The sequence below is a fragment of the Marmota marmota genome, unplaced genomic scaffold (assembly GCF_001458135.2).
Source record: "Marmota marmota marmota unplaced genomic scaffold, marMar, whole genome shotgun sequence".
In the NCBI taxonomy this organism is placed as follows: domain Eukaryota; kingdom Metazoa; phylum Chordata; class Mammalia; order Rodentia; family Sciuridae; genus Marmota; species Marmota marmota.
Window position 1 is genome coordinate 9,830,558 of NW_026000082.1, and position 106,909 is coordinate 9,937,466.

The 106,909-nt window shown below is 44.4% G+C and overlaps 3 long non-coding RNA genes across 5 annotated transcripts in view; 2 read left to right on the top strand and 1 right to left on the bottom strand.

The window, feature by feature from the left end:
• Positions 1-14,520: 14,520 nt before the first annotated feature.
• LOC107141724 lies at positions 14,521-58,381 on the bottom strand. Of its 3 annotated transcripts, XR_001503470.2 has the most exons (5): positions 58,271-58,381; positions 57,361-57,901; positions 57,076-57,254; positions 18,740-18,956; positions 14,521-15,036 (listed from the first exon to the last, which is right to left on the bottom strand). It is a non-coding gene; the product is annotated as an uncharacterized LOC107141724 (long non-coding RNA). The 3 variants fall into 3 exon arrangements; XR_007351984.1 differs by having other exon boundaries at positions 57,076-57,901; XR_007351985.1 differs by lacking the exons at positions 57,076-57,254; positions 57,361-57,901; positions 58,271-58,381 and adding an exon at positions 19,152-19,308.
• On the top strand, positions 56,240-68,207 carry LOC125620370. Its single transcript, XR_007351986.1, has 4 exons — positions 56,240-56,624; positions 57,103-58,838; positions 65,838-65,932; positions 68,136-68,207. It is a non-coding gene; the product is annotated as an uncharacterized LOC125620370 (long non-coding RNA).
• Positions 68,208-104,874: 36,667 nt separating this feature from the next.
• LOC125620371 overlaps positions 104,875-106,909 on the top strand; it is a 6,467-nt gene continuing 4,432 nt past the window's right edge. Inside the window, exon 1 of the long non-coding RNA XR_007351987.1 lies at positions 104,875-106,414. This is a non-coding gene — a long non-coding RNA (uncharacterized LOC125620371). The remainder of the gene's footprint in view (positions 106,415-106,909) is intronic.

Genomic DNA, 106,909 nt, shown 5'->3' on the forward strand with positions numbered 1-106,909 from the left:
TACTTCTAGCAATTTATAAGGGGATAATCAGAAATGAAGATAAAAATTATGTACAAAATGTACTTTTAAGACTGTTTTATAATAATGGAGTGGGAAACAAATAAATGTTAAGTAATTGAAAAATGATTAGGCAAATTATGATATATTCAATTGATGTAATGTTTTTAAGTGAAAGGATTCAAAAATATTTAAAGGTGTAAAAAAACATTCATAATAAAATGTCAACTAAGAAATTCAAAGCTTAAATACAATTATTCAATTTGGGTTTAAAAGAGAAATAAAAAGAAATGTATATGTGTATACCTGAACTATTGGGAAGAATTATACCTCCCAAAACCCAAATGTATAATTGGGATTATTAGTGATTTCTGTTTAAGGTATTTTTTCCCCCATAGCTTCAGAAGGAGTAAATAACTTTTTTTTTTTTTGGTACCAGGGATACCTGGGGTACTTGACCACTGAGCCATATCCCCAGCCCTTTTTTGTATTTTACTTAGAGGCTTGTTTATTTAGAGACTGAGTTGCTTAGTGCCTCACTAAGTTGCTGAGGCTGGCTTTGAACTTTTGATCCTCTTGCCTCAGATTCCCGAGCCCCTGGGACTACAGGCATGGAGAACAAATAATTTTTATAATTAAAAATATTTTTTAAATGATCTCTCTGGAAGGTACTGTATGGAATATATTGAAGAGGTTTCTATATAGAAAAGATTGAGATAGTTAAATGATGATTGTAACCATTCAAGGAAGAAGTGATACGATTTTCAGCCAGGGCATGGTGGAGAGGGCATGGTAAAGTCAGTATGGATTTCAGAAGAACCAGAATTAAGAAGATTTTTTTTTCTACCTCCTGAACGTGGGTTAAAACATAGAAGAAATCAAGCATGATGCTTTCATTTCTGATCTGAGAAATCCAGAGCTGTGTACTGATCTCAAAGAACAGAAACACAGAGAGAGGGCACTTTGGAGAAGAAAGTGCTAGAGTTCTGTTTTGGATATGTTGAACTTGATGTGTTTGCAGAGGAGGTGGCCAAGTCTAGTGAATAGATAAATAAGCCCGAAGTCCATTCAACAAATACATACTTAGCATCAACTCTGTGGCAGAAAAGGTCTGGACTTTGGAAACAGCAATGTACAAAACAGAGAGGAGCTTGCATACTGGGTGGGGGGCGACAACCTCCATCGTAGCCTAGACATCTGGGCTGGAGATGTGTTTATAACACATCTCAACAACCTGGAGATGGAGGGTGGAGAAATCACAAGCAGTGGGTGAGACAGATAACTTAGGAAGTGTAGGATAGGAAGAGTGGCTGTATTTTGGTTTAGTCAGGTTATTTCTTTCCTATAGTTCAGAGAATTCAATTGCTTTGATAAATGCCTGCAAATCCCTTGAATGTGAGAGTTACTTTTTGATGGTATTCAACTCTAAACCTAACTACGTCTTCTGTGAGAGTTGGACAAACCACTGTATCTCCTAGACATGGTTACCACAAGTCTAAAATAGGAATAAGGTGGCCTTCACCTGCTTCAGAGCCTGTGTACCTTCTGCCTAGAATATTGTTCCCTGTGACCTTTCCCTCCTTGCTCCTTCATGTCATTCAGATCTCTTTTTAACTAACACTTTTGCAGAGGTCTTCCTTGGTCCTCTAGTATAAAGTAGTGTTGGGATATTAGGATATGTATATTTTTGGTTTCCATCCATGGTTCCTGACTCACAACCTTCTACCCAAGGCTGGCCACAGAAACCCGAGTTGCTTTTTACCCAAGGGAGTAGATAGACACTCATATCTTCCCTCACCTCTCTGCCTTGGAGGTGTCATAAAGAAATTCTCTGACCTACCCTGATCTGATAGTAGGTCACAATCCTTGGTTGGGTCCTGCTTTATGCCCATGAGGAAGGAATGCTCTACAGAGAGGCCCAGAAGAATGCTGAGGCAGACAGGTCTTGCTGGGCTTCCCCACCAGGTCTCTTAGTATTAGATTGTGTCCTTTTTTTGTCCAATCACATTTTGACATGATTGTCCCCGCTTCATTCATGCTATGCAATGAATTCTCCATGCAAATCCAAAAGGACAGGGCAGAGAGCTTCCAGAGAGTCCGCCACTGGAGGTTCCAGAAGGGTGGCATGCCCAGAAAGGGCAGGGAGTATTTCCCTGGGTTCTATGAACTGCTTGAACAAATTAATCAAACCAGGGGAGAGGGTGCAGGTACCTCCATTTATAACTGATCCACCTGAAGGTTTGGAGGCCCAGACTTGTGACTGGTTCTGAAGGGAGGCAATCGTGGGAACTGAACCTCCAACCTGTGGGGTCACAAGAGAATTGAATTAGAGGACCGACATCTGGTGTCCACGGAAGAATAGCTTGCTTGCTGGCTGGCTGGTAAGCAAGAGTCCACACTTTTTGAGGTCACAGATGTCGTGTGTGTTGATAGTGTGTGAGAGCAGAGGAAAGCATGGTTTGTTTTTTTCAACGCAGTACAAACCCAGATCCCCATGCTAATCATTGTCTGATGTGTCTGGTATTGTTTGTACCTTTGTTGTTTCCCCTACCTGCCAATTGGTATGTATCATCAGAATATGGACCCAAATTGTCTTGTTCTTTGTTATGACCCCATCTCCCACGACAGAGCCAGGCACAGAGCAGGAAAGCAATGATTATTTTAAATTATTTAAATAATTCTGAACAAATGAAGGAAGGATTTTATAGCGTCAGGGGTAAATATTAAAAAAAAAAAAACAATGACTGAGCATTTCTATGAGCTAAGCATCTTAAGTGCTGAGAATACAGAACTAAATGTTGTCTTTTTTTTTTTTTTTGGAAAGAGGCGTACAATCTCAGGAGATATGCAGACATTGCAACTAATAAAGGTGAAGCAGAGGTTTGAGTTGGTTCAAGGAAGGACCTGAAAGTATGTTATAGTCACAGAGGATGGAATTAGTGAGTCTCAGGCTCTGGATTGCACTCCTGGAACTGAAATGTCAACTTGTTATTCTCTGACCCAGAGACTTGATTAACAAATGAAAGCTAGGTCAGGAGAATAGGTCCACTTTTAAATCTATGCGAGGCTATGAAAGTTATGTCTTTATGGTTTCATATGTTTGTAAATATATTTTTACAAACACAGTAGGTACTCAGTACATATTTGTAGAAAAATACAGCCCCATTTCAGTGTGAAATAAAGTTCAAAGTTGGTATTTGTATACAATGGAATATTATTCCGTCTTTAAAAAGAAGGAATTCTGACCTTCTTTTTTTGGATGAACCTTCAAGATCTACAAAGTAATAAAGTCAGCCACAGAAGACAACTATTATGGGATTTCACTTATTTGAGGAATCTAGAATAGTTTAACTCATAGAAACAGAAAGAATGGTGGTTGTCAAGGGCTGAGGGAGGAGAGAATGTTGTTTTATGGGAATAGAGTTTCAGTTTTGCAAGACGAAAAAATTCTGGAGATAAGTTGCACAACAATATGAATGTATTTAATACCTGCTCAACTGTATACTCAAACGTGGATACGATGGCAAATATATGCTGTGTGTATTTTATCACAATGAATAACAATAACAATAATGATAATAAAATTCCAAGTGTGTGGCTGGTGATTCAGCTGCACCTGGATCTGTGTTAATTTTGTTCTCCTGAGAGGCTAAAGCACTCAAAAAAGTCTGCGTTTCTAGTGAAAGAATTCCTCTTGCCTTCAGACGCTGTTACAGCTGGATGATGTGAGGACCAATAGGAGAATTTCAATCATATAATCTACATTGAGCTAAAATTCTGAGGTGGGGCGAATGGAATGGAAATTTAGGTTCAGGGAATAAAAAAGAACTATGTAAACTTTCTAATTGCCAAAGAAGAGCTCCTCCATGTATTTGTTAAGCGAACAGTAGGTATCTGAAAGGTATTTAGATTCAACTAGGTATATTTTAAAATGTACTTTTATTTTAAAATTTCAATATGGACAAAACTGCCATAAATTACGTTCTTTGCAATTATTTAAATTTATAATGAACAGCTGTAGATGCAACTTTAAAATGTGTTAGAGTATGTCATTTTTTTCAAAATTCTCTTCCTCTGCAGGTGACCACCACTGGTATGGACAATTCTTGTCCTGAATGCGAGAGCTGAGAAATGGGGAGGGAGCTGAAGGAAGATTCGAAGACAAACGAGCGTTGATTTTGGTTTGGTTTGGGTGTCCTTTTGTTTCATTTTCATTTTTAAAGATGTGCCGAGGACAATGACCCTAGATGGGAGAAGTGGTGGCCCCGATGGAAACCGGAAGGATGCTGGAGGCGAGAACCCGGTGGGCAAGCAGAGCCAGCAGAGGCTGGGCCCATACGGGGCCAGGGGCGCCGGCCTGCGCACATTCATGGGTGGCAGGGCAGACACCACCCCGCATAGGGGCGGGCAAGGATATAGAATGGATGGGTGGAGAAGGCTCTAGGAAGTTCCCGTCTGCTGGCGTCTATTTCCCCAATAAAATAGGAGCAAGATCAGGAGCTGTGAGTAAAGAAGGGGAAGGAGGTGATGGGGACTGAGAAGAGAAAGGGGTAAAAAATTCATTTTAAAGCAAGAAAGAATGTACCAGCAAAGTGTCGTTGGACATTAGGCAGAATTAAAGACCCACTTGGGGTTGGTGTCAAGAACTTTTTGGGTCCACTTAGCAAGTCTGTGTGTTTTCTGATGACATTTTCCAAGGAAGGCACAGGTGAGGGTGGAGGGAAGACTTGATTTAACTAGAATGGGGTTTGGCAGGTGTGCAGGAGGGTCAAGGCAGCTGAGAGTAATAAAACCGAGGAGCAAGGACCTCAAGCGGCAGAAGCAGAGAAAGGTGGGCCTGGGGCTGGGCCCCAGGGGAAAGGCGTTAGGATCAATGGATTATTGAGTCCCTGGGCAGTAGTGATTTTTCTTTTGTAAATTTCAGTAAATGCATACCCCCCGCCCTCCCCCCCCCCCAGCACTTCCCGACTCTTCCTTCAATAGTCCCTGCATCGTTTTCGTGGGAGGGATCTCTTCTTTTCGAAGGAAACCCGCGATGGTGGTTTCCTCGGGTTACTTCCCCAGCCGGTGCTGCCGGCTGGGCCAGTTCCCTGCGCCCGGCTTTCCCTATTTGTTTTGGTCTTGGCTTTCCGGCCAGTCCTCATTGGAGGAAACGGAGCGCAAAATTGATTGGAGGCTAGCGCACATTCAGGGCCTGTCCCCCAGGATCCTGGGGAGAGGGGGACCTCGCCGGCCGCGCCTCTCTGCCTTTTGCCGCAGGGCTCCTCCCACGCCCAGGGTCCCCGGCCTGCGCCCCAGCCTGGCTGCGAGGCTGAGGTGGCGTTGGCGCAGAGGGCCTCATTGTTCCCTGTCGCTTTGACATCATTTTCTAGGTTTTCAGTCCAAGCCAGGACGTTTTAGAATGCAAATGCCATTTGCTTTTGTAGCAGTGCATTTGTCTGGCAGCCGTGCGTTTGTTTGGGGTGAGATCACAGCAAAAGGGTTTTGTTTGGCTTTTTTTTTTTTTTTCCTTCTTTCTTTTTGGAGAGCCAGAGACACCCGGAGCAGCGCAGGGCGCAGAAACTTTCCCGGTGGGCGGGCGGGACAGGCAAGGGCCCAATGGGAGCAGCCTTGGGCTTCTGGCAGGCCTGAATTTGAAAGGAACCGGGTCAGAAGGGTGGCAGAACACGAACTCTTTGTGGCCGTGATTTATCCGTGGGAGAGGCCCAGCTGATCACCTCAAAGCACGCAGTCCTCCAACACTTTATTTCGTGTCTCCTTTGTGCCACAACCCAGAGATGTTTCTGGAGAGAAAGGCAACCTTCCAGGGTTTTCTTGTCAACAGATTCAAGTCTCCTGCCTGAGTGCTTGGATGGTCGGGCATGTCATCTTCACATCCTTATGATAAAAGTAATACCGTCTATATTTTTATTTATTTATTTTTTATTCTAATTTGTTATGCACGACAGCAAATGCATTCCAATTCATATTACACATACAGAGTACAGCTCTTCATATCTCTGGTTGTATATAGAGTATAGTCACACCATTGGTGTCTTCAGACATGAACTTAGGGTAATGATGTCCATCTCATTCCACCATCTTTTTTTTAACCCTCATACTCCTCTCTCTTCCTCCCACCCTTTTGCCCTATCTAGAGTTCATCTAACCCTCCCATGCTCCCCCTCCCAACCCCACTATGAATCAACCTTCTTATATCAGAGAAAACATTCGACATTTGGTTGTTTGGGATTGGCTAATTTCACTTAGCATTATATTCTCCAACTGCATCCATTTACCTGCAAATGCCATGATTTTATTCTCTTTTATTGCTGAGTAATATTCCATTGTGTATAAATACCACATTTTCTTTATCCTTTCTTCTACTGAAGGGCATCTAGGTTGGTTCCACAGTTTAGCTATTGTGAATTGTGCTGCTATAAACATTGATGTGGCTGTGTCCCTGTAGTATGCTGTTTTTAAGTCCTTTGGGTATTGACAGAAGAGTGGGATAGCTGGGTCAAATGGTGGTTCCATTCCCAGCTTTCCAAGGATTCTCCATACTGCTTTCCATATTGGTTGCACCAATTTGCAGTCCCACCAGCAATGTATGAGTGTGCCTTTCCCCCCACATCCTCACCAATACTTATTGTTGTTTGTGTTCTTAATAGCTGCCATTCTGACTGGAGTGAGATGAAATCTTAGTTTTGATTTGCATTTCTCTAATTGCTAGAGATGTTGAACATTTTTTCATATATTTGTTGGTTTATTGTATATCATCTTCTGAGAGGTGTCTATTCAATTCCTTGGCCCATTTATTGATTGGGCTATTTGGTTTTTTTGGTGTTTAACTTTTTTGAGTTCTTTCTATTCCCTAGAGATTAGTGCTCTATCTGATGTGTATGTGGTAAAAATTTGCTCCCAAGATGTAGGCTCTCTATTCACCTTACTGGTTGTTTCTTTTGCAGAGAAGAAGCTTTTTAGTTTGAATCTGTCCCATTTATTGATTCTTGATTTTAATTCTTGTGCTATAGGAGTCTTATTAAGGAAATTGGGGCCTAATCTGATATGATGGTGATTTACTTTTTCTTCTAATAGGCCTAGCTGATGGAGGTTTGGCATTTCCAAGGAACTGAACAGATACTTCTCAGAAGATGATATACAAAATGTTCAACATCTCTGGTGATTAGAGAAATGCAAATCAAAACTACCTTCAAAACTACCGTCCCTATTTTTAGATGAGGCAATCAAGACTTGACTTAACATCACCCAGAAAGTAGGTAGCCAAGTTCTGTTTGGACACAGATAAATCTCCAAGCCCATCACCTAGGTCATGCCTTCTCCGGGGTGCGTAGCATGGTGGGTAGGGAGACAGGAAGGGAAACTAACGATATATCAAAATAGAAGTTAGATTGAACCTTGGTCTACAGGATGAAGCAGAGGCCAGCATTTCTGACCCAGGGAGCAGCAAATTCTAAAGGGCAAGGAGTTCTGGTACCCACAGAATGTAAGTGCTAGAAGGCCCTTAGGGAGATCCCACCCCTTCATTTTACTGAAGAAATAAGTGGGGACCCAGGGAAGGTAGCTAATTATTTAAGATCACAAAACAAGAGAGTGACAAAATGAATTGGAACCCAAGTGCCCTTGACCTTTAATCTGTGGCCTGTCCTTAATAACTTAATAGTCATATTTAAAATTTAAGAGAGTTCACACTTGTTTAGCACTTAATCATGGGCCAAGTACCTCATATACTTTTGCCTCTTTTAGTCTTTGTAACAATCCCATGAGGTGATGCTATTTACAGATGAGAAAATGGAGACACAGAGAAGTAACTTTTCCAAGGTCACACTGTGTTGACTCCAGAGCCAGTGCTCTTTCCTGCTTGGGCTGTAGTGCTGAGAGACAGGAGGCCCAGAGAGGACAGTTAAGGATTTAAGGTCACAAAGCAAGGGAGTGGCATAAAAGCAAAGCAAAGCAAAAACCCATTTGATGTAAAAATTTGTAAATTATTAAGATGAAGAAACCAAGGCTCAGAGATATATAGTGACTTGCCCAAGGCCACCAACTGCAAAAGTGGTGGGGCTGGCATTGGAGACCATGCCTGGTTCTCTCCATTCTGTCTATTCTGTCTAGCCCTTGACTTGGATGGATAAGTAATCAGAACTCTTTTCTCTCTATCCACCAGCCCCCATTTTCTACTGGAGATTGAACCTAGTGGTTTGAACAGGTAGGCAAATGCTCTACCACTGAGCTACCTTTCCAGCATGTTTTGCTTTTTATTTGGCGACAGGGTCTCACTAAATTGTCCAGGCTGACCTCAAACTTTATTCCTCCTATTCAAGCCACTAAGTCTCTGGGATTACAGGCATGTACACCACACATGGCTACAACTTTTTTCTTGATAGTCTTTCAAATATTTCAAAGACAGCTCTGCCTTGGGACTGTTGGCCCCTGCAGGCAAAGTTGCTCTAGTCTCGATCAAAGCTCCTCTCTCAATGAGGAATTTCCCATACAGGTGCCCTGCAGTGTGAGCGCAGAGCAGGCATCAGAACCTGGGTCTCCCTGCTGCCCACGGGTGACTTTCTACCCCTTCCCCTCACTTTCTCCTGGGTGACATTGGTCATTAGGGGATCAGGATCACATGATCCCAAAAGACCAAAATATGGGTTGCTTTTGGCTCTGGGGCCTTTTAGAGAAGCTACTTGGTAAAGCAACTGTAGATTTGCAAGGGTAAGAATCGAAGGGGCAAAGCCAGGTCAGTACAGCTAGCATTAGAGATTTAAGAGTTCTCACCTCTTAAATCTGAGTGAAGAGTGTGACAAGTAGACAGAATTATGAAATTGGGGGTGGAAAAATGAGTGTCCCCAAATATTTCTGTATGCCAGTAACCCACCCTGACCTGGTGAATAAGATGCATGGGAGAGCTCAAAATTAATGAAGGGCATCTGGTTTGTCTCCATGGCTAACTAAGGTGTTTTTGAGAGTGTGGCTTCCAGAAGGAACATTTAGAAGGAGGGCTTCCTCTGTAGAAAGAAGCTCTAAACTCGATTCCAGGAGGGTTCTCAAGCCAGCTCTGCCACCTCTGTAGGCCTCAGTTATCTGTCATTCATTCCCTCTGCTATTCAGTAAACATTTCTTGAACTCTTTCTGTGGGCTGGCATGGTACTGATGGATGAGGCACTTTTAACTAGGTAACCTTTGCTGTTGAAGAGCTCACAGCTTTGAGGGGGCAAGAGTCAAGCACAGAGATTTTGAGTAGACACTACTCAGGGGTATGAACAAAGAACCCTGGAGGAATTATGTCAATAGGACTACAGTTAGCACTTAGGGAGCCTTGTGAAATTTTAGAAAGGCACCTCTTTTTCTGGACCACAGCAGCTTCATGACAGAATGTCCAGCCTGGCAAGCTGAGCACAGATTTCCACCCACCCTAGATTTTTTCCCTAAGGCCGATTGCTCTTGCCTGATGAACAGTCTACATCCCTGAATGTCAAGATTGCGACAGAAAGGGTTGAAAGAAGGACAAGGTGGAGGGATCCATTTTAGGCAGAAGAAAGAATATGGACAAAAACCAGAGGCAAGGGAAGGAGCTCCCCACACTCGGGCACGTGCCCCTGGTTCAATGTGACTAGAAGGTAGAGTGAAATAGAAGCAAATGAAACTGACAAAATTCCTTGCCTTTGAGGACATCCCTGGAGCTTGATAGGCCTCCAGTATCAAGTCAATCTATCAGAGGGCACATTGATTTCTGTCCCACCTTCCAATATTGAATGAGCTCCTAGATGAGATGTGCACAAAAACCCTTTGAGAACAGGGTTCATTCTGATATCACTTTTAATCCTAATCCAGGTGAACAACTATAGTGCCCATGATTTGGGGGCCTGTTTCTGTAACCAGGCACCTCCCTGACCCTTCTTTGTTGGAGATAGAGATTTTAATAATAATACTTTAGGAACTGTTGGGGTCAGCTGAGAAGGCTGGGTGGCCTGTGACTTCCTGGGGCCTGATCAAGAATTCTCTACCTCATTCTCAGGCTGTGGTACCTGCTGCAGTCAAAAGCTTTTTCTTTTCTGAGTGAAACAGGAATGGATACAAGAAAACGACTCTAAAAGTCATGAACGAAAAGGAAACTCTGCCTATGGGGTAAACACTCCTGAGCTCAGGAAGGCCTTCTCAGGTGGTGCCTAGGTTAGAAGCTGACAGAGGCTGGGCCCTAGGCTTGGGGGAACTTGCTCCTTGTCACTGTGTGACTTCAGGCAAGCCACTTCCCTTTTGTGGCCGTGAGTTCCTTCCTCTGTTAGCCAGGAGGTTGGGCCTATTCACACTTGAACAGCAGAACCCTTTGAACTTCTCTATGAAACAAGTCCACACACAGGGGATGCTATTTTAAGGCAACGGAGGGGTCCTGGGGTTCTGTTTATTCTGCTTCTATCTTGTCTTCTCAGAACTTCTGACACTACTGTATATTACTCTAGAGGGACGGAGGAATTTAATTTGAACTGATCAGATTCACTTTTTTTTTTCTTTCTTTTTTCTTATAGGCCAGCTCTTCTAGCTCCCAGCTCAGGGCAGAGGCAAGGGCAATTTAAGAGTTCTGTGGGCTGGGGATGTGGCTCAAGCGGTAGCGCGCTCACCTGGCATGCGTGCGGCCTGGGTTCAATCCTCAGCACCACATACAAACAAAGATGTTGTGTCCACCGAAAACTAAAAAAAAATAAACATTAAAAAAATTCTCTCTCTCTTAAAAAAAAAAAGGAGATACTATCATGAAAAAAAAAAAGAGTTCTGTGATAATTTTCATTTTGTGTTTACATTGACGGATCATCCATCCCTTCTCCCAATCAGTGTGAACAATCTGAATTATCTAGATGACCCCTCCCTCCCGACTTCTATGTATAGGTATGAGGTTTCCGTGGCCCCGTTTGAATCTGTATTTCTGACTGTGGCAGCACCATGAGAGTGTCTAGACTGTTACCCTTGACATTTCCATGTGGTGTGTTTCCCAACTTAGAAAATCTGTGATTGTTTTTTTTTTTCCTTAAAAGGATGTATTGTTAGAAGACAATGGCATAAATGAAATAGGAATCTCAAATATGAAGTCCAGGTAAGTGGCCCAGGGCCAAATGATGGCTCCCAGTTGTCAAGGCCTCGGTTCCTTTCATGGTGTCACTCTGTAGTCCTCAATACTTGCCTTGGATTTTGTGATCTAAGATGGCAGTTGCATATCATCCTTCAGGAAGGGAAAAGTGGAAGAGCCCATATTTCCTTTTGGAGACAGAAGTTGTACACAGCATTTTTTTTTTAATATCTCATAATTTGGTCATATGGCCACACTTGGCTTCAAGTGGGGGAGGTCAAAAAATCTCTAGCAGGAAAATCTTGTGATCTACTAAAGATTCTAATGGAACAGAAACAGGAGGCAAGTAGCTATCTCTAGCGCAAAGGTGTACTCATTTCTCAAACTTGAGAGACACTTTTTTCCTACAGTGCTTTCCAGATGTGAAATTCTGGGATCTGAGTAGAATCCAAGGCCTTCAAGCTGGATGGGAGCACAGGAGTTTAGTTTTTCCAGTCTGTATCACAGGATGAAGAGATGATAGACCCATGATTTTGCAGCTAAAGCAACCGGGTTCCCAGAGAGTTTAGGTGACCTTCCCAGGGTTAGCAATGGGAGAAACTAATCCCATGTCAGTGGTCATGGAAGGTTGGGATTCACTGGGCGCCTGGAAGGGCTCTTACCTCTGCTTTGTATTTCTGTACTCCCACGATGTGCTGGTTACTGCTCTTGAGGCTGCACCTTGCCCTACACTGTTGTTTTGGAGAGTAAAGCAGCTCTTCTCTGGTGATCAGGGTATCCCGAAAAGAGCAAGAGCTGTGGAATCCTGCTTCTGCTTCTTATTTTGGTATGGGCGCGTACAAGGCCTTTCCCCTCTGTTTAAAAAGAGGATAACATCCACCTCACAGCTATCTCCTTTTCCCTCCATCTCTGCTTTCCCCTCCTCTCCATCTTTCCCCTTCCATTTCCGGGCCTACTCTCCTGTCTTCTCTCCTCTTTTCATTCCTTCATGGGATGACATCAATGAAAGACCTGAGATGGGACCTAGAATACAGAAGGGTAAGCCAAAGGTAATTTCCTTCCCTTCTTCCTCTTTCTTCCTTCCCCTCCCTTCTTTTCTTTTCAATCTCATATGATATTGCATATTTTCCCACCAAGCTTAATAATCACAGGACCTAGAAAACTGGATAAATTTAGTGGTTACTCTAGATTCTCTTCTAAAAATTGGGTGCCCAGAAATAGCATGCCCGGATTGGTGAACTTCTGCTTCCTTTTAACATTTTTGCTTGATTTAAATAAGACAAGAACTACAATACTTACTGGGTTTCCCCCTCTGACTATCTCATTGCTGGCCCCTGACCCGGCGATTCCCCCTTCCTCTGCATGACCTCAGAACTCTTTAAAATATTTATTGCCATGGCTGTTTTTCCCCTTGTCTTCTGCCACAGGATTCTATGGGTTCCTTGAGGACAGGGCATGTACATCTGCATAGCAGGCAGCCGAGCCCAGGATCTGGCCAAGAGGAAGTGCTCCTTAATCTCTGCTGAATACGGGCAAGCATCTGTTGCCACAGAGAAGCAGGTCAGGGGAGGATGCAATGGAGAGACCATCTAGTCCCACCTTGACACTTTATAGATGAGAAGACTGAAGCCCAGTTGGAGATCTACTTCCTTGGAGCTCCGATCTTTTGCTAGGCTTCTTTGCCTTTGTCACAGTGCCTAAGAATACAGGAAGAAAGGACTGGGGCCAGGGAGGAAGGAAGGAGAGACTAATATTTATTAAGCACCAGCTTTAAGTCAGTGCTATCTCACTTTATCTTGGTAACACCCGAGGGAGGTCCGTGACATCCTTCCATCCTGTGAGAGACGAAAATGAGGCTCAGAAAGGTGAAGTCATTCCTCCAGGTGCACACAGTTCATAGGAAGAGGAACTAGAAACTGAAGCAAGGTCCCTGAAGGCAAGGCCAAGATCTTCATTTTCAACCAGAAGTCAGTCACTGAATGGTCAAGTGTGAGAATGTGTAGAAAACTAGAGCAATCTATGGGATTCTTTTTAGCAACAGTAATCACAAAGTTATATGGCCTCAAGAAAGTCCCCCGATGTCTCTGAGCCTCAGTTTCCTCATCAGTAATGAAGGATGGACTTTGAGTGTTGAGGTCTCTCCAAGCTTTCCAGTGCTGGGACACAGCCTGACTCTCCCTGAATTCCTGGGCCCTCCTGCGAGCCATTTAAAAATGATAGATGCTTCCAGGAGGAGCGATGTCTCTTTAACTAGAATCGTCAAGGTCAGGCCAAGAAAACTTATTTGGGGGTTTTGATGGGATTTCACTTAATTAATTGGGGTGAAAAGTTCAGCACTAAGTTGGAGGATTGGCTTTTCAGCTCTAAGTTGGAAGAGACAGGAGCCCTGACATGATTTGAGGTTGTGAGATGACAGCTCAGGTCTTAGGCAGCAGAGCCCAGTCACTCTCAGCTCCCTGGGGGAGGAGGGAGCTGCTGGGCAAGAGTAAATATGCTGTCTTGGTCACCAAGAAACCATGTCAAATTTCTAGGGTTTTCCTATGTTTTACTCTGCCTACTGCCAGGAGGGTTTTCACAGTGGTGTGTGTGTGTGTGTGTGTGTGTGTGTGTTTCTCTCTTTTGCTAAATATGTTTTATTATTCCATATTTAAAAACATGTAAGCAACAAGAAATTTTTTTTTTGGTACCGGGAATTGAACCCAGGGGTACTGAACCACTGAGCCACATCCCCAGTCCTTTTTATGTTTTTAAAATTTTATTTATTTATCTATTTATTTGTTTATTTATTTTTGAGACTGTATCTCACTAAGTTGCTCAAGACCTACACTAAGTTGCTGAGGCTGGCTTTGAACTTGCGATCCTTCTACTTCAGCCTTCTGAGTTGCTGGGATTACAGGCATGTGACATTGAATTTTTTTTTTTTAATTTTTAATTGTGGGTTGTTCAAAACATTACAAATTTCTTGACATATCATATTCCACACTTTGATTCAAGTGGGTTATGAACTCCCACCTTCACCCCATACACAGATTGCAGAATCACATCAGTTACACATCCATTGATTTACATATTGCCATACTAGTGTCTGTTGTGCTCCGCTGCCTTTCCCATCCTCCACCCTCCCCCCTCCCNGATTCTAGTTATTAACTTTTGTGCTATGGGTGTCCTATTGAGGCATGTGACATTGAAATTTTTAACCATCTTTCTCTTCAGAGCCTAGCTAACAGTTGTTTTGATCATTTCTGATGTCTGAGTTTTCTTTCTTGTCCTTATTCATTTAACTAAGATTCAGTAGTCGTAGCAAAGGTTACAATTGGGAGAACTTAAGCTACCTGTGGATACCAGACACATTCGAATTATTGAGCATCTGGGAACTTCCAGGCACTACCCTGGACTGCAGGGGTTCAGCAGTGAATAGCAGTGTCTGTTTTCGTGGGAATAACACTGGTGTGGAGCGCAGACAGCAAGCCAGGAAGCAAATCGTTAATATATTTCCAGGTGATCTTATTGCATCTTCAAAACAACCTTAACCCAACAGGTACTATAAGCCCATTTTTACATATGCAGAAATACAGAGGCACAGATGAAGTGATCTGCACAAAGTGAGATGAGAAATATGATTTAAACTCAGCCTGCAGACCTTGAGGCCTTTTTTTTTTTTTTTTGCATTACATCTTTACTGAGCCTGTGGTCATGAAAGGTCCAGTTCTGATGCCACCCAATGAAGCCAATAACTCCAAAGCAGGGTGACAGGAGAAGAAAGAGTTTGGCAATAGGTTAGCAGGTGGAAGATGTAGGGCTGTCACCAAATTCCATCTTGCCAGGGGTTTTCAGGTGCAAAAGTATAACCAAGTGTTTCTGAGGATCTAATTTTAGTCACAGCCAGGTGGGCACCAATTCTTGCAGTAATTGAGTCTTTTGACGTAGTTTCGGTGTTGTCTATAGGTCACCGGGAGTCTCAGGAGTTTCTGGTTCCTGTAAACCTGAAGAAAGATCACTGATTAGGAAGGAGGTTGTGTGACTGGTACTGTTCTTTGATGTTTTCCTTATTCTTCTTTTCAGGCAAGGCTGACTTTACTGGTTAATTATTTGGGGAGTGAGGCAAAACAGAAATAGTGAAAAACAGGCTTGCTCATGCCAGGAGCTAGTTAACCCAATCATCGGCTTCAAGCCCAGAGGCAGGCAAATGGTGAAGGTCTGAAGCTTAAACTCTGGGGTTTTTGCTTGAGTGAACTGCTCACTTCTAAATTCACTTCATGCCTAAATTTTAGTCTTTTCCTAATGAAGACCCACCGTATTTTTTGTAAACCTGGAATCTCATAAAACCTGGTTTGGTTCTCACTGGGCTTTGGATTCAGAGATATTCCATTTCTTTTGAAGCCAGTGGAAGAGACAGACATGGAAACAAATAATCTTAACGTACAGACTTCGGAGTTACAATGGAGGGTTTATGGCTTAATTATGTCCCTTACCTTTGGCCCAAATCACAAGCTGAAATTCTAACTCTCAACATGTCTATATTTGGAGGTAAGGTTTTGGGGGGACTAATGAAAGTCAAATTTGGTTTTAAGGATGAGCTATAATCCAATTGGGTTGGTGTCCTTAAAGGAAAGGAAGAGGCACTAGAGATGCAGCTCTGGAGAAGAAAGACCAGATGAGGACACAGGAAGAAGGCAGCCATCTACGGGCCTGGAAGAGAGCCCTCACCAGAAGCCGAATCTGCTGACCCAATGTCATGGACTTTCAGTTTCCAGAAGTGTGAGAAAGATACATTTCTAAATAACTCAGACTATGGTAAATTGTTCAGGCAGCCCCAGTGGAGTAATGCAAGAGGAAAAGTAGTCAAAGACTCACAAGGAAAAGTACTTGGAGTTCTTATATTTCAAAGAAATATCAGAAGAAGGCATCTTATGGCCCTAGATCTGTACTCCCAGTAAATTGAGTGCTCTGCTGTTGGAAGACAGAGGCCTGGGGGAAGATCTAACCATGGGTCTCATTAGTAACATCATGCTTCTTAGGAGGAGGCTGGTTTTGCTCCTTCTTCTTCTTCCTCCTCCTCCTCCTCCTCCTCCTCTTCCATCCTCCCCCTCCCTCCCCCTCCTCCTACTCTTTTGTAAACCTAAAACTTGGCCAAGGAGGTTGAAATGTCTTGAAGAAAGTCATGTTCAAACTTGATATCCACTTGGCTTATAGGGAAGGGCACTTCTGTCCTGATCCAAGTCTTAGTCCTAAGCTGACTCTTGCTGTGTATCTTTGGGTGAATCATTTACTCTCTTTGGGCCTTAGTCCCAATTTCTCAAAGACAAACCACTTGGGTTAAATGATCTTTTTAGTGCTAATATTCTGTGCAATGATATTTAACCAACTTGTATAAAAAAGGTGTGGAAATAAAAATATGGAGAAGATCTCATTTCTAAAGACAATGTCTGATTCAGTCCTAAAACCACAAGTTTTAACTCCAACTCAAGGTTTAGCACTGAGACTCTGTGGACACTCATGCGAGGCGGAGGTGCTGGTCCTGACCCCTATTCCTGGGATGCTTCTTCCTCCCTTCTATCTGCCTGGTGCGATTCTGTTGACTTCCAAATTCAAAACGAATGTCATTTTGTTGATAGCCTGTTCTTCCCTTTGTTCATACCTCCATGGTTATATATACTTAATACATCACAAAGGAATGTTTGTTATCTCTCCATAGTTGACTTGACAAAAGTGGGAGCCATGTCTTATTGGTCTCAATACTTCTAATATCTAGCACAGGTGCTTAGCTAATGGCCAGGACATGAATGAATCCAATAGAAAGTATTGGGATAGATAAAAATTCAGGTCCTAGAGAATATAGATTCAAACAGAAAAGGCCTAGAAAGCCCTATCCTAAGAGGTGTGAATGAGAGGATGATTTTTCTCTCATCTGGTTTGTTCTTGGCTTTATAGGTCATCACCCTCATTAAGGACAGCTCCCTGAAGCTGCAGGCAGGAAATGCTTCACTATCAGGCTCGATGGCCCATATTGAAGACATAATCCTTTGGCCCATGACTCACCAATGGATTCCAGAAGGCACAGTGTGGGTGGCCTTCCTCTATCAATCAATGGTTGGGCTTCTCAGCTTGTGACTGGAGCTCCTTCTTGCCACCCAAGCTTATAGGTCTTTCAGATGCAGCCTGTATGGAGACCTCTGGCCATCAGGCCTGCTTGATTTCTAACCACCCACCAGGAGACGCAGGAAGCATCCATAAAAACTAGCTTTTATGACCACTGACACACCCCCTTGAGCATGGTCATTATGATCATTCAGCATTTATGAGACACCCTTCATGCAGTGGGGGCAAGGGAAAGGCGATTTGGCAGCCTCAACACAAACGGATATTTCTATATTACCCCCGCCCCGCAAGGTACTGTCTCCCTCAAAGATTATTCATTCGTAGTTACTTTTGGGAGCTCGCATAGGCCAGGGCAAAAATCCCTCTATGTGTCCCAAATAATATGAACCCCAGTCATTTCCAAGGGAACTTCACTTAACCAAAACCCAACACAGGTGAACTTTCAACTAACCACGTTTTGAGTTTGGCGCTTGTGTTCATTTGTTTTCTGAGTGATGTTGATGGGCATGTTCATTCTTTGTCACTGGGTAAAATATTTAGACTTCTGACTTTATGTCAGACCCTGTGTCTGGGCTTGATATTACCAGGCTAGATAAGGATAAATAAATAAATAAGGATAATAAATAAATAAGGTAACCTGTGTCCTCTGAGAACTCCAATTTGGGAGAAGATAGTTATGGAAACAGAAATATGTTATAGGTGGTATGTGAGAGTCATGTTCATTGAAGGGTAGAGGCCCTAGAGGAAGGAGCGGTCAACTCACTCCACTGGGCAGGGCAGGCTAGGAAGGCTTTGCAGGAGGAAAGTTCCAGAAGGTGTTTGAGGGATGGTGACAATTTGAGGGGGTGTGAGTGTGAATCTTATAGGCAGAGGGAATGGCTGAGTAAAGGTATAGAGCCTGACGTGGCATGGCCTATCCAGGGAATCTGAGCCATGCAGAACAGGCCTGTCCATACCTACGGCACGCAGGTGGCAGGGGCTGCCTGAGGAAGGGCCTGGCCTGTCGTTGAGGAAGGGTGGTGGCCATGCCTGCTGCCTTGGGAAGCATGAGTTACTCTCCTTAGGGTGTACCTCCCTGTGGTCTGGGTGACACTTTGTGAAGAGCTCCCACCTCTGGACACTCCACTCTGTCCTTTTCATGGGATTGTCCTCTGTCCACCCTTCCATAACAGTGTTCTTCAGGTCCCCTCCACTTTTCCCATGCTAGACCCCCTCTCTGAGGAATTTTTCCACTGTGGTGATTTCTCAAATGATATCTCATCCAGATGCGCTCTGACCGGACCTTGGGCCAGATAGTCACATGGACCCGATGCTTCATGAATGTCACTATCTGATAGGCAGCCATCTGCTCCCGAAGCCTTTGTTGATGCTGTTTCCTATGCTTAGGAAAGACATCCATAGCCAGCCACTTACTGTATCCTCAAAGCTGGAATTATCCTAGACTCCTCACTTTCCTTCTAAGTCACCTCGAGTCCAACAATTATTCATCCATCCATCCATCCATTCATTCAATGTTTATTCAGTTCTTTCTTTCTTTCCCTCCTCCCTCCCTCAACCCACCCCAGCCCAGCCCAGAGACAGTGATACCTGGAGACATGTCTCAGGTCCTCAGCTGCCTTTGCTCACATTTGCATATGGGCAGAATAGACATGGATGAAGCTCCCAAGTGTTTTCCAGTTGAGTGCGAAGCAGATATCAGTGCTATTTGTTGAGAACGGAAAGCGAAGCAGGCTTAGGAGGATGAGCACGGGCCTTCAGTTTCAGACCAGTTTTGACATAGCCTGTTCCAAAGTGCTTTGTAAACCTAAAACGATAAAAGGTTTTTTGTTTGTTTGTTAGTTTCTCTCACAGGGGATGGGGCTGTTGCTCCTGGATCCAACCTTTACCTATCTGGATTAAATCCATGCCCTTGAATCCCAAGGTCCTAGGACAGAAAAGTGGACTATTTAGCAACGTGGACGGTGGGCTGGGAGTCACAGCAAACATTGGACTATTTTACCTTCGCTGACCTTCTGACTGTGGAGGGACTTCTGCTCTCTGGCACCTCCTGTGAAGAAGGCTGGGATGTTTGAGACACTCAACAAATCCCCATCCATACCAGGAAGGGGGAGGGGACTTCTGGAAGGGCCTCTGCCTCATTCCCTCCCCCTCCACGTGCTTCTCATTAAAGGGCTGATGGAGGGGGCGCTGGGGTGGGTTACATCTATCATCACTCTGTCCTCCTCCAACGCAACCTTCCAGAAAGCTTATGGTTTTAAAGGGAAAGGAGCTTTGAAAAAGAAAGTGCAATTCAAGAGGAAAACTGGATTTTAGAGCTCGTATAGATGCTGGTTCTCTTTCTTTTTGTTTGTTATTCCGTGTGAAAGGGTAGGTGTTTTCTGTTGCTGTTGGGCAGAGCAGCATCTCTGGCCTTCCTGCAGCAAGTGAAATGGGGGCTGGTCTGGGGATGAGGCTGGACACTACAGAGTCATCACCTGAACCACCTTGTCTGCTGCTGTGGTTTTAGTTTTTACGGTTGTTAGGTGCGTACATTACTGGCTCTGTGGCAATGCATCTTTTCTCTTGGTAGATTTGGTTCACAGCCAGCAGGGCTGACCACTCTGCAGTTTGGACAGGCACCATCCTGTTTACCGAGGCCACATGGCCACTGGCTTACTCAGCAGATCCTTGAAGCCCACGTCTTGTAGGACGCCTTCTAACCTGGTCATATTTTTTTCCTGTGTACTTCAACAATAGGCTGCTTTCTACCCTCTGATAAGGAGTCTATCATTCATAACTGAAATCAGGGATGGGTTGGTGGAGGTTCCGGAATGTTCTGGAACACTTCCTTTCGGGTCACATAACCATTGAGACATAATTTCTGACTAATCAACTCTTGTGATATAGCATGGGCAAGGTAACAGGACATAAATAGCAAAGGAAACCAAGATTAATGTGGAAATGTCTTGAGATATCAGCCTAGGAAATTGTGAAGGAGCCAGAGAGGCTCCTTGGGGAATGAGCGGGAGGTCAGGAAAGATAAGCTCATGGTGGAGTGAGAGGGGCTCTGGTGTTGATTGCCTGACATGAGCCCAGCCTGTGTCACTTACTAGCTGTGGGATTAGCAGTGGTAGGCAGGTCAACCTACCACTGTGAATCTCAGTTTCCCCAATTCAAAGGTGGGATAATGTGACCCACGTCCTTGTGAACCTGAGAGAGAATGTGTGAGGGTTTAATGCAGAACCTGGCATTTGAGAGCTCAATGCACGATAGCATAACAATAACAATAACAGCTCACAGAGGTTGCGTGCTTAGTGAGGCATTATTTTAAGTGATTTAATTCATGAAGTCAGTATGATCCGAAAACTTACTTTGCAGTTGAGGAAACAGGTTTAGAAGGTTTTGGCAAATGCCCAAGTTACATACCTCCTAAGTAGTAGATCTAAGATTCAGACTTAGGTAATAATCTTATAGTTTCAATTCATACTATGTAATTGGAGGCATAATTATAATTATCATTGATTTTCTTCAGCTGTACAGTAATAAAAATTGGGAGCTTTTTCAACCAAGAAAAAATAGAAAGGTAGGAAAAAAAATTCCCAGGTGCTATGTGATAAAATACTTAAACACCGAGTTTACTTAATTAACCTTCATGTTTGGCCTGGAAAAGATGTATTTGCATTTCAGAAATAAGGAAATCAAGATGCAAAAATATTGCACAGCTTGTTGGGTGCAAAGTTCAACCTCTCTCTATCATCCTGTTGCCTCCAGGAAACCCACTCAATGTCACCATGTAGGGGCCACATGACATGCCAGAGCCCTGTCCACAGGGATGACTAAAACCCTGGGGGTGCTTATACCGACTTGCGTCAGAGCTGCCAGGGAAGGAGGACCGTGGATAAGTTCAAAAGTCACTGGATCCAAAAGGAGTCACCAATCAGACTCCCAGAGGAAGTGAAGCGGGCAATAGGAAAAGTACTGCTGGGGTCTGATGGTCCATGAAGTGCAGAGGAAACATCAGAGAACAAGGAAAATGGATAGGAGAGCCTATATTTAAAACTGGCTCAAGGTAAGGAAGGAAGTGATGGACTTAATTTTAGAAAGCCTCAGACTCTGAGGCTCCTGAGGTATGAGACATGGAAACTTGGGTGAGGATTATGTGTCATTTATATAGCATCCATCCACCGGCTTCCAGTGGAGAAGTGGGGGCCGATTCACTTGAAGGCATCCCCAGCAGGACTGAGAAAGGATGAGCTTTGAAGTCAGATAGACCTAGGGTTGAGCGGAATCGGATCAAGTGACTTATTTCAGCACTGTGAGCCTTGATTCCCTTCTCTATAAAATGGGGCAATCATATCTGCCTGACAGAGTTCTTATTGAGAATTAAATGAGAGAAGATTGCAAGGACCCAGGAAACTGCAAGGCCCAGGTTGACGCGAGGACATGCTCATTGAGTGAAACTTCATGGGGAAATGAAATGCTTACAAAAATTTTTGTTTACAAAGCAAGTTTTCTGTGAACTGTGATGAAAATATTGTCTGTTCACTCTGATGTCTTCAGATCAGGAAAGAGGTTCTCCGGTCACCTGCGATTACTGAATCGGTGCTGATCACACTCTGAAGACAGGTAGAAAGTTTGACAACTGTGTGATTCTGTTTGTCTACTTGAGCCCTGTCGTAGAATATCATTGCTAATTCCATAATGCTCTCCGAAGTTTACACTTTAACACTGATCTCTTTTTTCTTCCAAACTAAAATAGCTCTACTTTTTTCTGATTCTCAAAATTGTAAGTTAGTTGAAAATGATTTTATTAATTCACTGTGATATGAATTTCTGAGACATAACCATTTTTTACATGTACATGGTTCGAGATTTTGTTCTTCATTCATATAAGTACCTGTTGCATTCTTTAGGTAGAATAAAAAATACATTATGAGTTATTTCGAGGCAGAAGGAATCACATAAGAAATATCTTAGTAGTCATTATCCAGTGTAAGAGAGGACATCCCACTGAAATGCCCTGTGTGTCTCATTCCAATTGAGTCACCCAACCCTCCTCACCCAGCAGGCTGGTGTTTCTGTTGCTCTTTCAACAACCCTTATGGCAATTGAGATTCTTTCACTAGCAAGCGATCAACAACCCCAGACCTTCCCTCACTGAAGAATGCATTTGTTCATACAATTTCAGTGTCCTGGAATAAACTGGTTGGCGATGGGAGGACTCAAATATATCATCAGGAGTCTATCTCCCTCCTTCAGGTACCTTTCCCCCCACCCTGGATTTGTTCTCAGTTTCTACAGAGTGGCAAGATGGTGGCCAACAGCCTGTATCCCCTGGTGTTATGGTTTAGATGTGAGGTATCCCCTCGTGTGATGGTTTAGATGTGAGGTATCCCCCAAAATCTCATGTATGAGATGAGATGACAATGCAGGAAAGCTTAGAGGAGAAATGGTTGGGTCACGAGAGCATTAATCCAATCAGTGGCTCAATCCCGTGATGGGATTAACTGAGAGGGGCCTGAGGGCAGGTAGTGGCTGGAGGAGGTGGGTCACTGGGGGCGTGCCTTTGGGGTATATATTTTGTATCTGGCAAGTAGAATCTCTCTCTGCTCTCTGATCATCATGTGAGCTGCTTCCCTTGGTCATAGTCTTCCGCCATGATGTTCTGCCCACACTTGAGCCTGAAGGAATGGAGCCAGCTGTCCATGGTCTGAGACCTCGGAAGCCGTGAGCCCCTGAAATAATCTTTTCCTCCTCTAAAATTATTCTTGTTAGTTTTTTTTTTTTAGTCATACCAGTGAAAAAGCACACTAAAACACTTGAATTCACATTCAGCAGGAAAAAACAGCACATCTTTCTGGTAGCTCCAACCCAAGGCCTGGATTTGCTTTGATTAGACGAACCACAGTGTCATGCCAATCCTGAACACATTTAACTTCTGCCGTGGTTTTGACATCTGGAGTCTGTCAAACCTTTCTGATGCTCATTTGTTTCTTCCTGCATTAGATAACAAACCCCAGGAGTTGACTACCTTTTCTGTAATGTTTTCCCTGGGGGCAGGTGGCACACAGATAATGTCCTTTAACATTTACCAAGTGCTCTGGGGTGCCAGGTAGGTACCTTGCCTCAGTCAGTCTTAGCAACATGGGTGCGAGGTAGGTATGGGGCCCATTTTAGACATGAGGAAAACAGAGGCTTAGAGGAGAGAAATACCTGTTGAGTTTCTACAACTTGTGTCTGTGGAGGGGGTGCAGCAGGGATCTAGCCCCCAGTTTACCTCATGAAAAGGAAAAAAAGCACCATCTTCTAGTCTAGTGGTAACACAGCCAGTCACACGGTCTCTCTTGCAAAACCCACGTGTTTACCTCACAGGGCTGTTGTCAATGTGACACAAAAACAATGTCAACTGAATCATTCACAGACAGCAGTTCATTGAACTCATTGATATGTCCTAATGTACCTCCTTCAAGGCCCAGGGGAGAGGAAGAGGACAGACTTGGTAGTTGGCCCAGTCATTCTGAGGCAAGCAGATTAAGTAAGAAGTGATAAGTTATACAAATACATCGTTTAAAGACATCTACAATTATTCAGTATTTTGGGTTTTTTTTTGTTTTTGATACTTGGGATTGAACTCAGGGGTGCTTTATCATGACATCCACAGGCCTTCTTATTTTTTATTTTGAGACAGGGTTTTACTAAGTTGCTAGAGCTGGTTTTAAGCTCGTGAGCCTCCTGCCTCAGCCTCCTGAGCCGCTGGGATTACAGGTGTGTGCCACTGCACCTGGCCATTTTCAGGATTTAAAGAATATAAAACACTTTGAAAAGGTATTTATTCAGGGCAAACAACATGGTGGGGGCCCCTGCAAAGTGTAGTGGAAGGAACTAGAATTTAAGAGTGAATAGGTCTGGCTTCCAGTCTGCATCTGGCCATTGCTGGACCTACTGTATGACTTAGAGCAAGGTCCAGTCTCCTCCTCGGCCTCGGTTTCTCCAGTGGAGTATGGCTCAGCCTCCTTTCAGACTTGGTTTCTCTATTGACACAATGAGGATTTTGGATAGAGACATTTCCTACTCTGAAGTTTTTTTTTTTTTTTTTTACCTATAGAATTAATACAGGGTGAGAATAATTAGGAAGTGATGGTAACCCCACACTAAGCAGGTGTCATCCCTGAGGGTCTCAGGAAAAGAAAAAATTTCCTCCATTGGCTTCAGAACAGCCTCTGTGGGCTGAGCAGGAGCTGAGGAATGGGACCCTAGGGGCTTTCCTGCCTCTGGAATTAGTGTTGGCTTTGGTTATTCCCCAGCCAAAAGCTTTGGGACTCCTACAAGGAGTTGCTTGAAGTCCATGGCCAAGATCCAGTTGGGATGTGAGGAATACAGGTCATTAGCAAGAGACTTGAATGTCCTGAAGACTGGCTTCCTGGAGAGGAGTCTTACCCCAGCACGAGGGCACAGATAGAGAGCAACTCAGCCTCTTTACAGCCAGTGGCAGAGTTTGAGGGGGGAGCATGCAGAGTTGTGGCATCAGGAGGGGGGACCAGCTCTGGCCTGAGGGTCCATGGGTCCAGCCCAGGCTCTGTGGCTGACCTGGTCAATCACTCCCTCCTCCTGGGCCACTTTTCCCTCATTTTCAGAATGAGGCAGAACTGAACGTGCGTCGGGACTTTCCTGCTCAGACAGAGAGCTTTGGAGGGGGAGCGCTGCAGGTGCTGGAGCCACTCTGCCTGGGTTCTGAGCCAGCCCTGCTGCTCACGGTCTTTGTTTCCTTTGATGATTTATTTTATTCTCTCCTCTGTGAAATGGGGATGCTAGTGGTTCTCACTGCATGGGGTTTTGAGACAAATAAAAAAACAGTGCACTTGCAATAGTGCCTGGATGCAGTACATGCCCTACAAGCTTCACCCGCCATGGTGGTTATGTTGTGACAGCACACCGCGAAGGCTTCAGCATTCCACAGCAGTTAGAGAGAAACTCAGCCTCTTTATAGCAGACAAAGTTTTTCTGTGCTGGAGGGTGGGAGGGCAGACCTTAGGATCCTAGGCCTGCTAGCTTCAGCAGTGCCTGGGAGTTCCTATGGTAACAGGAAGATGGCTTCATGTCCAACTCTGCTAAGGACCCCACAGGAGATGCCTCTGGCAGAGGAACTTCTTTAGGGCCAAAGTTTTAGATATCAGAGTCTGGTAGCAGGGACTGGGGGTAATGTAAAAGAAAGGAGGGATCCGGGAGTGGTGGTGCACATCTGTAATCCCAGTGGCTCAGGAGGATGAGACAGGAGGATCGCGAGTTCAAAGCCAGCCTCAGCCAAAGTGAGGTGCTCAGCAACTCAGTGAGACCCTGTCTCTAAATAAAGTACAAAATATGGCTGGGGATGTGGCTCAGTGGTCAAGGGCCCCTGAGTTCAATCCCCGGTACCAAGAAAAAAAAAAAAAGGAAGAAGAAAAAAAAAAGGAGGGAAAGAGTCTGTGAGCTATATGTACACAGAGTCATGTTAGGGCCAGGCAGACATGAAGGCCTGGGTGCTACAGTTTGAATATGGTTGGTGTGTGGCCTCTAAGGGTTCATGTGTTAGAAGCTAGGTCTTCCCGGTGGTGACATTGGAGCCTAATGCAAGGTAATTAGGTCATTTAGGGCATCACCCTCAGAAAAGATTAAGGTAGTTCTTGTAGGACCTCAGCTAGTTCTCGAGATGTGGTTGCTATAAAAAGAGCAAGCCTGGCCTTTTCCCAGCTTCTGAATTCCTATTTCTTCATGCCATCTTTTCATCTTGCATATATTCTCATTATGAAGCCATCTACTAAGATGCAACGTGGTCAGGGTGGCTTTGCCAAAGCCAGTGCCATGCTATTTGAAACTTCAACTTTCAAAACTTTGAGCTAAATAACCCTCTTCCCTTTGAAAATTACCTAGTCCTCAGGTGTTTTGTCATAGCAATGGAAAATGAAGTAATATATGGCTATGTGGCTTCCTTGCTGTAGGACCATTGGACAAATCTCTGAATACATCTGACCTTTGCATTGCTCATGGGCAAGATGAGAACATAGTGCCCAGACCACAGGTCTGTGGACAGTCTGAATGAAATAATGCAATGAGGGCACCTGCACACTGTGAGCCACCATGAAGATGCTCAACAGGTGTGAGCTGAATCTGAATTGGAGGAAAGTAGAATATGACCTGAGAAAACCCCAGGGCCAACCTAAGGGTGGGGATGTTGTTTTTGGAAGGTGTGTGTGTGTGTGTGTGTGTGTGTGTGTATGCATATGTGTTTAAGGTTGTACTACAGTGGAGGTGCAGGGTATGAAGAGAAAAGGGTTTTTTTTTCTCTTTTTCCCCAGTGCTGAGGATGGAACTCAGGGCCTCATGCATGCTAGGGCAATACTCTCCCCCTGAGCTCCATCCCAAGATCCTGTGACTTCTTGAGTGCTGGGAAGACCTTGTTAGTGACCCTCGTCTCTTTATCCTAAATGCCACCACCATGGCTTGGGACCACATCCTCCTACCCAGATGCCGGCATCAGCCCCTTAACTGGCCTCTGCCTCCGTCTCCCATTCGTTCATTCTCCTCCACCTTGTAGTCAGAAGCGTCCTTCTAAAATGGGGACGTGGCTGTGTCAGTCCAGCGGCTCCCCACCACCCTCAGGATGGACCTGAGCAAAGCTGTCTTCGGACTGCCCTGAGAGTCTGCCATCCTCCCTTCTCACCCTGCTGTGCCCCCCGAGACCCTGACCCAGGTCCGGTGAGACCCAGCCAGACGGGGGAAGGCAGAGGAATGTGACTGGAGCCCGTGTCCCAGCCCACGTTCCAGCCTTCTTGCCAGGTCACCGAGAGAGACTGCTTCCCTCTAGCGAAGGCCACAGTTCCCATCACAAGCATCAACCCCCTCAACCCCCCCCCCCCACTGCCCTGCAGGATGGTAATGGTCACTTTGTCAGTTTTTGACACAAAGCGTGTACTTAATAAATAGAGAATGAATGGCTTCTATTGTACAGGGCTCCATTGTACAATACTGTACTTTCCCATGCCACCAACAGCAGCCTTGGGAGGGAGAGTGTAGAAATTCTATCCGGGCTTTATGCAGGAGGACTCCGAAACATGGAGGGACTTACCCAGAGCCACAGAGCAAGAGGGACCGGGGGCACTAGACCCCGCTGGGCTCCTCTCACTGGGGCTGGGTAGCCCCGCAGCTGTCTGTGTGACTCGGCCCTGGTCCCCTCTCTTGCTCTGGGGTCCAGGAGGCTGCAGAATGTAGAATCCAGGGCCCTCCGTGGCCTCTGCTTTGGTCACTTTCCCTGAAAATCTCTGAGTCACCTTTGGGATTTTCCAGGCTGTAGGCTCCTGGAGGGTTAAAAAAAAAGTCCCATGTGTCGCAAGTTCTGAAACCAGTTGCAAGTACAAGTCCTGTTGGCCCAGGCGCCCGTCTGAGCAACGTGGGAACCAGAGGAAGAACTCCAGGAAGTGAGACTCGGAAGGGAAGTGAGCCTCTTCAATAAGTGGCATTGATAATTTACATAAGGTTCCTAATAACTGTGAAGAGCAGTCGGGGCGCTTCTGGGTGTGCTAAAGTGCCCTAGTGACACTCAGCTGGCTGTGTTTCCTCTGCTGCATCTGTACCCATTGTCTGGGGCGGTGGGGAGTCTTATCCAGCTGAGAAGCCCAGAAGCCAGCTCAGAGCCTGATACACCAAAGAAGTCCCGAGGTGTAAATGCCTTGACCAAAGCGACACTCCTGGCTCTGGTTCCTCCAGGAGTCCTCTTGGTTGAAAGAAGAGGATCCAAAGTTTTCAAGTCAAACACACCTAGGTTCATATTTCCAATCTGCCGGCTATCTGCTATGTGGTTTCCTGTAAATTACTTGACCTCTCTGAGCCTCAGGGGGCTGCACTGGTGAAACACGTAGAGTAACAGTAAACATTTCATCCAGTTATTATGGGGATTGCCACAGTGAAGACAAAGGGACCAGCAGACTGCTGCGAAGATAAAGCTGTTTTCACTATTGTTATTGTTCTTATTCTCATTGGGCTCCCTCAATAATTTTTCTTATATAAAAACATATTATTTTAAAATAAATTTATTTATTTATTTACTTACTTTTTGCTGCTGGGGATTGAACCCAGGAGTGTTTAATCACTGAGCTATATCCTCAGTCTTTCTTATTTTTTATTTTTAAGCAAAGTCTGGCTAAGTTGCTGAGGCTGGCCTCAAACTTGTGATCCTCCTGCCTCAGCCTTCCGAGTTGCTGGAATTACAGGTGTGTGACCGGCTGGTATGTCATATTATTGCGTATAAGCTGGCATATGGTAGAACAGCAACAGATTACTTTCTTTCCTTTCGGGGGGGGGGGGTCAGCCTAGTAACCTCTACTCTAACTGGCAGGTGAATTTTTTCAAGGAAGCTCAGACCTACAGATACGGAGGGGCGTGGAAAAGGATGAAGCCAGTGCCCCTGGGAGTTACACTTACTATAGGAGGTGGGCAGAAAGCTTACCCCTGCTCCCAGGCAAACCCAGGATCACCTCCACCCCCACTGCCCTGCTGGGGAGGGCTGGCCAGGCCGACCTGAGAGGGACCTGTCAAGAATCTGTTGAGGCTTCTTGCCTCCCCCATCCCCACCACACTTCCTGGCCCCAGGGGCCCTAGCATCACTTTCTTAGTGAATGGCCTTAACTCTCTGGGTGCCTATTATGTTCCTACTGCAGTCAGCTCAGAGGCCAGCCTCGTCGTGTGTACTTACAATCCAACATGGAATTGGGGTTCTGGGGGCCTCAGTTGGGTCATGTCTATAAATCTGGGAGACACTTGAGACTTTTTCATAATACAGAAGGGGAAATTGAGGTCCAGAGAGACAGTGATTTACCCCGACATAACACATTGGCTAGTGGCAGACCTTGGGGTTCAGTGTCAGAGGCAGCGTGTGTGTGTGTGTGTGTGTGTGTGTGTGTGTGTGCGGGGGGGGAACGCAAGCCCACAAGGGCCACAGCTGAGATTGGCTCCTGTGTGTGTAGGGCAAGCATTCTGAGCCCCTGACCCCCTGACCTTGGTTTTCTTACCTGGCCAGTGGGCACATGACACCTTCTCACAGGGGCGCTAGAAGGAATAAAGACGACGGACAAGAACCCAGGTGGTACAAAGCAGTCCCTCCTGACTCCCAGTTCTTCCTGCAATGAAGAGGGACTTTGGGATCAGGCAGCACTGGGTTCAAACCCTGTGAGAAGCTGAGGAAAGTGCTGGCTGCCTCTCTGTTTTGTCACTTATACAGTGACATGGATGACCACGCTGGGTCTTGGAGGAGTTCAGAGGCATTAGATGTGATCTAGAGGTCCCCCTGGGAGACGCTGCCTCTTCCTTCACCCTGCTCCAGACCCGGATCGGCATCACCAGGCAGGGCCTGCACCCCAGGCTCCAGTGACAGGGGACATGTGTCTGTGGGTCTCTGGCTTCTCCTCTGGGAGCCCAGCAGTGCCACCCACTTGGGCTACAGTCAGCAGGGATGATGCGCTGGGGACAGGAATATCTTCTCAGCCCTCAGGCCACTTTAGGATGGGTATACCTTGGGGTCCACTAAACCCAAAGAAGGTCACCGCAGTAGCTTGCTATGAGGGTGCTGGAGACCTCGACAGCACCCACAATGCAGTGGCCCCTAGGCGCTCCCTGACCAGGGATGAATGGTCAGCTATCCCTAAGACACTTAGTTTTCAAACCACCTCACATTTAATCAGTAACCATGCTCCTTTCCAAAAGCGATCCCAGGAAAAACATTAGTTTAATTTTTGCAAGAAACAACACTTTCAGAAAACTTGTGCACACAGCCCAGCCTCGAGGGACAAATGCGTGGCTCTGTTTGGAGTCAGAGGCAGCACCCAGCCCAGGACCCCGTGGCTGAGTCCATCCGCATCTGTCTGGTGTCTTCAGCTGTCCTGAAGAACAGTGGGGGATTGTTCAGGGACAGAGGCCGCATGTGGGCTGTGGTGTCAGCAGCTCTGCATTCAAACTCCACTGTGCCTTGCTTCAGCAGTGTGTCCCCCAGCAGTGGCGGGACTCCTCAGAGACTTGTGTTCTCTACTGTAAAACAGGAATTATTATGTCGGCCTGGAGGGCATGGTGAGGTCTGAATCAAGCAAACCAGCGGATTGAGTTGTGCCATATGGAATTGTGTTTTGAAGATCAAAGCGGTGAAGCCTTGGAAATGTCCTATGTGTTCCTAGACATTAGGTACCTGGAACATTTGCTTTGTCTCCGACCTGCTCTGCATTTACACAGAGAACCTTGAAACTTAGTAAGAATAGGAAAGGGGTGGGGCACTGAGGAGTTGCATGGATCTGATTTAGAAGACCTGCGGGGAGCCTGGAGACCTGCACCTCACCAACTCCAGGTGATTTTGATGAGCAGATGCCTAGTGTTTGGTTGCTCCAGCCTTTGAACCAAGGAGAGGGGGCAGTACATAAAACATAGATGGCAATCCCCCCTCCCAACTCCTGTCTGGTTTTCTTTCAGGGCAGATGATGGCAGGATTAGCTTGGGGTGTATGTGCGTGGGTGGGAGCAGAGGAAGAGACAGACAGTGCTAGAACTTGAGAATCCCTCCTGATTGCATAAAAACCCTCCTCCTAAGGGGGAGGCAATGCGGGATGAATTCTTTAAAAAAATCATGTTATGTTCCTATGTAAATACGCCAGTGGGAATTTCACCTTTATGGATTAAAAAAAAAAAAAATGAACCAACTCCAGGTGATTTTGGATCTATCCAAAGATAAATAGATGACTGAAAGGAAGTCTAGCAGAGCAGAGAAAGGAAAATGGGGAAAGCAAGAGAGGAAGGGAGGGGAAAAGGAGGAATTGTGAACTGAAATCGAATTCATGCATGTGCGATTTCATCAGCTTACTCTGTATAACTGTAATGCTCTAATAAAAAATTTTAAGAAAGAAACCCAAACTAAAGACAAAACCAGACCAAACAAAACCAAACAAACAAAAAAACTCATCTTAATGTGTGGGGCCTGTCTTCCTTGTTGACTCCCCTGTCTTTGCCCCATTTTGAGGAAGGTGTTGGGCCAGCATATGTTAAAATCTCAGTAACTGCCTCTGGCATTCCCATATTTGGGAACACAGATTTAGTTATTTCAAAATGTGCTTAAGTTTGGAGCAAGAGGAATTGGCAGATGGAGAAATGTAATATCCAGTTTAGAAGCATGTTGCAAGCTCCCCTGATCCCATCTGTGCACATCTCAGGTGAGACAGTACCTCCCAACACCATGCAAACTGAATTGGGGCAGAGGAGGATCTTGAGCTCAAGATCCTTGGGGCTAACCCTTTGCCCTCCTGGGAGCCTGTAACTAATCTTACCTGGTCTCCTTGTTGCTGCTCTGATAGGCCAAATGCTGGTCATCAGTGTGTACCTTGCTGACTTCCCTCAACTGCTTGTTCTTATTGCAATTCATACTGGACACACACTGCTGCCGGGCAAAGCATTCCTAATATTTTTTCTATTTACTCAATAAATATAAATCCGTAACACTGAGGATCCAGGGATGAGCAAATTAGGCATAATTCTTGCTCTTAGGAATTTTACAGCCTTCATGTTTCCAATATGTATAATTATAAGAGTTCTGAGGGAAACAGTTTTGCAGAATGCATAATGGGGAAGCCTGCTCTAGTTGAGGCTAGGTAGAAGTTTCCTGTTCCTTACATTAGGATGGTGTCCCCCCCCCCCATTACTGTAACAAAGTACCAGAGGTAAGTTAACTTTATAGTTTAAAAAAAGGTTCACTCTGCTCACAGTTCAAAGCTTAAGATTGGGTGGCAAGGAGCCATTGATGGGGCCTCTGGTGAATGCCTAACAGTGATGGCATCACAACAGCTGGAGCATGTGTGACAGGGAGTAACCCCATCATAAGGCAGGAAACCCAAAGAGAGACTGGGGTGCTATATTCTATTCTGAGGGCACACCCCCAGTGACCTAGGGACCTTTCATTAGGCCCTACCTCATAACGGTCACACTATTCCCATGCCAAGGACCAAGCTTTCAACATATGAGGCTTTGGGTAGCATGCTCAGTTTAAACCATATCCCAAACACAACACATGGGGACCTGGTGATGACTTCAGACTCAAAAAAACTTGCCAAGGTTTATTGGAACCAAACTAGCTCCAGGCACCATGCTGGTCTCTCTAGCTTAGTTACAGATCCAGAAGACAGGATGAGGAAGTCAGAATTAGTACCCACACTCGAGCAGAACTGATGTGGGCAAAAGCCCTGTTCCTCACAGTGTTTGGTGGGGGGTCCTCATTCTTCCTGTGGGCAGGCAGCCGTGGGATCCCCACTTGACAAGCAGGAAGTGAGCTCAGAGACTCTGCCTGAGTCGCTTGATCTTCAGTTCTGTTCCCACATCTGCACAGCAGAGACAAGAAGGTCTCGCTCCTCAAAGAGCTCGTTGTGAGAATTCACTGAAGTAACACACAGAAGGGCCGAGCCGTGTTTTGTCTTATCATGACTGAGGAATATTCCTTTGTTTCTTCCAGGAAATTGGCTTTCTACAGCTTAGATGCTAGGCAGCATGGGCAGGCTTGAGCCAGGTGTGGGACTCCTCGTTGGGAGCCCCAGCTCCCACTGTACCATGAGCTCTTCTCAGGATGTACTGTAGAAAATTCTAGAAGACCTTAAGTTTGTGCTTTGAATTTGACCTTTATTTGGGGGATACGGGGTATCCATGGTGCTCTTTGGGAAGGGAGTCGTGTGACACAGGATCTCTTAGGCGATAAATGACCGGGGAAAACATGGGGGCTGAGGAAGGGATGAGAATTAGAGGCTGAGAGTCCATTTGGGTTATTCTGTAGGTTCACACTTAGACGAATCCTCAAGCCCTGGACCAGGGCAGGCAGGGAGTGTCTGGGAAGGACAGAAGGGGGAGTGCTCATTTCTCCCCCGAAGCACTGGAGGCCAGCCCGTGGAATCTGAGGCTGATTCTGACTTAGTGCGCGTGGCTCACCAGCTGAGCCCACAGTGCCACCCCGTTGGCGGGCCATTACCCTCTTCTGCCCTTCGAGGAGGGCGACGGCCTCAGACACCAAGTTGAAGTTGCTGCCACTCAAAGTCAAGGTGGCCCTGCCTCTGCCCTCAGAAATACTCCTAGTTGCTTCTCATGCTAGGTGCTCTCCAGATAGCGTCTCTAGTTCCCTCTGCAGCCTGAAGAATGGATAATATTATTTGTATTTTACAGGTAAGGAACTTAAAGCTCTGAGCCGTTGAACCGTTGGACCCCATACCAAGGGAGCTCTGTTGACCACATGAAAGATGCAGAAAGTGACCCAGCAGGCTCTGGGTGTGAGAACTCTTGCTTCCTTCTCATCCACCCACTTTTTTTTTTTTTTTTTTTATACATACACACTCCCCTTTTCCAGAGCAGGACACCAAGGCTCTGAAAATCAAAGCGAATTTGCCCGCGATCACACAGCGAGTGTGACAGAATTTAAGAGAGTGTTTGCTGTGCCTTGGGCGTGGGCCAGGGGCCTAACGTACACTAGGCCTCATGTCCCATGGCAGAGCCCAGGGTGGGCTTACCTGGCTTTGGAACTTTCAGCTTCCCAGTTCTGCTTTTAGGAGACCAGATCCAAAATTATCAGTGAAGGAAAGGTAACATTGGCTGAGAAGATACCTAATCAGGATTTATGAGGTGAAGCTGCTACGAGCCACCCCTCCCCATGAATTCCATCTCTGTCCATTTTTAGTGATCAATGGAAGTCTGCTCAGTGAGGACCAGGCATCGTTGGCCTCGTATAATTGGCATTTAAGTGAAGGGCTTCAGTCAGTAGCTGCAACTGATGTAGAGATAAAACCCCTCAAGACAACGGGATGATGGAGGTCAGATGGATAAGTGCAGTCTGCAGCTCTGGAATTTTTCTTTCCCAAGGAAATTGACAGAAGACGTGTCAGGCTGAGCTTACCACATTCCAGCCCAGAGGGTCAGCATCCAAAACCAGTGAGTGTCCCATACCTAGAGGTGAGGGGGTTGGGGAAGGGTCTCCTGACATCCTGGGTCCTGGAGATGAGGCATTATTGGCTCTGTAAATACCTCAGACATTCCTGGGAGATGAAAGATACTTCCACAGGCAGCTCCCTAAGTCCCTCCAAATGGCCGGCGTGCACTGGCCATCCCGGCTGGCGCCCACCTAAACACCATAAAATGTAGTGACGGCTCTGGAGGGCAGTGGAGGCTGGATAGCACCCCTTTTATCAGAAATTCAGTGTATTTTCTACATGTTGCCCCAGGAGAGTCATCTCATCATCGAGTTGGAACAATAGACATAAAATGAATACACATGGGTGGAGAGTTTTGCAGTTATGTGCTGGTGTATCTATAATCTTTCCTCTCCCTTCCAACAGCCCAGTGAAGGGTGCACTGTTATAATTCCTATTTTACAGAGTAGGCCACTGAGGCCCAGAAAGGTAAATCACTTGTCCTTGTACTTCGGCTGCTAAGCAATGGAGCAAGGTGTTTTGTCCAGGACTTCTAACTGTGTCTTGCCTTTACATATAATGGAACTTAGACATCAACTGTCCCCCCTCTGTCTGCCTCCATCACACATTGGACAGGTTGAATATGGCACCTCTATTTGAACATCCAATGCAGCCAGGGTCAGACGGCTATAATCTAGTGTTAAAAATAATGGTGACCGTTTCTGGAGTCCATCCTATATACCAACCCATATGCCAAAAGCACATTGCCTCTGATCCTTAGATCAATGTTACGTGGGTTGAATTGATAGGAAATGAGTTTTAGAGAGCATAAGTGACTGGCCCAAAGTCAGTGTGACTGGAGCAGGGAACGGAACTCAAGTTGGCCTCAGTCAGACCCTCTGTGCCTACCCACGGCCTCACACTTTCTCTTCTTATTGAATGGAAACCTCTACCTTCTGTACAGATGCCATAATTCTGCCCTCTGTGTAGCTTGTTTTCACAAGTTTGCTGGCTGGCAGATGCTGGGAGGCCTCTTTGCCTTGTAAACCTTCTCTCCTAAAGGGGCAGAATTTCTGGTCCCTCCACGTCTTCATGGCAGGACATGCTCCCATTGTCTCCCTGCTCATATGAGGCTTGGGTTGGTAGGAAGAGCAAGGAGTCGAGGCCTGAACGTGGGCTCTGCTTCAGTGCTGGGTCTACAGCTGTACTTCATCTCCTGGCTTCTGAGGGTCTCATCTACTATATGTGACGACTCCTTAATCCTCAGGGTGTATTGTAAGAATATAACATACGAACAATGAAACTCACCATTCTGTATACACGATATGCACCAATAAAAAATTAGGTTATAGGGGAAAAAAAAAGAAGCACCTAGCATAGAAAATTAAGGATGGGATATTTCTCTAGTAAAAGGTGCATAAGATAGATGGCCAAAGTAGCACTATTAATGACAGCCCAACAAATAAAAGAAAAGCTATCCACGATAAAAGGAGAAAATAGAGCCAACCTAAATCTCCACAATGGGAGCACAGCTAAGTTAACAGGGGTACCTCAATTTAATGAAATATTATTCAGGTCTCTAAGATTTTCTTGAAAAAAATTCCTACGATATAATGACAAATAAAAAACACAGATAAAGCCAGCCTCAGCATCTTAGCAAGGCCCTAAGCAAGACGCTGTCTCTAAATAAAATATAAAAAAGGGCTGGGGATGTGGCTCAGTGGTTAAGTGCCCCTGTGTCCAATCCCTAGTACAAAACAAACAAACAACAAAGAAAACTTTATGTCTAGCATGATTCTCCACTTTATAAGGAAAAAGACTGGAGTAAAACATGCTGACACTAACAACAATTATCTTAAATGATAGGTTTATGTATTGTGTTTGTGGGTGTGCACAAACTTCTTTGCATTTTAAACTTCTTTGCATTTTTCTATTTTCTGAAATTTCTTCAATGAGCATGAATCATTTTGAAATCAATGCAAAATATGGGGCTCAAAATGGGCACAAAGAGCTCCATTTTTTCCCCCAGTGCCAAAGTGCCATTTCAGCGTCTCTCCTCTGCTCACTCATCTCTTTTGGCGTCACTATCTTGATTTGACTGGATTCAAAGAGGAAGCAAATACAATAGACGAAAGCCAGTCTTTAGGAACTGCCTGGGCCCACGCTGCAAATAGGATATGCTGATATCATCTTTAAAAAAAACAAAAACCTAATAACCTCTTTAACATCTCACTGAGCAAGCAGCCCCAGTAAGAAAGTCACCTCAAAGGGAATATTCCGGATTTGTCACCTGCTCCAGGAGGGTTCACTGTCTGGCCATTCCAGGGAAGGGCGGGTGGTCAGAGGAATGAATCTGGGTGATCTGGGGACAGATGGGCTGACCCAGCACCTTTCTTTAAGTGACGCCTTCTGTGCCTGATAATTTCATAACTGACTGCCTCTAGGAATAAGACTGGTTCCCACTTTCTGGGGAGGGCAGCAGGGGAAAGGTGAGCTAAGAGTGTTTTCTGGAATTGCTTCCACTCACATGCTTCGAAGCAGCAGACGGAAGCTGAGTTTCTGTGAAGCAAAAGGTTCTGAAAATGGCAGGCCCTTGGCCTCCTTCCTGTCCTGTTCCTGGCAAGGCAAATGCTGGGGACTTGATTTAGAACTCTGTGAGAAGGGAAGGAACACAGATCATCGGAGGCGCACACCCTTTGTTCTTACTAAGGAGAAGGCACCAACATCTTATCAGTGTCATCAGGCAGCATTAGAAGCCAGTGCACCTCACGGATGGCCCAGCTTTTGGCCGTTCATTATAGCCCACAGGAAAGAGCCGGCTGTCACCCATCTCTAAGCGACTCTCTGCAGTCTCCATGCCAGTGATACTTAACCTACTACTCCAGGATCTGTGGTATTCCAGGCACTGCAGAAATTTGGAAATGACTCCATGTGTTACGGGCTAAATCGGGCTAAATTGGGCTAAATTTAGGTTGAAGTTCTAGCTCTAGTCTTACCTGATATGATTGTGGTTGAAAGAAGGATCTTTAAAGAGGTAATTAGGTTGAAATGAGGATCCAAGGGTGAATCCTAATCCAAAATGACCAGTATGCTTTGAAGAAGAGGAGATGGGACACAGGGAAGAGTATATGAAGACAAAGGGAGAGGATAGTCATCTGCAAGCCCAGGATAGAAGCCTCAGAAGAAGCCCACCCCGCTGACACCTGGCTCTCCATCTTCCAACCTCCAGTGTTTTGAGAAAATACACGTCTGCTGTTTAAGCCAGCCAGGGAGTGGCACTTTGCTAGGCAGTCCTAGCAAACTCATATGTGGTTCTATCTAACCTTACTCCTGCATGTAGGGGAGCACTGCTCCAAGTCACAAATGAGGAAGTTCTCATTGACTCCAAAACCTGGGCTTGAACTTTGCTCTTAGAAGAAATGGGACTATTTGCGTGAAAGTGCTTTGCAAACTATGAATCCTTGCTGAATGAACACAACACCTCAAGGCGTTGTTTACTTTGCTGGGGAAAACAGCAGTTCTTTAACAGGAGATTCTAGCTTCTCAATTCTAGCTGGTCCTCCAGAGGGACATTTCCTGAGGGTTGCTTTGTTCTTTGATCCTAGGGGCCTGTCTTAAGGGTGGAAAAGGGTCTTTCCAATCCACTGAACAGTGGCTGACCAGCCATCAAGAGGCAGCAATATGGAACCAGGGCTGTTTATCTCCACTTGCCAGGGGCAATGGGGTGACCCTGGGTAGAGCACAAAGTCTCTCTGGACTTTCAGTTTGAACTTCCCACCTTCTGGATTGCTTTGTTAACTCCCCCCCCCCCCAGCATTGGGGATTGAACCCCAGGGCACTCTAACAGTGAGCTATATCCCCAGCCCCATTTTATTATTTATTTATTTATTTATATTATTTATTTATTCTTTAGTATCAGGATTGAACCCAGGGGCGCTTTATCACTGAGCTACATCCCCAGTGGGCCCCGCTACCTTTTTATTTCAAGACAAGGCCTCACTAAATTGCTGAGGCTGGTCTGGAACTTGTGATCCTCCCGCCTCATCCTCCCGTGTAGCTGGGATAGCAGGTGTGCACCACCTAGCCTGGCTGCAACCCATTCCAATCAGTGTTACCAATTGTAACATTTTAGTTTTCCTATCCTTTGTTTTTTGCCTATGCAGTGGTGACTCATTCCTTAGATTTGGCTCAGCTGTCACTTCCTCTGGGCAGCCTTCTCAACCTGGACCAGTTTCACCTGTTGTTGGCTGGGTTAACTCCATAAGGATACATTCCTTCCAGAGCCTCAAACATTGCCTGGTACATGGTGGGCTCTCAACAATTATTGCTGCATAAGTTAGCACGCCCCTTTCTTGTGCTGCCCTATGATTTTCTTTGATAGCATTCATCATCATTTTTAATTATGGCATTAAAATTAAGTTGGTTAACGTCTATATCCCTGTCCTTGGCCCCAAGTCTGTAACTCCACAAAGACAAGAACTTTGCTTTGCTCATCATTCCATTCTCAGCACTTAATAGTGCCTGCAAATAGCAGGTGCTTTAAAAATATTAGTTGAGTAAAATTAAATGAAGAATGCAGAGAAACCAGAGAAGTTTTGATTCATCCTAAAGTCATGGTACCCAAGCAAATGTCCAGGCCTTAGGAGAGCTCACTCTACACCATTCATTACTTCATTCATTCAGCAAATGTTCACCTGTCAGACTTCTCTTGAGTGAGGCAATGCATTTTTAAAATTGTGAAGAAATGTTCTTGGCCTTCACATGATCACAGTCTGGTGGGGATGGCGATAACTCAGTGTGCTCAGTGGTAATTAGGGGCAGGAGCCCTACTCTTTGTGGTGCACAGCAGGGTGCAATCAATCCAGGCCTCAAGGGACCAGGGAGGACAGGGAGGGAATTGGGGAGTAACCCTGCTGAAATCTGGGTAGGTGTACCTGAGGGGAAAGGAGGGAAAAGGTAGGTGAGTCAAGGCTGGAGAGTGGATGTGCTCCCTGGGGGAAGGGCTCTGGAGCTCTATTGTGGGGGAAGGGCAGAGGAGCTGGGAGGTGAGGCTGGGACGGTGGGGTGGGCCTCAGAGCGCCTGCAGGCTCTCTCCAGACCTTTGTGACGGGAGGGGGAGCGCAGATTGTCATTCTTATCAAGATGGGGCTCAGCTTTTGTCCCCAGCCTGGGGCCCAGCTTCTTTGATCCCCAGCAAGGCCATTGTTTCCCCAGCACTGGCCTCTTTGCTCCATGGGGGAAAATGTGGTCTTTGTTCTCCTGAGACTTTTTATCCAAGTCTTTTCCTGGTGGGGACAAGCTGGGAGGGGCTCCATGGAGGATGCAGGCCCTGGCAGCTGAGGGACAAGGGCAGCCCCTGTCTCCTCTCCTCTGCCTTGTGTGGGTTGCACAAAGCTCAGAATGCTCTTGCACTGAGCAAACCAGGCTGTGTTGGGGGTGGAGAGGGAACAATGGGAAAACCGTTTCAGCTTCTTTATTTTGGAAAAATTGCCTTTGTTAATATTTCCAGCCTGCTGATAATATAAATCAAATGCAGCAGGGCCTGGATTAGCTCAGTCACTTACTGTCTGTGTCACCTTGGGGAAGACAGCCACCTGTCAGAGTCTTGCTCCAGGTGACATAGCCCACAAAAGATGCCTTCTATGCAAAATACAGAAAGTGATATTTACTTTACACTATTGCTGGAGGTTCATTCATTCATCATTCATAATTCAATAATTACCCGTTAAGCACCTAATCTGTGTCAGGCACTGTGATGTGTGCTAAAGTAACGCTGGAGAATGAGATAGATTTCATTGTACTCTCCCCTGAGGTTTACCAGGAACAAAGGACTTTAAATGCATACTTGGGGCTGGGGATGTAGCTCAGTGGCAGAGTCCTTTCCTAGCATGCACAGGGTCCTGGTTTAATCCCCAGCAACAAAAGCAAAGCAAAACAACAACAGCAACAAACTTGTTTACATCAGTAGCAAAACACTTATCTAGCATATGCAAGGCCCTGGGTACATTCCCCAGTACTGAGAAACAAACTTGCATACATAAGAATTGCAAAAAGAAATGCAGATTGCATACCGGAAAACTTCATGGAGTCTAAGGCAAAGGTGGAAGGGGTCCTCAGAAAGGCAGTACTCACACCGAGTTTTAACAGACAAGACTAATAGGAGCTAATCAGTGGGAGATGGTCTGCAAATATTAGTTCCTGCCCCTCTGCTTTGGACCACATCTCTCATTGTACCTGCAGGGTTTGAGCGGGATTAAGAAGTTCCCCTCCTTTCTCCAGGGAATTTAGCTGAAAAGCTGTGGATGCTGGGAACCACTTCCAGGGGCCTGGAAATTGATGAAGACACATATAAGGGATGGAACATGGGGCCAGAATATGTGCCATTTTTTTTGTGTGTGCATTTTAATGAGAAGTGCTGGGGTGTGCTATCTGGAGCTGAACTCTTGGCCCAGCTCACCAGGCTAGAGAGGGGGGTTACCCTCACAGACTTCAGGGCTTTGTAAGGGGGAAAACAAATGGGCTTGTAACCTGATCAAGGCAACAAGGAGAGGGGGTGGGGCTGCCAGAATTGTGAGGATGAAGAATAGCTTCTCAGTGTCCTGTGGAGGAGGAGGCCTCTTCCCTCCAGTGAGGGATGTGCAGAGCAGAGCTGGCTCTCAGAATATCTGCAAACCCAGACAGGTGGGCAGCACTCTGGGCATCCTTGGGCTACTTTGCACACCCATATCTAGCACCTTCTATGGACCGGGGACATTTGCAGAAATATCAGAGTTAGTCCTGGCAGCATCCTTCGGTGTGTGTGTTTCTCACCTGCAAAATCCTTCAGCCTCATTTTGCAGGTGAGAAAGCTAAGGCTCAGAGAAGTGAAATGACTTGCCTGAGGCCACACAGCCTGTAAATGGTGAAAGTCTGATTCCTATCCATACTCTCCCCGCTGTATCATGCTGGCCGATCATTTTTGGACAATATTTCCCTCTGGATTTTCTACACATAATACAAGAAGAATCCCTTTTATGTATTATGTTTTACAAAGCACTCTTGCAAATGCCATTTCATGGGGCCTTCGAAGTGCCTGCCCAGTGAGGTAAGGAGTTATTATCCTTGGGCTAGAAATGAGGAAATGGAAGCTCCGCAAGGCGGTGGGTCTCTTAACTCCACACAGAAGCAAACCAGAGAGCCAGGGGACTTGGTGCACTTTTCACCATTGTCCTGAGACCCAGATGGGCTCCTCAGGTATCTGCTGATCTCTGGATCATCTCCTGATCCTTAAAAGTAAAAACCCAAGCAGGAAGAGTTTGTTTTTCTAACAAGCACAGAAACTCTGTTCCTAACTGTTCTTAAAGCCCGCAGCCAACATCTCCTTTCCTGAGGCCCTTCCTTTGGAGAAGGGATGGTTGGCCATGTGTATTTTTCACTGGGGCTCCCACAAAGAATGTTGTCTATAATATGAAACACGTGTGTTTATTTGCTGGGGTACCCCCACCGGGTGCCCTTCCCTGCACAGCTGGGATGCCCTTTGTAGGAGCCCTCTCAGGGGCTGGAGCTGTGCACATCCAGAGAGGTACCTGCCCAACCCATCACCTCCTGCAGGCAGAGCTGGCACTGAATTCCCTCTGCTTAGTCCCGCGTCTCATTGGAGGCCTGGTCCTACCACGTTTCCATTCTTGGCCTCAATGAGGTATCCCATCTTCACACTCAGGTGTGCCTGAGGTCAAGCCTGAAACAAACACAGCCTGTGCTCCTGGTGGGTCCCTGCCGTCCGTCAAAGGACGAGCAATGGGAGAACCACCCTGCATGCTGCCTCTGCACAGTAGGCGCACCATAATGTTTCTTGGAGGAAAGAATAAGTTCTCCGTAATGGAGGACCTGCTCGTTAGATGTGCTTCAGGAAGATTCTGCAGCTAAAGGAAACATATTTCTATTTGTCCTTTCTGTTCTTAGGAGATAGTCTGGTGTGGTGGTCCTTGAACTTGAATGTGTCAGTGTCACCTGAAAGGGCTTATCCAAATATAGATTGCTGACCTCACCCCCAGAATTTCTGTTCCTGTGGGCCAGGAGTGGGGCTGGAGAATTTGCATTGTTACCAAATTCTTGGTTGATGTGATGGTTGGTACTGGTTCAGGGCCATGCTGTGGGACTACTGGTCCCCAAGAAGGAAGGATCAAGTGAGGGTGAGAGCTTCTGAGAAGGGAGGATGGGAAATGAGACTCTGAGACTGCTCTTGAGCAGGGGCAGTTTCAATTGCCTCACCTGGCAGGCAGGGTGCTTCCGGGTCGAATGGACTGTTGGGCTTGCTTTGTAAGCCTCATGGCCATACTCCCCAAAACTGAGCCTCTCCCCCTTCCTCTAGTCCTTCTCCTTCCTTGTCTTTGTATGTGCTGCATCTTCCCATTGGACTACCCATCCCTTTTTCCTAAACTGGAAAAACTCATTAGGATAAAGACCCAGCAACGGTCACCTCCCCTGAGAAGCCCTTCTTGATACCTCCAGATGAAGGTTTGGCTTCCTTCCTGTACTTCTACAGCAATGGGGCTGTATCTCTACTCACCCGTTATCCACCTACAGTGTAGATGGTCTCTTCCTCCTCTAGTCTGACATCTTCAGAGTAGGAATTTCAGTCTCCCCTATCAGTCTATGCCAGGACATGGGGTGGTGCCTAATCCATAGCAATGCTGTAGACAGAATGTATCTGTAATGACATCTGCACGTCTGTTGAGCCCAGGTGTGGTGAAGTGGTAAAGGATAGGATCCTCTGTGGTGGGTCATTTAAACACCTGCCCTGGGTAGACACCATGCTGGCCTTGGGCAGATAACTGAGGAGCGGGAAAGAGAGGTTCTGGCTCTCACACAGTGTATGGTCAGAGGGAGAGAAAGACATAAGGTAGTTAATTTCAGCAATGATGAGAGCCATCATGGGGAAGGACAGGATGCAGAAGGACTCATAGCAGCAGCGTCTGATCTGAGTGGGGCTGGAGGCCAGGGTCAAGGAGGTGATATCTACACTGAGACCTGATGGATAAACACAGGGAAGATGAGCCAGAACATGGCACATTTGGGGAACTGAAATCATCATGGCAGAGTACACAGTCCAGGTGGCCTTGGCTGGGGCTTCCAAGTGAGTCTAGATTTAGAACAGCTGGGGGGTGGGGAAGAGGGAAGGTCCTCTGAGAGTGGTGAGACCAGGAAGTGGGAGACCAGATGGCCCTTGCTGAGTGATGTGAGAAAGTGACAGGACAGAAACAGTGGAAAGGAGAGAGCGACTCTCATGGAGCAGTCCAATCTGAAGACATTCGAGGGCATGAGATCAGTGTCCACTAGTGTGCTGGGGAGGGCTTCTTGGCACGGTGGTTGTCAAGGATGGGCAGGACGTGGAAGGTGAAAGGAAGGAGGGAGAGCTGTGGGTGAAGGGGAATCTGGTGTGGGGGCGCACAGCAGCACTGAGCAAGCAGCATCCTGGGGGCCAGGGGCCATCTGTCCTCACCGGGCAGCCAGGATCACCCTCCCCAGACCCCTCTTCCAGGCCCTGCAAGCCCACACACCCAGCCCTCACCCCACAGCCTTGGCAAGCCAGGGACCACATTCCCATTTTCCAAGGGAGGAAACCAGTACATGCAGTCAGGGGAATTACAAGAGGGAGGTCACAGGGCCAGGAGGCACGATGGCTTGTTCTTTCGGGAGGGTGACCTTTCCCCTGCTTTAAAAGCTTTCTGCCAGCTACTTTTGCAGGGGCGAACAATGCAGTCTACTCCTTGGCAGGCACTGTGGCTTCTCTCTCACCTGATTTTTTTCCAGTTAGTACTTGAAAACACCATCAACACAGGAACCCACTCCTGCCCTCCTTAAGCCACTTGCCCAAGCCATCTCCTGGAAGCCAAGGGTTGCGGGGGGAGCGGAAGCTCCTGGGGGGATCACACCACCTAAGCATGTTTATGCATGATATCTCGCTTGGTTGGTCCTTGCCACCAGGAAGGCATTGCTAAATAAGGACACTGAAGCTCAGGGAGATGAAGCTTGAGTTCACATCTCTATGTTAGGTGGAGGAGCTGAAATCTGATTCCAAATCTGTTTGCAAATGAGCAGAATAAACAATCTCAGTTGGCAGAAAAAGGCTTAGAAACCAGAACTTCTACCTGAGGGCCCGGTATTCTCTGGGAAAATATTTCCAGAACCCAATATTCTCTTTTGTGGGTTTGTACCTATTCACATGGTGAATCCCTTCCTGCGGCTTCCCAACCTTTTCTACCCATTAACTCCTGCTCATCTTTTTGACATCCTGATGATGTCACTGAGGATCTTGCTGGGGACAGACCCTTCCTATTTCAACCTCCCATTGAGTTATACTTAAGAGAGATTTGGGCACATTCTCTCATAGCCTATGTTTTCCTGGGCATTTTGCAAGCTTCCAGAGGCAGGGTTCTTATGCATCTCTGAGTTCTCAGTGCCTAGCGCAGCTTGGCTGACAGAGGTGCCTTGGTAGGGTCTTGTTGAATAAATGAACAAAGGAGAGAATGATTCTTGTCTTTTGATTTATTCCACCCCAGTGGGCCTGGCTGTCCCACCCTCCACCTCAGCCCAGAGTCTCGAGATTGAGAGAGGGACTTGCCTTGGCCAAAGTCACAGGGGTGCCAAATGAAAGCCAGCCAAAACAACAGAACAAGCAACAACCAACCAGCGTCCTCTGTCCCCCACTGCGGTTGTCAACTGCGCACATCTCTTGTCCAGTGTGCGTCAGTCTCTAAAGATCAACCCTGGAGCAGTAGTAGAGTTCCAGCTGCCTACTAAGCCCAATCCCTTCTTACTTACTAATTTAATTAAGTTGGGGGTTGCAGTATGCTGCTTCCTTAGCAGCAAAGTGTGGCATGGTAATGAAGTTCTGACCAAGGACATAGAAAAATTTGGGGGGAAAGCTCCTTTAGGGGAGGGGCCAGGAAGAAGATGGCACTACAAGTTTTGCTCTGTTCTTTTGCTCTGTTTTCTTTCTTCTATACATAAGGGGGAAAAAGAAGAGAGAGACAGAGAGAGAGAGAGAGAGAGAGAGAGAGAGAGAGAAAGAGAAATGAAAAGAAATGTCTGTGAATGTGTGTGTGTGTGTGTGTGTGTGTGTGTGTGTGTAGTGCTGGGATCAAACCCAGGGCCTCATGCATCCTAGGCAAGTGCTTCACCCCTGAGCTACATTCTCAGCCTAAGACATCTATCTTGTTTAAATCACCCTTATTGATTGCATTTTATCAGAATTATAGAAAAGTAAAGTAAGGGGTCATGAACTCTGGACCTGGTGGGCTAGGCTATTTTTAGAAAAATAGGATTCAAAAAGCAGCCCGAGAGGCTAGCTGAGCCGTATCCTGCAGCTCAGGACTCCCAGTGATGGGGTTCCTGGTTCATTCATTAGTCTACCTATCGCCCAATTCATCCCACAGGAACAGGGCAGCCAGGGAAACGGAGACAGGGATGGATGGGGGTGGAGCAGTTGGTGTCTTGGTTGCTCACATGAAGGTCTAGAACCTTGGGCTCACCTCAGCTTGTTGCATTTTGAGGCTTGAAAGGACCTTTGAGAACCCAAAGTCTGTGTTAACACACTGGGCTTGTCCACCTGAAAGCCGTTTCTGCGTTCTTTCTTATCAGAATGCTGCTTTTGTTGCTCCTGGCGGAAATCCCCTCTCTCTTTCCCTGACTTGTTTGGGGACAAGGTGTGTTGCTGGTCTCCTGTCTCTGTGCCCTCACCATGACAGGAGGGGCACATCTGGACAAGTTTTCCTTATTGTTTTCTTGAGAGAGGCCCAACACAAACACTCTCCTCCTCTTGCCCTCGGACATAACTGAGCCACAGTGTGAAGTGCAGAACTGTGGGAGTCATCTTCTCACCATCAAAATTACGGAGAATCTGGCCTGTAGCCATGACATCTTTGAGATGTTGTAATACCCGACCTGACCCCCCTATGTCAGAACTATTTGCCATGTGACATAATAGATATTGTTATAGGTTGCCTTTTACTTTTCTTGCAGCCTTAAGTGTCCTAACTTAAGTAGAATCTAACTTCCTACTAGGTTGGGAAAGCACCTTGCTCCAGGTAAACACTGGCAACCCAAGCTCCTTTTCTCCTATCTCATTCTCTGATAATGAAAATAAATCTTTTTTTTTTTTTTCCCTGAATAATACATGGTGTCACCTCAAGCATAAAGTGAGGTTGCACATGTATTTGGGCTAACTGGAGATCATCTGAATTGTTCTTTCCATTGTCTCTGTCTGTTTGGGCTACTGTTACAAAATACCTAAGACTGCCTACTTTATAAGCAACAGAAATATACGGGTCACAGTTCTGAGCCCAGGAAGTCTAAGACAAAGGTGCTGGAAGATTTGGTGTCAGATGAAAGCCTGATCCTCATAAATGGTGTCCTCTTGCTGAGAACTCATTTGACAGAAGGAACAAACAAACTCTCTTTGGCCTCTTTTATCAGAGCTCTCGTCCATTCATGAGATTGTGCTCTTAAGATCTAAGCAGCTCCCAGATGCCTCACCTGACAACACCAGGAATAAGTTTAAAGTGTAATTTTTTGGGAAACAGATGATTCAGACCATAGCACCTGTCTTTCTTGGGTTCAAGTCCAATTCTATTATTATGGGCATGATCTCTCAGAATGACAAAAATAATCGTTCCTTACATTTACAGCATATTTTACAGTCTACAATTTTTTTTTAACCCAAAGATGTTTCCATCATTTCATTTGATCCTCACAGCACTGTAGACTAGGTGGGGATTATTTTCTCCATTTTCAGATGAGGACACTGGGGATCAGAGGGGTCTTGAACCATCTGAGGAAGAGCTAGACCTTGAAATTGAAGGGCGAGTAGATTAACCATAGACCTACAGCAGAGAGTGACAAAGTCAGTGCTCTTTATTGTTTACATAACCCTTCCTTCCTTCCCTGGTCTAGGTTAAGTCCCCAATGCCTCTGAGAGGTATGCCAGATGAGTATTTTTGTCCCCATTTTACAGATGAAGAAATAGAGGTGTGGAGAGGTGGCTGATGTGCTTACGTTTGCAAAGCCAATGAGTCGTCTTCCCACAGTTCTGTGTCATTTTCTATAATTATTTTCAATATGAATTAACTGACCTCACACTGGCTAGGGCAGTTAGGGCCATCCCTGCAAAAGCAATGTGTTCCATGGGCAAAGAGAAGCTGAGTGACCTTTGAGAAGACTGCTGGCTCCAAAATAAGGCCGCAGGCTCCCCAATTCCACGTCCCCTGCTTTTTTCTCTTTCCCATTCCCATTTCCGCAGCCGTAGGTAACACTGGCTTACCCCACCTCTCATCACATGACCCAACAAGGAATCATATTTCTTTCTGTTTCTCCTGGAAATAGATGGGTCTTATCTACTGCTGTATCCCATTGCCTGGAACGGTGTCTGGTTCAAGAAATATTTGTTGGATAGATGAATGAATCTATGAATTTCAGCCAAATACTTACTGGTTTTGGTAGTGGGTGAGAGAGGCAAGCTCAGCAGTAATAAAAATCCACTTTTTAGTTTCACTGTCCTCACTGCTCTACGTCCTCATGAGCCCAGGGTGACATCCTAGGCGTGGTTCAGACCTGAGTTATGCTGGGAAGTCCCACCTCCAGCCCTACAGAGTAAAGCTTAGACTAAGCAGCGCCATCAAAATAGCCTAATCATAGCCGATTCAGTCACTGTCTCTGTGCGTTCCCTCGTTTCACTAATCCATCTGCTCATGCAACAAACAGGCCCAGCAACTGGTCATGGGGATACCGAGAGAGTGCCGGCCATCAAGTTGCCCACGGTCTAGTCAGGCCACAAGTGATGGGCAGATAGTAAAGCAGTGAGATAAATGGCAGCTGTAGGAGTAAGGACAAGGTGCCAGAGGCATAGAGAAGAGGGACGTCTGATCCATCTGGAGGCCCAGTAATAGTGAGTGAACAAGGACATGTCATTCATTTGCAGCTTCCCATATGTCAAGTGCTATGCCAAAGCTACTTACATCTGTTCACCAATTCGTTAATTGATTCTCCTACAACCCCATGAGAAAGGTGTTTTCATTCCTATTTTACAGATGAGCAAACTGAAGTGAAAAGACAGGGGTGTGAGTTTCCCAAGGGCACAGAGCTTATGTGATGCTGGAGTTAGGATCAAAGTTCGATCCTAATGCCTATTGCTCCTCCTGCTTCCAAGGCTATTGAGTTCACACTTGAGTTGCACTTGGAAAAATGAGGCAACCAGACAACATGCTGCCAGCCTGGAGGTGGTGGAGTCTCAGAGTGTGAGGGTGTGGTGAGGAGATGGCTGAAGGCATTCCAGACAGAAAGGGACAGCATAGGCAAGGACACAGTGGCTGAAAATAGCAGGTAGTGTCTAGGGACAAAGGAGTGGAAAGTGGGTCTTCTTTAGCCACCTCAGTGGAGAGATCATGGGCTCTCTCTCTTGTAACCTAGCCTTTACAACTCTGAGTGAAATGAACTTCTCTTATTTATAAATTACCCAGCCTGTGGTGTTCTGTTACAGCAGCAGAAAACAGGCTCAGACACTACTCTCAGAGACAGGGGTGGGATTTGAGTGGGGTCCGCCCAGTGGCTGAGCAGGTAGAACTGGCTATGGGAGCTGCTGCTGCTGGGAATAGGTTCCTACTTTGGTTTCTCCCCTTCCCATCTTTTTTGTTGCTTTCCACGTGCATTCGCTGCTGAGCACCCATATGTGTCTATATGGGGCCATGGTGATGCATGCATGAAGACCCTGGTCCCCATCTTCAAATTATCTGCAGTCCTGGAGTTGGGACGTATTGATAGAGACCCTAGTTGATGATCACAGAAGGTGGGTCAGTTACAGAGTGCTTTCAGTTTGATATTCATTTCGATGAACCCATGGATGCCCCACTGTGGAAAGCAAAGATAAATCCTATAGAACCCCTGTTTCTGAGGTGCCACAGTTGAGTTAGAGAAGAAGTCACATGAGACAGTGTGGGGCACCATGAAGGGGAAGGAGAGGTGGGGGTGCCCAGACTTGACATTTGAGCCCAGCCTTTATCCCAGCCAGGGACAGTCACATGCATGTTTTGTGCAAAAGCTCCTTGTGAAAACACATTTTTGATGTATTATCTCAGAGTCCTCCATGAGGACCTCTGTATAATTTATACAATAAGCTCCATTTTTTTCTACTGAAGGAACGAGAGGCCCAGAAAAGAGAAGTGACTTACCCAAGGTCACCCAGCTGGCAGAGCTTGGGACACACTCAAAAATTTTTGAACTGTGTTCTTTTCAAAAGAGCCTGCTGCCTCTACAAATAGTAGGATGGAAAGAGTGACAAGTGCCATGTGCTTGTGCGTCTACTTTTAGCTCCTTCATTGGACCAAGGCCCGGAAAGTGTCCCATCGTGTCACATCTGTTCAAGGCTGCGGGTGATCTGTGGGCTAGGGCTTAATCCAGTAGGAGGATCTGGTGGCATGGGATGCCTGGCCTCTCAGTGGGAGAGCTGGTTAATCCCCCCACTCCTGTTGTCCCAGCTCCGTCCCTTTGTCACACTGATCAGAGTGGGGCTTTGAGCCCCGTTTGGGGCCTTTGAAACATGAATGGCTGCATTACTCTGGAGCTTCCCCTGTACGCGCATTGGGTTCAGGGTTTCAGTGGAGACTGGGCAAAGCTGCCCTGTCCTAGGCAGCGAGGCATGCAAAAGCAGGTGGGGACTCTTTGAAACAGATGCAAAAAAAGGGAAGGAAAGGATGTGGGCATTGACTGAGTCAGTGCATGTGCTAAATGTTTTACATACACGTACCACCCAGAGGACCTAATGGCCTTGCAGCAAGCTGTGAAGGTCCGTCTTGACAACATAGTCACCTCCTTTTCGTTTTTCCTGCTAGAATAATTATCTCTTTCAAAGGTGACAGCAACCTGCCCAACCCCCTAGAATCTTATGACTCCTATTTTACATATGGAAAGAAAGTGGCCCAGAGAGGTCAAGCAAGGTCACAGAGTTGTCACTGGTGCACCAGAGACTTAAAGTTAGCTCTTGGACTCAGGATGGTTCATGGGGAGACAGGGACACTTCTCAGGCCACTGAACTCTGAGGAGGAGGCTGGAGTTGGGGGGACCCAGACTAACATTTATTGAACACAGAGTCCAGGTGGGAGGGACCAAAAGCAGCTCCTTCACCCAGCACTGGGCTCTGATAGTGGCTCACAGATATGCCTGCGGCTCCCACTTTCTCCAGTCAGGTCAGTCAGCTCCTAGCTCTGGAGAGCCAAGGCCACTCTTCTGGGAATGACTTCTCTCTCTCAAGAAGCTACTTCTTTCTGAACTGTGGCTCCCATGGGTCAGGACTGCACCAAGAAATAAGTGTTTCTCACAGCCAGGGAGACGCTTCTACACAGTTTAATTTGGTCTAATTACAAGCTCCATTGATATATTTTACTGTGTACATTGTTGCTTCAGCAAAAGTTATTTGGGTATAGAAAGTTTTCTATCATTTAAAAGATGGTAATTTTTTTTTTCCCAGATTCTTTGTCCTCTCCCTAGGGCTGGTTCCTGCCCACATTCACACGCTTCAGTGATGAGACACATCCCAGGGTTGCTTCCTCTTTTCCTAGATTATGCTTTGCTGGGAGAGGGAAGCCTAAATTATATGGTAGGACTCTAAAGGCTGTGAAGCCAGCGGCAGGCCAGGTCAGCAGGGGAGGAGGAGGAGCCTCCCTGGAGGGGATGACATCAGCCTTCCTGGCCAGGCTGTGTCTCTGGCTGAGGGCCCTGGCATGACCCATGCCTCCAGGGCTCTCTGCGAGCACTGGCTTGGGAGTCTTCCACTCAGGACTCAGGCCCTGGGTCTACCATTTACGCACTGTGGGACATTGAAGGATGTAACCTTGCCCTTCCCTCAAGTCTAGGAAGATGCTAGGGAGAAGCAGGTCACTGTGCTGGGGGACGTAACTCACCCAGTCAGTATACATGGTGATTGCTATTAAAGCACCAATTCTATCAAGAGTGTTGGTTTTGTGTGTGTGTGTGTGGTGGTGGGGTGGGGAGAGGCACTCCAGCAGCAATAACAATATTCATGTTAAAGCGATATGGTTGCATAGTGAGATAGTCAATGTTCATGAACATTAAGGCTGAACAGGGAAACACCAGCACACTTAATGTTTGTCTTAGCTTCTTCTTCTTCTTCTTCTTCTTCTTCTTCTAATATTTATTTTTTGGTTGTAGTTGGACACAATACCTTTATTTTATTTATTTTTACGTGGTGCTAAGGATCGAACCCAGGGCCTTGCGTATGCTAGGCAAGTGCTCTACCGCTGAGCCATACATAACACTAGCCCTCTTCTTCTACTTCTTCTTTTTTAATACACTTTCTTTTGATGCTTTTTGTCTGTTTAAATATACTGCAGGGGAAAAATGTGACCAACAACAGTTACTCCTATAAAATGCAGATAATATCCCTGCCTGACCTGCAGTGAGATAATTACATAAGAGAACATATTTAAAATCTCCTGAGATTTGGTGATATGTTAGTAGGAGCAATGCCAAAGGCATGAGCCATGAAAGAAAAAGCTGGCAATTTAGACTTTATTAAGATGAAAAACTTGTGCTCTGTGGAAACTACTATCAAGATGGATAAGCTAAGCTCGGTGGCACATGCCTGTATCCCATGTGCCTGTATCCCCAGCAGCTCAGGAGGTTGAGGCAGGAGGATTGAGAGTTCAAAGCTAGCCTCAGCAACTTAGCAAGGCCCTGAGCAACTCAGAGATCTGTCTCCAAATAAAATATAAAAAGGGGTTGGGAATGTGGGTCAATGATTAGGCACCCCTGGGTTCAATCCCCAGTTTAAAAAAAGATAAAAGACAAACCATGAAGTTGGAGAAGATGTTTGCAAAACCCATATCTGATAAAGAATGTATATCCAAAACATACAAATATTATATAAAAACAACAATAAGAGAAACAATCTAATTTAAAAGGAAGCAAAAAGTTCTAAATGGACACCTCCCCAAATTAATTTTACAAAAAGTAAATAATTATATTAAAAAATGGTCAGCATAATTTGTTATTAGGAAGTTGCAAATTAAAATAACAATTAAATATCATTACCTATTAGAATGGCCCAAATCTAAAAACCCTGACCATGTCAAATGATGACAAGAACATGGAGCAGCAGAGACTTTCATTCCAAGCTTGTGGGATGCAGAAGAGTAGAGCCATGTTAGGAGACAGTGTGGCAGCTTTTTACATAACTAAATATATGCTTACCGTAAGATCTAGCAGTCGTGGTCCTAGGTATTACAACAATGGAACTGAACACCAATGTCCAAACAGAAACCTGCACATCAGCATCTACAGCAGCTTTATTTTTATCATGGCCATAAACAGAGGGGGAAAAAAAAATCTCACAAGGTGTCTTTCAACAAGTGAATGCATAGACAGATTGTCATATGTAAGCTCAGTGGAATACAGTTTTATGGTTTTATAAAAAAGGAGCTTTCAAGTCATGAAGAGGTGTGGATGAATCTGCAATGCATATTGCGAAGTACCAGTAGGCAGCATGAATGCACCATGTGGTAGGATTCCAGCTCTCTGCCATTTTAGAAAAAGGGGAAACTACAGAGATAGCAAACAGATTAGTAATTGCTGGGGATCTGGGCGGAATTGAATAGGTGAAACACAGGGGATTTTTAGAATACTGAATCTATGTTGTATTAAACTGTCTCCACAGATACTTGATAGATATATGTGGAACTTGGCGGCACAAAATGAACTTAAGGGTATTCAAACTTAAAACAATTCATTCAGAAGGTCAAGGGATTCCAGGATGGGATGCATAATGTGACAAGACAACCTAGAGATATTAGAAAGGAAGTGTGTGGAGGACTGACTAAGTAACTTTGGAAATGAATGGAGTCTATAAAATTAAGGGCCAAAGACACTCTGTATAAGTACTATACTGTCAGGGAGACTGCTTCTTGTGGGAATATGGGTTAATATATAGTAATATATAGTATTTAGTACAATATTTAGCATTGTACTAAAATTGAACAATTAAATAAATGTCTGGCAAGAGGTAGAAGAAGAATTCTTACTATTAGAAGAAGACTGAAAGCTGGGTGCAGGGGTACACACCTGTAATCTCAACAGCTCAAAAGGCTGAGATTTCAAGTTCAAAGCCAGCCTCACCAACAGCGAGGTGCTAAGCAACTCAGTGAGACTCTGTCTCTAAATAAAGTACAAAATAGGGCTGGGGATGTGGCTTAGTGGTCTAGTGCCCCTGAGTTCAATCCCCAGTACCTTGGGGGGGGGGGGAAGAATAGGACTGAATAGGTAAGCAAGAGGGGAAAGTTCGAATGAGCCACGTGATAAAGTATTAGCATTGTATGTATCAGTATGAACCATATTTTAGCTTAATGTAGATGCAGGTGAGATTCGGTGATATGTTAGTATTATAGATACATGGGTATACACATGTTAGTACACACACATGTATTTTCTTGCTCTGTCAGCTGAGAATGACATGCCTATCAGCAGCAAGCATACCCCATGATCAGAACTTGGTTTCTAATACCATTTCGCAAGAAAGGAACCAATAATCATTGGAGAAATGGCTGAACCTATGACAGGATTAGGAAATTTAAAGATTCAGCTTAGAGCATCTCATTGTACCAGAAAGTAAGGAATTGTTCAAAAAGAGAACAAAAGTAAAACCATGATGGAATGATGTCAGAAGGATGCAGAAAGAGTCCCCAATGGCCAAAGCTGGGACAATCTAAACAGCAAAACAACTAAGGTCGTATTAGATTATAACACAACACATGAAACACATAGCTGTGAGTTCAAACTGATACAAGTAAATAATTGGAGAAATAAACCCACTGGGAAGAATAGACAAATTTCCATACTACAGGATTCCAAATAACTTCTTCAGCTATTCTGCCCTTCGGGGCATGGAGCCCATCTCCCTGCTCCTGAAGTGTGGGCAGTGCTCGGTAACCTCCTTCCAAAGGATACAGTGTGAAGACAGAGAAAGAGAGTAACCTTACAGTGGAGAAATTGGACACACATTTCCTCAGCCAGACGATCAAGGTCAACGTGAACACTAGAAAGTCACACTGATGGAATGACTCTTGATAAAATGTGACCCAGTGGTACTTCTCTGGTATTCGTCCCCCAATCCCTAAGCCCTAAACCCCATCCACCTAATTAAGTGACAAATATCTGACCATGCCTGATTTAGACACATCCTTCAAAATACCCAACCAGTACTCTGTAAGACTGCCAAGGTCATCAAAAAACGAGGACACTTTGAGAAAGTCACAGGCTAGAAGGAGCCTGAATGTGGTATCCTGGATGGGATCATGGAACAGAAGGAGAACATGAAGAGAGAATTAAGGATGTCTGGAGAAAGCATGGAACTTCCGCTCTTAACAGCAGATCAGTATTGGTCCTTAATGGTCACACATGCACAGTGTTCTTATGTGCTGTTGGCACTGGGGAACACTGGTGTGCAGTGTCGGGGAATTGTACTACCTGCTGTGAGTCTAAAAATATTTTAAAATGTAGAGTTTATTTTAAAAAATGAGGTATCCTAAAAATCGTTTGGCAAGTAGTTGATATTAGATGTTAATAAGTGAAAACAAGATTGAGAGGTTTTTATTCAAGCCAATACCAGGAGAGCACTGGACAAACACCCTCAGAAACTGAAGCCAGGGCGGGGATGCCCACTGATGCAGCCTCAGGTGCCATTATTTGTTTAGAGACAGGGAAAGGTTATGTTTTTTGTTTCCGTTTCTCTCCCCTGTTAAAAGGGAAGAGAAAACAGCAAAAGAACAATGAGTGTTTATTGAGTCCTGAACAGATAAAGAGAACTTGATCTGTTCTAAGTGCTTCATCTCATTAAATCTATCAGTGTGCTGAAGGGGTAGTCAGCACTCTTCCTACAGAGAGAAAACTGCGGCCCAGAGAACTTACAGGACCCACCCAGCGAGCTCCACCTAACAGGGAGAGAGAGGTAGGGAGCAGGATTTGAACTCAGGATGCCTGGTTCCAGAGCTTTCTCTGGGAGGTTACTTGCCAGGCAACATGATGGCACCCTGGAACCACTCAATGCCCAGAAAGTTTTCTAACTTCTGGAATGTGTGTGTGAACATTTAAAATGTTTAATAAATATTTTTGTAGAAACAAAGGAACAGAGTTTTTTGTTGTTGTTGTTGTTCTGGAATGATGTGGTACAAAAGAAAGATAGTGGATGGAGGAGACAGAGTAAGCTTTAGAGACTCAGAAGCGATCACGGGGCACCCAAATGCAGTTAGAGCAGAGGAATAAGCCCTGGCATTCTGCAGTACAGTGCCACGACCTAATTCGTTCATTACACATTGTACACAGCTATCAAAATATCCCACTGTTCCCCATAAATATGTATAATGAGTATGTGTCAATTAAGAAAAAAAGGGAGAGATCTCGGGAGGACTTTGAACAGCAAAGTTGGGTGGGCGTGGGTCAAGTTCACTTGGATGGCTAAGGGTCAGGACAGGGTGGAGGGTGGGGTGCAATCCTGGTGGATGCTGGATATCTATCTATTAGTGTGAGTCCTCGGCTGCCCCTTCCTGCTCCTCTGATCACTCACGCCCCAACTCATACCCGGGAGACTCTCCAATCTGGCCCATTTCCTCAGGGGAAACAGGATGTCTTCTACACACTGGAGCTGGTCTCTGGGGCTTTGGGGTGGGGAGAGGCTGTCTAATGGGTGAACACAGATCTAGGCACCAGAGAGGAAGCAATGTTTCCGGGAGTGGAGGAAACTGCCATTTCCTCCTCCAGCAGGAAGTGGCCTTGGCTATTCTCAGCACCTCTGGCTGAGGCCTGTGTGAGCAATGGAAATCACAGCCTGGCTGTGTCTCTGGCTTGCCTCCTGCAGTTTAACAATCTCCCAGTCAAAATAAACTGGCTCCTTAGGTCTCCGGGGCATGGTTAAGGTAATAATTGAGAGAAAGAGAAGCCAGAGGCCTTACTGTAGCACAAAGGCTCCATGAAACTTTTAAAATGTCAGCCTGGCATTGGCCGCTGTGGCCTCGTAGAAGCAGCATGGATGGATCACAGTGGAGACCAGCGAAATTGGAGACACAGTGACTGTTTCTCAAGTAGCCAGTCATTACCCTGCAGGAATTTGGATGGTTTGGATATGGGGAGATGGTCAATACTTGAAGAAAATGTAGATGAGTATTCAGCAGGATCAATAGAAAAGGAACTGGAAAGGAATCAGAGAGATCCGGTGTCCACCATGGACTTCAGCAGGGAGCTTATTTGGAAGAGGTTACAACATTGTCAACTTTGCTTTCTCGGTCTCTCAGGGGCCCTGTTTACCTCGCAGAGATACTCTAAGTCAACTTTGGTCCACTTTTCCCTTTTATCTTCTCACACCCACTGGTTGCGGAGCCTCAGAGCCTCTTTCCTCCCCTCCCTGTTCCTTTATTCCATCCACAAAAGTTTATTGAGCATCTACTTAAAGTCAGGAAGCCGTCTCCCTGGGGATTCAGCAAAGAATGCCACAGTTTACATTCAGATATCAAACAGGTAAACACAAATCCACGAGGTCATTTTGTATTAGGGTAAGGAGAGTGAAGGAAATAACCATATGCTGAGCAGAACGTGGTTGTCAGGGGAGGATTACTCTAGATGGGAGTGGGAGCACTGCCCAGGAGGTCACAGGCAGGGGTCTCTACCTGAGGACGCTGCCTCAGCTGCTTATGGAGCGTGAGGGGGAACTGTTCACTTGTTTAAGGTTTTTCAGGGGATTCTTGATATGATAAAGGAGACAGCCTTGTCCCTACTGTCATGGAGTTTATGTTTTAAGGGGAGAACAGAGAAAAGCAAACAAAATCCTTAATAAGCACAGCAGAGAATTAAGGCAAAGTTTGGACACAGGGTAGAGTCACTGGGTGAGCAGTTGAGGAAAGGGCAGTGCCAAGGGCCTAAGGCAGGAAGGGGAATATGGGTTAATGAGCAAGGAATGGAATGTCCTGACCTGAAGCTGGATCTTCCTCCCGCACAGAGAGAGCACCCACGGTCACATGCATCTTGGCCCAAACCATGATGGCTCGGAGGCCCTGCTGATCTACTTGTGAGACTTCCAGCCCATTCCAGCTCCACTTCCTGGGCATGTTTGCACAGTCCTGCACCTTGGTCCTCACTGACCCCTGCTGCCTGTTGGAAAACTGGAGTCAGACACACTGCTGGGCATGGTTGGGTGACCTGCTCAGGACACACAGGAGGAGCTGCACAAGAAAACTGATAGTTTGAAAAACACAACCCGTGTGCAGAGGTGGCTCCAGCAGAAGATGCAGCAGGACTGGGGGGTCAGGGGAGTCTTCTGTCTCCAGATAATGTACTGGAGAGAGACCTGGGTTCACTCATTCAAAAAAAAAAAAAAAGAAAAAAGAAAAAAATTAACAAAGTGCCTGCTTCATGCTAGCAAGGGCTGGTAATACCGGGGCCAATGAAAATCTAGCTCTTGGCCCACCACTCACTGATCTTAGAATTTAGTGGGCCTTTAATGCCAAGGTAGGGCGTCTGGATGCAATTCCAAGTGCACCAGGAGGCTTTTGAATCACCCAGGAGACCTTCTGTAGCAAGTTATAGCAAACCTAACCCACGCTGGCTTCAGCAGTAAAGAGGGTTTATTGGTTGCTTAAAACTGAGAGCTTGAAAGGTGAGGAGGCTTCAGATGTGGTGCAGTCAGGGTTCCCGCCCGAGCCTGGTGATTCCCTGGGCATCATCTTCCTTGCAGTGGTTTGCCTCAAGGTCAAGAATGGCTTTAGGCAGAACTGAGGCTGTGCTTCCTCATTCATGCTCTGGGGATGAGACAGAACCACAACATTACCCCCACAACCTCAAAATTCAAGCCTGAGCACCCAGTCGATGGTCTCCCCTCATGCCCACCCAACCTCTGTGACCAAGGGTATGCAAAACCCTATACTGAGTTCTGCGGGAGGGCCACTGCATTATGGGATTGGCTGATTTGGCTCATCTCAGGGTTCCTACCCAAACCTTCAGATCCTGGGTGGGAGGACTGGTGTGGACAAGTAGCCATAATGCCCACTACACATGAAAGATTGCTTCACCATATTTCAAGAGCACTTTGCTGGAGAATAGATTGGAGGAGAGTGCAATAGGAAGAGAGGAGAACCTTCAGGAGCCACCCCAGGGAAGGACATGAGTACCCGGCCAAAGGGCAGGTAGATGCAAGAGAACGTTATGACGTTAAAGCCTCTTCATGTTCTGGATCCACATGGCTCTAGGGTGGCAGACCTGTGACCGGCTGATGGAGTGTAGTTCATTTGGAAGCAGAAGCTTCCAAAATGGAAAACAAACACTGCTTAGGCAGTCATGCCAGTTCTTTTTTTTTTTTTTTTTTGTTCCCAGGGAATTTTGTTCCTGGTCCCATCAATCAATGTTCACATGCAGAGCAGCACAGGGGACAGTTTGTCATGTTTTCAGTCCACAAATATTGATGAAAGCACAAAGGTTGGCTCAACGCAGTTTAATGAGTAAGAAACAAACTCACTTGCTCAAGTTTCCAAGAATTTTCTCCTAAACTGAGTTGCAGTATGATTCTTGCCCCTCCTCCCTGTCAGAGGACTGAGCCCACGGAAGTCCCCTGCTTATTACCCACTCCAAAATGATTTCACCCAAATCAGTGACTTCAGTGTTTTCGGGAAGAATAATACTTGTGTACATTCCAAAGAGTACCTTCAAGCCTGCAAGGGAGCAATGAGTTTCGGACAGAAAGTGAGTCCATGTAAATAGAGGGGCATGGAACACCTGTGTGTGAGGTGCTGGGGGAGGAGATTGACCTGGGGGGTGGGGTTATGTTAGATTTCAATAGGGATTATAGGAATCCATGAGTTTGGGGGCAAGACTGATCCGGGTTTTAAGCTTGTCTCTATCTACCATTTGTTAGCTAGACCTGGGATAAAAAATATAAAATCTAAAAAGTTTTTCTATCTACTGATGGATGTCAAGAAGGAGATTGCAAAAGAATGTGATATACTGAGGAGAGATGGAAGTAGGAGTTACTAAGAGCACAGAGATAGGACCTGTGGACGCAGTTTTGTACAGGGGCAGGGAGGAAAGAAACCATGGCCTGCTTCCTGGAGGAAGAGGCATCAGTTTGTAGAGAAGGACAGGATGACAGTTATCAGGTATTGCACACGGAAGGAAGTACATGCAAGATCCTGCAGGCCAGTCTGAAGTGGAGAGTGACAGGTGTTGGAGGGATGAGGCTGAGAGGTGAGCAGGACCTGGAAAGTGAAGACCCTAAAGGCCACTTCAAAATCTCCACTTTTCTAGAACCACAGGGAGCCATGGAAGGTTTGGGGCTGGGGAAAGGCATGGGAGTGCCTACATTCCAAAGCACTTTTGGTTGTTGTTTGAGAACTGGACTGAATGAGAACAAGTCAGGGAATGGGGACAGGAGCCCCAAGGCTCTTCTGTGCTGTAGGGGAGAGAAAACAGCACCCTGAGTGGAGGCTGTAGGGTCACTGAGGAATGCTCATCTATGGAAATGAAGGATTCTCAGGATGTACTACCTGATCTCAGAGGAAGAAGGCAATGTTAAGTACCAGGTGCTCCGATTGCTTCATTTTCTCTCTAGTAACATTCTTGCGTGGTAGGTATGGATTCCCAGACCGTAGCTAAGTTGTTCATGGCTAGTAAGCAGCAGCAGCAGCAGCAGCAGCAGCAGCAGCAGGGTTCAAATCAGGCCTGTCTCCCTGAAAACTCCAAACTAGTGAGGTGCTCTTTTTCTCCATTAGATCATGCTGCTTTCCCAAGTTAAATACACCAAGTTATTGCTCATCCAATTTGAATTAAGGATCATAAAGCGTTTACTATTGCTGAAGAATTTAAGTGGGGGTGATAAATGCAAAAGTTGATTGGTATCTTTGGGATTACCATTAGCATCCACCTCCACCTGTCAAAATGTTGGCCATCATCCTTTCTGGGATTTTTTAACAGGTTCAATTGACATTGTCACTAGGTACCACCTTCCCCATCAGGATGTATGTGGCTCATTACCTTCTTTTCATTACCTCTACAAGAGTTCATTTCCCCCACTGACCTGGACGCTCCTTGAGGGCACCATCTATGTCTCATCCTTGTGGTATTCCTGGTGCTTAGCTGGGGATGACATGCTCATTAAGTACTGGGTAAAGAGTGAATGAGCGCAAGATCACGGTGGTCACAATGATAGAATCTGTTCCATTTGGCAGAATATACAAGTGGGGCTAAGGCTTAGCCAGTGTCTATTATCCCACTCTGTCCTTCTTATTCATGTGTTTGCTTGTTTATTTGTTTATTGATTTGTTTATGGTGCCAGGGATTGAACTCAGGGTCCTGCACAAGCTGACCACAGGCTCTACCACTGAACCTCACATCCAGCCCCTACTTTGCCCTTCTTTATACCAAATCTTGTTCCTTCTCTTGTCCTTTAAAGGTTTCAGTGTGTGACCCTTCTCCGTATGGACCCAAGGCTGCAAGGCAATGTCCCTGTGTGTGTGTTCAATGGAGTTCTCGCTTAGCCATTGTTCTCTGGGCTCTTTGGCACAAATTACATGTTCTTTCTAGCCTGGCTTTAATCATCACAACCATGGGTCCTCATCAGGCTCTCTGCCCTATCTCAAACCAGTGCTTACAGGACACTCTTACCCTCCGAAGAAATGGTATAATTTTGGTAAACATGGGTCATTCCCCTTGCATAAATATCAGATACCAAACCACCACTTAACAAGATGGGCCAGAAACACAGAATATCTGAACAAAGGCTGTTGACAGCAGTATCTTTTTTTCCTCTCTTGTAGTTCTGTGAAATTGCTCTCCCAAAAATAATCCTAATGCTTTATTTACTTCAGCTTTGGGTTTATTTTGGGTTGAACTTTCCTGAAACTGAGTCTTAGGATGTGATTCTTATCCTGGTCACATCCTGGGGAGTTGTTTTGTGACTTGTTTGAATGGGTTCTGGCTTTTCCAGGGAAGAGGCAGGGGCTGGAGGATGTTGACTCCCGTGTGTGGGACACACAGAGAGGAGAGACCTGCAGCTTGGGTGGAAGTACTCCCAGAGGGAAAGTTGGGTGTCCTGAGTTCCAACACCACAGACGATGGCAGAAGCGAACCCGATTCAGACTTTATCAGTTATCTATCCCGGGGACTGATGTGTCTCATAGTTTCCAACATCTGAGTGATGTGTGATTATTAGGAATTCAGACACTGGATGATTAAAACCGCCAGTGCTGGGAATTTTCGCATTTCAGGAAATTTTGATTGTGAGGCATTCTGGAAGCTCACCAGCCGGCGGACACGAAGGGGAGGAAGTCCAGACAGAGGGCAGGAATGGGACTGTGGGAATGGACCTGAAGGAGCTAACAGGGAATTTACCTTCATGGCAGACGGCTCTGTGCTGGAATCCTCCTTCCTCCATCCCCAGGTTCATGATTGGCAAAATGGAGATGATGAGGGCTGAATTAGACAGTGCCGTGCCTGCCACACAGCCCCAGCTCCAGATGTGAATTCCACTCCCTTTTCCCTCTTTTGAGGGTCTAGAAATCCAATCAGTGTTGATGGGGCTGAGGTAAACTGAGGTTTGTCTAGTCTAGGCTGAGTCTGATTTGTGGGGGTAGGTGATTATAAGTGATCCATGTAAGCAAAATCTGGAATTCTAGGGAATCTTGGAGATGGGCCAGGGCTGTTCAGATGGGGGCCAGGCAGCTCATACAGGTGCCAAGTGTTCTAGATTCAGGGTTGTATTCTTCCTCACATGTGCGCAGTTAAAACATTTTCACTAAAGAATGTCTTAATGGCTAGGTGAGGTGGTGCATGCCTGTAATCCCAGTGTCTCAGGAGGCTGAGACAGGAGGATCATGAGTTCAAAGCCAGCCTCTGCAACAGTAAGGTGCTAAGCAACTCATGAGACCCTCTCTCTAAATAAAATACAAAATAGGGCTGGGGATGTGGCTCAGCAGTGGAATGCCCCTGAGCTCAATCCCTGATGCCCCACCTCCCCCCAAAAAGAAAGTCCTTAATGAAGCAGTAAAAATAATCAAAATGATTCCATATCAACCCTTATATGACTGTCTTTTTAATGGTTTGTGTGACAAAATAAATAAAGCATTTTGGTTATCTACCAAAATACAATGGTAGTCTTAAAGAAAAGTGTTGGAGCAATTGTTTGAGTTAGAAGATGAACTAGACATTTTTTTTTTTCTTATAGAACTCCATTTTCCCTTGAAAGAATGACTTATAGCCACACTGTGGTTATTCAGTCTTGGGCTGGCAGATTCCCCAAGAGAGAGGCAGTGAGGATATGAAGTTGAGTTAATTGGGGCTGCTACTTCAAGGAAAACAAGTGACAATATTAGCTGCCAATGAGAAAATATGAGTTCAAGGGTAAAATGGATACTCTAGAAAACATATCCTCCATGTGAGCCAGCATCTCCATTCATGCCCACGACTATAATAAAATATCACAGATTGGGTGATGTCTGCATAATAGAGATAATTTGGCATAGTTCTAAGACTGGGAAGTCCAAGATCAAGTCCCTAGCAGATTCAGTGTCCAGCTAGGGCTGCTATCTGCTGCCTTGGCAGTACCTTCAATGCTGTGTGAAAGGCAGAAGGGCACTGGGGTTTGGATCTGAAATGTCTCCCAAAGGCCATGTGTTTGGTCTCTGTGTGTGATTTTGCCTGTGTGGGTGCTCTTGGGAGGCGGTGGGACTTTCAGGAGTTGGGGCCCAGTGGAAAGTCATTAGGTCACTGGGGGCATCCCCTCCTTGAATGGGACCAGCCCCTTCCACTCTCTTTCTTTCACTTCCTGACCATGAGATAATGCTTTTGCTCTGCCATATGCTCATGGCCCCTATGTTCTGCCTCACCACAGGCCCCAAAACCATGACGACAATTATCCACAGACTAAAATCTCCAAAACTCTGAGTCTCAACAAATCTTGTCTCTACATATTGTTTATGTCAGAATGATGGAAAGATGACTACTGCTGAGAGCAAGAAAGGGCCCACGTAGTTTACCTAGTTTCCTCCAGCCCCTTTCATGTGGTCACTCATCCTTTCTAAAGGTGGTGTGTCTTGATACTATATTATTGACAATCAAATTCCAACATAAATTGTGGAAAGCATTCAGACAATAGCACCCGGCTTTAGATTCCACTTTGCGGTATGCCTTTAAGAAACTATCACTTGTGGAGTTTTAGTGCGTTAACAAAGAAGACTCCAACTCCATGTCTGATGAGGCCAGATTTCTTCATGTATTTCAATTAAATAACAAATCACAGTAGATTGAGAGCAAAAGATGTGAGATACTTGCTAATGAGACACTGAAGAGATCTGTAAACATGAAATAATACCATTCTTTTCACAAACTTTTATATAGGTTAACATGTAATTGACTTATAATTTTATTTGAAAATAAATAAATGTATACAACATTTCTATATTTTAATTTCTAATATGATAAATATCACTACATATGATCCACATAAAAAAAGCTCTTTGGAGTCCTCATTTTTTTTTTTTTTTGGTACCAGGGATTGAACCCAGGGGCACTTAACCACTGAGCCAAATCCCCAGCCTTTTTAAATATTTTATTTAGAGACAGGGCCTCACTAAGTTGCTAAGACTCGCTTTGAACTCATGATCCTCCTACCTCAACCTCCCAAGCTGCTGAGATTATAGGCATGTGCCATTGTGCCCAGCTTGGAGTCCTCATTTTTTAAGAGTATAAAGAAATATCTCATTTTGAATCTTGCTTCTGCCATTTACCAACTGTGCTGTTTTGGACAAATTCCATCTCTATGCTTCACTTTCTTCCCTTATAAAATAGTTAATTTTAACGTATCTCATAAAGGTAGTTTGTGAGGATTAAATACACATTTACATATACAAAGTGGTTATAAGGGGCCCGGGCATCTAGCAATCACTGTATCCATATATGACAATAATACTTATTATAACACAGTAGCATAGTATGACAGTGTGTCCCTGTTTTCCCCGACAATTTGTAAGGCTTCCCAGGTCAGAGTCTGTCTGCAACTCATCTCTGAATCCTAATCCAATGCTCAGCACCTACTAGGCAGTCATAATGGGTGGTAAGTGATGAATAAGAAGCTGGGAGAAGTCAAGGAAAATCCCAGTTGCTACCTGATAGATATTGAAATTTATGAATGAGGACATTCAACCCCAATGCAGCTGGGGTTGCATCCCTCAAGTAAGGGTTGAGGGAGCTGCTAACAGGAACTGGATTGAGGTTGGAGGAGGTAGACTTGAGAGAGGAGGGTCCCAGGTGTTTTTAGTGAGTTCTGATGGGATGACCTTCCATGAGGTGCTGTCTGGTGCCTGGTAAATAGGTGTGCAGGCCATGTGGACACAGGGTGGAGATCGGCCCCACCTACTGGTGGGGTTGGGTAACACAGTCCGCCTGAGGGGCATCTCTATGGGTCACCTGGGGTTAAGGAGATTAGAGCTGAAAAAAATTAAGAAAAATAAATAAATAAAGGCTAGAGCATTAAGTATGAGTCCCTACTGATTTTTCAAACCTACATTTCATATGATTGTATTTCCCCACCTTGTCCTTGTGAACTATTATTCTGAGGTATTTTTGAACATCCTGGAAGGAAAGGAAAGAGTGTTCTTCAACGTCTGCTTGGGTCAGGCACTTTATTGATGCTTTCCCATTTAAACCTCACAACCACTTTGTGAGAAAAGTGTGATTTTGCACACAAGGAAACTGAGACTTGGGGCATAAGTTACTTCTCAATGGCTTCTTTGTTAATCAGTGGGATTTGAACCAAAATCTTTATAAATACCAAATCTAAATCTTTTAAAAAGGCAAATTTTATATTTTTTATTATATAAGCAATAAATAATTTTGTCAAAAAATGGAAAAATACTGATAAACAAGTGAAAAGTAAATTCACATATCAGAACTATAATCACATTGGTATGTCATTTCAGACTTATTTCCATGTATGTATTTGCAACTGATTTTTCTTCTTAACAGTACAATAAATGTTCTTTTGTGTCTATAAATGTGTTTCTATATCATTTTAAAAGACTTCATAGGATTTCATTGTATGAATATACTGTTTATTTAACTGATTCTCTGTTGTTAAATATTTATCTTATATCTAACTTTTCATTAATACAAACAATGTTACAACGAACAACTGTATAGCTTAATCTCTGTATATATCTTTACTTCCTTGAGTAAATTCCTAGAAGTGGCATTGATGATTTAAAATGCATTTTTATTTTAAAGACATTTAAATATATTAAATTGCCAAATTGTTCCCCAGGAAATGTAAAAATTTTAATTCCAGCAGTCTGTGGATGTTCTTGTTTCCCCATTCCTTCAACAAGTGAGTATAAAAAGATTTTTTGCCATTTGGATAGTCAAACATAAGATATTTGTTTTTGTAAGTTCATATACTTTCAATTCCACCTTCTTGCCTCTTGAACCAATTTGAGTAATGCTCTGTACTAAGATATGGAAAGTTTTAATATGTTAGTCATCCACAGCGAGAGTCTCTGTTTCCTGTCTGAGCTGGCTGGGTTGGAAGTAGCCAGGGAGCCAAGTGGGAGGAAAGATGGAACTCAGTTTGGTTAGAAAGTAGGATAAATGGATGGAGGGAGGGCTTGGGTGCTGATGACGACCCTCACCACAGGGTGCTGGTTAGAGAAGCTCAACTGCACAGGACTCACCTGGCAACATGTGCTTGATTCCCAGGGACTGCAGTGGCCAGTATATAGAGAGTCCACTGTCCAGTGAAGTCTGTGGCAGAAAGGAGGTGAACAGGGATCCCAAGAAGGGGAAGATAATAGGTGAGCAAATACCCATTCCCATGGGTGGCCACTTAGAAGCAATCTGGGAGATATGGAATTTAAAATGTTAGAAAAAGTGCTCTTCTTGGGAGCTGTGTGTCCTTTTCAAGGATCCCAAATAGTTTGTCTGCTAAAGGTTCTCACAGTTTGAGAGATATTTTCTACCTTGGCAAATTCTCCACAATCCTGCATATTTTTAGGCTTAGACATTTACTTTGAGTAGATGAATTTGGCAGTGTACCTGTGACTTGGGTAGCCTCAGGGTAGACTATGGTCACGAGATTGAAGGTAGGTCTCAGCAGGCAAATTGTCCACTTGCTAAATGAAACTCGCAAAAATAGAATTCTCCCATTACCATAAGCTCATACTTTCCCTGGAAGCCGACTGACCTACTGGGAAAAGTAAATCCTATATGCAACGTGTTTGTGTGTGTGTGTATGTGTGTGTGTGTGTGTGTGTGTGTGTGTGTTGTAAGCATGAAATAGAAACAAGGAGAAATGGACACACGGAACAGTTCATGACATCTAAATAAGACATCTCAATTACAGCACAGTAGGGACAGTCCTACCAATTTGACTGCAAATAATAATTTGCTTGGCTCAATCTTCTCCATATGTAGTGCTCCTTGGTTTGACTTTGTGACCTTCTCCTTTTAAATTAAAGTGATTGATCAATTCCACCATAGGGTGACTCATCTTTCTTTAGAAATCCTAACATAATCATGCAGGCCAATTTTGATTTTTCTGCTTGGAAGCTCTTCTCTGTCCTCCTGTTGACTTTGCATATCTCTGTTCTGATGCACTGATTTTTAAAGCTCAGGTGACTACAGTCTTAGTTACTTTACTTCCAGGTCTGTGCCTAAATTCTCCTAGTGAGGTAAGAGTTTAGGAACATCAAGATAGGGTAGGCAGGGTACAAGAAAAGTGCTGGTTGGGGGTGCAAGGCTGGAAGATGAGTCACCATGTCCCTGTTTAAGGTAAGTCCCATTACCATGACAATTCTTGCCACTTCACCTGTGGCAATTCTACTACATGTTCTTCATTCTAATTAGGTGAAAATAAAGTAACCAAGGGGAACAAATAGGGCAAGATCTTCAATCAGGTCTGTGCAGACAGAGTAATGAAGCACAGCTCAGCATATAAGACAAGACTCACCCAGACACAGGGGCCTTGAGCCACCCCTCGCTCAGCTCACTCCATTCTATATTACCAAGCGTTACCTTCACTTTCACTTTCAATAAATCTATGCTCTGCTTCTTATTTCTGCATGTCTTGCTCAATTCTTTGTTCGGGATGCCAAGAACCTAGATTCCAACTTGCCCCCACCTGTTATTATTTGGTGAGCCAGCCAGGAGGCAAGTCCTGCTATGGGAGTCGGGGATCCTTTGTTGCAATTGCCTAAACCTACTTCTCTTTTCTGTCAAACTCTCTGATAGTATCACATTCAGACTGAGAAACAACTGATGGTCTTTGAGGAATCCCCAGGATGATCAGAAGACACCTCTCTTCAGAGCATTTGAAACTCTATAGCCTGAAAGTGTGGAGACCCTGTGACTTTGCTGGACTCTCTGGTATTACTCAGCTCCCCTGCCATGTATTTGCACTAAGTCCTCAAGGCATTCTGGATCTGCCTCTGTTTTTGTTTACTGCCTTCTCCTGGCCTCAACTTCTTTGGCCATAGACAAGGAGACACCTTTGGCCCACGGTTATACTCTCAGCAGGTACAGTCTAGGTAACTAAGATACATTAGGGTGCCTGCCACTTGAAGACTCCTGTGACAGGATAATCCAGTTGTAAGATCCTGTTAGATTTAGTCTGTGCTGGTTCAAGGCAAAGCTCACCATCACAGGCACATAGTAAAACCATCCACTCAATCCCAACGCTGTGGTCATCTGAAGGAAACAGCTCAGCCAAGGCTAATTGTGTTGACACTTCCCTTTCTAGCTCTACTATGGCTCCAAACTGGCTCTGTGACTTCCTCTTCTTTTTTTTTTTTATATATTTATTGACCTCTTATAGGCCTTTATACGCAGGTTGCCAATTCCTCCTCTCCTGAAGTGTTCTTGGTATCTTCTTCTGGAGAGCAAGTGCCTCTTTTGCACCAATCATTTCCCCCCACCCCAGAGAGGGGTGCTGAGGTCTATTGGCTATGGTAGTTTTCCATGCCTGAGAACATGGAGGATGATTGCTGTCCCTTTTTTAAGGTACGGTGAGGGAATGGAAACAAAGGTCAAGCTGCTGGAATGAAGCCAAGTGATTCCTACCTGATAAAGGAGGTTTGGTTGTCCCTTAGCTTCTTGGGTAGGGAGGCCAATATTCCTGAAAATAGTTATAACAATCCCCAAAGTTGGGCACCATATCCAAGAGTCCCACAAATTATTGTTGGCCTCTGCCCTTGGTGATAGCTTGATCTTGTTCCAACATTTAAAAAGATGTCCCCCAAAGCAAACTGGGATGTACTCTCTTTCAACCTTTGGGTCAGCTTGTTATATCTCACCCTAGTCCTAGGTTTCAGTGGGACTCCCTGTCTTTTGCCATCAATCTTTTAATGCCAGGTCAGTCTACCAAGGCATTCATCATTTCAACGAGGGACTCAGGAGCCAGAAGGAACTCATGGATTTAGAGGAGGCATGTGCTCTAGGGAACATTCAACCATGATATTGTTGCCAAATGTAAGGCCAGAGATATCTGGCCACCCTAGGCCAGGATCCCCATAGGGACCCCAGAGATACTTAAGTCAGAGATGACTCATTCCTCTGAGTGACACTTTGATGGAATTTGGAATCTAGTCCTTAGATCCTTAGGTTTTCCTTCTTTTACAGACAACCATGAGAGGAACTACCTTTATACAACAGGAGTCCCATCTTGGGTTATTCTGTACCACTGGGACAACTTTGATCCTGATAATCTGAGAAAGAGATGCCTTATCTTCTATTGTAATGCTACTTGGCCCCAGTATAAGTTAAGAGACTCAGTACAATGGTCCATTAATAATAGCCCAAATTTTAATACTATCCTTCAATTGGTTTGTAAAAGATAAGACAAATAGTCAGAAATCTCATACACCCAAGACTTTATGATCTTATACAAAAATCTTATATCATGAAAAGACAAAAATCCATCAGTCCCAGAGAAGCCTCTGCTCCCACCTCAGATCCAGACATCAGATGACTCTTTACTGAGTAGCCCCTATGTCTTTCAGGGGAGCACCCACAGCACCCACCATATGACCCACCAGAGGAAGTAGCTCAGCGGTTCCCTCCTTCTCCAAACAACCCAAGCTCACAACACACTTGCAGTGGGGCCTTTGAAACACCCTGGCTTTGCCGTGGGCCTCTGTCTTGTTTGTTGTTCACTACCTGGTTATCATTGGTACCCCAATGCTTTTCTGGTTACTTTCTCTGTTCAGTGGTTTATAAACTTTAATTTTCCACCTCAGATTCTTGGTGTCTAAAGGAAAAATCTTAAAATAATTGACAGGTTTTTGGCTAGAGCATGCTCTGGTAAAACTTAAAGATCTCTCGATTGGAACTTAGATGCTGCAGCCCTTAGAGTAAGAATTGAGGCTTCGCCCTTCGTCTTTTGGGGGAACAAACTTTATCCACTGGTAATTAAAATATTCTTGGTAAAGGTAATACTCTTGTAAAAACTGAAGGCCAGTGATTATGAGATTTTGTACCCTAGTTCCCATTAGGGTAGAGACCTCTTTCTCTTCCTCTTACCTTCTCATCTTAATGTCCAGACAAACAGAATACCATGGGATACCACCCAAGACTCCAATTGGTGGAAACACTTATTCACATCTAAGATAAAGGGGTACTATCCATCTCTGGGTCAAGAGGTACTTAATGCCCTTCATCTCCCATGCTCAAAAGCCCAGCTGCCCTTACCCTTTAGCTGTCTGTCTGAGAACTTTCCCTCTGAGGCTTGCATTGGAATGTAAGTTGCATAAAAACCTGCCCCAAACCAGTTTGAGACCAGAGGAAAAAAAAGTGTCACTCTTTAATCCAAGCTGCTATGGGACATAGAACATAGATGGCTGTTTTACAAGTTTTCTTTTTCTTGAATCTTTTCCTGAAGTCCACCCTCTCCCTGGAATCATGGGCTCCTACATTCTTTAAATATCAAGGCTGCCTCTAATCTGGTCTGATATAGATGTTCCATGTCATCCTTTACTAGAAAAATTTGACTCTGTCATTTTTATTTTTATTTTTTTGGTACCAGGGATTGAACTCAGAGGCACTCACTTGACCACTGAGCCACATCCCCAACCCTGAGGTGCTTAGCACCTTGCCCGATGCTGAGGCTGGCTTTGAACTCCTGATTCTCCTGTCTCAGCCTCCTGAGCTGTTGGGATTACAGGCATGAGCCACCATGCCCGGCCTGACTGTGTCATTTTTTTAAACCTCTGCCTTTGGAACTCATGGTTTTTCTGGTAAATTCACTTTTGGATCCAATTAGTCTGGCTTTATCTAACTGGAGCTTTTAAGCTTTCTATCTTTTCCTACTGTTTTATTTTTCAGAGGCCAATTATTCAAGGGTTAACTCTCAAATACACTGGAAAAGGAAAAAAGATTGTCCACTTCAGAATTTCCTAAAAGGAGAATGTACAGTGGTCATGGCTGACATGTATTGTCCTCATGGATGGACCAGTGGCAACCTGAACCATTGATTTAGTATCCAGACACGATTGGTAGACCCCACCCCAGTAATTCACAACTGTACAAGCATCCCCAAGGTTTGTGTCCTCTACTCTATAATTTATTGTTCACTGTCACACAAAGAACATCTGTGACAGACTCCATTTAATTTCTTGAGGGTCAAGTCTAATAGACACTGTATAGTAAACACCTTTAGTTCTTTTTGCTCCTACCTGTGGGAATCTAATAACTGGTAAAAAGCTATAAGAGTGTTGTTTCCTGCCTGATTTTGTGTCTATTTGTGCACACCTGTGTATTGTATGTTATGTTGACATACGTGCTTGTGTCTATATGTCATTTGGATGGTACAGATAGGCAGAGAAGAAAAGATTCACTCAGACCTGGGGGCCTTGAGCCACTCCCTTGCTCAGCCCACTTTACTCCACATTACCAAGTATTATCTTCACTTTCACTTTCAGTAAACCTATGCTCTAGATCTAATTGAGATCTAGTCCTGTTTCTTCTGCATGTCTGCTCACTTCTTTGTTCGGGATTCCAAGAACCTGAATTCCAATGGGACACCCCACCAGTATCATTGATGTCCACTTTGCACTCACATTCTGCCCCAGCTGAAGGCCTTTGTTTTGGAGCTAAGGCCTTAGAGCCTAAGACCAGGGCTGCCAAGTACAAAAGCCTAACCCAGGAAGGACTTGGGGATTGGGCAGAAAATCTCAGCCGAGACTGAGATAGGAATTTGGGGATACAGAGGAAAAAAATGACTGAATCAAAAGGGAAATACCCATGAATTGGTGAAACACAAAATAAGCAACTTATAAGCAACCCAGCCCTGTCCCAGCACCCATGTCTTTGTCACAAACTGGGCACAGTGCAAGGATAATGTGCAAGCAGACGGAAAACTGGTGTGAGGTGGTGTAACTGATTCCGCCTCTAGTTTGGTCCCTAACTACTATCCCTCTATAAAAAGAACCTCAGACCAACTGCCTCTCACTTTTGAGGTAGCCTGCCCTCTTTTTCCCTTTGGGTGTAAAATCCTTGCTTTCCTACATAAATCTCTGCATGTGCATCAACGTCCAATGAATACTGAAATTGTTTTCCACCATGTAAGTCAAGAACTCTGCCATTCTGAGATGACGTCCCTCTCTCCGGGATCTCCTCGGACCTTTCTCTAAGTGACAGGGCTAGGCACAGGGACAAACAGGGACCTAGCACCTTTGGCAGGGTCTGAGCACCTTCACTGCAATTGAAATTACCCTTGGAGTGGGCCCAGCAGCCTGACTTACTTGCTCCCTGCAGCTCCAGCAGTTTATATATGAGCTCCTCAAAGAACCAGTAGAGAGGATAATCAGTCGCACCTGTAGAAACGAAGGCAGAGGTAAGCAGTAAAACCAATCATTGGCCAAGCAGTGTCTACACTTGCCTCTCTACATCTGGTATAGATGTAGTAGGAATCCACTCTTATCCCACAAACTATTTATTTTGCTTTACTTATCTTCTACATGGTTTAAAAATATTTGAAGGCAGTTTACTTTCAAAGAAGCACTCAAACAAAGGACATCTTATGGAAAACCATTTAGCAAAGAGAAGATAAAGGTAGGAAAGAAAGAAAATGCTATGTATATGTGAGGCAGGCACATGCCAAAGATATTAACAAGTCCTTTCTACTTGCCCCTGGGGACCTACAAATTTGGATCCAGTTTTTCCAGTAGTCAAGAAAAAAAATGTATGAAATCCATTTTTCAAAGCACAGTGCATATTGTCTCCTACCCCAGAAAGCCCCTCCTCACTATGGGGCATAAAACACATCCTTTAGATCTAAGTGTAACTTCTCTCCTTCAAAATTTGAGTTCACTAAGGGCAGAGACTATGGATATGTTTTATTTACTTTGGAAGCAGGAGTGATTTGGGAATAAAATGGAACTGTGTTCCATCCATGTTCTAGACAGTGGCTGTAGGATTTTGGAAACTTTTTAAAAGGTATCTAAACCTCAGAATGTTGCTGAGAAGATTCAGGGGAGAATTGCTCCAACATTTATGGATGAAGAACCTGGAGGTTGGGGAGGTATAACTTACCTGGTCCTCTGCTTGCTAACATGTGGCAGATTCTTATCTTTCTACCTTCTTTGCAAAGGAGGCTCAGGCTTAATGAAGATCCCTTAGCTAGTCCTGGGCTTTCTGGTATCACAGTCTTGCTCTTTTTACTGTGCATACTGATGTACCCCACCCTCCCATTTCAGTTGCTTGCCAGAGAAATTTCCTTTTCTAAAGAGTCACAAGTTAGCAGAAATGTCCTCTGAATCTAAGACAAGTGCCTGCTTGTCCTTGGAGTGGGTCTGGCCTTTGCTTTGCATGTTCTTTTCTGATTTATCTGAGCCTTGGAGAAGCCAGGAGGCTCTATGATGAGGAGTGACCATTGCTGCCACACCTAGATGTGACCACTGAGAGGCCTCTCAGACTATAGCCTGCCAAATGCTGTCAAGGCTTTGTTGGAGAGCAGAGTAGTCCCTCATTTTTAGGTGCAAACTTCGAAGTAAAAACTTTCCATGAGGCATTCTGGGATGAAGGCAAGTGGAAACAGAAGCTAGGCCAGATTCCTGGAGATCATGTAGTTGTGGAATGTGGAGAAGGAAGTGGGTGTCAGTTCACCTGATGCTGGGTATGAAGGTGGGCTGGGTTTGGTCCTGGGGTGACCTCCTGGGGGAGTCAAGTTCCTTTGTGAGCAGATGTTGACTTTGCTTCAGGATCTCTTGGACTGTCTGGGTGCATGGGTTCAAACTAGAAAAACATCTCCTTGGCTGCAGGCTCTTGGTGGCTACTAAGCCATTTTCTACTTTTTGAGCCACTGTAGGCTGAGCTTTCAAGGATGTCAGCTGTGCAGACTTAGTGGCAGAACCTACAGGACTGTGGACTGCTTTGGCAAGGTCCAGAGCCACTGAGGGGCTTGAAAAGTGCCAAGCACCTTGTCTTTCCTTACAGAAAGATTAGAAATAAACAGGACTGATCTCAACTAGGAGCACTTTGTCTATGGTTTCAAATTTCAGTCAATGGGTCCACCCACTGGAGTGCCTACCATCTGTGGAGTGTGGTGTCTAGTGATGTCTATATCACTGTTTGAGGGAGCTGGCAGTAGAGACGGCTATCTAATAAGATAAGAAGAGGGGCCTGGGTCCTACTGAGCCTATGTCCAGACAGAGGAGCTGACTTTACCCCATGGGTAACAGGACATCACTGATGGATTCTCAGCGGGCAAATGGCAAGGCCTCTGGCCACTTTGCAAGGTTCATTTGAGTAGACCAAGCCTGGAAAGAGAGAGAGACCAAGATCAGAAACATTTAGGAACTAACCAAGACAGGCAGAAGTTAAACTGAGAGTAGCCATACAACCCCGGAAACATAAATCAACGTCCACTTTAATGAGAGCCTAGATTGAATTTTTCCCAGTTTCTGTATGGAACATATTTTCTTCTTTCTTGAGCCTCCCAAGACTCTTTTTTTCTTTTTTTTAAAATCACTGAGCTTCCCTCACATTATCTACTCCTCCTGTGGAGTTAGGTCTCCAAGAGGTTCATTGTGTCTTTCTCACAATGGTTTCTACCCTCTTGAAGAAGGGACACCTTCCTGCTGGATTCTCCAGATTTCACATCCTCCACCCCCTCCAGCTCTTCTCTCTCTCTGTGTTCATGACCTTGGGTGACTTCATGGGTGTACCATTCATGCGGGGTAGGGCTGGTGGACGTATAAGGCCACCAGGACACACCCAAACGAGGGCAGGTGTTCACCCAAAAAGGTTCAGGCTGGGAGGAGATAACCAGAGCTGAGCTGAAAGATGATCTCAGTATCTCTAGCTGAGGAGAAGGTGTGGAAAGTCAAATTCATTAGGCAAGGTGAGGGTGTGAATGAAAAACGGTAAAGTCAGAATGTAGGTGCATCAAGAGCGAGGTCGCCAGGTTGGAGGAAGAGATAATGACAGATGGTTCAGGAATGAATGCACACAGAACAAGATGCTGGGCACCCCTCCATGTGGCTCCACACACTAGCTTTAGGAATCATGGCTTATGGAACCATGAAGGGCACTGGAGTAAAATATAAATTTGAATGGAAATATAAGTCCAGTAGTACTTTAGACAAAGAAGCAAAAGAAAGTAATGAAAGAAAAATGGATGTCTAGCAATAAGAATAAAAAGGAAAGAAAAGGATAAATCTCTTTTAGCCACTGGTGTTAGTGGATGCTAGTGGCTGGGAATGTATAGCTCTTACACACTTTTATACATGGAACCTCTATCCAAAGGATGTAGACACAGTGTCGGAAGGAAATGAAAGAATAGTCCTAATATAGTAAGACCCAGGAAGGAAGTGCTGGAAGGGTTCTTGTGAAGTTGTGTAAATACAAATAACCTCCTTGCAACTTCTAAAGACTGTTTCTTCTTGATGGTACAGAAGTCTCTAGCCAAGTATGTCAGGGTAAGCACATTTATGACTCTCTCCGCTCCCTCCTTGGAGGTAAGGGATTCTAGATGGGGAGAGCTGATGTGGGCCAACCGTCTGTCACCTGAATTGGGATGGTAGGGTTTTTCTGCCTTGGCTCTTCTCTTCGCTTCTTTCTATCTCTGGGGCTGACTGGGTCTACCTTGAACCCTATTTGGGCAGAGTCATCAACTTTTTTTAAAGAAGGGACCATGACCCAGGGGCCACCTTGGAGATTGTGGAGATGTTCCCTGTGGTTCATACATTTAAATGGATGGCCATTACACTTCGGTGCTCTGATCTTTGTGTCCTACATAAGCAAAGTGAAATGTGACTCAGAAATTAAAAGAAGATGATATTTAAGGTCAGCCAACCACAGGTGGCTGGCTGGGCATTAGTTATATTGTTTTGAACTTCCAGTGGAGGTAGTTTAAGGCAGTTGATCAAACTGAACAAATCAAAAACTTTTTTTGTTGTACTTCTACATTTTTTTTTCCAACAAAGTTCTTCCCTCCCTGCTCCGTTGGGGGTGCTTGTGATTCAGTGCTTCCTGATTCATGAATTGCTGTTTGCTCAAATATTTTTGGGTGCTTCAGTTTATCTTTTAACACTATGCAAGGGTGCCTAGCTGAGGGGGGCGGTACAATGAGGTCCACACTCATCTTGTTAACCCAAGTGCCCAGACATGTAGAAAGGGACACTTTTTACTAAATCAAATACGAATACCATACATGACAGTGGTAGTCTTATCCTGCCCAGAAGCTAAACCTCATGAATGTTATTCTCGGCCAATCATATTTACTGTTCATAGCAACCTAAAGGATCAGAGGGGCATTGACTACTATGCTCCCCAAATCTAGTGCAGGAGGTGGAAGGGATATAATTTAACTGACTGACTGGTGGTGGCCTCTTGGTTTTCTAGGTCAGGAATTGAATCCACTGAGGCCTGGTCACAGTACAGTATTCTTTCCACCATACCTCCCAGTTGTAATTTTTCCTCTCCAGATTCCCCATTACAGGAATTCCCAGTAAGTAGTCATATGACTCAGAGGGGCTGCCCAGCTATTATTCTGGGGCAGCCTGAGGAAAGGATCCTAGCTCAGCAGCACAGAGTAGCATCTTGTGGAAATGCCTCCTTGTGGGTATGCAGTACTGAGCCTTTGCTGGTGTCCATATGGGGGCCCTCACTGAACATATGACCTGATCTGCCTCAAATTCAATGTGAATCCTTCTTTAGCAACTCTAGGTTTTTTTCCTTGCATGGTGCAGATTGGCAAGGGATGGGTGAGGATGGGGTGGACTTGCAAAACATTAATGAATGGAATCTATGGCTTTTCCCTGACCCAGCTTGGCCAGCTGCACTGGGCTGAAATTCCACATTCCATTGTTCTCCTTAGAAGAAAACAGAACTGGCTCTATTTAGCCCTAGGAATTGTCTGTGTAGGCTTGTTGAAGAGAATTTGCAAACCAGATGGAATTACTGTTTACTGTGTCTCTTCTTGTCCAAGGAAAAAATATTATTTTTGAAGGCCATCATCAGTATGATCAGAATAGTTTCCCAGCCATTGTTTATCAGCATTCTGGTCAGCATGCGGGCTCAACAGAATCTTTCCACTTCTTATCTTTATGCACATTTTATGCACACCAGTCATAGTGGTCAGCACTACCCACAATCTTTTTCAACCAACTACCCTTCTTTGTTAACCCACATGGTTACATGGTTGCCAACTTGTATGGCATCTTTCATCTACTCCACTGTCCTGATTACAGATAACAAGACCAGGAATGTGCACCCAACTCAAGTCAGTCTCTGGGAATTTGGAACTGAGATCATAAGACTGACTTAGTCTTCCTTTGGGATATTGTCTTTGAACAGTATAAACTTAGAAGATGCTGCTAGTCATGTTGTCTATTGCTGAGAGCCACAGCCGAGTCGGAATGGCCCCTGGCATTTTGCCAATAGTATTGGTTGAGAGGCAAGCCATTAAGATGATGCTGGATTGATTCGGTTGTATATTAGACCTTTACTGTCTGCCTGGGCCTGCTACTTTGGAGTTCTCCTGGGGATTCCCGGAGAGTTTCCATTGGTTGGGGAAGTGCAGGAGGAGGGATTTCCGGAAGAGGGATTTCCGGTTGTTGGTTCCTGGAGGAGCTGCGTAGCATTGGGGAGAATTCCCGGGGAGCGTGTGTGGAGTGTGCCAGTGGAGTTCAGAAATAAAGTTTATTCCTGCTTCAGTGGCTGGTGATTTGTGCCCAGCCAGACTACGGCAGTCTATCACTGGATAGAAAGGGAAATTCAGAAGCAAATTTAAATAGATGGAGAAGAACGAAACAAATTTCAGAGAGAAACAGAGATGAAATTAGAGACCTGTCTCTGGTTCCAGAACCCATATGAGACCCAATTATATTCCTTCTTTTGAGCTTTAGGACATGCGTTTATGTTATTATGATAAAATGTTCCTCTTTGCTAAAATTATTACTTAAAATTAGTTGGCTTCTACTAACTGTAATTAATAGTTCTTTCTCATGCTATTGCCTTGAAGGTTTTTGAAGAGTGACCCCAGGACTGGCATAATCATCTCCTTTGGGGAGCTTGTTAGAAATACAAATTCCCATCTCCTGGGACTTACTGAATCAGAAAGTCTGGGATGAAGTCTAGAAATACGTGTTTAAGTAATCCCTCCTGGTATCTCAAGCTTGGGAATCATGCACCTGGCCATCTCTGGTGGTGGGTGGGAAGAGCAAGACCTGGGATTTGACTCTGAGGCGTGAACCAGTGATGTGGTTCTGGGCAGGCTGCATGGCCTGATGGACACTCAGATTTCTCAGTGGCAAAATGGAGGGCACTGATGTTTACATTACATAGCAGCTGTAAGAAAAGCACACACTTCTGGGTACATGAAAAACATCAGTCTTATTTGTCTCTGTGGACCATAAGAAGAGGTATTGACCCAGGTCATTCATCTTGGAGACACAACCTGAGATTTTAAAAAAACAGCCCATTACTTTAAGAGCATAAATTACTTCTCATACCTTGTATCTAATTGGTGCATCTAGACCTTAGCTTGGGGGTCTTGCTATCACTAGATTGCTAGGAGTTAAACTCAATAAATCTGAAATTAATTTTGATCTCTTGGATTTTCTAACCCATTTTCCTGCTGTGTGGGGAAAAACCATGTAATTTAGACTATCCTAGAATAAAAGGAGATCAACTAGAAAACAACAAAGAAATCAGCTAGTTTTTGAAGAAAAAAAGCAAAGGCTTCATTTACTAATTTATTCATCCACTGACTCATTGATTCATTCATCTGCCCAACGCTCATTGAGATATTTCTTGGCCTGCATACCATGTAAGTACTATGAATTTATAGAAAAGAGCCTTGTGTTCTATTACTGATGGAACAGTATGAATAAACAGGTAGAAGTTGAAAATGTGTAATCCTCACATAAAGGGATTATGGTCAGGAGATGTCTCTTGGTGAAATTAGGAAGTAGGGGCATGAGCGTCAAGGCTAGCAATAGAAAGCAAAAGCTGAAAGACAACATCTGCTTTGGTTTCAACAGCATACCATTCTGTAATTAACAGCAGCAGATGTTTTGCAAGGACCTCCTAATTCCTTGGGCCATATTTGAGCCGACCCTGGATGGATGACCTTCCAGCAGGTAGATCCATTTGCCAAATATTGCTCATGCTCGTCATATTCTACATGGGGTGGGCTGCTTAGCTCTCATTAAAAAAGAATCCTGTGTCTGCCACAACTTGACAGTGGAATCCATCCAACCTCAAGTGAACTCCTTCTGGAATCCAAAGAGCCTGGCTATCTTCTCCATGAATCTCCACCCAGTTCTTAGCATCCAGATCACCAAAACTTTAAGTTATATGCAAGATGGGATGAAAACATTGAACTTGTCCCCAGACAGCTCTTCAGGGCCGTGTCAGACCAGTATTTCAGATGCAAAAGAGATGAGACTGGGATGGGAGTGAAGACAGCTCCTCAGTGATTGTGTTAAATTCTCCCTCACATTTGAAGGGTGGTTTTTTCTGCTTGCGTCAATTACAAACTGCCTTAATGAAAGTCAAGTTGTGTTTTTCTTATTCCCAGACCTTATATAAGAAGAACAAAAATAATGACTAACATGTTGTATGGAATAGATAACATCCTTGACCTCAGTTGACCCTTGCCCCTATCCTGGAGTAGTTACTAGAATTTCATTCCCTTTTAACAGATGAGGAAGGATTTGATGAGGAATGAGACATTTTTTCATCAAAATGTCTGAGCTTGTTCTTCACTCTAGTTTTCAGACTATGGATTTTTATGCTCATTCTATTGTGCCAGGCTGTTTTAAAAGAAAACTGTTCTTACCAGTACACAGGATTTCAAGGAACTTCCTGGGAAAACTTGGAAATATGGGGTGAAGATGATCCTTTGCCTGTTAGAGTTTAAGATGGGTGTAAGAGGATTAGTGAGGAGACAGGGTGGCTCCCAGGACTGTGAGACTCAGCTGATCATAATCCAACCATGGATCTTAAATATATTTGAAAGGGGAAGGAAAGCAGGGTCAGGGAGGGACATTTTGGCACCCTGTCCATGCTGTGTGCTAGGGATCACACGAGGCTATCTTAATTGAGTGCTATTAGATGGTTTATTCATCTAACTCCTCTTGTGGGGATACCTATCTCACCCAGCAGCCTTCTGAGTGTGATGTGATATCCCAAGCAGGGAGAACCCTGGGGAGAAAATGTACTGGCTGAGCCAAGGTGAAGATTTCACTTCCACGTGAGTTTATTAACCTTAGAACACAGATGTTGGGAGATTGACTCCTGGTGCATAGGAGGGAAGGATCAGCTCCTGGGCTAACACAGCCAGGTTTCTGAGCCTATGGAGCTGCAGGATAAATCCAAGTCACTAAAGGAGTGAGAGGGATGTTCCTCTTGGTCTCCTGGATGGTCTCTTGGAAGGTGGAATTGTCCATTTCTTTCACCTGGCAGTGTGTTTTCTTTGCTTCAAAGACACCAGCTTGAGACAGTGTCTGCTGCCATCCTAACAGTCTTGGCCTTGTTCTTGCAAGAGAGGCCAGTGGTGCCCATGTGTTCTTAGGTTGATTCTTGTCCCAAATCATTTGCTGACCACCCATACAATCAAGACCATCACGTAGGAGGGTGATGAAGAGTCAGGGTGAGTGAGACACCATCCCTCCAATTCAAATGTCTAAGCTTGCAGGACAGACTGACTTGTGCACAAGTCACTTTAATGATTTTTAATGGATTTCTGTGCTCCTCAAATGGATCAGCCAATATGTGGAACAGTTCATACATATCAGCTCATTTCTTTTTCATAACTAACCCAGGAGCAGATGAAAATATGAAGTCTTGATATGTTAAGTAATCTGCTACGTGTCATAGAGCTAGAAGATGGTAGAATAGAGCATTAACTCCCTGAGACATAAGCGGCTGGAAAGACTGTCAGTGAAGTTCCAAATAAATGGGAAAATAGAGCATGGAGCTGAACTAGCTCTGGTTATTTTCATTCATTACCTGGTTCTTCACCAGAGCTCATCAAAATGAGAGCCCCTGGGAAATTTGGAGAGCACTAACGCCTTCATGGATAGAAGAACAAGTTGGACAAACCAGTGAATCCTAAGCTGGAGTCCTAGTCTAATATGAATTGGCAGTGAGCATCTAAGATCCATTTTAAATATCAAAAATTATACTGGAAATTGTGCTTTTGTCTCAGATAGTGCTGCAGACACTGGCTAATCTGTTTTGACTGGAACTTTATCATCCCAGTCTAGTAACCCTGGCTGTCTCATTACTCTCTGTGAGCTCTAATTAACTAGTAAGTATCAGTTCATTGAACCCTTTTTTGTTTGTTTGATGCTGGAGATGAAACCCAGGGCCTCTCACATGCTAGGTTAATGCTCTATCTCCGAGCTACAGTCCGGATTCAGTTCACTCAACTTCAACAAACGTGTCTTGTGCACTTATCTTCTCTGTGTGGGACACTGAACTGTGTTCTAGAGATACAGGAACAAAAAAAAAATAGCCTAGAAACTTGCCATCTGGGGAGGAAGGCATATCTGAAGGAGTCTTTTAAGACATTTCCTTTCAAATTATGACAATAGTTACTTTTCCAGTACAACCATTTAAACAGTAAAGAAGTATTCATTTTTCAGGTGCTGGAGAGCCACTGGAGAATTTTATATTGGGGCCTTCTGCAGTAGGATTGGCTTTTGGTAAGGTTTTGACATTTGGGATGCCCCGGTCACAGGATAGGCATTTGGTTGCATTGTGGGGGCTGGCCTAGAGTTTGCCTCTGCGGGAGGCAGAAAGCCCAGGTGACAGCAAAGAGGCCAGGGTGTGATTTCAACCAGAGGTGAAGAGGCCTGAACCAGGACAGAGGCTATGAAGATGGATTGGAGAGATCCTGAGGAGGAAAAATATATGTTCGGTTACTGAAGAACAGGAAAAGTAAGGCAACTTTGATTCAAGAACTGGGCCTTGCTAGACAGACCTTTTCACAAGCTGGTCTCCTGGAAAGGACACTGGAGGCACAGCTAACCAAACAACCATCCCTCCTGGGCAAGGGCTTCCCACCAGGTGAATGCTTTGCCATATTTCCGATTCCAGGAACTGACTGGAATAACACTTATGCAATGGGAATGCATGAGGCCCACCTCCAGGAGCCTGGCTGTGAAGAACTTGGCAAGACTGGAGTCCTTTGCTGAGTGGAAAGTCCTGCTGTTCTGCTTCAAGTGAACTTCCCCGGGATGCTCACTTCAGGGGAAGTGGAGAGCCGGCTGCCTGGAAGGCTGTGTGGGCTGGCCTGGAGCTGCTGGCAGGGAGGAGCTGGGAGAGATGCAGGTGTACCATCACCCTCTATGGCTCTTTCAACCATAGAACAAATGGGAGACAGTGTATTGGTAAGATACTCTGCTATCTTTCCAAGGATAGAGCGGGTGCATAGGAGCTTAAGTAGCCTGCTCTGTCACTCCATATGACCTCTTTGAAAGTCAGTGTCCTCATACATCAAATGAGAGATGCATAGTACTCATCTGCTAGGCATGTTGCAAGAAGACACGATGAATCAAAGTGCTAGTGCTTTGCCCATCATGCTGTAGAAAGTTAATGAGCAGTGATTACTGGATGAAGAAGGGTTATGGCTGTCTAGCAGATTCAAACTCCAGGAAATTTAGGGAGGCAGAAGGCCATTTATCAAATCAAAGGACAAGTAAAGAATAATAATAAATGCACACTCACTTCAGGCATCTAGGGATCTAGAACTATCTGTAAACAAATTATTATTCTCCAAATGTCATAGAGGTTTCTTACTTGAAGATATCCAAGTGGGAATCTTTTTGTAAAATTGATGGTACTACTACTGATATAGTGCTACTGATATAGATGCTACTACGAATATAGTGCTTCCGCCTCATCAGGAGCTCTTAGGCAAAAGGGGCAATTGATCTGTGTATTTTCAGGACACGTTGGGCGCTCTTCCTTTATTAAACCAAATTGCTTGTTGAATCCCAGATTTGTGTGATGTTTTATAGATTACCCTGGAGTTTTGAGTACATTGTCTCATTTGTTGAAACCCAGAATTGTAGATTAAAATTGGGGTCACATGTCTGTTTCACAGTGGGGAGGGAGACTGAGTCTCAGAAGAATAACAGGGTTTTCAGAAGTCACTTAGCAAGGAAGGAAATGATTTAGGATCCAAAACCAAGTCTTCTGACTTTCAGATCAGTGTTTCTTCTTCTCTTTAGTTGTTGGTTACTGCCAGGAACTTGATGAGCTCCCTCTCCTGTGTGCACCTCATAAAGGCACATGCAAGGCCCCTGGGGATTGGGCAGGAGTGCAGTTTTACCATCATTGAGCATGGTTGTTTTGTGATCTGGTGTGGAAGCTCTGTGATTGAGTGTGGATATTCGCCTGAGTGCAAGTATGTGGGATAAATACTCAGACAAGGACACTCCCTTCCCTCATTCTCTATCCTGGCTGTGTGGGAGGGAATTCTAGGTCACAACCACCACCATTAGAATATTAATAACATGTTCTTCAGAGAATAGCCTGAATGCCCTCCCACCCAACTCATCACCAAGCTCTTAGTCTTTGACAAAGGCATCTAGGAAAGTCCAGCCAGCATTCCTCACCAGCCCCCTCCATCCAGCTCTCCCAGAGGGCCAGCCTCCTCACCAGCCCCTTGCACTGTTGGATGGGAGCATCCGGGGAACCCAGGCAACTTGCCCTGCTCCATTCAGAAGCAGGACTGGCTTTTCCCATCCAAATAGCACCCAAAGTTAATTTAGGTCATCATGGATTATCAGTTTTCAAATTTTTATGATAGAGTGGGAAATTAACTCATCTCTTATTTTATAAGCCAGAAAGTTCTAAAAAGCAGTTTTTCCATTGATCCTTATAAGGAGGATGGTCTAGTTTTGAATTCTGGTGCTTTTGTCTCGGGTAGGTGGGGCTATTTGATAGAAGGCTCTCCGAGAAGATGAAGTTTAGACTGAATGAGGTGAAGGGGCTAGCAGGAAAACAGCTGAGGAAGCACGTACTAGGGCTCTGAGATGGAAAGGCATTTGGAATGTTCAAGGAGTGGGGCACATCTGTGTAACTGGGTCCAGTGAGTGGGGCGGGGGTGGATGGTGACCAATAAGGCTGGAGAGGCAGCATGCTCAAAAGTCAGAGGGCTTTGGTTTGTTCCTTTGCTAAATGTGGATAACTTTCCTCCCACAAAGACAGGTGAAAGAACTTTGCAAAAAAAGAGAAGCATAATTCCAAGTCTATGGTACCATTGCCTAGTGGAATACCCAAAGAATGACTGTGAGACTGTATTATTTTCCTGATTTCCCTACAGCCAATCATGCAAGTGAGCAAAGAACAAGACCAAAAGCTTTTAGTTTGGCCAGAACAGCCATTCTATGGCTGTCAGCTGATCAGGATGCAGAGAGGAGGGAGGAGCCCAGACCAGGAAGCAGCAGGGCCCCCTCGGCAACATCCATCTCAGCACAGTCGCCTTGGAAGTGACAGGAAGTGGAAGGAGTGAGAGGTCAGCTGAGGCCAGACCCTCTGCAATGGCCCTTCCTCCCCATGCCGCAGATGGCTGCAGGCCTCACCTTCCCAGCAGATCAAGGTGCAGTGTGTCCCCTGACTAGTGCACACCACACTTCTGTCATTTTTCAAAAACACCTTGGATGCCTTTTCCAATAGACAGACTTCAGGAAAGGTAGAGGGGAAGGTAGAAGCCTCATATCCCTTGCCATCAAGGCTGACTAGGAACTGAATTATCTAAGATGAAAAATGCCACCAGCCTGCTTTGTCCTCATCCCAGAACATATAATTAGGTCATCATTTTCCAACCCTGGCTCATAGGTGACTGCACGTCCCTCACTTAATAATTAAAGGTGTGTTCTAGAAACATCCCACATGTCTCTCCTGCAGCCTCTAAGCCCAGTCATGTCCCAAGCACTGGCTTAAAGGGGAGATTTGCTGTTTGCCTCTTTTTCATGGACTGGTTGTGTGCCACTTGGTGTGGCCCATTCTGTACGGTTTTCTCTGCTATTTTTGATTCTTGCTGCTTTCAAATCCATTACTTCTGCTTCAGCTTCTGGACTTGCTTTGCCTTGTGACTCTGATAATCAACTTAATTTTGTCCACTATCTCTCAACCCTGAATTCTAGTCTCTTTTGATTTGACCTGTGCCTGGGACCCCATTAACATTTGCACTTTCCCCCAGTGGTCAACCTCACTGGGTCCCTGGGGGGTCCCCCAAATTGGAACTAATATGAAAAATAATGCATTCAGTTCAGTGTCCTCTAGATTCATCCATGTTGTTGCAAATGACATAATTTTATTCTTCTTTAAGCCATTTTGTATATGAGCCCCATTTCTTAATTCATTCACCAACTGATGAGCACTTAAGCTGTTTCCACATCTCGCCTATTGTGCATAATGCTGCATGTTAAAGAATAGATTTTAAATGTTCTTACAATCTAGAAAGGATAAGTATGTGAGGTGAGGAATATCTTAGTCTAATTTAATTCTACAATATATGCATGTATGCCCTGTAAATGTACACAATTATTATTTGCCAATTAAAAAATAAAAAAAATAAAAGATGAAAAAGAATACAGCAATACAATTGGCCACTCAGTCCACCCTATTCAAGTCGTGCTGTAGGGTGTGGTGTCTTCCTGTAGCTCTAAGGAAATGTGCTCACCCAACATCCGCACATAACTTTCCAGCCCTTACAGGGCACCCGGCACTGTGCAGGCTACTATTATAAGGAAAGGTGGGGTTGGGGGTTGTCATAGCAGAGTGGAAATGGAAGTGGTCTTTGGAGTTAGAGAAATTTGAGTTCAAGGGAAATCTTCGTCATTTAGTTGTATGACCTTGAGCAGATGACTTGACCTCAGTGAGCCGCAGTTGTCTCATCTGTGTAATGGAGATAGTAATTCTTTACAAGGTGATGGCTGATTTGGAACACTCAGAGGGATAAAGTATTTTAAATTCCCAGAATTGGAGAAGATGTTGAATGTATGGCAGCTATGTACAAATCTAACTATGTCCCTTTCCTCCATTTCTCCCTTCCACCTTTCTTTCTTTTTTATCTTTTCTTCCAATTGCACAACTCTTTCCATCTCAAAAGGCTTGTGTCCATGGAGAAATTCACTAAGAAATGAAATTCCACTTTCAGGCTGCCTGCAGAACTCCTGCTGCTGTCAGGGAGATTTCTGGGCCTTTAATGAGGGGAGAATTTGATCCTAAGACTCCTTGTTAAGATAAAGACCGGGCTGGTTTATTAACTCTATCCAGCTGGGTATAGACTTGCAGAGAAATAATTAAACACTCCCTGCTCAAGAATGGTCAGGGTCTCAGAGAAAACCTGGCCTGGATCTTTGGAAAAGGAGAAAGGTGCTCTTCCAGCTCTCTACAAAAATCATTTCCTGAGAGCGTGGAGCTGATGGGTCTTCCTTTCTGGAAGAACCCACTTCCCTTCACCATATTTGGACCTGGTCTTAAATTGCATATGAGAACATCAGAGTTTGTTCATTCACTCAGCAAATATTTACTGAACAAATACTGGACGGCAGACACTTTGCTAGGTTTAGAGTTGGGGCAAGGGTGCAGAGAGAATGTCCAGCTCATTAAAACCACTTTATATAGAAAGAGACCAAGGCTCAGAGAGAAGCCACAAGTCTAGGATAACAGGTTCCGTCAGGATGTGGGCTTGCTCTGACTCCCATAAAATGCTTCCTCAGACCAAACAAGGAAGACCCCTGCCTGCCTCTGCTGCTTCCTCTCCCCTCTCCCAGGAGCCTCCTTGTGTTTGGCTCCTCAGAGCATTAGCTGCTAGACTGCAAGCACCTGGGTGGTGGGCTCATGCCCATCACTTCTTGGTTGGCCCTTGGGCCACCAGGAATTGCAGCACATTGCATTAATTCATTAAAAATATAAGGATATATACTCACACACATTTACATTTAAATACATATTTCAATTCAAATGCTCAATACTTTGCAATTACTAGTAATTTAGTGTTTGAGTAGTTCATAATAATAGTAATAGTAATAATAATAATAACAGTTATTATTTTTATTGCTTTTTGGTAATGGGGATTAAACCTAGGGTCTCTTTCATGTTAGGTAACTGCTCCCCCACTGAATTAGACCCCCAGCCCTTTTATATTTTTATTTTTTAGTTTGAGATCAGGCCTAACTAATTCAACCAGGCTGAATTGTGATCCTTGTGCCTCAGCCTCCCAAGTAGCTCAGATCACAGGTATACCCCACCTCTCCCCATTCTATAAAGTGATATTAATAACAATAACCTTTACTCAGACTTCCAGTTTGAGAAATATTTTCACACTCGTCTGCATGGTCATTTGCTCTTATGCTCGTCCTGACATTAACTATTATTTTTTCTTTATTTTTATGGTGAGGAATGCAAAGGTCAGAAGAGATTTCCTTCAATTTCAGCACACAGTATAATGAAAACTTGAATACTGGGTGTCAACATTGTGACATCCTAATCTATTGCACTAAGTTCCACAAATAAAAACCGGAGTGTGATACAAACTACAGGGAAACCATCTTTTAAAATAAACTTTGATGAATGGGGCAGAGCAAGGGAAGACTCCGTGTAAGAACTAGGAAACATTTAAATTGTCTTAGATGGGAGAATACTACTCAGAGAGAGGCTAAGCATTAGATAAGAGAGAGAGGGTGTGTGTGTGCATGTGTGTGTGTGTGTGTGTGTAATAGTAATAATAATAATAATAGTTATTATTATTATTATTATTATTATCATTATATAGTGTACATGCATGTAGAGGGGAGGGGTGTATGTGTATAGGCCATCCTGTAAGGAGATAGTAGCCCAAGAAGGTCTTGAAAGAAGCGTGGCTTGCTATGGAACAGTGACTTTGAAGGCCTGAACCAGAGCCTGTATTCATGGGAAAGGCAAATGGGGAGGAAGGTGGGAGGAGACGGACCTTGGGATTGGTGTGGGGAAGAGGGAATTTAAATCTCCATCCATAATTTACTAGTCAAGTGACTTGGGCGAGTTTCTTGTTCAGTGTGTTTCACTTCTGCAATGTGGCCATATACCTAACAAGGATTTGGTGTAGCTGTGCATGTCATGGCCCATCCCCAGATTATTTTAAGCCATCCAAATAAATGACTATTCCCTCTTCAACCATGGAGAGAACTGCCTTGTGGGTTTGCGATGCAAGATCTGTAAGAAATCTTAGCCCCAGTTATGAAGCACAGAATGAGGCTGACAGTGTGAGGACATTCCCCGAGCAAGGAGAGGCTGGCCATTTGTGAGTTGTGAACAAATATTTTTATTATTATTATTATTATTATTATTATTATTATTTTGGTTAGCTTTTGTTCATTCCTGATTTTAAGAGAATTGTGGTGAGGATGGGTTACAAATTGGAGTTTGGAGGTAGACCAGGCAGGGGGTTACTTAAAAGACCTAAGCAAGAAGAAAATACCCTAGCATAGCATAGCAGAAGAATGGAGGGTAAAGGCAGAGACAGAGCATGAGACAGCAACAGCAACCAACATTTATTGAGTACTTTCTGTATACCAGGTGAGCACTCAAAAGCCTTTTATCAGATATATTATACCTGATATAGCGTATATAATATTATATATGAAGGTATCAGATATATTGAGCAGCAGTACTTGCAATACACTAGAAATGAAATTGTTTCTATCTAGATTTGAAGGTAAGGAAATGGAGGCACAGACAGGTGAAGGCACAAAAAATACTTCAAAAATTCAACATTCAAAATTCAACAAAGACATTTATCTCTACCATTCTGTTTCCTATTAGAATGTTTTAGACCCTTTTATTCACTACTTATATGTAATTATAATCTTGGTGTGCATTTATATATATTTATATGTAATATAGAAATAGAACCTTTTATTTGTATATATTTAATATATATTGTGTATGTGTATCTTAAGTGTATTGTGTTCATGACAATAAGCTTTGTTTGTTTGTTTTTTGGTACCAGGGATCGAACCTAGGGGCACTTAATCTCTGAACAACATCTCTAGCCCTTTTTATATTTTATTTTGAGTTACTTAGGGCCTCGCTGTGTCGCTTAGGCTGCCTTTGAACTTGCTATCCTCCTGCCTCAGCCTCCTGAGTTGCTGGAATTCTAGGCATGAGCCACTGTGCCTGGCTCTCTTGACTATAGTTTTATATGGTGGTTTAATATTTTATTGAGTGGACCTACCAGAACTGTTATAGCTTTTCTGTTAATATCAAAACCTTGGAGCATAAATTTTTGACAGCAACTCTTATGTCTTAAAGATGCATTTCCAGAAGTTAAATGCCTGAATGAAAAAGTGGCTAATTTCATGGCTCTTTGTTTTTATTGCCAATTTGCTTTTCTCACAGGCTTGAATATATATTTATAATGTCTTGAGAAATATACGAGGCAACCAGTTTAACTGCATCTTTGTTGGTATTGTATATCATTATTGTTGATTTTGGTAACTTAATTGTAAAAATATGGGAGGCCACTTCAATTTTAATTTTTATCTCTTTACTTATTGGAGGAGTGTATCATTTTCTCTCACACATGACTGATATTTGTGATTCCTCTGTAGTGTTTTTTTTTTTTTAAGATAAACCTTTCAAAGCAAAAAAATTCACCTGTTGGAATAAGTGAAGTATTTGATGTAGTGGGGAGAGGGGTAAGGTTGAGAAATCAGGAGTTTTGAATCTGGGAAAGATGTCATCCCTTAGCATCTACAAACATGGGGGACTGGAGTTGCTGTACTTGAATCCCATTTTATTTTGGAGAGAGGTCTGAGCTAAACAAATATTTGGCAGTATGGCAAAGGCTATGGTTTGGATGTTGAGTGTCCCCAAAAGGGCCACCTGTGAAGGCTTAGTCCCCAGGGTGGGTATATTGGAAGGTGCCATGGATCTTTCAGAGGTGGGGCCTGGTGGAAGGTTCTTAGGTCATTGAAGACAGGCCCTTGAAGGGATTGTGGAACCCCTGATCCTGATGTGAGATCTATCACTTACTTGTTCCCACTCCTTCTCCTGCCACTACCATGTACACTATGAAGTACAGCGGCCAAGGGGCATCTGCTGTGCTTGGCTTTCAGCCTCTAACACTGGAATTTAAATAAATCTTTTCCTTTTTAAAATTAACTGCCTCAGGTATTTTGTTATAGTAACACAAAGCTCACTAATACAATATATAAACCATATTTAAAGTCATGGGTATGCTCCACCAAGAAAGGAAAAGAGACAAAAAAGAAAAATGATCTGAGGATTAAACCTGCCAGTATTTCAAAGTGACACAGGTGAGAAGAACCTATCACAGATGAGGAGGTAAAATAAATCATAGAGAGTCAAGTGATTTGTTTCAACCTCAGTGGCCAAGATGGAAATCCAAGCTCTGTGTGCTTGACTCTGAAATCTGTATATTAACCCTTAGCAACACTCTAAATGCTGGAGTAAAGAGGTCTTTTCCTGGAGACATAGAATCTGGGTGGCTTGCCAGAATCTTAAATGTGCTGGGATAGCCAGTGAGATCCTCAGGCTTGAGCACATTTGATGCTTCAGTTGCTGGTAGGACCAGGCTGCACATCCATCACTCCACCTGGTGCAGTACTCAGGGATCTCGGGGGAGCAAGAAAGGTCTGGTAATTAAGAAAGATTCCTTTCCTGAGCCGCAGTGGGTCACAGTGACTGTCAGGGTTAAAAGATGGATGGCTTAATAAAGACCACCTGAAAAGGCAATTGACCAGCCAGGGAAAAACAATCATTGCCACCCACCTACTACTGGCCGAGTCACCAATCAGAGACCCGATAAGAAAGCTGAGCTGCTTGGAATTATCTGCACGGGATATCAGTCGACCTCATTTTATAGTTACGGACAATCCTCAAGCAGCCACAGGATGCGTCGCTGCTTCTTCAATATCTATTCTCTGCTCGGTTCCTTCCCTGGATATACAGAGATGAATTGAGCTGGTTCCCATTCTTAGGAATTTAGAATATTGTGATGCTCACGACTGTATTCAAGATTCTGAACAAACAAGGCTTCCATTCTATAATAGTGCATCTGTGTGTGTTTTAATCTTCTAAAACTTCATTTCAATAATGATGTGTTGAATTTGAGCCCAGTGTATAGTAAATGCTCAATAAGTTATTGACTGATGTGAAGCGTCCGTAGGTTCATAGAGAAAGAGCCCAGAATCAAGAGCTAAAAGGACAGCAATGAAATGACATCTTTGCCAACAATAGCTTTGTAACTTCAGGCAGGTCATTCTTTCTTCTCTAGATCTTAGTTTGCCCACTTGTTAAGAAGGGAGTTGGAGTCAATTATTTTGAATAATTGATTTAAGATTAAGATTTGCAGAAAGGTCTAAAAGGCCACAGTTTTTTAAAATTCTTCTTCCTAAAATGCTGCTAAATATCACAACATGCTTCTCGTGGACGGGTATGCTAGAGGGTTTAAGAAAGGGAAGCAGATGCAGACCTGCTGTGCGCCATCTGCCCCCCTTGGGGAACTGCCTCTTCCCTAACATGGCACACAGCCCAATTTCTCAGGAGTTCAGCTTGAGGGGATACTGGACTGGGCAGTTTTCTGGAAACTGGGTCCAGGTCATTTCCCTGGCAGCATAACACTGGGAAGGTGATGGACGGTGTCAGCACAGGTATCAGTACAGATGTTGGCTGGAAATATGGCCACCGTAGAGCTTCCTCATGCTTTCAGCCAAGTTGGTGATGGATCTGGGAGGCCCCAGCTCAGCATTCAGGGAGATGGTGAGCCCACTGCAGAGAGGACAGTGTTTTTTCATTGGCTGCCTCCTCAGAGAGAACTTGCTGTGAGTTTGCCTTACGGGGAGGAGGTTCCTGCTTGGGAGCATCTAGCAGAATTTTCCTAAGGGAGTAAGGCTTGTGGGCTGCATCCTCCATCCTTCTGCCACCACCTAGGTTCTGGCCCTGGCTTTCTTCTCAACAGAATGACAGTCTCCTTCTTAAGTGACAGTCTGCCTTCAATCTCCTTCTAACCCATTTTCCACAAAAGAACTAGAGTCACCCTTCTGGAGAAAAATAAAGGGAATAGAAAACACCCCAAACAAATTAGGTCATGTGGTCCCCACCATGGTGAGTCTCCAGAGGCACCCACAGGGCTTGGTAGCATCAATACAGACACCCCTGTGGCCTGCCAGTCCTGCTGGCTTGGCACTCTTACCTTGTCTTATCTCTTCCTGTCCCTTGTCCCACTGTCCTTTCACTCCTGAGTTCTGTCCCCTTTGGGTTTCCCCAGGTTACCACTTTCCTGCCCACCTTGGGAGTTTTGCCTGACCCTTTCTCTCTGTTCAGGACACTCTTCTCTCTCTCCTTCCTTTATTTTTCCTTTGATTGAACTTACCTCTGAGAGCCTTTCCCTGGCCATTTAAAAGTTAGAACTCTTACTTTTTGGGGGAAGGGGGAGCTCAATTTGCTTTCCATTATAATGTGCAAATATTTTCTTTACATGTTTTTCTTTGTTTGTGTTGTCCCCACTGACCCTAGTGAACTATGAACCCCAGAGCAGCAGAGTTGTTTCTGTTATTTACTATCACCTGTATCTCCGGTGCCTTCTTCAGTGCCACACACACACAGCAGGTGCTCAAGGAGCACTTGCTAAATGCCTGCCCTGGTTCTGTTCCACTTCCTGACTTCAGTTCCCACCCAGCCCACATAAGACCAACGTGAAGATAAAAGGGAAATCACAATGGAAGAGACGTTGGAAGAGCCTCCAAATGGAATGAGGAGGCCACACAGGGAGCAGGACCTATGCCTGTTTCAAGCAGCTGACCTCAGATGACTTGGGCCATTGCCACCCTTTGTCTATAGACACTAGAATGTCCAGAGACTCAAGAGATGAGTATCAAGAGGCTTCAGACTCTTGTTTTATGGACGTCGCTATTTGGTTAATCCATCCTTTTCTTTACCTTCCATCAGTCTCATAGCTCCTGTCAAGTAGCGCCTTATGTTCTTTTTCAACATCAATAGGCGTTTCTCTTTGAATAATTTTAATGACTATGTAATGATTTAAGAGCATTCTGCCTACATAAGCTCCCACTTCCCCTACCTCTTTTGTACTACTCATTCAGAGCTCTCTGAACCTGTTTCCCAATTACAATTCCTAAGACCCCAGTGAAGTTCTTGTGCAGTTTCTGAGTTGGAATTGATCAATCCCAACTTCCTCAGTTTTCTAGTTCCCCCAGTGTGCAGCATTTTTCTAACCCCTGTTCCTCTGCCTGTACTATCCCTTTGCCTAAAATATCCTACCCTACTGGAAGATTAACTTACCCTTCAAGACTCAGTTCCAATATCATCTTCTTGTCGATATCTGTTCCCATTCTCCCTGGCAAAATTAAAAGCATCTGCTCGGTGGCCTGTATACATCGCATCACTCTGCATGTCCTTATCTGTTTGCATATCTACTTTCTCCATGAGACACACATCCCAGGATTAGGGAGAGAGCCGGTTCTTATATCCAGTGTTGGCCACACAGTCAGCATATGTTAAATGTTTGTGGAGAGAACACATACATTAATACACAAAGGAACTTGCTTTGGTAATTTCTGTGTATGACGTCTTCTATCTGAGAAACCCATATGTGCATAATTTGTCTGGATATTCCCCACTGGAAATTTTCTCTGTGGTCCCTGGTTCAGGGACACCATCTTTCTTTTTATGTCTTCCAGGATTAGACAGTTGGTTTGGTCTAGAAAACAGTTTGCTGTTGCCTGATTTAAAAGCAATCTAGCAAGTTAATAAAGGTCCCATGGGAGAAATTGGGATGCTGGTGAGGGCCCTAAATACTGTGGTACTCTATCCAACTGTAGAACTGGTTTTCAAGGATCTATTCATTCATTCATTCTCTCAGGACTCATTCATTCACTCAGCAGAACAATATCCATTGCTTTCTTGCCATGTGGCAGACACTATGTTGGTATTGTGGGTAGGGAGATGCAAGAGGTAGAGTCATGGAGGAGGCACAGACAGGCAGTGTGTTGTGACCCATGCTCAGATGGGGATGTGAGTGCAGTTATGTGGAAGTCAAGAAAAGGAAGGCTTTCATCCACCTAGGCAGGTTACGAAAGTCTTGAGTGGAGGGGCTGCTTATGTTGACATTTGATAGATGAGCGAATTGCTCTATGGATAAAGGAGTTGAGAAAAGGAGGAAAAGAGAACGAGGGAAGGTGGAGGGAACAGCTTTCATAAGGACATGAAGCAAGGAGTCACAGGTGTGCTTGGGCGAATTGAAAGGAATGTGTAATTCACGGTGGGCCAGATTTTGCTACTCAACAGGTCAACATTACCTGGGAACTGGTAGAATTTTCTGGAACAGCAGAATCTTGAGCTCCACCTAGGACCAAGAAAATCAGAATCAATATTTTAACATGACCCCCCCTCACATGTTAAAGTTTTAAAAAAGTGGGCAAAGACATGTTTTCAAAACTGAAGCCTGCATCAAATCACCTGGAGGCTTCATTAAAAAACATGTCTCTGGGCTGGGGATGTGGCTCAAGCGGTAGTGCACTGCCTGGCATGCATGTGGCCCAGGTTCGATCCTCAGCACCACATACAAACAAAGATGTTGTGTCCGCCGAAAACTAAAAAATAAACATTAAAAATTCTCTCTCTCTCTCTCTCTTTAAAAACAACAACAACAACAAAAACAAACAAACAAACAAACAAAAAAACATGTCTCTGGGCTCCACCTCATAGTTTCTGAATCAGTAGCTGAGAATTCTCATTTTTCAAAAGTTCCTAGGTGATGCTGCTACTGCTGTCCAGGCACCATTTGGAGAACCACTGGGCAGTGAGCTGGGTAGGTAGCAGGAAATCCTGAAGGGCTTTGCAGCAGTCTGGACCTCATCCCGGAGCACCGGGGACCACTGCACAGCCTTTACACAGGACAGTGACAGGCCACATCTTTGTGTTGGGTAGATCTCTCTGGCAGCCTGTGCAAGACTTAGGATATTGACAAGACGACAGACATCTCATATTCTTGGTGAAGATGATGAATTCTGCACCAAATCAGTGGGGGTGAGGTGGCTGTGATATAAATTCAGGGTTCAGAATCTGCAGGAATCAGTGACTGGCTGAAAGTGAGGATGGGAATCACCAGCCTCTGCCCAGCTGGGGAACTGCGTGCTGCAGGACAGGCTGCCGTTCCCTCACTTCCTGTGGCTGTTGCCCTTTCATGCCCCGAAAACCGCCCCACTTTATTTGCCTTCTCTTCACAAGACTGCCTCTGGCCCCCTCTGACAGGTTTCAGCCTGCAGTGTTTGAAGAAAGGGGTGCAGTAAACCATTCAGAAATAGGATTTATTAATGGGAGGCATGTAATTACTGCCAGACACAGCAATTTGAAGAGTTTATAGCCGAAGTGTTTGGTGTCATTCATTAAAACAAAGTAGGCTCTTGGCATGGATGCTGTCACCCTGTGACCAGACCCATCTGTTTCTGGGAAGGCCCCTCCCCCAGGCTGGCAAGTGGAGCCTGGCTGAAGGGGCAGAGGCAGACACACCAGAACAGTGTGTCTGGCTCCGGAGTGACCTTGCTGGGACATGTTGGAGGAGCAGGTCCGGGCTCTAGAGCAGGGCACCTGAGAGGGTCATGGCCTGTTTTTATCTCCTGTACCTCTGACTCCGCAGTGAGCTGCTGGCTGACCCTTTCCTAATCGCCACCTCCAGCCCATGTGGATTCTCCAAGGCCTCCCTCCTTCCTGTTCTGTAGCTCACCGGCTCCTCGAAGAATTTGTGATGCAGACTGCAGAAGTTAGCATTGCCTCTTGACAAATGGGAAACTGAGGCCCAGAGGGACTTGAGGAGCCTCCCAAGGTCATATGGACAAAGGGACAAGTGTGTACTGAGCTCCCACCAGCTGTTCTCTTCTCTCCCTAAGACAGAATGCTGCCTGAGCTCCCCCACGAGGGTCCCCATGTGTTCAGAGAGCAGCCCTGGCAGTCAGAGTCGCCGGCGGCCGCCGCGCTGGAGTTTAAACCCAGGGTTTATCTTGAGTAATTCTCTGAATTTGAGGGAGTTGGGCCTCTGAGTCTTGAAACATGAAGTGGGAGAGGGAAACATGTGACCTCCTTCACAGGGGGCTGTCACGTTAAGTAGGTTTGGCATGGGTCTCCTTTGCCCCGTGACTTGGGACCCTCTCTGGGCCTCTCAGAAAGCCCTGCGTGACCAGAACAGGGATGCTGATGCTCCGATGAGATAATGGAGAGAATATGCTTTGGAAAATCCTTGCACTCTATTCAAATGTGAGGTAATAATAGGAAAATGGATCTGCCACCACCCTGCCAAGAAACCAGCAACTTTGGAGACAAAAAGCAGACCTGAAATCTAGAATCTTCATTATTGTGATTGGTTTTGAACAGAGAAATTTTTCTGCCCTTTCAAATATCTATCTCAAAAGGTTATTTTGAAGACTGGAGCGAATGTCCATAATGCACAATATGGAAACCATTGTAGGATATCTGGTGGGTACTGTGTGCCAGGATACTGCTCCATTCAACTGTCTCTTCCAGGGGGACTGACATCATATTTGTTTTGTACTCTCTAATGCCCAGCACATAGCCTGGTATATGGGAGGTGCTTAGCAATTTGCTGGACTGACTTGGGTTCCACTGTATTCCCCAGGTTCTTTGAATGACACAAGCCTATGTGTTACTCATTTCTCTCTTTCAGAACCGAGCCTCCTGTCTAGCACAGAGTGGTAAATTCAGGTTGGATTGAGATTAAACTCTTCGAGAAACAAGGTGGACTCACCTAAAGTCAGCATCAAACTATAGGGGGAGGCCGGGGCTCCAGGTGGGACAGGAGCCTGGGACTAGCCTGAATAGGCCCTGATCAAATGACAGGCTCACTTCAAAGGCACTGGGGGTTGGAGAGGGGAGGGGATGTGGTTTCTCAAATGCCTTTTTGACTGGGTGGGAGTCTCAGTTGGCGGCAAGGGTGGATGGGGGGAAGTTGGCAGCAGAGCAGAGGCCTCTGCCAGGGCTACAGAGACAGGAACAAACGAGACAGAGAGGAAGCAACTCAGATGGAGACAGAATGCATTTAGAATCTCCTTCCCCTCTCAGAATCCGCAGGAACGTGGCCACGGTGTGTGTGTGTGTGTGTGTGTGTGTGTGTGTGTGTATTGGAAAGAAAATAGGCTTTGCTGTCAAATAAATCTGTATGCGGATTCTCTCAGTGCAAGCTGCAAGCCAGGGCTGTGGGGTTTTGAATGTGATGCTTTATTTTTCTGAATCTCCATTTCCTCATCTTAAAAAAATAAAAAATAAAAAAGATCAGTGATTCTTGCCTTACATGGTTGTTGTGGGTATCAAAAGAGTGTTTTGTAAGCAATAAAACCAGCATTTATTAAGCACCTGCTCTCTCCTAGGCACTGAGCCTAGTAGCTGTGTGGATTTAATCTGTTATTCCCTAATCACCCTGCAAGGGAGTTATTACCATCTCCAGGCTCCACTTTCCAGCGGAGGAAATTGAAGTTCAGAGAGGTTGAGCAATTTGCTCAGTGATAGGGCCAGAATTCCAATGGGGTTCTTCGTGTACAGACGGCATCATGGTGTGTACGTGATGGTTAGATTTTCACAAATCTTAGTCAAGCCCCAAACTCTCCCAAGGCTGCAGTTTTCCTTCAGTGTCAGCACTTTCCCCCCCTCACCCCCCCTTTTTTCCTTCTTCTTCTTTTAAAGCTAAACCTTTGGCTAACCTGGCTGTCTGTGGAAAATCATGAGTGCCACTAAGTGATTCAGACATGATGTATCCTTTCTGTCTAGGTGCTCTTTGGCTTCAATGGGTTGTGAGGCAGGAAATTATTTTTAGGTGTTTGTATGAGGGAGGAGGAGAAACTGCTGAGCCTTTGGATCCAACAACATCTGAGATATCAAAAAGTATCTTTGTAAAGGAAGCTGTCCACTCCTTTGACATTTTTTTTCTTTTTTTTTCCTTTGGGTACCAAGGATTGAACTCAGGAGCATTCAACCACTGAGCCACATCCCCAGCCCTATTTTGTATTTTATTTAGAGAAAGGGTCTTACTGAGTTGCTTAGTGCCTTGCTTTTGCTGAGGATGGCTTTGAACTCATGTTCCTCCTGCCTCAGCCTCCCAAGCAGCTGGGACTACAGGTGTGTGCCACTGTGCCTGGCTCATTTGACGTTTAAAAAGATCTTTCTTTGAAACGTTAGCTAGCCATGAGACAAATATGAAAGGTAAGGAAAGCACAGGAACTTCGGTTGACATCCACATGGCCTGTGTCTTGATGTGTCCTTGCCTCAGTTTCTCACAATGATGCCATAAGATCATATAAAATCCATTTTCCACATAAGAATGTCCAGAAAGCTAACTATTTGTTTGAGATCACACAGTGATTAGGCACCAAAGCCAAGGTTCCAAGCTTAGCCTGTTCCGTCCTAAAGTTTTTCTCTTACACTCTTTTCTTCGCTCTCTGCTTCTGGATCTGTGTGTCTCCTGATGGTAGCCATTTCTTCCTCTAAACCCCTCTCCCTAGGGAGCCCATTCTTTTGTCTTTAATGATGCTGGAGAGATCCTGTAGGTTCAAAAGAAAAAAAAAAAACTTTTAGCTTTAAGATTCCATGGGACTGACTGCCAAGATCCACAGCAGAAAATGGAGGTGAGCATGATTTTGGAAGGTGCCTTTGGTGAAAATGGACACTGGCTGGACAGTCCTATTTTTGGATATGGGCTCAGTATTATGAACAGCTGTAATTTTTTTTTTTTTTTTGGTCAGGGTGGGTTGGGCTTAGAAGAGGAGGATATAAGAATCCAGCAGGGAAGAGAACCTCTTTTCAGTTCATCCAACTCAATGCAAGTATTATGGACCCGTGTGCCTTCTCATGGTTAAATGGTCTTACTTAGATGCTGGATACTAAAGGTAGAAGGTAGCCCACGGGTCCTGTCTTGCTTAATGTTTAATGTATCCGTGAATTGTAGGTGATGAAAAATCAAAGCAAACTACCAACACCTGCTTGGCATGCCCTTCTAAGAGTTCTCCTTCTGGAGCAGCCGGAAGCTTACCAGCTCTGGGGTTCATGAGACACAGTTTTGACTTTCAGCCATGTCACTTATCTTGGTGGCTTTGGAGAAGTCATCCGGCATCTCTGAGCACAGCTTCCTCATCTGTAAAGCAAGTACAATAATGCCTGCCTTTTTAAGGTCATCATGGTCATCGAGACACTCATTGAATGTTATTTATTTTTTTCTCCCTGTATCTCAGAGTGCACATTCTGTGTCTATAATTTCATAGGTAGAGAGGTGGTGTGATGACCTATATTTTTTCAAGACAATTTAGATCCACCCAGATTGTTGGCAGGGACTGTCAGCCACAGTTTAAGACTTAAGCCAATGCCCATTATGTCATTATGGAGCCTGCAAAAGTGATTACTAATGTTACTTTTCCAGTTCACTGCAGAGCAGAGGGGAGAGTTTTTCACACTGCTGGCGTTTTGTTGGAGCAGGACGATACGATTCACAGATGGCTTCCTCAGCAGATGTGGCCCTGCAGAACTGCAGTGCTGGTTTACAGGGATTTAATGAAAACCTGGCACCCTTCCAGGCTTGAATCAGTCCTCTGGGGTTCTCAGCTAATGCACGTACAGACCAATCTCCAAATGTCCAGTCTCTAGATGGTGTGGGGCATGCTGGGGTGAATGGCTTTTACCTGGGAACCGAAGCCCAACCCATGTGGCTGAGTTCACAGGCTCGGGCCCTGGGAGCTGGAACAGTGACATGGAAGGGAAGTTGGTAGAAGAGCGGCTCTGCCTGGAGGATGTCCAGATGGCTGTTGCCCAGCTGGGGTGATCTGGGCTCAGGGTAGAAGGATGGCTTTCTCAGCTGCTTGGCACACAGGACATTTTCTTCCTTGCCATAGATTAGGCAAAAAAGGAGTGAGCAGGAGTCTTAAGTGGGGGATATAGAATAACAGTAGTTTCCACTTAGTTCATGGTATAGACTGGAACTGGATGCTTGCCCCTTATTGCTTTTGCTTGAAATGCTCTTACTCCTCAGATGGTCAGCTTGGTATCTCTTATCTATTTTGTCTTCAGTGTCATCTCTTGGAGAGGGTTTCCTGATCGTGACCCGAAAGACCACCTCTAAGCCCTTTGCCTTATTATGAGCTATACATATTTATGCAACAAATCACAATTTGTTTGTCTGTTGGCTTTTTGTTTTGGATCTCTAGTAGAATGTAGCTCCTTGAGGGAAGGAACTCTGTTCATCTTGTGGACCAATGTAGCCCAGTGTCTGGTGCAATACCTGGCACAGAGTAAGCATCCGGCGAGTACTGATGATGACTGAATGAATTTCAGAAAAGAATAAGAGAGATGGGTGTTTGCACCTTAATGCCACCACTTACAAGCTGTATGCCTAACAAAATGACTTAGTCTCAGAGTTTTACTTTCAGATTCTTCATCTGTAAAAAAAAAGGGATAAAAATATAGAGAGTAGCTGTTTATGAAGCATAGTATTGAGCAATAAGAAAAGTTCAGGTAAGTTGAAGCTATTACTATGCAGTCATCGAAGACATATGTTAACGACCAACCAATATTTATCAATATTTATGTTCAGCTAGCATCTATTGAATATCTAGAATATTCCATACCCCATTACCAAGCCCTTTTACCTGCTGTATTTTATGCGTTTCTCTGCGCAATCATGTGAGATGTTCTTCTCATTTTTGAACAAAGGAAACAGAGACTTAGGGAGATTAAGTGGCTTGAACAAGCTTATATAGCTGCACAGTGACAGAGCCAGTATTAAATCCATTTCTATTTTTAAAGCCTTAATTTCCCCCTCATAATTCTAGGCTGCTTCCTATTAACACTTACTCTGGATAAATAAACATAAGGAAGCCACATTCTCTGTCCTCTGGGGGCTCTGGTTTAGGTGATAAGACATATGTAAGAGTAAAATGAACACTAATAAAACCCAAGTTTCTTTTTTTTTAAATGCTGCTTTGAAGTTTACAAAGCCTGTCCCAATATTTACAACACATTCATGTTTGAGGATATTATTATCTGGGATGTATAAATAATTCACACAAGTCAATAGAAAAAGACAAATAAATCTATGGAAAACTCAGCAGATTATAAGCAGGCAACTCAAATAGCCAATACTCACATGAAAAAATGTTGATATTACTAGATGTTGGGGATAGTCCAATGAGAACAATAAGATACCATTTCCCATCCATCAAATTGGCAAAAATAACAGAGAAACCCAAGTGTTGATGAGGATAAGGTGAAACAAGAACTAGAATATCAGACTGATGAGATTATAAATTGGCAAAATGGGTCTGCAGAACAACTGGAAATACCTACTAAGGGCAGATACCAAGAAGCCAGTGGAACCAGTATTTCCTCTATAAGGTAAAAACTTGAAGAAGAAACTCTTGAATATGTGCAAAAAGAGATGTGAAAAATGTTAAGTTTCAGTGTTTTATATAATAGTAAAATATGAGAAATAATCTAAGAGTACCTTAATAGGGGTATGGATAAAGTAATGGGTTGAAATACAAAACAGCAATTGAACAAATAAATTAGAACTATACTTAGCAATGTGGATACGACACAGAAACATAATGTTGAATAAATAAAACCAAGTTGCAGAAATACACAGCCATGATATCATTTGTGTACATTAAAAAAATGCACAAAAACAAGACCTGGTCAGGAAGCATCCATGCTGCTAGAGGGTAAGTAATGCCTACTTCTGTCTGGACAGGAGGACAGGCCACACTAGGGAAACTTGCAAGGAGCCTTCTACTGAATCTTCAACCAAATGATTTTACTTTCAGATTCTTCATCTGTTAAAAAAAAGGGATAAAAATATAGAGAGTAGCTGTTTATGAAGCATAGCAATGCGTGTGTGTGTGTGTGTGTGTGTGTGTGTGTGTTGCAGTCTGGGGATTGAAACCTTTGTGCATGTTAGGTAAGTGCTCTATCTCTGAGCTAAACTCTCAACCCCAAATGAATAGTTTAATTAAAAAACAAACAGCAAATGCTGCAAAATATTAATGTTGTTAAATCCAAGTGGTGGGTCTTTGAACTTTTCTGTGTTTTGGATTTCTAATACAACAAACTAACTCCTAAGTAGCCCAGAGCTTCTTCCCCAAATCTCTTCTAATTGCATCCTTATTAGGGCCCTGGAGGCAGAAGGGCTAAGAGGAGGTTCAGCACAACCTTGAGTTTCATTCCTCTCTCCTGGCACTTGCCCTTTGCTGTGCTGATTGGGGCTGGGGCACAGGTGCAGAAGAGACCCAGATTTTCATTAGAAAAAAGCCTGCAGCTATGGGGGTGGGGAGGGATGGGTTCAGGGAAAAGGCAGAGAGAAACTGGAGTGCCAGGGTGCTGAGGTTTTGAGAAAAGGCGTAAGAAACAGGTTGAGAGGAAAGAAACTCATTCAAGGTCCTATCAAAGTAGAGCTGGAATCTATCTCTGTTCACCTAACCCATGTTCAAATTAGAAGCCAGAGTATGTGAAAGGCCAGAGCATGGACATTGACAGGCTTAGTGAGAACCCAGCACTGCTGTTGAGTGCTTGTGTGGCCTTTGGCAGCCCACCTGACTCCCTGCATTTGGGTCACTTTTGCCTCCCTTAGAGTGTCATTGAGAAGAACAAAAACATCACATAATGTTCTCTCGAGGGACTTAGCAGAACTGGCATTGTGTCACATTCTCTGTGTTTATTTCACAGCCATTCCAATTGGTTTCAGCCATTCTGGGGTCACTTGTTTTATTATACTCTCCTCACTCCTGCCCTTTCTCCCAACCCACATCAGGACAGTTTCCTATGGACAAATGTTTAGTTCATCTGTGTCCAAGAATTGAGCTTCTCTTTCCAGTGAAGTCAGCTATAACCGAGAGGAGCAGAAATAGCAGCTCCTTTTCTCTGGTGTTCTTACTCCTGGTGTTCTTTCAGCCCATCGATTTTGGAGGCAGGCCAATCACACAGCCCTAGAGCCGTTGCCTAAAGAATCCTTCCATCTTTTAATATAACTCACAAGGAAAGAGTGCCTTTGGCCCCTTCTATACATTGGACTTTCCAACTCAAGTGAAGGATTGTGAATAGGAAAAGAAGGAAAGACCAAGATAAATGATTTCCCAGTGATATGGAAGAAGTGGAACTGCTCTTATTTGTATTAGAGACTGGCCTATTTCTGACCTTTCCATCAGTGTAGGACATGAAAACTTGAAGATCACAGAGTTGAACCCAGTATTTCTCCTTCTCCTTTTCCTGGTAGCAACTATCCCAATGAGTAGTTCCTGCCTCCCTCACTGTGCAACTTTCTATTTTGTTTTATTTATTTATTTTTAAAATTATTGCTAAGTGTGCTATAGATCATTACCATCTTTGTTCTTTTTGATTCCCCAGTTGATTTGACTAATGGGAATTCTTCCAAACCAGTCTTGATGTCCTTTTGATATGTTTCCGTCAATCTGTTGGTAACTCCTTGTTCATCAGCAGAAGATATTCCACACTTACTTTGTTCTCTGTCCAAGAACTAAGATTAGTAATTTCTCCATGGAACACTGGTTCTTTGGGGTGGATAATGGTATTTAGAAATCAAGATTTGGGTACCATGTGTGCTTGCTGCTGGGTCCTTTTAGTGCAGAATAAAATAAATGAACTCTTTCTCCTCTCTCTCTCCCTTTCTACACACACACACACACACACACACACACACACACACACATTTACACACTCTCTATTGATTATATATTTCTGGAGAACCTTAATCTGGCTTTCATGGCATTAAAATCACAGACTTCATGCTTACCTTATTCATATTTGTGCTTCTCACATTTTACAGTGGGAATTACAGTTTGCATAAAAAAATATATTTACTATTTGTTCTATCCCAAGTATATCAAGACAATCGCACTGGACTCTTCATAAATAACAATGTTATGAAAGAAATTAAAGGTGTAAGAGATATTCTGTATCAGATGAAACCCAAAAGCACTGCCCATCAAATGTGCTGCATGACACTTATTTGGATTCTGTGCATTATTGGGGTACTTTGAACATGGAACACATTAGATAGCCTTCTATAAATCTAAATTTCCTGGGTCTAAAAAATTATATCCTGTGGAAAGAACATATTTTTTTTGAAAGAAATAAGAGATGCATGTTGAATTGTTTAGGAATGAAGTGTTTCGATGTTGGCAAAACACTCTTAAATGGTTCACAAAACATGTCTGTGTACACATATGCAGACATATACATATAAAGAAAAAGAAAATGTGTACAAATAGGGCAAAATACTAACCATTAGAAAAATTGAAGTTTAGGAAAAATGATTGGATTATTCTTTCAGCTTTTCTGTTGAAATTTCTCCATTTGAAACTTTTCAAAAGATTAAGGTAGGGGGAATAGTGGCAAGCATTGCACGTTAAATATCATAAATCTACTAGGAAGGTTTATATCCCAAGTGCTGTTTTGTGCTGGGCCCACGTTAAATGCTTTAGTGCACTAGTGTTCTAGCTTTTATGCTGCTGTGACCAAAAGACCTCACAAGAACAATTTTAAAAGAGAAAAAGTTTGTTTGAGGCTCATGGTTTCAGAGGTCTCAGTCCATAAACAGCTGATTCCACAGCTCTGGGCCCAAAGGGAGGCAGAACATCATGGCGAAAGGGCATGGAGGAGGAAAGCAGCTCAGGACGAGACGTGGCCAACAGGAAGCAGAGAAAGAGCTCTGCTCCCTGGGGACAACATATATACCCCAAGGCACACCCCCAGTGACCTCCTCCTTCCATACCCTGCCTACAGGTAAGCCCTTTCTGTAGACTAAGCTGCTAACTGGATTCCAGCTCTTGTCGGATCATTTCATCTCTGAACCTTCTTGTACTGTCTCATGAGTGAACTTTTGGGGGCACCTGATATCCAAATCATAATAATTGTCTTTTTCCTCATCACCACAATTCTTTGAGGGAGAATTATTTGATGTCTCACTTATTTGATGTCTAAGGCATCGGAGGCTCAAGAGGAGCAGAAACTTGTAGATTAGGAAGCCTGGGCCCAGCAAGGAGCCCTCTATGAGGCCACCAATTAGAGTGGCCCCAGCAGGACTATATGACAGGCATTTGATTCTTCCAACAGCGGGCAATCCATTGCCTCAGAAAATTTCTTCCTTGTTGTTGTCTTGCCCACTGGAGCGCCATTAAAAAAAAAAAAAAAATATATATATATATTGCTGTCAATTCTGCTAGGCTCATTTTAAAGAGAAAAGATTCTGTTTGCCCCATTCCCTTTGAAAAAGATAAGCATCCAGCTTCCTGTCCTCTGCCCTTTACCCAGACCTTTTATACCCATTACTTTCAGCAATGCATGTTCTTGTGGTTATTGGGTCACAACTTTATCAGATTCCAAAGATGTGAAAACCCGAGCAGGCAGCAGGGCCTTTAGACTAAGGGCAAGCATTTCTATTCATTAGCAGAGGGACAGTGATTCTTTGTCTGCTTCTAGCTACTTGCACGCTATTCACTTTATGTATAAGCAGAGAGTTAGCCTACCAGTGTTCTATGTACCAGGGGTTAGGACCTATTAGTGGGTCTTGAAATCAATTTAGATGGTGGCTGTCAGCATTTAAAAAAAGTGATTTAGAATCAAATTGGAAGAATAGAAGCTATTGGAGTGTATGTTCATTAGAAAGGTAGGTATTTTTTTGTGAATGCACATATATAGACGTATATAGGCACAGAGGTGCACACATATGTTTATTCTGGGTCACAGTTGAAGCAATTCAGAAACTACTAGTCTAAGTCTGGGTTTGGCAAGTGCCTGTTTTTGTGAACACAGTTTATTGGAGCAACCACACCTACTGTATGTACTGTTCTTGGTTGCGTGGAAGCATGCAGTGGCAGAGTTGAGTAGTTATGACTTACTGAACGTATGGCAAAGCCTAAAATACTTACTGTTTGACTCTTTACATAAAAATTTGTTGTCCCTTCTGCTTTAGGATATTGAAACAAAATTTTCAATTTCAAAGTCTAATAAAACCTCCATTGTAAATGATCTCTAGAATTTCTATTTCTGGTATTTCTCCTCCAATAGCCATGTCAGCTGCAGTACCTCCCCAAACAGGTTCATGAAAATGCAGGTTTAACTACAGAAATGTAGGCATAACAAAAGCACTGATGGCTCAGGAAACTAGGAGTATTCAGATGAAAGGTCCTTCCAGCACATAGCTAACAGGATGACCTTTCTGTCCTAGGAAAATATTTTGATGTTTAACCTCATTGCACTCAACCAGACGTTTCCTTGCACAAATTTTCAAGTGAAATATTTCAATCCTGCATTCATCTTGGGGGCCACGTGTCTTATCCAAGTTAAATATTTCCAGAAAATAAATGTCTAGACACCGTCTCATATAAATTAAGCACCCGGTTTTTAAAAGATTCCTAGCAGACCTCCTTTTGGGTGTGGGGGTGAGTATAATTTTACTTCTGTGAAAAATGCTAGGTAAAGCCTCATGTGCCTAAGTCAGTGCACCTGCAGGTGGCTAATGAATGCTGCTCAGTCCTTAGCGGACAGTGGTGTGCATGCATGCCTCTGAGTGTGTGTGTGTGTGTGTGTGTGTGTGTGTGTGTGTGTGTATGCACCAGGGAGGGAAAAGTATGGGGATGACAGGCCTCAAGGTGAGTATTCAGAGAACAGCTCCTTTTTCTTTCCTATGATCAACTATAAGACTTGCAGGTGACACGGCACAAGTACACGTCCACCTACCTCAAAGAGGCCGCCATGCCTTGCTGAATCCTCTCTTCAGAGAACAAGAACAGGTGAGTGAAGTTCATGAGGATAGAATTATGCTCTGTCTCTTGGACTTTGGATTTCATTCATGTTTGAGGTTTTCAGCTGGATGGGCTTTATCCAATTCCACTGAGCTATTTTTAATGCCTTTGGTATTTACATTTTTCTTGATATACACTTTTTTATATTTATTTATTTTTTAGAGAGAGAGAGAGAGAATTTTAATTTTTTTTTTCGGCGGACACAACATCTTTGTTTGTATGTGGTGCTGAGGATCGAACCTGGGCCGCACGCACACCAGGCGAGCGCGCTACAGCTTGAGCCACATCCCCAGCCCTGATATACACTTTTGTATCACTGAGAAATACATTTGGTTTTCTTTCTACCAAAGTGTGAAACTTTTAGGAAAACTCAAATACTTCAAAGATGAAACATTTTAAAGGCACTCTTGTATTTTTAAAATGTCTTTATGTTTTATATATATATATATATATATATATATATATATATATATATATATATAA